The 138,931-nt window shown below is 50.0% G+C and overlaps 7 protein-coding genes, 1 long non-coding RNA gene and 2 pseudogenes across 15 annotated transcripts; 1 reads left to right on the top strand and 9 right to left on the bottom strand.

Annotated features, from left to right (window-relative positions):
* Positions 1–6,562: 6,562 nt before the first annotated feature.
* Positions 6,563–7,594, bottom strand: ARL4C (ADP ribosylation factor like GTPase 4C). The gene has a single exon (XM_066322369.1). It carries the CDS (start codon positions 7,482–7,484, stop codon positions 6,906–6,908), a length of 579 nt encoding a protein of 192 aa, XP_066178466.1. The 5' UTR covers positions 7,485–7,594; the 3' UTR covers positions 6,563–6,905.
* A 39,490-nt stretch (positions 7,595–47,084) lies between these two features.
* LOC136363284 (uncharacterized) lies at positions 47,085–59,490 on the bottom strand. The gene is made up of 2 exons (XR_010743963.1): positions 59,459–59,490; positions 47,085–47,169 (listed from the first exon to the last, which is right to left on the bottom strand). It is a non-coding gene; the product is annotated as an uncharacterized lncRNA (long non-coding RNA).
* SH3BP4 (SH3 domain binding protein 4) lies at positions 51,668–85,666 on the top strand. The gene is made up of 5 exons (XM_066322353.1): positions 51,668–51,732; positions 74,031–74,227; positions 76,061–78,423; positions 83,709–83,897; positions 85,094–85,666. Exons 2-5 carry the CDS (start codon positions 74,110–74,112, stop codon positions 85,316–85,318), a joined length of 2,895 nt encoding a protein of 964 aa, XP_066178450.1. The 5' UTR covers positions 51,668–51,732; positions 74,031–74,109; the 3' UTR covers positions 85,319–85,666.
* Positions 85,667–92,834: 7,168 nt separating this feature from the next.
* On the bottom strand, positions 92,835–138,725 carry LOC136363287 (UDP-glucuronosyltransferase 1A1-like). Of its 8 annotated transcripts, none has more exons than XM_066322366.1 (6): positions 105,649–106,459; positions 101,252–101,345; positions 96,565–96,696; positions 96,370–96,457; positions 95,434–95,653; positions 93,444–93,854 (listed from the first exon to the last, which is right to left on the bottom strand). In XM_066322366.1, the coding sequence occupies exons 1-6, from the start codon at positions 106,407–106,409 to the stop codon at positions 93,557–93,559; spliced, it is 1,593 nt and encodes a 530-aa protein (XP_066178463.1). In that variant the 5' UTR covers positions 106,410–106,459; the 3' UTR covers positions 93,444–93,556. The 8 variants fall into 8 exon arrangements, with proteins under 8 accessions (XP_066178460.1, XP_066178462.1, XP_066178461.1 ...); XM_066322367.1 differs by having other exon boundaries at positions 101,252–101,891; positions 106,210–106,459; XM_066322363.1 differs by lacking the exons at positions 101,252–101,345; positions 105,649–106,459 and adding an exon at positions 137,788–138,725 and having other exon boundaries at positions 92,835–93,854.
* LOC136363773 (UDP-glucuronosyltransferase 1A1-like) lies at positions 108,460–110,231 on the bottom strand. Its single transcript, XM_066323255.1, has 3 exons — positions 109,356–110,231; positions 109,113–109,129; positions 108,460–108,499 (listed from the first exon to the last, which is right to left on the bottom strand). Exons 1-3 carry the CDS (start codon positions 110,205–110,207, stop codon positions 108,460–108,462), a joined length of 909 nt encoding a protein of 302 aa, XP_066179352.1. The 5' UTR covers positions 110,208–110,231.
* Positions 111,026–111,976, bottom strand: LOC136363772 (UDP-glucuronosyltransferase 1A1-like). Its single transcript, XM_066323254.1, has 2 exons — positions 111,086–111,976; positions 111,026–111,034 (listed from the first exon to the last, which is right to left on the bottom strand). Exons 1-2 carry the CDS (start codon positions 111,935–111,937, stop codon positions 111,026–111,028), a joined length of 861 nt encoding a protein of 286 aa, XP_066179351.1. The 5' UTR covers positions 111,938–111,976.
* Positions 113,319–114,200, bottom strand: LOC136363771 (UDP-glucuronosyltransferase 1-2 pseudogene; annotated as a pseudogene).
* On the bottom strand, positions 114,647–116,570 carry LOC136363770 (UDP-glucuronosyltransferase 1A1-like; annotated as a pseudogene).
* Positions 117,451–118,627, bottom strand: LOC136363769 (UDP-glucuronosyltransferase 1A1-like). Its single transcript, XM_066323253.1, has 2 exons — positions 117,762–118,627; positions 117,451–117,621 (listed from the first exon to the last, which is right to left on the bottom strand). Exons 1-2 carry the CDS (start codon positions 118,611–118,613, stop codon positions 117,451–117,453), a joined length of 1,023 nt encoding a protein of 340 aa, XP_066179350.1. The 5' UTR covers positions 118,614–118,627.
* On the bottom strand, positions 121,035–122,488 carry LOC136363267 (UDP-glucuronosyltransferase 1A1-like). The gene is made up of 2 exons (XM_066322312.1): positions 121,607–122,488; positions 121,035–121,082 (listed from the first exon to the last, which is right to left on the bottom strand). The coding sequence occupies exons 1-2, from the start codon at positions 122,456–122,458 to the stop codon at positions 121,035–121,037; spliced, it is 900 nt and encodes a 299-aa protein (XP_066178409.1). The 5' UTR covers positions 122,459–122,488.
* Positions 138,726–138,931: the final 206 nt, after the last annotated feature.

Below are 138,931 nucleotides of genomic sequence, written 5' to 3'. Positions count from 1 at the left end.
TGCCCGCAGGGTGCCCACGCCACCTGGGTTGTTAACTTCCCTCTCGCAGCCATCACTTGCAGGACATGGCTGTAAAATAAATATCCACCCTCTGGAGGGTTTCAGAGGGCTCAGAAGTGAAGCCAGCGTGGCCTGGAGCTGCTGGGAGCTGAGCCAAGGTGCTTATAGCCAGCCCTGACCCAACTCCAGTGCCCACAGCGCAGCAGGAGGACCTGCATCTGCAGGAATTACCCCAACCTTCAAGCCTATTCTCCACCAGGGAAGGGACAATCCTGCAGGTTTAGCGTCTCTACCACGGGGATCTGAGGATCACACCAGCCCCAATTTCTTTTTGAAGCCTAGGGAGTAGGAAAAATGCTGGCAATTTCCTTTTACTCCCGTAGAAAGGAAGTCTGGGGCAAGTTGAGTGATGTGACCAAGGTTAGGAGCATAAAAACCCTGCATTTAGGCCCAGCTTTGAATCCTGCTCTCTTCCTGGCAGCAAAATAGTTCAAAGCAATGTCAGGTGGGATCAGGAGTTTTGGGAGTGCCTGTTTCCCCAGTCCCCATCTTTTGGGAATGCTCCAGCACGACGGGATCATGAGAATGAGAGCAGCTCACCCCAACTGCAAAATTTGGGCTGAGCAATAAAAATAATCCCAGAATGGTATGGGTTGGAAAAGACCTTTAAGACCATCCCATTCTATCCTCTGCCATGGGCAGAGACACCTTCCACTATCCCAGGTTGCTCCAAACCCTGTCCAACCTGGTCTTGGACACTTCCAGGGATCCAGGGAGCAGCCACAGCTGCTCTGGGCACCCAGTGCCTCACCACCCTTTTGTTATTAATTTACTGGTTTTATCACTATTTATTGGGAAATATATGTATTATAATATTTTTAATAGTAATAATAATAATTAGAAATCCTATCTATTACATCATTCACAGCAATAAATAAAGATGACTGATAATAAATGAGAAGAATCTAATCTGTGGGCTGATGAAGAGCTCTCTGCCCTTCTCACAAATTCCCGTCATGCTTCCAGCCTTTTGGGAAGCTGCGGGATGCCATCAGTCAGGGCTGTCAGGGAGGGAGGACAGGGGGTCATGGGACACATGGGATTCCTTCTGGTCACCTGGGGGGTGTCTAGGCTCTGTAACTCACCTTCCAGCAGTGTTTTAATGTCATTGCTGGAGAGTTCGATGGCCTTTGTGAGCCTTCCTCCCTGAAATCTCACATGAAATGTCGGATGGAAGCAAACACAGGCTAAGCTGAAATAAACAGAATGGTTTATTAGAGCAAATATTCCCAGGCTGAGCTCTCCATATTCAAACATCCTCATGCAGAAATGTCTCCATTTTCTCAATTTGCTCTAGCAGGCCAGCATGAGGCACTTTTTTTCTCACCCCCCCCCAGTGTGTGTGTGCAAAGTGCTTAAAGTAACTCACAGAAGTGGCCTTTTGCTGCTCAGGCAAAAAGTTCTGGTGATTTGGGGGTAATTCCCATTGAAGAAGCTCCAGGATGGAGCTGCCTGAGACAAAGCAAATATTTGAATCACTGTGGGATTTTGTTTTTTTCTTTTTTTTCTGCTAGTGGTTTCTAGCCTGTTTTAAAGTGATGGTCATCCTCAGCCCACCCCAAAATTTGGCCAGAAGCACCTGGTGTGTTGTGAAATCACTGCCAGTACACTCCACCACGCTCCAAGGATCCAGTGCCCTCCGGATTGCATTAACCAGGATGATCCTTTTAAAGATCCTTGCTTGGGAAGCAAATCCCATTTGAAATAAAGCAGAGGGATTTAGCTTAATGAGGCAAAGCCAGGGAAGAGAGGCAGAAGGACCTGGTACAGCACGAGGCAAGGCAGAACCTGCAGCAGAGGGGCTCCTGGGGTGGAGGAGAAGTCGAGAAGCTGCGTGCAAGGAAAAGCAGGATACACCAAGGCTCCCTTGTCCATGGGAACACTTGGGTATCCCTCAGCAGCCTTCTCTGGTGGCCTTCAGATGTGGGGGGGTCCATCAGGGACCAGCAGAGGAGCAACAGGGGACACACACTGGTGGCTCATCTCGGCTTATTCTTGTCCTGACTCCCCTCTCCCACTGCTCCCAGCCCTGATCCATCCTCTTCTGCTGTTTGGAATGCCTCAGGTCCTTCTCAGCTGGTACAGCCCACAACCCCACCACTCCCTGGCTGTTTTATCTCCAGGCCTATCCCGTGAAGGGACAGCACCTTTGGGCACTGCCATGTGCCACCAGGGTCCCCAGACATCGCCCAGGACTGTCCCTGGTGGTTTGGCTGCTCCGCCTGCCCGGGGAGGGGACACAGCCCCATCCCTTGGGGCGCCACAAGGTCAGCAGTTTTTGCCATGTTTTCATGACAACCGGCCCAAACACGGCCTTCCCCACTGCTGACAGAAGCACTGTGGCCGGCAGGACGGGCTGCTCCGAGGAGGATGTCCGTCCTCGCCGCTGGAAGCACAGGGAGCTCCGCTGGCCACAGGGCACAGCCCCTTTCCGCAAACCCTGGGAGACATCCCAGCTCGGCCCCTCCACGGAGCTGGGGGACGGCGTAGATCCAGCTGCAGGGTCACACACACCCGGTTGTGGCCTCCCAAAGCCACACAGCCCAAACCCTGGCAGCCGTTTCTCTTCCTCCATCACGGGAAAAGGGATGGTTCCCCCTTCAAACCAGGAGGAAAGCCCCCCCCACAAGCTCCATGTGGACCAAAATCCAGCTCCTTGTTGGCATACAAACAAGCTCAGGGACACAATGACAGTGTGCACACTTCCATGCCACCTGAAAACCCCCCAGAATCAGATTCTGCCAGGTGGGATTGGTGAGGACAAGTCTCTTGAGGGTAAGGAAGGTGTGGGCACTGCAGCATCCACTGCTGGGCTTTCAGATCCATTAAAGCAGTGTCCCACAGAAAATGGGGCCAGAGGATGGTCAGGAGCATCTTCAGGAGCACTGGACCATGTGGCAGAGGGATAGAAACCCATGGGTGATGTTCTGTGTGAGGAAGGAGCCCGCGCAGAGCTGCACCTTCCGGAGGCCCTCTGCGGGGCCGGGGGCAGCTGAGCAATCCACAACTCAGTCCTGGAATGCCAAGGGATTTCTGAGCCTTGAGAGCAGCTCAGCAGTTGCAGCGCTGGGTAAGCCTTTAAGGTTCAAAGAATCATGGAATCTCCTGAGCTGGAAGGCATCCACAAGGGTCCAGTGCAGCCCCTGGCCCTGCACAGACACCCCAACAATCCCACCCTGGGCACCCCTGGGAGGATTGTTAAATGCTCCTGGAGCTCTGGCAGCCTCGGGGCCGTGCCCATTCCCTGGGGAGCCTGGGCAGTGCCAGCACCCTCTGGGGAAGAACATTTCCCTAATCTCCAGTCTGACCCTGCCCTGACACAGCTCCAGTTGTGCCCTGGGGTCTCGTCACCCCTCAGAGCGCCCCATCCCTGATCCTGCAGAGCAGACACATCCCCTCACCCAGGCAGTGCACACCCCATGAACCTCGGGCAGGGTGACAACACCCCAAGCCCTTCCAAATCTCACTTTCACAAGCCAGCTCATCATTTCCCCTCTGGCTGCCTTGTCATTGTTTAAAAAAATAACAAAAAAAAAAAAAAAAAAAAAAAAAAAAAAAAAAAAAAAAAAAAGTTATTTGCCACCCAGCTGCACCAACTGCCCTCCGAAATGTCACCCTGAGTTTCCTGTGTCAGCAGCCACCCAGGAGCAGAGGCAGCCTCGAGCTCTGTCTGCAGCATCCTGCTCCCAAGTGGTGTTTTAACCCCTGCAGACCTGGCTCTCTGCCACCGACACCGCTCGCCTGAGGCCGCCCGCTTAAAAAAAGCCACGCTGAGCAAAAATGGAAACTTTCTCTCTGTGTGATCACCCCCCTAACATGGATTTAAAATCAGAGGAGATGGTGGAACAAAATCCCCACCACCACCAAAAAGTATCATCCTTTCTCATAGACAGCAGCAGAGATGCGGAGACATTAAGCGATCTGCAAAAGAGCTCAGATTTCATTAACCGGCAAATTATGGATGTCCCCCATGTCCTAGCAGGCTGCCACGTGACAGACCCGTGACACTGGATCCTCGGCAGGTCACTTGTCTGTCCCCTTGCCTCCTCTCCTTGGGGAGGCAGCAGGAACCTCCTTCAAACCACACAAAATGCAGCACTGATACTGAGAAATGAGCAGAACACTGGGGTTTTGGTTGGGTTTTGTTTTTTGTTTTTTTGTTTTTTTTTTTTTTTTTTTTTTTTTAAATCAGGCCCTTTCATTGTATAAATAATTTATTTCAGTTCACAGCATTATGTCTGCATCTTAAAAAAAAAAAAAAAAAAACACCAAACAGAAAAAGGAAAAAAAAGGAAAGACAGGAGGAACAGAGACTGCGAGACAATGGCGAGGGCAGGACATGGGGCAGTGGGGTATCGCGGATGGGAACACGGCAAATGGACCCGGGGGAATGAGACCTGCCAAAAAAATCACAGGTCATTCAAAAATCTGAGAAGATGCACAGCTTTGCAAAGAGCCCAGACAGTTCTCCTTGGGAACTGCTCTGCTGAGGCCCCTCTTCTTGCATCCCCCGAGGGCGACACTCATCTTCACACGGCGGGGTAGGGAGCGGGGAAAACCGGGTGGTGGTGGAACGGAACAGGGTGGTTATGGAAACACCACGGAAGCCAGGAGCTACTCGTTGGAAAAAGTCTTTTTAATTATTGCAGAAAGCAGAGTGGCCGGCAAGGGCACGGGCACAGCGTCCCGCCTGGCTCAGCTGAACCTCCCGGCGCTCTGCCATCTCTCCAAGGGGATGCTCCGCTGCGTGGAACGAGCTCCCAGGAAGGACCCAGCTCTGTAAAAACAGCCTTGCCATTTGCTAAACCGAGACCAGCCAGGAGGTGAAAAAACCCACCGCTATCAGCCTGCACGTGTCGTTCCTAAAACCTGATCCCTCTGGAGCTGCTGGAGTCAGCACAGCTTCTACATTTCAAACATGTCGCTCTCCCAAAAAAGGGTTAATACATGTGGCTTCTGTGGCATCAAAAATAAATAATTCCTTTCGCTCTTTCTCCCTCTCTTGACAGCAAGTACCAAAGTGTCGGAGGTGAAGACAAAGCAGGGAAACCCGAGGAAGCGGGAGGAGAGCCACCTGAACGGATGGGACCAGCCCACACAAATCAGGACTCGCGCCGGTATCTCAAACCCCGCAAGAGGAGAAGAAACACAACTCGGCTGCAATATTTGTTCCCTAACAAACCCCCTCCCTCCCGCCCCCCAAAAAATGCTGTTTGGAAGGTGCTCGTGGCTGCAAAGGGGAGGATCAACTCCCTGAAACCCGAAGGGCGTTTTGCTTTTGTCTGCTCGGAGCTTTCCCCTCGGCTGCTCTGGGAAGGGGACTGCAATCGGGAAAGCTGGTGTAAAATCACCAGAAAATCCTGCCTGCCTCCAAATTGAGGATATCTGGCCCCTCAGGGCTGCCTGCTTCAGCTGTGTGGGAAGCCAGGACCCTGGAGAGCCGGATCCCAGGCTGAAACACAGGCAGCAAGTGGATTTTGGTTCCCAGCCCCACGCCGGTACCAAAATGTTCACCTGCAGGAGGAGGCGGCCAGGCCCGACCCTGCCCGGGCACTCGGGCTGCTCTGCAGACAGAGCTTGCCCATGTGGCTACTGGGGGAAGCGAGGGGCTTTTCATCAGGTTTGAATCTTTATTAAAAACCGACCACAAAACAATTCTTCACCCCCCCCTGCCATCTTCCCTTTCCAGCAGATTTTTTTCAGGCTCTGGCCATCTCTGTCTGTCCGTCCATCCATCCTGCCCTGCCGTGACCCTCCCCCGACTTGGCCTCCTGCCCCACTGCAGAGCAGCACAGCGGCCAGAAAGCTCCAACTTTGCCTTTTGGGGGATTTTCACCGAGTGACCCCTAGTTCCTGGAGCCCCCTGTGCACGGGGACAATGCACACCTGCGGGGAGCTTTGCTGCAGAAGGTGACCCCACCGAGCCTTTGAGAAATGGGGGTCCTGCACAACACCCCCCCAACGCTTCCAGCAGCGTTCACCCCAAACCCTTGGGTGTATTTTTGTTCCTTTTTCCACCCTTTTTTTTTTTTTTTTTTTTTTTTTTTTTTTTTTTTTTTTTGAGCCAAGAGCTTAGAGCTCTGCACCATTCAGCAGCTGCTCAGCACCCCAGTGTCGCAATCCTCCCCCCACCCCAAAGGCTGCCTGTCCTTGCTCTGCACCCTAAAACACCAGCCAGGGTGCGTGGATATCCCCTTAGCCATCACACCCACACCTCCAAGACATTTTCTGCTGGCCCAACCCACCCTCCAAGCTTTCAACACCCCTTCCCACCGCCACCCGCGGGGGAAGGAGCCAGGGATGCGGGGATCAGGGCTGCAAGCCCCCTCCCCGCTGACCTTGCCGAGCCACGGTGCATCCGCACCCCCCGCCCCAAAATGCATGTGGGGGGCTGGCATCGACACCCCCAAATGCCCGCAAACGCCCACGCTGAAGATCCAAAAGCACGCTGGGCTCCGCTCGAACGCACTTCAACAGGGTCCTGCCCTGTTGGTTCCCCGGCACACACAAAGGCTCGGTGGTCCCGGAGGACGGAGAGGGGGGGTTCATCCCGTTTTTCCATGTTTCCTGCCCAAAGGAGTCCGGATCAGACCCTAAGGAGCACGGGGCGGTGGGAGAGGGGAGCTCCGGGATCTGGCGGGAGCCGCTTTGTTATCACCACTATTGTCTGTCCTTTGGGGAAGGAAGAAAACAATGAAGAGGAAAAAGGAAAAAAAAAAAAAAAATAAATAAAGAAAAAAAAAAAAAAACCAAAACCCTATGAAACCCAAAAGAATCGCTTTGGTTCTGTCTCCCCCTCGGTTCCTTTGTCTGCCGCTCCATCCCTCCCCGCCTCGGCTGGGCTTCTACCGCTTCTTCTTCTGCTTGAGGGACTTCCTGCGCTTGAGGATCATCTCGTAGAGCTTGTCCATGCCCTCCGTCAGCCCCTCGCCGATGATGGCGCAGGCGGGCTGGATGTGGTAGGTGGTGGAAGGGGTCAGCTCGTGGAGGGCCAGCTGCTTCTCGATCTCGGCCACCGGCAGCGATTTGGGCAGGTCCTGCTTGTTGGCGATGACCAGCAGCGGGGTTCCCTGGTTCTCCGCGAACTTGGTCACCTTGTGCAGCTCCGTTTTGGCTTCCTCCAGCCGGTCCACGTCCACCGAGTCCACCACGTAGATGATGCCATCGGTGCAGCGGCTGTAGGACTTCCAGAGCGGGCGCAGCTTCTCCTGGCCGCCCACGTCCCAGAAGTGGCAGCTGATGCCCTTGGCCGTCCCGTTGCTGAGCCGGATCTTCTCCGTGTTGAAGCCGATGGTGGGCACGGTGTTGACGAACTCGTTGAACTTGAGGCGGTAGAGCACCGTGGTCTTGCCCGCCGAATCCAGGCCCAGCATGACGATGTGCAAGGACTGGAAGGCGGAGATGTTGGAGGAGATGTTCCCCATGGCCACGGCTCACGGCCGCGCTCACAGCCCCGCGCCCATCCCCGCGCCGCCGGCCCGCAGCGGGGGCACGGCTCGGGGCGGCGGACGGAGCCGGCGGCGGCGACACGGGAGCGGGGCTCGGCGACACGCCGCTCGGGAACACGCGGCGGGACTGCCCGGGCCCGCCCCGCCCGGCGGGAGGAGGAGGAGGGAGAGAGAGAGGAGGAGGAGAGGAGGAGGAGGAGGGGCCGCGCCGCCGCCTTCCTCCCGCTCCTCCCCGCGTCCTGCCAGGATCGGCCCAGCCTGCCCCGCCCCTGCCTGAGCTTCACCTGGCCCTGCCTGTGCTCCTTCACCTGAGCTTCTTCACCTGAGCTTCTTCACCTGGCCCTGCCTGAGCTTCTTCACCTGAGCTTCTTCACCTGGCCCTGCCTGAGCTTCTTCACCTGACCCTCCCTGTGCTTCTTCACCTGAGCTTCTTCACCTGGCCCTGCCTGAGCTTCACCTGGCCCTGCCTGTGCTTCCTCACCTGAGCTTCTTCACCTGACCCTGCCTGAGCTTCTTCACCTGACCCTCCCTGTGCTTCTTCACCTGACCCTCCCTGTGCTTCTTCACCTGAGCTTCTTCACCTGACCCTCCCTGTGGTTCTTCACTTGAGCTTCTTCACCTGACCCTGCCTGCACTTCTTCACCTGACCCTCCCTGTGCTTCTTCACCTGCCTGCGCTTCTGCTCCTCCGGGACCCCCGGGAGAGCCACCCCCCTGTGCTGGAAGCTTGGTTATCCTCGGGATTGTCATCACCACGACCGCAGCAAGCAGTAAAATAAAAAAAAAACTCCAAGCCAAGGTGTGGCTGCTCCATCCCTGGAAGTGTCCAAGGCCAGGTTGGACACTGGGGCTTGGAGCAAGCGGGGATAGTGGAAGGTGTCTCTGCCCGTGGCACCAGATATTTTTTCAGGTCCCTTCCAACCCAAACCATTCGGGGATTCTGGGATTATTCATTGCACGTGAGACACCAGGAGGGACATTGCAGTGCACCAGAAGCTGTTCAGGCACAGCCCTCCAGGGACACCTGGCACCAGTGATGATTCGAGCTGGAAAGCAGCAGAGCAATGTGAGCATCTGTGTCCCCCGCAGCTGTCACGGTGTCCCAAAGCAGAGAGATGCCACGACGGGGAAACCTCACCTGTGCTGGATCCAGGGCAGGGCTGGCACTGGTGTTGATTGCTGCTGTTAATGCCTTTTGGGCCTCATGTTTTGTAAAGGTTGTGAGTGCCCCCAGCCCCTGTTAAAGCTCCTGAGGTCTCCACGGCTGGATAGCTGAGCTATGGAACTTCTGTCCCAGTTATTGACAAAAGGGATCTTAAAGATCTGCTTACAACTAAAAATCCAGTTCCATCCCCCTGCCATGGGCAGGGACACCTCCTGCTCCCTCAGGCTGCTCCAAGCCCTGTTCAATCTGACCTTGAGCACTTCCACGCATCTGCAGCTTTTCTGGGCAAAACCCGAGCCAGGGCTGTTGCTTTTATTTCTGCTCTCACTCCCGAGCCAAAAAGCAGCAGCGGGCTGGTTGCTACAATATTACCCATTGCCTCTTTTTACAGCGTTTGTAAAATAAATACCGACTCTATGTGACAGCTTAGCCAGAGAGCCCCAGAGAAAGAAGTGTACTGCAAAAGACAGATACTGCTTTTAATTTAAGATGCTTTCACCCCTCAGCGTGTGGTGAGGATTTGTCGGGCTGGAGTGGGATCACTCCTCACGCTCATATTTCATCCTGAGGATGCGTGTGGAGGCTTTGTGTGGAGATAAGGCTTCCTTATTAACACATGCCATCGTTAAAAGCACAGGCAGCTTGCTCTTGCGGCCCTCGGAGGTGACACTGGGCGCAGTTTTGTGGAAATCACCATGTGGTGACAGCGGGAAAAGAGCAGGGAACTCTGTGCAGGTGGGAAAACACTCCTTGGCACGAGTGAGGCAGCACTGCCAAAGCAAAGCCGAGGCACAGGCACTGGATGGGCTAGACAATGGAAATACTTTGTGTGGCAGGGCCGTCTTAGGCTGTTCTTTGAGCTGCTGTGAGCTCAGGCTTTACTCTGCCACCACGCCAAAGAAATGAGATTCCAAGAGCACGGGGCAAAAGCTGTAAATGATCACCTGACTCCAGGACCCGGAGCATTAAAGAGGAATAAAAAAATTTGCCAGAAACAGAAGAATAGGGTCGTATCTGTGAGTGGCAGATCCGGCACTGGCAACGCTCTCATCTCTTCTGCCTGAACCGCTCCAGCAAAAGCTTCCTTAAAGGCTGCTGTTCAGGATAATCCCAAAGCGAGGGCATCCCGGGCTGCTCCCAGAATTAGTGGCTAATCTGTGTGCAGTAGGGCTGGGATTTAGGAATTTACCTTCGGGCTGTGAGCCCATGCTCAGGGCCGGGAGCGCAGGAGATGCTGTTTCAGCTCTCGGTGCTGTGCCAGGTAGCGCTCCCCAGGGAATTCCTTCCCCAGTCTCCTTCCCTCCCTGTCTTCCTCCCTCCCTCTTCCTTCATCCCGCTGTTGGAGACTGTTTAGAGCCTCCAGAAAAGCCGCACAAGCCACCAAAATTCCTTTCCCCGCCATCCAAAGTCTGAAGGGGACTCTTCCCTCCTGCGCACCCTTTTCCCTTTTTTACGCCGGTTCTAAGTAAAGGCGGGATTAGATAGCCAGGCCGATCAAACCTGGGGATGTTCTCCAAACCGGCCTCAGATGAGACAATCCCGAGGGGATGGAGATAAACGGGAGCGTCGCAGCGGTGAATTATGCTGCGGCTAATGCCAGCTATCCATAAATAAGCTGGTAAAACCTCCGCGGAATATTAAGCGCAGAAATAACAGCGTTAATCGCAGCTGAGCGGAGTCTGCCAAGTCCATTCGGTGGCAAATTTAGGGAGAGGAAACCCATCTTTTCTATAAACCTCCCGCCTCTCGCTGCTTTTTCTCCCCCCTCGCCGCCCTTCCCCTCCTATCAAGGTTAAGCAGCCAAGGTTAAAGGCAGCATTAGCATCTAAATGTGCGTCTGAGGATGTGACAAAGGGACCGCTGCTGGTCCCCAACATTTCGCTCAGGCGGCGCGAAGACTGTCGCTGCCATAGTAACTGTTTTCAGACATGGCAATTATTTCTTCCCAGCTTTTCCCCATCCCATCTCCCTTCCCCCAGCTCATCCTGCGCCTCTAACTATCTTTTTTTTTTTTTTCTCATTCTTTATATATATATATATATATATATATATTTTTTTTTTTTTTTCGGGGGGAATACAAAGAGCCTCGGAGTCCCGGAGCCAAGAGAGGGATGCTCCCCCCGCTTCCACGGCCGCGCAGGGATTATCCTTAATAGTGACTTTTAATCTGCATCCAATTAGCCCTTCATCACCCGGGCAAATGGAAACCTCGGAGCAGCAGCTTCTGTCGGAGCTTTCTGCCGAATCTCGTGACCCGGAGAAGGCGAAAAATCGGTTTTCAGAGAGCATCCCAACTCTTGGATCACGCAGGATCCTCTCTCCCTCCCCTGCTCCTTCCTTCTTTGTAGCATCACTTGTCCCGATCTGCTGCCTTTTGTCTCTGCGTTCAAGGCACAGACAGCAGCCCAAACAAAGCCAACAGGCCGGGGCTGTAATTAGGGCCGCCCCCATTCCTGGGGATCGCGGGGATAATTAATGGCACGCCCGTGACTAATGCCCGGGATGCGGGAACAGCGCTGAGCTGCCACAGCCGCTTCTGGAAGAGGCGGTGATGGGACACGGCACAGGATTGGGGTCTCCAGTGGCTACGAGGGGCTCCTCCCCTCTTCTCCCGGCGTTTCAGGGACCAGCTCTGCCCAAGGAGCTGCTTTCCCGGGGCAGCGGGAGCTGGGCGTGGCAGCAATGGGCAACATCTTGTAGGGAATGCTCATCCCAATTTTTGAGCCCTGATGGAGGGGGAAAGACCTTGGGGGAGGCTTTTGTCATGCTCAGCATCCTCTCTTTCTTCCCTGCACCCACACTTTTCCTTTCCAAGGATTTCCCACTCGCTGGATAACGAGGCCAGGTGCTGCAGGATCTCTTTAGGGCTGAGGAGCCGGGGAGTCCCATGGGAGCCTTTGGGATGTTGACTCTGAGGGAAAAGAGCATCACGGATTTAACGGGACTCCTTCCTCCCGGCAAAGGCAGCGTTGGATTTTGACATAGCCGGGCTCCCCCCGTGGAAAGGGTTAATGGGGCAGAGACAGACAGACGGACACTACATATTTAACACCAGGTTATCCCTCGAAGCGCTCCATTCACACCTCTGCACAAGTTTCTCCGGTGGTTGCTGGAGACAGCCTCCCGTGGGTGTTTTCCTGTGCTTTGTCTCACCCTCCAGCCTTCAACCCTGCTCCGGGAGCGTCCCTCCATCCCTTCCCAGAGCTCCTGGGATAAACACCAGGGTCTGGTGGCTCGGAAGTGCCTCCAGGTGCTCCCGGGTGGATGGAGGATGAAAGGATGTGCGGATGAAGGGCTGTAGGGGCGATAAAAGCAGCATCATAGTGGAGAAATTACTAAATCCACAGAGCTCCTAATGCAGGAGTGGGAAATAATCTGTTCATCTGCAGCACGGCAGCAGCTCAGCTCCTTTTCATGACCTCAGATGCCTCCTCAGGCCGAGCGAAGTCCTCCAAAGACGACTCTGATGCTGACTTTTACCGCCTTGGCCCCGGGAAACACCGAAACAGCCACACATCCAGGCGGAACAAACTCTCCCTCCAAATGAATTGGTGTCAAAAAAGCCTTTCCAAGACAGCCCAAAATCCATGTAGTCCAGAAGCAGAGGCAGCTGGAGGAGTACAGGACCAGGACAGGCACGTATTAGTGGGGAAATCAAGTCCCATATCTCACAAAATCCCCATATATTAGATTTTTTTTTTTTTTCAAAATTCGTGAATTCACACCCATGATGACGCTTTACAAGCTTTTATCCTTCTCAGCATCCTGGGGCAGAATGCGTGGCTCACTGATTTTTGCTGGATAAAGGGGCGTGAAAACCGCCTGGAAATGTCCTCTGCAAACTTTCACAGCCCAAGCACAGCCTCGCAGTTAACCCGTGGCTGTGATTTTCACCAGAGATCTCTCTTCTTGTGCTTTCCTTTCACTGCAGCCCCAACTCTGCCAGTCGCTTTTCTTTCCTCGCCAATCCATGAAATTGGGCAGGAGGAACAAAACAAGTGCGTGACTGGAGCAAGCAGGGACGAAAGCGGTGAGCTCCCTGCCTTTGTTCCCGTGATTTGCCGAGATGTCAGACGTCAATTTGGCACTGCCGCTGCTGCTGAGGGCACCGGGAGGGGACACACGGTGGCCTCACACTCTGAGTCTAGCCAAACATTTCTGATGTTTCAAAGCATTTCTGATTCTCCCCTAAACACCTGCGCTCAGGTTTGGGTGGCCTAACCGGTTGCTTGGGCGCTTGGAATAAAATCCTGAAGTGTGGAGAGGGAGGAGAGTAGGATTTCCTCCTGTGAGCTTTTTAGGGGTTGAGGTGTTGGCAACTTTTTGGGTTTATCTGCTGCATCTGGGACACCACACTCCCCAAATCCTTGCAGCCGTCAGAAGGTTGCCAAGGAATCACAGAGTTGTTTAGGCTGGAAAAGATCATTGAAACAGGTTGAAATTCTTCCCTGTGAGGGTGGTGAGGCCCTGACACGGGATATCCAGAGTAGCTGTGGCTGCCCCTGGATCCCTGGCAGTGTCCAAGGCCAAGTTGGACAGGGTTTGGAGCAGCCTGGGACAGTGGAAGGTGTCCCTGCCATGTGGAACAAGATGGACAAGATGGTTTTTCAGGTCCCTTCCGACCCAAACCATTCTTAAAAATCATCTCGTTCCACCCCCTCCTATGGGCAGGGACAACTTCCACTGTCCCAGGTTGCTCCAAGTCCTGTCCAACCTGGCCTCCCTCATTCCTGTCCTGAATGATTCTGGATAATAATTGCCCTCTCCTACCGTGGCAAAATTCCTGACCGAAGCAGTCTTGCCTGCGGAAAGGAGTCAGCCGTGCCGATTTCACCCTATAATTTTTCTGTGACACTCTGTCTCAAGCCAAAAAAAAAAAAAAAAAAAAAAAAAAAAGAGAGAGAAGGTGGATTAGCCCTGCAGGCAGTGATAAGCAGAGGACTCTTAGAAAAACCCTCAATTTCCCAGCACCCATTCCCAGGGCAGTAAATCTTGGAGCCTTCCGAGCTGCAAGCACTGCAGAGAGAAGGAAAGCACAGGGCTGGGGAGATTTAGGGCTCATGAATCATCCGAGGCTCGCCAGCAGCTCAAATTGCCTCCTCGGGTGATTTGCACCACAAATTTCTGCTTAGCCCCCCAAAATGTCAGAGCACTTTATTTGCTGCCTGTCCTTTTTTTTTTTTTTTTTTTTTTTTTTTTTTTTTTTTTTTTTTTATTCCTTGGCTGGTGGGTTGGGATTTTTTTTTTCTGACTTAAAGGAGCTGCTCCATGGCCAGAGGGGGAGAAATCCAGCTCCGTGCTCTTTAGCAGGTGCAGGGTTGTTTGCAGCTACTTGGCTCAGCTGGAGCCTGATTTCAGGAAAAAAATGCACCAGGATCAAGGAGAAGGTCAGATCTCAGCTCCGAATCCACACCTGACCAATGAAAGGCGTCCCCAAATTCCCTCTGCAGCAACAGCTTGAGGAAAATAAATCCTCGCAGCTGGAAGGATGAGGCTTGTCCACGGCTGGCTGGGGACAGGGAGAATCCCTGCTGTCCCGCGGGTGCCGTGGGCGGTGACAGGGAGGGGACAGCCCAGTTTCAAGCTCTTCAGAGCAGTTACTTGCCCAGCTGGAGACGGCAAGGATTATCCCTGTCCAGGCACGGGGGATCTGGTATCCTGGCTCATCCAGGTGGGAGGGAAGGGTTGCCTGATCCCTGCTTTCAGAGAGGCAGAGCTGTGACCACAGCATCAAATATTGGCTCCATCGTGGGGACACCCTGGAGCACATCCCAGTGCCTAAAGAGGCTCCAAGAAAGCTGGAGATGGACTTTGGGGTTGTGAGAAGGGCTTGGAGTGACAGGACACAGGGAATGGCTTCCCACTGCCACAGGGCAGGGTGATACTGGGATAGGATTTTGGGAAGGAATTGTTCCCTGTGAGGGTGGGGCACAGGGTGCCCAGAGAAGCTGTGGCTGCCCCTGGATCCCTGGAAGTGTCCCAGGCCAGGCTGGACACTGGGGCTTGGAGCAGCCTGGGGCAGAGGAAGGTGTCCCTGCTCCTGGCTGCACAGCTCTGTCCACTGGGCAGGAGAAGGAACCCGAACTAAAAGCTGCCCTCCTTTGGCCTTTTGTGTTGTCAGCGAGTTTCTCTGGCTGGCTGGAGAAGCGGATTGGGGCAGGAATTTCTTAGAGCATCCTGCACTTCACCAGCCGAGGTCAGCTGAGATCCATGGCCGTGGAGAACCCACCCCGGGGGCAAACTCCTCCAAGGGCACAGCTGCAAGCTGTTTTTCCCCTGGGATATTCCCAAGGAGAGGGACAGGCCCTGCTTGTGCTCCCTGGCCAGGGAAGGGTTTGAAAATCAGTGTCCCTCCTTTCAATCCGTGTCTCGGTGGAACGAGCTGGGATGTTCCCCAGGTGCCAGGCAGACAACGGTGGCGGCCACCTGTGTGACACTCGCACTGCCAAGGGGCGTCTCCTGTGCCCGCAAATCGCCACCAAAGGGGACTTTGAGACCAAACAAATTCCCCGCGGCACAGAAACCTCTCCCTGGACTTGGCGCCGAGTCAAAACCAGCCCCAGGGGGTCAGGGCCGACATTTGCCCACAGAGAGTTGGCGAATGCAGATGACATTCGCCCTCCTCCTGCTCTTGAGGACACCAAAGCCAAAACCCTAAAAGCAGTCGCGTTTAATCGGCCACGGGAGGCTCGGCAAGGCGGGCAAAAGCTGTTTTCTAGGGCCACCTGGTGACGGCGCAGAGACAAGCCTTGCTTTGGGATTTCGGGAGCCCGAAGAAGCCCCTCACGGCTGGCAGCCCCCAGGGCTGGCAAAGCGCCATCTCTTCCCATCAGAATCTGAGCCTAAGTCGAGTTGACATCGTTTCCTGGGACCCCGTGTGTTTCCAGGCTCTCCCCGTTTAATGTGCACTTTGGGCTCCGGATGCCTTCATTGCTATGTTCAGTCAGTAAAAAGCAGAATAAATAGAATAAATAAAGCAGAGCAATGTGCGCTGACCGACTGGGAGTTTTAATTTTGTTTTTTTTGTTTGATTGGTTTTTTTTTTGTTTGTTTTTTAGCTGCTGAGAAAGGCAGCAGCCCGCTCCCCCATGATCAGCCAGTGGGGTAGCCACAACCAGGGTGTAAATCAGGAATTTAATGGAATCAGAGCGCCTTGGGTTGGAAAGCACCTTAAAGCCCATCCCGTTCCACCCCAGGGGTGCTGTGGGAGCACAAGGTAGGCTTTCCATCTAGTGGAAGAGCCCGATTTTTAAAGGATGAGGGAAAAAAAAAAAAATATAAAATCCAATGCCATGTCTAGGCACGGAATCCCCTACGACTGCTGGAATTCCTCCTCGGCGGGGCTCTCGTTCTTCGGCTGCTGTGTTGTCGCTAGAGGGGAGCCTTGGACTGTGGCATGGAGCCGTGTCCCCGCTGTCCCCGCCCGGGCGGTGGCAGCCCCGGCCCGCCGGGAAAGCCTCCAAAGTTCCCCACCTCCATGCACTCTTCTGGCTCACTGGAGGGCTCAACCCTGGATCAGATCCCCTTAAAAAGCTTTGGAAATATCGGAATGATGGGGCTTTGGCTGCGCCATCCCTGGAAGTGTCCAAGGCCAGGTCGGACAGGGCTTGGAACAACTTGGGACAGAGGAAGGTGTCCCTGCCCATGAACTGGAGATGGATTTTAAGGTCCTTTCCCACCTCAGCCGGGCAGCAAATCTGTGAACAGCACCTGTGTCTCCCAGGCTGCTGTTCCTTCTACTCCTTCAGACACATACCCAGCACATCCTCGACCCCAGATGGGTCAAAAATAGCTGAACTATTCCCCAAGCTGCAGCATCCCTGGACACTAAACCCAATCTGAGAGACAAAACACAGAAAAAAAAAAAAAAAAAAAGCTGCTATTAAATGATACCTTAAATAAACTCTCTTTCCCCTCTTATGCATTCAGGTCTGGTGTAAGTTTTCCTGTAGATTGGGGATGCAGAAGAAGCAATTTAAATTGAGGAAATTATTAATTAGTGTCAAGCACACAGAGCCCATTCACCAAATGGGAAGACTCCAGGGATTTTAGACTTGTGTCAGGCTTTTTTTTTTTTTTTTTTTTTTTTTTTTTTTTTTTTTTTTTTTTTTCCCTGTCTCTGTGTTTGAAAAGATGAATATTTCTTAGAGGTTTGTTATCAGCCAGCAATCTGTGGGAATAATGCAAGAAGCCGGGTCTTCTGAGCGACAGACAATGTCACCACTATTTCTGTCTGCATTTCCTGAGATATTTTAAATTATTCTGCTGAAGCCCTGGGGGAGACGATTAATTGTTAATTTTGGCTTTCCTTGTTAAAAAAAAAAAAAAAAAAATTAGGCTTATAGAGCTAGCTGCAGATTTGAGAGGTAAGAACCATGAATAGAGAATAATCCTTCATGATTTTTAAGGAACTGAGCCAGGGTCTTGGTGGTTTTGAGGTTGCCAGTGTTGCTGGCCCTGGAGGAGGCTGGAGAATGGCGTTTTCAGGATGGTTTGGTCAGGAATTCACACTAAAGGAGGACATCAACCAGTCCACCAGGAATTTTTTGGTTAGACTAGAACAAAATCACCACTCTCTTGTTAAATAAAGCAAAAATTCCAGTGTGAACCATGACTGTAACCAGGTATGGACCCCAGGAAGAACCTGGTCCAGTGGAAGGTGTTCTGTGCTCATGGCAGGGAGTGGAATGGGGTGAGGTTTAAGGTCCTTCCGAACCCAAACCTTTGTGGGATCCCATGAGCTTGCCCAGAGCCATTCCCACCTGCAAGAGGTTTACTGATCACAGAGGAGAGGTTTTGGTGGTCAGGAGGGATGCTGAGGTGCCTGACAGGAGCCAATCCTCTTTCTCCAGGCTCTCACCTCACCTGACAAATTTAACAAGGCTTAGCACAGATAATTGGAAGTGGCTGCTCTTTCTTCATGAAGTTTTCTATGGGTGACAAAAGCCATTTTACACCTATCCTGCACTGCTCCACCTGGCAGCCAGAGAAATCCCTGACGCCCTGGTACAGGGTGCCCATAGAAGCTGTGGCTGCCCCTGGATCCCTGGAAGTGTCCAAGGCCAGGCTGGATGGGGCTTGGAGCAACCTGGGATAGTGGAAGGGGGTGGAACCAGATGTTTTTTCAGGTCCCTTCTGACCCAAACCATTCTGGGATTTATGATCTCCCAGGAATTGCTTCTTCAATTATTTTCATCTTCCCTGGAGCCCAGGGCACATTTTGACATTCACCAACTCCTTCCATGAGGAGCTGCACCCTGGAGAAGTCAGCTAGCTCCTCTTGCCTGAGCTATGCTTTTCCCCTGCCAGCTCTGTTGGAATCTTCCCTGGGAACATCCAGTCTGCCTAGAGGAGGGAGCATCTTCCCCTGAGGAACAGACCCCAAATCCCAGCACTTTGGACACATCCAGATTGCCTGGACAGGAGGACATGGGAGCCCAGGGTTGCTCCTGTGAACTCCTGAGCCACTTCCAGCTACCACGGCAGGAAGGAAAGGCAGTGGTCTCCCAGGAATTTGGGTTGTCCCCCAAGCTTCAGGGATGTGAAGATATATCGAGTTTTACCCAAATACTCCTCAGAGTCTGGCGTGTGTGTGGTCTGGCATCTGCTGCTCCGGAAACGGGAGTGCTTCCCACATGGATCATGGGAAAATGGGATGTTTGGGATATGAGGTCAGGGCTGGAAAGGTGCTGTCACTCCAAGTCATCCTCTCTGACAAGAAGTTGTCCCTGCATGAAGACACTGCCGGCATCCCCCCCATGTCCTGCTGAGCTCCAAGCCCTCCCTGCGGACAGCTGGCCCTGTCACCAGTGCTGCTGCAGCCCGGGATGTCCCCAACACACCCCCAGGTGACCTTGGAGGCAGCAGTTCATGGGATCCAACATTCCAGCTGATCCCTGCAGGCAGCAAAGGCACTGGGGAAAAACTGCTGCATCCCCCAGGGCATTATCCAGCTCCTGGAGGAGTTCTCCTCCCTGGAAAGGGACACACCAGCCATGCAAGCTGAAAAAAAAAAAAAAAAAGTCTGCTCTAGGAGTTTGGGTTTCTTTTTTTATTATTATTATTTTGTCAAAAGAGATAAATGTCCCAGCTTGTGCAGCAGGGAGAGATGGAAACGGCTTGACCTCCCTCATTAGCATCACTTTAGACTAGAACGAAGAAGCCGGGAAAAGGAGTCTGGCGATTTGTTCTCCTTTAAAAATGTCCCTGTCATCACGCTCCATTATTTATACCAGCAGCGCTGCTGGCACCGAGCCTGGGTTGGGAAGAAAAATAATACAGAGACGTCCTGCACTCCCTGCTGCTTTCCCTGCCTTCCCTCTGAAGGAGACACGGATCTGGCCCAGGTTCTGTGACCAGAGCCCCACCTGCGACCCTCCCAGAGCTGTGCCAACAATTGATGTGACACCCATCAAATGAGTCGGTGACTCTGGGGACTCTCTGCCTGCTGGTAGAGGACACATCACGGGCACATTGGGATTGCACAGGATTTATGGGATAGCACGGGAAAGGCTTGGCTGGGTCTGGGGCATGGAGCTGCAGCAGCCTCAGGATTTGGGGCAGCTCCTTCTTCCTGAGATGCCCCCATCAGCCTCACCTCCTCCCAGGCTGGTGCTTGGGAAATCATGACTTGGGGGCTTGTTGGGTTTAAAATTTGCCTTTTTTAAAAAAATTTACATTTGGCCTCTGTTTGGCTCACAGAGTCAGGCACCGCTGCTTAACCCCAAAGCTGCTCCACCTGAGCAATTCCAATTTTCTGAGAGTTTGACTCGAGGGCTTGGAGCTTCTCCCCACAAAATTCACCCACCGGCTATTTTTTAAAGACTAAAAATTAAAGACAGACCCTTCAAGTTTTGTGCAAAACATAAAAATCCTCACTTTTTACACCTTTTTTACCAAGAGGGAAACTCCCCACCCTTTCCCCGACTTGGCCTTCACTTCTCACCCCTGCTCTGAGCCCTTCTTCTGTTAATTCCCATCGATCTCAGACCATTTTCAGGTCTTTGACAAATTCCAGTCAGCTCATCCCACGTGCGAAATTCCAGCTCTGACTTTCTGCAGAGGTCATCAGGGACACGAGGACATGATAGTTTTCCTCCTGAACTTTCTGAACCCTCTAGAGCCAGCAGTGACTCAGCTGCTGCAATCCGGAACTAACAGGGAATGGCAGGAACACCCACGGGGAAATACCCAAAGAATCGCATTTCTCTTTAAAAACACTTTTACTGCGACCTGCCCGCCAGCACCAATGACTGTCACCCAGCCAAGTTCTGGGCTGCATCCCCTCGTTTCCAAAGCATTAAAACAAAAATTACCTTGTCAGCTGTCCTAGCTGGGATTTGGGAATCTGCAGAGGTTTCCAAAAGCTTGGATCTGTGCTGCCTTTGCACCAAAATAGACTCACAGAATCCCAGAACAGTTTAGGTTGGAAGGGACCTTCAAAACCATCTTGTTTCACATGGCCAGGGACATCTTCCACTGTTCCAGGCTGCTCCAAACCCCATCCAGCCTGGCCTTGGACACTTCCAGGGATCCAGGGGCAGCCACAGCTTCTCTGGGTACCCTGTGCCAGGGCCTGCCCACCCTCACAGGGAACAATTCCTGCCCAATATCCCGTGCAGCCCTGCCCTCTGGCACTGGGAAGCCATTCCCTGTGTCCTGTCCCTCCATCCCTTGTCCCCAGCCCCTCTCCCGCTCTCCTGGAGCCCCTTTAAGCCCTGGAAGGGGCTCTGAGGTCTGAGGATTTTAACGCTTTACAGATGGAGAGCTGGGTTTGCCGGAGGTTTGGGGAAGCTGTGGGATGAGAGGAAATAATCTGGGACAAGCCTCCACCATCACCTTCCATCAGAGGAGCTGTGGGTGACTTTGCAAAGGGAAAGCACAGCCTGATGAACTGAGCTGTATTCCTTTGGGATAGCACACTTAGAGTGTAAGAGAAGCTGTGCCTGCATCCCAACTTTTCCCAAGGAAGCCAGTACAGCCTGATTAAAGCCATCACCTTTCTCCCATGAGAAGCAGCCACATCATCTCCGTGTGCTGCTCTCCACATTAATTTCAGACCTTCCAGGCTTCAGCAGTTTTCCAGCTCTGGGTACGTGTTTTTTCCACATTTTCCATGGGATGTGTGGAGGGCTTGTGCCCGAAAGGTGCAGCAACCTCCAGGGTCCTGCAGAAATCCGGAGCTGGGCAGGGCAAGGACAAAGCCCTCTTGGGAAGGAGCCTGGGGAGGGATGGGTGTGCTGCCACCACCTTCCTGTCTCTGCTCCTCTGAAATGCTGAGGATCCACGTAAAACTCCCAGAATTCTGCTGTTGGAGGCAATCTCTGCCTCAGCACAATTTAGTATCACAGCACTTGACCGTGCAGCCTCTTAATGTTCTTTTTTGCTGTTGTTTTTTTCTATTTTTTTTTTTTTTCCAGCAGGGAGACTCCATAAAGCTGATGGTGAAATTGCTTCTGCTGCTGGCAATCAGGCTGCAAAACAAATTGTTATATAAAGAGAGGAGAATGGTAATGGAGCTGCCTTTTTTTTTTTTTTCATGTTGCTATTGAAGCAGTGTGCAGTGTTTTGCTGGGATGAGAGAACAGGCACATCTGCATTTTCTGGGAACACAGGGGGCATGTTGGAGCTGAGCACAGTGTTTGGCAGGGGGGGATTATCAGCCCCATCCTCACCCTGCACGCTGGATGTGCAGTGGGAGAGAGTCTCATCATTCCCCATTTGCCTCTCCTGCCAGTTGTGTCTCCTTGGTCTCTCTCACCAGACCTTCCCCTGTCCCCTGACCTTTCCTAGGTGAGAATTTCATCCAAGATGCTGATTCTCTGTGCTCCTCTCCTCAGCACTTTCCCTGTTTGAGCTAAATCATCTAATTGTCTACCTGCACTGTGACATTAAAAATTACCTCTCATTAAAACCTCCTCTGGTTTTGACCAGGAGCAGGGAAGGCTGGAGCTGCTCATCACAGCCAGCTCCAGCTTTTCTCCCCAGCCTGGAGAAAATTCTCTGGAATTGAGATATCAAGAGACAAGTTCAATTATTTCAAGGCGAGATCAGACTTCTCCACTGCAATGAGCATCAGTGGGATGTAGGCTGTTTTTTTTTAAATGCTAACACTCCTATCCATATGAAAACAAGATCCATTAGTGTCTGCCTGCCCCAGAGGGGTGAGTTCCTTCCCACAGTTCAGGAAGGAGTGGGTTTGCAGCATTTTTCCCCAAAGTCTTTGCCCCAAAGACATAATTTCTCAATCCAGCCTTGTCCCGACATTTCAGGAGGTGGCCAGTCCCTTCCCCTTGGTGTGCCACCACGTTATTCCCACCACAGCACCCTCATTCCAGGGCTTCCCTGAGCCAGGACCTGCAGCACTTTTTGCCATACAAAGCTCTCTCAGGAGCTGGTGGGATGAATTTGTGCCCCTGGGCTGCAGCACGTGGCCAGGAGGGTTATTGCTGGAGGTCTCTGCAAAAAAAACCCTGAGCTTGAGGGCGGCTCACAGCTGCCTTGTTAGGGTGGATATTGCTTTCCACCTGAAATCAGAGCTGCTTTATTGACTTGGTGATGCCTGGCTCCCAGGCAGCCAGGCTTTAATGCATACTAATGAACAAAACAAGTGTTTTCCCCTAGAAGTGTCACGTGTTTCCCCAGACTTTCCCGCAGCTCAACCCAAGAGATAACATCAAAGTGGTACAATTTAATGAACCTGCTCCCTTACAGTGTAGAGCATAATTTACTGGCTGCTATGCAGGGAAAGAAACCCTCACTGCTGGTAAGGCTTTTCAGTCTATTCCTCTGATTTTAATAAGTTACAACTTATCTTGTGCCATTTGGGGGAAGAATGTGAGAGATGGAATGATAAAACAGTGATTCATCCCACGCTGGGAGGTTTATTAAAAGAAAAAAAAAAACCTACAAAAAACAAAAACCCAGCATAAACCTGACCTTTCAGCTATGTGTGTGAAAAGGAAGGAAAAAACCGATTCTGATTTAAGAGATCCCTTCTGTGCCAGATGGAAGGGCTCAAATCCAGTGTGCTATGAAGAAGCAGAGATACCTGTGCACATCCCAGCCTCTCTCCACCTGATGTCCCTGGCCTCTTCTCCCAGGAAAAACTACCACTAAGATGAGGGGAAATGGCCTCAAGCTGCCCCAGGGAAGGTTCAGAGTGGATATGGAATGAAGAAATTCTCCACTGAAGGAGCAGTCGGACTTTGGGGCACTGGTGGAATCATCGTCCCTGCAGTGTTCAAAACACAAAGAGATGTGGCCACATGATTCAGCAGGCATTGGTTAAGGGTTGGACTCGATGATCTGGGAGATTTTTCCAGCATTAACCAACCCGTTTTTCCATGGCACATGTGCCCTTATCCCTGCTGCCCTGGAGGAGAGGGACTAAAGGACAGGGCGGGACAGCCCTGGCTGCTGCTCAGCCACAAAAACTGCTGCTGATTGAAGACAGCAAACATTTATCCATGGCACATCCCTCCCAGGGCGAGGTCTCGCTGCTGGAACAGCATTCCAAGAGGACACCTCACTTTGGAACCAGCAGGAGCTGAAAAGCCCCAGATGCTGCAGCCCAGCTCCTGCACGGCCAAAGCCTCCAAGAAGAGAGAGGGAGATTTTAATTACGCAGCAGTTTCCACGGCAACCTCCCCAATCAAATGGCCCAGCACAAGGGCCCTCTCCTCCCTGCTCTCCCCTTCCTCTGGAACAATTAGGCCAGGATAAGAGCCCAGCTATGTTGCACAGCTCTGGGCAGGCACAGAAGGAGCCTTCCTTCCCCAGCACTGAGCCCCGAGGGGCCCCAAGGAGCCTGGCCTGTATTTCCATTGCAATTCCTGGTCACCTGCCTGCCCGAGAGATCCTTCCAGGGGTTGTTGGTGAAGCCAGGAGAGGCGTTTCCCTCACAGAGTCACGGAATGGTTTGGACTGGAAGGAACCTCAAAGCTCATCCTGTCCCATCCCTGCCACGGACAAGGAACACCTTCCACTGTCCCAGGTTGCTCCAAGCCCAAATGTCCAACCTGGTTCTGGTCAATTCCAGGGATCCAGGGGCAGCCACAGCTTCTCTGGGCGCCCTGTGCCAGGGCCTGCCCACCCTCACAGGGAACAATTCCTGCCCCAGATCCCATCTGTCCCTGCCCTCTGGCAGTGGGAAGCCATTCCCTGTGTCCTGTCCCTCCATCCCTTATCCCCAGTCCCTCTCCAGCTCTCCTGGAGCCCCTTCAGGCCCTGGAATGGGGCTCTGAGGTTCCCTTGGAGTCTTCCCTTCTCCGAGTTAGCAGCCCCATCTCTCCCAGCCTGTTCCCACTGGAGAGGTGAAGAAAGCAAGTAACAAGCCAGGCCCTCGTCTCTGCCTCTCCCTGGGGAAATGTTCCCTGGATTTTGGCCCTGCTCACCCTTTCTGCCAGGTTTAAGAGGTGTTGGGTGCCTGTGTTTCCTTGTCCTGCTCTCACCGAGCTGCTGGGAGCCATTGCTGGTCAAAGGGGCCCTCATGTGCTTCTGATTTTTACTTCAGGAGGAGGAGCCTGGCTTTGGAGTGGGGGGCACAGAGGCAGGTTTGTAATGAAGCCATCCTTGCCTCTGGCATGGGAAAAGCAGGAAGCCCTCAGCTCTGCCCCGCTCCTTCCAAAGGAATTACGGCTCCTGAGATGACATTTTAGACTATGAGGGGAGGAGGAGGAAGACATCAAGGTGGTGTCCAACCAAAGGCATTGTTCTCTTTTCTCCGGGGCCATGCGAATGGCAAAACATTAATATTTGCTTTTCCATTTCCCCCTGGGCCCCATTGTTCGAGGGCTGGGCCTGGAGAGAACTTTGCAGCTCACCTCTGTTTACTCTGAGCGCCTGCGGCGGGCCTGTCCCTTCCTTCACGGGCTGGGTGGGCAGGAAAAGCTAATTCCTCCTGGCGTGAGGACACTCATTGTCCCTCTTGAGTGCCATTCCAGAACAGCTGCTCCTCTTGCACGGTGGAGCCGTGTATTTTCTTTCTTTCTTTTTTTTTTTTTTTTTTTTTTTTTTTAGCAGCTCAGCACTACTTAAAAGGCGGGCCTGGCCCGAGCACGCCTGCCAGATCAAATGGTTGGCTTGCTGTGAGGCTCAGCCCGAGGCTTGGAGTGGGAAGGAATCCAGAGCAGGTCGAAAAAAATCCCACTCAGCCTCTTGCCATGTGGTTTCTGACAGCTAACCCCCCCGTTTTTAGCAGTGATTGTGTGAACTCATCGTGCTCGGCCTCTTCTTGTTCTGCTTTTGCCTTGAAACGGGCTAAACTCAAACCAGATTTTTATGTATCCAGGAATAATTATATTTCCAAGGATCTTTTTGGACGCGTTAAGGATGTCAGGGAGAGGTAGGAAGTCCTCCTCTTTCTTTTAAGCTCTGCCAGCCCTGCTTTTTGCAGGCGGTGGGATCTTCAGCAGGAAGATTTGCAGGGCTGCCCCAGAGCTGTGATTTCTGCCTCAAACCCAGCAAGCTGGTGGCTTTTACCACTTATTAAGAATTGCACCCCATCTGTCTGACTCGATTTTTACCCTCACTCCCTAAGAGCAAAGCCATGGCATGAGCTCTGCATTTTGCTGGGCTCCCCAAGCACCTTTGCCATCCCAAAAAGCAAGAATTTTCCCTCCATCGGAGGCAGGGAAAGCAAAGAGGCCTCTCCTGCCCAAACTCACCGCCACATCTTTGTTCACTGCCCGATTTAACAACCACACTTACAAGGTTGGATTGACCCTGTGTCCAAGAAAGGCCCTTGCTGGCATTTCTCACCCTCTGGAAGGGAGGGAAGTTTCTCTCCTTCCCCTCACCCAGGGCCTGCTGGGGTTTTTTTTTAAGCAATAAAAAGCCTCTTTGGATTTATTGTTCTGTGTCACTCCCTCAGTGCACAGCTTCCATTCCTCCTTAGTCCAACAATGGGGCTCCTGCATCAGCTACAGACCAAATCCCACCAAGATTTTTACACCTGGCATTGTGGGACTGAAGCGTGGGAGCACCAGGGGGAAGGGGAAGAGAAAATTTGGGTTCAAGGGCAGGAGGATGCTGGTTTTTGCTCCATTATCTCCACGTGTGCTGCATGCCCAGGCTGGATCCAGGATCCAGAGTGACCCAACCCCAGCAGCAAAAGCAGCAGCTCCGAGCCCTCCGTCCTGGGTGGGCGTGAATGGCCCTGGAAGGTGGGTTTGGGGACCTGGACCAAAAGGGCAGGTGGCACCCGTGGTGTCTTTGCCTCCTGCTCATGCTCCATACCAAAACTGGGAATTGTGCACTGAGAGACAGGTGGGACCCCGGCAGAAAGATGGGAATGGAGCAGAAAGGTGGGAAGGACAGCAGAGGATGGGAATGTGTCAGCAGGGGGACACCGCTCCTTGTGCCTCACCTCGAATTCCCATTTGCTGCCCCAAACCCACACAGCAGGCTCCGTGCCCGGGGTGAGTTCACTGGGATGTAACCCTGTTACTGAGGGCAGCACAGGCTCCAGCCCATTCACAGCACCTCTGTTACTTCAGACCAGCTCTAAGCCGCTTCAAACAAGGTGCCTGGCAAGCTGGGGAAGGATCCAGGCCGCTGGTTTGCTTTTGATGTGCTGGATCCAGAGCTTACTGGGAACCAGCGTCACCAGTGACCTAGGGCAGGTGCTCCTCCATGGCAGAGCGAGCCACACTGTGTCCTGGGCTTACAGAATCATGGAATGGCCCTGGGTGGGAGGGGACATTAAAGCCCATCTCGTTCCACCCCACCTGCCAAGGGCAGGGACACCTTCCACTATCCCAGGCTGCTCCAAGCCCCATCCAGCCCGGCCTTGGCCACTTCCAGGGGCAGCCACAGCTTCTCTGGGCTGCTGAAATGAAGGAGGAGCAAAGACATCCTTCCTGAAGGGACTTAGAGGAGGTCTGGCAACCCAAATTTACTGCAGGCATCATGCAGCTCGTTAGTTTTCATTAAATGCAGCTCCTCGAGCCAAGCGGGAATCACAGCTTTTGTGAAAGGAGCCGCTGGAGTCTCACACAAGAGGCAGAAAGCAGAGAGAACTAAGAGCTGGAACAGAAAGCAAATAAAACTCCAATATTTAGGCTTTGTAATGAATATCATTAATTATGCTGAAGCTCTTTGCATAATTCCACAGTTGTCTGAGAGAGTTTGCCAGAGCGAGTAGTTCTGACACGCTGCATGCAGAAACTGCCCTTTTGACTCCACAAGGATATTGAAGATGTTCTGGTAAATATTTACATTTTTTAATCTCCAGTGCTAATCAGAGCTGAGATTATTGCAGTCACAAGAGTTTATTAAAATAAACTCTGCCCTGATTGCTTGCTTTTTGCATCTTCTGGGCTTTTTTACCCGCCTCTGCCCCCAACTGTCCAGATGCTGAGGAAGCTGGGATTTTATTTGGGTTAGATTTGTTGGAATACCGCGGTTTCTGTAGTAGTTTGAAAGATTTGGTCCCCAGAGGCAGATGTTGTTCCAAAATCTGATGTCACCCAAATCTTTCTTGATGCTGGAATTACTGAAATATGGGGAATCTCGGTGTAGATTTTTTTTTTTCCTGCGGAGTTTCTTCTTCCCTGAAGCTGCTGTTTATTGGGAAAAGTTGATTCTGTCACGAGGAGGGGGCAGTGTGAGCTCTCATGGTGTTGTCGCAGCCCATACTCAAGGTCAAGTTTCTCCAGCAGCGCCTGGAAAGGCTCCTTTGGCCCCATTCCGTGAAACTGGCCTGGGTTATCACCATTCATGCATCATCACACCACAGAGCCCTGGGGCTGTCTCATAAAAGCTCCCCAGGCCAGATTCAACACCCCGAGTGTGCAGTGGGGAAGGATTTGCATCCCTGAGCCGGGGAGACCTAACGCTGATGGATCCCTGCTCTTCCCCAGTCCTTGCAAACCTGCTTGGCTATGCTGCAGGGGCCCTGGGATGCTCTCAGCAGGGCTTCACCTGAGCTCCAGCACGAGCCTGAGCCATGTCTGTGAGAAATCTCCTCCCCAAAGGAGAAAGGGTTCAGTGATTTTTCCTGCTTCCTCACTTTGCAAGTTGAAAATTAAGCCCGGTCTGGGTCTGTGCTGCAGACTGCCTTGGACTGGTGCCTGGGTTTTATGGGGTGCTTTGTCCAACCAGGGTCAGGAAAAAGACCATTTTAAACGCAAGTAGAGTTCTGTAAATGCCCCCTGAAGCCTTGAATTTCTTGCAACAGCCGTCCCTGCTGCCACAGCTCGTTCTGCCCTCTGCACAGCAAGATTTGTGAGAGGGGAATAGCAAAGGCTGCGTGTCCCGAGCTGGCAAAACCAAGGACAAATAATTGCAGAGCAGAGCAGTCAGTGAGGACAGAATAAATGAGCTGTTTGAAAATCACAGTGGGGCTCAGCACTGCAGCTCCAAGCCGCTGCCTGTGCCCCAGAGTCAGGGAGCTCTGGGATCTCTCCTGCTTTCAAGTGTCTTTGGTTTTTTTGCCCTTTAATATCAGCCCTGCAAAGTTTGCAGCTTGTCTGGGCACGTTCTTTCAGTGCTGCTGAGTTTGGGCTCTGGGCAGAGGCGAGAAGCCCTTGGATTATCCTTAAGGGGAAGGAAAAGCATCACACTTGGTTTGACATGACTTTTCACTGGGGATGGGCCTGTTAGAAATCGGGGCAGTGCCACCAAGTGAGCTGCTGGGACCCCTCAAACAAGCTGGGGAGGGAAAACATCACCTCAGGAGCACTTCAGAAAAAAAACAAAAAAAAACAAACAAACAAAAAAAAAAAGGTAAAACTCCTATATCTCAGTGTGAAAGAAAGGAACTGCTGCTGTCATCCATCCCCCCTGGCAGTGCCAGGCTGTCTTGTAGCAAAGGCTCACCCATCTTTTCAAGTCTGTCAGGTAATTTTGACCTTGCTGCAGACCAGACTGGGTGTTTGGGGCTGTCACCAGACAGGGTGAGGAAGGAGGGGAGGGAAGAACATTCGGTTCAGCACCGTGGGAACAAGGCAGTGTGAAAAACAGGGAGCACTCCGTGAACAGATGGAGGGTGAAGTGGTGAAGACTCGTGGGCTGTGCTGCATTAATGATGTTAATAAGCAGTGAGGAGTGATTAATGAATTATAGCCAACGGATTGGGGTCAGCTGGGGACACCCCCAGAGCAGTGCTTTGCAGAAGGAATGAAGTTCTGGGCAAATGGGTCCCTCTCCACCGTCCAGCTGCATTTTGGAGCAGGGAAGTCTTTCCCAGACTCTGGATAAACTCCCTGCCCGGCTGAAGTGGCTGTTACCCCTCCCTGCACAGGGTGAAACATAGGGAGAGGAAAATGCAGCACTCTCCAGAGGGGCTGTCCCCAGGATCTCTGGGAACACGGTGCTCTCCTGAGTTTTCCCAGGTGCAGGACACCTCAGAGCAGGCTTTGAACCACGTAAGGTACAGGAGATGAGCACTGGAGGGCAGGGCTGTGTTTCCAGGTGCCTCAAGGATGTGCTCCTTCACAGAGGACGGGACATAGCCACAGCCAGGCTGGGATCTGCTGGAAATCCCTCACGGAGCTTCCAACCCAGGCCAGGGGCTTTCAGCACCACTGTTGTCTCACCCTTATGAGGGCTGAGGGCCATGAGCTCAAAGCAGAGCAGGGACCTTTAATCCTTGAATCACAGGATCACTGAGGCTGGAGAAGCTCTCTAAGATCAGAGTCCAACCATTACCCCAGCACTGCTGAGGCCACCACCAACCGTGTCCCCAAGTGCCAATCCACACGGCCTTTAAATCCCTCCAGGGATGGGGCCTCCATCACCACCCTGGGCAGCCTGGTGAAGTGCTGGATCACTCTTTCAGAGAAGAAATTTTCCATAATATCCCATCTAGACTGGGCTGGACAGGGCTTGGAGCACCCTGGGATAGTGGAAGATGTCCCTGCCCATGGCAGGGGTGTAACCAGATGCGCTTTGAGGTCCCTTCCAGCCCAGCCCAGTCTGGGATTCCGTAATTCCATATGATCCCAATCACTCACAGCCTCGCTGTCCTTCCCTGCTAAGCTCAGCTTTCTGCTGCCAGGCTGGGCAGAGGTGTTTACTCACCACTTAACTAATCTCTGCTGCAGCCTGGAGAGCCTGGAGAGGCTCAGCTGAGGCTGCGTGGTGCTCACATTCCTGCCAGACAAACAAGGCAGGACCTCCATGGATTACATCATTTTCCCCAAAGAACCTCCTGCCATGCAGAGATGGAAGAGTATCTTAAAGGAAGCTGGTCATTCCCAGAGAAAAAGCAGGAATGAAGTGGATGAACTCTTCCATGATCCCAAATCAACAGAGAGGAACACCCAGATGTGATTCAAAGCATCATTAAATGAATTACTGATAAAAATGTCCACCAGTGTTGGTGCTGCTGCCCAGGGTGCTCAAGGTGAGCACCAGGAGCTTTACTCTGGATGGAGGCTGAGCCAAGCCACGGAGTAAAATGGATGTTTTGACAAGAAGGATGGCACAGTGGGACATGCAGATCCTGCTCTCTGTGCTGCCACTGACCATGGTTGGACATTCAGCAAGCACTTCTCCTGTGTCCTCGTTGGAACAGGTGGATCATGGATATTTAGGCCTCCTATCCTGTCCTCAGCCATAACAGCAGCCCAGCTCAGAGATTTCCAGACATCCCAGTTGGAAGAACCCTCTGAGATCAAGTCCAACCATTCCTTCAGCACTGCCACGGCCACCACTAACTCATGTCCCCAGGTGCCACATCCACATAGGTTTTAAATCCCTCCTGGGATCTTGACTCCACCAGCACCCTGTGCCAGGGATTCACAGCTCTTTCCACAAAGAAATTTTTTGCCTAATATCTGATCACCAAGCAGGCAACACAACCCTCTACTCACAAAACCAACCACGAAAGGTTATCTGTGGATATTGCTGTGACTCCTCACGGCATCTTCCAGCTCCTGTAAAGGTCCCTTCCAACCCAAACTGTTCTATGGTGACTCAAGAGAAAGAAAATTGAGCTGCAATTTCCACAGGTAACCCGAAGCTGCAGCAGCCCCAACTGTTTAAAAATAAATAAATCCTTGTCTCCAGGACAAACTGCTGTAGTCAGGAATAATTGCAGGAGGTTTCTTGAACTCTGACCATGGTAAAAGCGCTTGGCTCTGAGCTTCTGCCACCAGCAGGTCTCCAGGCACTTTCCAGAGGAAATCAGTGTATTTTCCATGGATTAATGCAGGAGAAGTGATGGCTCAAAACGTCCCCTAACTCGTGTCTTTGCTAGGTAACAGCCTGGAGAGGGTTTATCCCTCTCCCTCTCAGCTTTGCGCTTCCCTGGGGTCTGTCTGTGTGGTCACATCTGTGCCTGCTCAGCTGCCTGCTTGATCCCACAGCGTCTGCAGGACACCCGCACCGTGTCCCTGGAAATATTTATGGAAATTTATCCATCAGCAATGGAGGCGAGGCAGAAATTTAGCTGAAATATGGCCTTTTCCTTGGTCTCAGGAATGCATCTTCGGGGTTTCAATAGTTCCAGCTGACACGCCGTTAATTTAAGGGTCTTGTTAGCAAGGAGGAGTTGATGCTAATTGTGCAAGGCCAGGTGATGTTTGAAATAGGATCTGCGTGGGCATTGTTGTAACTGATCCTTGGCTGCTCGGGAAGCCTTGGCTGGGGCCTGAATGGCTCTCCAAATACAAATATTTGCCTGTGGATGGATGCCTCATTATTAATTTAAAGCCTGCCATAAATCATGAGCTCAGAAATGCAGGCTTAAACTTCGCAGGCAAAAATAGATGTGGCCTCTTGCATGGGGAGCTGTTCCCGACCACGTTTCCATAATTGGATCACGCTGAAATGGATACCTTAAATTTAGTTACAAAAGGCTAACAAGAAAAAAATGCCAGCAATTTATCACAGGCACGGCGCTATATTTAAAGCTGTCAGCATTCCTGGACTATAAAGTGATTATAAATCCCAGCGATTTGTAACCGGCCGTAGGAATCTGCCTCCGTGCTGACATTCAGTTCTCCACGAGTTCTCCACGCTGGATTCAGCCACATAATTAAGCGTTCACCTCCTTTTCAGTTTAGGAATAACCCTGCTGCTCTTACGGGTTTGAATGCACTGCCGATCCCAGGCCCAGATTTAATTGATTTCCTTCAGTAATCAATACCTCGCTGTTGGTTTGGAGGTGCCAGAACGCTGCTCTCACGTCCCATTTCACTGAAATAAAGCAGTTGCCTGGCCCCGTTCTGGGGCTGTGGCTGCTCATTAGCTGACACATGAGAGGAGCAGCAGACAAAAAACCCAGTGAAGTGTGCTTTTCCGTGAGCCTTTCCGAGGAATCTTTAGAAACAGACACACAATAATCCATAGTCTGATACCGCTTCAATCCCCGGAGCTTGTTGGCATAGCCAGCCTGCAAAAAAAAAAAAAAGGGGATAAAAGTCTTGGAAGCAGGCAGGCAGGGAGTGACTGTGCTTGGCTGAGGTTTCTTCCAGGTCTTCACTGGTTCATGCCCTGGAGCAAGGGAGTTTACCTTGTTTAAAAACTCATTTAGAGCTTAATCTCTACCTCTAGGAAGGTGGTGGTTCGCTTCTCCTCACGTTGGTAAAGGACTTTTCCATGGATAAAAGCCATGGAATACTTTTTAATTTAAGCTCGAATACACCTGCCCTCCATTCTGCAGCCTGTTAGGATTTCAAAATCTTGATTTCTACCAGTTTCTTTGTTTTTTTTCTGAGTTACAGCCAAGCCCGGGTTTGTACATCAGAGATGCTGGAATTGAGAGGTGATGCCACTTCTCCATCCCTTCTTACCAAAGCCAGAAATGGAGCACTGATGTCCCCTAAGATATTCCATTACTCGTTATTAACTATTTGAAAAAAAATACTATTTTTATAACAGAAGCAGTGTTTTGTTCAAATATATTTTCATCTTTGCCTGCTGTGACATTGAGATATTTTGCCTGCTCAAGACTCACACAATAGAAGTTGCTTGAGTCGTGATACAGATAATCCTGAAAGAGCCTGGAATTTGGGAAATTGGCCACAAAATAAGCCAGGGAGCAAAGCCTCTGACTATGGCTCTGCTCCTCTTTGTGTTTTCATTTCCTACCTTCATTCCTTCTCCCTTATGTGATCTCAAACCCCTGGAATGCACTTATTTATTAGCAAGCTAAAGAACAATAAGTGAAAAAATGCAATAAAAGAAGAAACTGCTCCTAAACCTCCCTTGCCAAGCATGTGAATCCTTCAGGAAACAAATCCACTCCAGAGCTCTGCAAATGACTGAGGAATGTGAGTTGTCCCATGGGATTAAAGAGTCCTCAGGAAGGCTGCTGAGATACGGGGTGGGGAACCCCATTTCACCATTCTGTGCTGAGTACTTTTCCATGTTTTCTAACAAGAGTTGTGCTAATCACATTTTTTTTTTTTTCCACAGCCCGAAAACTCTTTGTTTTCTTGCTTCAAACCCAGCACAAAGCCAAGATGCCCATGAAGGGTGAATTTGTCCCTGGAGGTCCAACCATGCTGCAGCCTGGGCCAAAGTCAGCTCAGAACTACCCAGAGAATCATGGAATCGTTTTAGTTGGAAAAGCCCTTAAAATTATCGAGTCAAATCATTAACCCACCACCCAGTTCCCAATTTACACTTCCCAGGAGAGATTTTTCAGGGAAGGCCTCACGTCTGTGCCCAGACCAAGGCAAAACTCCTCTTGCAGGGACGACTGTGCAGCAGGAAAGAGTGTGGTCAAAACCAGCCCAAGTTCAGCCCTGCTCTTACTGAGGCAGAGAATTGCACCTTCCCCATCCTCTTGCTCACCAGGCATCTCAGAGAGGTTCTGGAAGAGGGCCTTGCCTTCAGAGAAGGCTGAGCTGACAGGATTTATGAATGTGAGGAGGGACAGACAGCCTCCCTCAGCTGAAAACTGAGATACGCATCTAAAGGTGTGCCAAGAGAGCTGGAGAGGGACTTGGGACATGGGCAGGGAGTGACAGGACAAGCTGGAAAGGCTTCACACTGAGGGACGGTAAAGTTAGATGGGATATTGGGAAGGAATTGTTCCCTGTGAGGGTGGGCAGGCCCTGGCACAGGGCGCACAGAGAAGCTGTGGCTGCCCCTGGATCCCTGGAAGTGTCCAAGGCCAGGCTGGACACTGGGGCTTGGAGCAACCTGGGGCAGTGGAAGGTGTTCCTTGCCCTAGAACGAGATGAACTTTAAGGTCCCTTTCCAACTCAAACCATTCCATGATTCTGAGTTTCTATCATCGCATTCTAATAAAATTCCTTCCTTCCAGATAATCCAGCTCTTGTTCACCCCACTCCCACATCCTGTCTGATGGCCATGTGTGCTTCCCACCCAACGTTCACCACTGCAGTAGCATCCAGGAGATTCCTCCTGGCACATTGTCCCGGCGTTCCTGGGCAGATGTAGGTCCTGGATGCTCTGGCTGGGATCTGGGGAGCTGCAGTAAGCACTGGGTGGTCTCTGCCTCGACTTTGTTGGTACCCACCTTTGTGAGGGTATTCATGCGCTTAAAGCAGAGTCAGGGGCATTAATTTTCCTATAAATCAAGTTCCCAAGGGAAAAAGTTCTGGCTCTTGGTGTTTCCCAAAGCTGTGCCTAGGTAACTGTTCAAGGAAGGTCAAATATATCTATCAAATACGTGAGTTTATTTCGGTAAAGCCAAAGGGACAGGGACATTTTCAGAGGGAGAAGAGGCACAGGGGTGTGTCAGCTGAAGAAACAAGGAAAAGGATGGGCAGTGGTGGTGTTCTGCTTCTTGAGCCCAAACCTTCAAGACATCAGCAGTAAAGTGACAGATAAATTTTTAACGAGACTTCTCACTTGTTTTTCTACTTATCTTCCAGGCAGAAAGGTCTGCTCCTGCTCGTAGATCTTGGACAGGTTTGTGGAATTTCACTGCCCAAGAAAGATGCTCAGTCTCCTCCCTGTTTCCTTTCCCTTTCCACCAAGATCAGCCCTCACAAACTGAGCCCTGTTTTTTTAGCAGGTATTTGGCACATCCACCCCAAACATCAACACTTCACAGCTGACAGACGCTCCTCAGTGAAAAGACTCTCTTTGACATCTCTCTTGCCTTAAAAAAAAAAAAAAAAAAAGGGAAACAACAGCGCTTCCCTTCCCCCTTACCGTCTCCTTTGCAAATCTCCGATTGCTGGCATGACTCATCCAGGTGCCAATAGCAAACGGAAGGGAGGGGTGGCTTTTGATGTTCCAGGCAAATTTATGTTCCTAATTAATTGTTCCTTAAAGTAGGGCTCAGCCAAGCCGACATCCCAGCTCTGGGGCTGATGGCTGTGAGGAACGTTTTCCTCCCTCTGTTAATTTATCAAGGGTGTGCTAATGGCAAACATTAATTATTGCAAGAGATCAGATCTGAGTAGCAGGGTTGAGGCAGTGAGACAGGCTGTGACATCCTTTGGGAAAGAGTTTAATGGCCTAGATATCCCAAATATCCTCAGAGCAGGCAGGGGACAGGGCTCAGCCTGGAGTGAGGAGATGGGGCTGAACTGACAGCAGAGGATGGACCAAGGCAAGTGGCTGAAGCCTTCTGTGGGGTTATGAAACCTTCTTCTGGAAAGATCCTTCTACCACAGAAACAGAGTTCAGGATCCTCTTTTAAAGTGAGCTTGCTCAGCGGTGCTTTGGATGTCTCCACATGGATTCCTGCCCGCAGAGACTTCAGAGCTGGGCTTTGAAGTTGTCCACCCTCCTCCCCTGGGCCTGCTCTGACTTTGACCTTCCCCACCCAAAAATAGCTCCTTTCAGTCCCAGAAAATATCAAAGGCATTGGACAATGGCTGGGTCCCCATTCTCCCTGAAGGCAGTGGGAACTCTGCCACAGTCTGGGGAGAACATGATCAGACCACGAGGGCCTTGGGACAGTCCTCTTGGTCTTGGGGTGGGCAACACATTTCCTCTCGGGGACACATGGCCAAACCCAGCTTTTGTGTGGTGGCCTGGGGGACAGCAACTGCAACAGAGGTCACCTGGCCCAGAGAGGTCACAGGAAAACACAGGAGCTCCCAAACCAGCATCAATGACCTGGACAGAGCCAGAGCTGCAGCAACAAGGCTGTCCCAGCCTACAGGTCCTTCTCCATTCAACCTACACATCCTGCACCACCCAACTCACACGTACTACACCATCCCAACCTACAGGTGGTCCACTATCCAACCCACAGGTCCAATGCCATCCCAGCCTACAAATTCTACACCTTCCCAAACTACAGTTCCTCTTCCATTCAACCCACAGGTCCAACACCATCCCAACCCACAGATCCTTCTCCATCCAACCCACAGATTCTACACCATCCCATGCTACAGGTTCTTCTCCACCCAACCTACACGTCCTACACTGCCCAACCAACAGGTCCTTCTCCATCCCAACCTACAGGTCCTACACCATCCCAGACTACAGGTCCTACATCATCCCAACCTAAGGTCCTCCTTCATCCAACCCACAGGTCTGACACCATCCCAGCCCACAGATCCTTCTCCAACCAACCCACAGATTTTCACCATCCCAACCTACAGGTTCATCTCCAGCCAGCCTACACATCCTACATCACCCAACCCAGAGGTCCTACACCTTCCTAACCTACAGATCCTCCTCTGTTCAGCCCACAGGTTTACCACCATCCCAATCTACAGGTCCTTCTCTATCCAGCTGACAGGTCTTGCAGCCATCATCAGAGTCACATGAGTGTCATCACCTCACATGGCTTTGCTGCGTGCCCACCCCTACCTGAAGTTCACTGGAAGCTCCAGATTGTGAAATCACATGAACAAGGAACAATCTCCACTCTCATTTTTTATTTAAAGTCTAAAAGTCTTTTTGGGAAATTCCTGTCATGTATTTGGAACACTTTAGTCCCTCATAGTAAGACAGATCCTGTGAAAGCCCAGCCTGTCTAAATTTTTTACTTGTTTCTGGGGGCTTGAGGGTTTTGCTGGGTTAAAAAATGTATTTGCTCTGCTCACAGATCCTGCCTTACCAATGACTTTGGACTATCAGAGTTACAACAGCTCTGCCATTAGGAAAAAATCGTCTTTTGAGCCTGTGGCTGGGAATACTGACAAGATCCAAACTAAGTGCCTATTTCTCTGCTGGAGCTCAGGCTCCATCAGAAGAAACTCGTGTTGGTGTTTCAGTTCACAACCTTCTCCACAGGCAACACAGTCCAACTTTAGAGACGATGAGACAAAAATAAATGGAGGAAACTCAACACGGGAACATAATCAAAGGCATTGAGCCTTTTAAGATAGCGTCTGCCCCGATGTTTACAGAGTCCTCCTAAAGCCAGGAGACTTCTTCTGGACTTCAGAGAGTCAGTGCTGCTCTGTTCTTGTTTATGGCTCTGATGCCAAAGAAAATTGAGGGTCTGATAAGCGCCGTGCACCCTGCCATGCTCTGTCAATGGACTCTTCCTTGGGATTAAGTGCCTGAACAACATAAAAGTGTTTTCATTCTGCTTTATGTTCTCATCTGCCTCCAGAACAATTATTTTTGGAGTTGTACAGGAACACAAGCTCAGTAGGACTTGGGTTTTGTTCCTGCTTTTCCAGCAGGCTACAATGGAGAGCCCACGTGCAATGTCTCACTCTCACTCCCAGATCATGGCATTGTCCTCATGGGATTGTCTTGTAATTGTCCCTCCTGTGGGAATTCGCTCACCTGAATCCAGAGCATGCTCCAGCCTGCCAAGGAATGGCTCCCCTTGGAAAAGTAGACATATTTAAAGGCAGCTTTCCCGGTAGCCACTCGATGTTCAGCCTTTTTGTGTGTCTGGACCCTAATTAAAGAAGGGAGTTTTGGATCAGGAGCTAGAATTTGGTAGGACTCGCAAAAGAGCTTCATCCCAGGCTTGTAATCTCCTGGGGTTTTCCATGATTAGTGGCTCTAATCCCACTGGTTGGATACAATGGAATAGAAACCACTCTAATTGTGTGTTAAATACAGTTAATTGCTCACCAGGAAGGAATCCAGGCCTTCCCAGCTGATTATGGGAAGCAGTGATAGCTGAAGGAGAAGCCCCATAAGGCAGGGTCTCTGTGGACAGCGATGCTGGCAGGAGGCAGGGCAGGGCTGCCCAGGTCACCTTCCTCCTCTGCCACCTGGGCTGAATGCAAGTGGCCACAGCTACAATCCTGCCAGAGCTCCAGGAGCACTTGGACAATGCCCTCAGGGATGCACAGGGTGGGATTGTTGGGGTGTCTGTGCAGGGCCAGGCATCGCTGATCCATCCCTGTGGGATATTCTGTGATTCTAACCCTGCACTGCTCTGCCTTGCCTTGGTCTCTGCTCTGCTCCCTTTGCTGATCAACCCAACCTCCTTGGGAAAGGGGGGCACAGACCTCCTCCTGCTTCAGATCTCTGAAACTCCCTCAGACCCCTTTTCCCTGCGGGAATTCCAAACCAGAATTAGCTCGAGGCTTTGCAGGTGAAGTGGAGGGGAAGGGAGGTGAAAGGAGCTGGGACACGGGGTGGGAAAGGAGCATGGGTGTGCACACCCAGTGCCTGCACCGAATTCCATGGAAAAACCGCCCCAGGAGCAGGGCTGCCAGGCTGTAAGTTTGGGAGGGAAAGGGAACACGGCCAGCAGAACGCAGAGCCCGAAGCAAGAACAGGCTCAGGATGAATGTGGGGGGTCGGGGGTTTGGCTCTTGTGGGTTTGTTGTTGCAGGGAGGAATGCGAGCAATTCCTTGGCAGGATTTCTCCGCAGGATATTAGCATCAGAAAGGGACTCGCTGAGAAGGGATAGTTCAGAAGCGGCTGTTCCTGGCTCAGTTCATCCTCTGTGGGGGTCTTGCTCTGCTCTGCCCTTTTCCAGTTCATACAGTCTAAGGATCATTTGATTCCGAGACAAAAATTCCTACCCCGAAACCACCTGAGGAGGACAACATTCCATTCAGCATCCCAAAACTCCTTGGCCTTTCTCTGCAGGCAGAGTGCAGCCCGGAGGCTGCAGGAAAGGGGCTCCTGGCAAGGGCAAAACAACAGATTGATGCTTTCTTTCCTTTCCTGACATGATGAGGGGATCCCAAATGAGTCTTTTTTTGTCTCTCCTGGCTCTGGTCCACATTAGGAATTTAAACCTAATGAGTCTGTGATCATGTCCAGGGCACTTGGGGATGGATGAGGAATCGATACCTCAAGGACAGGTATTTTTAAGGCACAAACGCAGATGGAGCCCAGGGGGATATCTCCCCCTGACTACTGAATGGGGATTTTTGGCGGGGGGGGGGGGGGGGGGCAGGACACACACAACCTCTGTGTCTCCTTTTACAGCAAGTTGTAAAACTTTGCTGCTTGTCAAGCAACATTAGTACCTGCCACTTCTGGGAAAAGAAATTTTACTGTCATTGGAGCAGATTCACCTGAACACCTCAGGGCTCAGAGGCGCTGGGCACAAATTCACTCCCTTGATCATTTTTAATAGCACTTGGGAAAAGGCTTCCCGTCCCACCCCTCACTGCTTTGGGAAATCACATCACAATCCAAACAGAGCTGGGAGAACAGTTGTTCATGATCCTTCCCTCTTCCAGTCCAGATTAGATTAAACTGAACTAAAAAGCGTTCAGACTGTGTAGCAGATAAGGAGCCAAAAATTAACGAGTTTTCATGATCCTGGGTCCACGCTGCAATTTCTTCTGCGTTCCTGTGGCTGCTGAACAATGAATGTGCCCTGTTTCAGGGTCCATCGGGAGATGAGTGAGTGTTTGTAAACTGAAAATTGCCCTTTGAACTGCATGAAAGCGACTGGGGTAGCAGAAATGGAGTCTGGCAGCCCTTATCCCTGGATAAGGAGTTATGCAGACTCATGGAGAGAGGAAGCAGCCTCCAGATGTAGCCACAACTTCTCCCTTTTTCTCCACAAACAAAGTTTTGGAGCCCCATTGCCGCAGAGGGAAGGGCAGCAATCCTGATTTTCTTGGGATATTCTCCTAAACCAGTAAAGGAAGAGCACTCCACTCCCCCTTTGCACCGAGACACCTTTAATCCTGGGGAGATGCCATTTCTGTTCCTTGTTTGCCTGTCAGCTCTCGCTCCATCACAGAATACCTTTGGAGTTGCACAGTCAGTCCTCTTCCAACACCCCCCAAAATTGAGAAAAACCCTTGAGAGTTTTATGCACTCAGTAAATGATACACCAGGTCTGCCTACCAGAGAGCCGTGAATTTTTGGGACAAGGATGACGGGAATGTTAATGGTGAATTAGTCAGAAAGGCCAGTGAAGCGTGACACCAATCAGGAAAGGTGATCACGCTCCGCTTGAAATCTGTGACTGCCCCTGAATCACCCGAATTTGCTGCTCCCCCGGGCTGGTGCCGCACAGGGAGAGAGGCTGAGCATTGCTGAGGGTTTGACAGCTCTGAGCTCTCTCCTGAGACCATTTCACAAAGCCTTAATGAAAATCCCACTCGAACAGGAGGTGATGGGTAGGGATGGAAAATGGGGAGCTGAATAGCTTTTTCAGGACAAAGCAGAAGTCTCAAAATGAGTGATATGGGCACTTGAAAGCTCATCATGATCTTTGCCAGGTCTCCAAGGGACTCTGTCTCTCTTGTCCATGAGGGTCACAGCTCCTTTTGAGGGCTGGGAGAAATGTATTTGTTGAACTGGTGCTCCAGCAGGTGCCAGAGGTGTTGCTTGAGATTTGGAGAGTGACCAGTGACCCCAAAGAGGTAAAGTTCAGTTCTCTGTTGTTGGGTTTGGTGGGAGTCAGGGAGGATTTAATGTGCTTTGAAACAAGAGTGCATAAAAAATCATCCCGGAGTGGTTTGTGTGGGAAGGGACCCCAAAGCTTATCCAGACCCACCCCTGACATGAGCAGGGACACCCTCCACTGTCCCAGGTTGCTCCAAGCCCTGTCCAATTTGGCCTGGAACAATTCCACACACGGATCATCCACAGCTTCTCTGGGCATAATATATACACACATATAACAAATACCAGTTTATATATGTTTTAATCAGCATACCCTAAAAGTCCATGAGCCCTCAGTGTGGTAATTACAAAAATGAACCAGGGCTAAACGACTTCCCGTTCCCATTATCCGTGCTCCTCCCACTGATATTAAGTCAGACTCGAGTATTTCTCCGCAGTGTGAAGCAAATAAAGAAAACAAGAGTCAAGTGGAATGTGCCATTAAGCTGTAGGCAAACTGGCGAGCTTCTGACCTTGGGAATGATTTACTGGAGTCTTTAATGAAGCCAGAGTGGGTGAATTATGGGCAGAAAAACAGGGATGAAAAGGAGAGTGAGATGAGGGTATTTTTGTAACCTATAAATTCCTGTCAGATTTATGATTTCCTCAAGTTTTACGACGCTCGGACGTAATTCCTGATTAACTTTTAAAAGTGGTGTTTTCATCCCAAATTCAGTTTGTGTTGTGAGAATATCTGTTACAGCCTTATCTCATTCCAGCTGCTTCAACGTCCAGGCTACTTTTGCCACTACCACAGCCCTGTTATCCATCTGGGATGGATACGGGGATACAGGATCCTACTAGCACTTGTGTGGGCCTACTTGAAGATAAAGCCATGAAGCAAAACTGAGCAGTTTTGCCACAGAAATGTTTATCTGTCACCCATTCCCCACCCTCCAAGGTGGAAAAGAGAGTTTTGGACTCAAATCAAAAGGACTGATAGAGCTGGATCCAAATGGACCTGATATTTCAGCGAGGCTCCAAGGAAATATTCTTGAGCTTGGGTTGACAGCACCCAGCTCCCACAATCCAAGAGTAACATAAAGCCTTGAGGTATTAAAGGCTGGGATCAAAGTAATTCCACGCTTTCCTGTTTGTCCCAGCTCCTGACAAGCATGGGAGCTGCTGGGACTAGATAGGAATGGCGAACGTGCTCCCACGGAGGTGAAAGCCTTTTGAACTGAGGGCAGCCAGGCATGAAAAGCACATTTGTGCTTCCCCACGCCTCCCACCTCCTGCAAATCTTGCAGGGTGGGGAAGCCTCCCTCAGTCCAAATGTTTTGCCATGAAAAAAAAATTGAGGAGCAACGCTTGGAAGTTCAGGGCTCTGTGTCAGCATGACCCTGGTTCTCTCTAAAGCCCAGGAAGAAATAACTCCTGGAGAAGTGGTAGCACTGGTTCCTCCAGGTCAGCTCGGTTTGCACGGGAGCATTTGGGATTAGTTTATGGTTTTTAAGGCTGTGTTTGTGCCAGCCTAAGCCCTGGAGGGGATAACTCCGACGTCACACAGCCCATGCAGCTACAGCCAGCCTCTCCCTCCTTCTGGCTCTTCCCCCATTACCCTCTAAGCTCCCAACACCCCGAGGCTGTTGTGGGCTAAGCCACCCCTTGTTACCTGTTTCTGGATCCAGGTTACTCAGTTTCCAGGCTTTTTATTCCTGGTTTTAATTTTCCCAGCCAGCCAGAGCCACATCCAGCCCCGGGGACCCCAGAGAGCTTCAGCTAGGAGTGAATTTGGCCCAAGGTGTTTCTATCACAAAGCTGTCAAAACCAATTTCTTCTGATCAGACCGAGTTGAAATCCCAGTGGAGGCAATTCCTCTCCTGCTAGATGCTGAACTGAACAGCAAATAAACGTCAGAGGCAGGGGAGCCTGGCTGGAGATGAGAAATCTTGTCCTGTGATGGGAGGTTATGAACCTTTCTCATCTTATCTCACCTTTATCTCTTTTGAGTTTCATAAGCAGAAGCCTGATGTGGCAGCAGCTCATCCCCAAACTGGGGGTTGGGGTCCCCAGGGTGCCTGGGGCTGCTGCAGCCAGTTCTGCTCCCCAAGTTTGTAATGTGGGATGGGGTTGGGGCAGGAAAACTGGAAAACTGTGGTCCTTGTGTCCCTGGCTGTATTTACTCGTTCCCTGGAAGAGGGGGGATGAAGGACAAGGTGGGGAGAGAACAGGTCAGCCTTGGAGCCATGGTGGATTTAGCAGCAAACCCTTTATCTGCTGCCAAGGTGGAAGCAAACACCTGTGGGAAGGTGCCAGCCCTGGCCAAGGTCACTCCTCCAGCGCTCCTGCTGACACTGAGCAGTGTTTTGGGATGCAGCAGTGCCTGGGAGACAGCAGTGGAGCAGCAGCATTCCCTTAATCTCCAGCTAAAGTTGTCCTTAATGGTGATACCTCCATCTATCTGGGCCCCAGGACCCCTCCGAGGGCCACCTGTGATCACTGTTCCAGACATATCTCTCCCCTCCCACCACCTCCCACCACAGAATTGCAGGATATTCCGAGCTGCAAGAGAACGACTAGGATCACCAAAGTCCAACTCCTTCCACCTCCCTGGACAACGGGTGATTTTCCCTCCGTTTGCCCACAGCAGCTGCCACACGTCTGCAGAGTGAATTAACCCATGGGGATGGACCCATCCCACCCAGATCCCATGGGAAAAGGGAATCAGAAGCACTCCTTGCCTCCCATTCCCACACCGCTCCGCCGGCTGCCGGCGCTGCAGCAGTGAGGAGGAAATGCCAGGGCTTAAGTGATTTAGCTTGGGGAACGAGTGAAATCTACTTACATGGGCTAATTGATAGCAAATGATTCCTTAATTAGAAATTATGGAATTGCCCCCTAATTTACGAGGAAGAACAGGACCAATGCATTGAGGAGCTGGGGGGTGTTTCCCGTGGTTGCCGGTGATTTTCCTTTGGAGATGCTCTCGCCAATTAACTTTTCATGACATAAATTTGTTTGCCTTAAAATATCCAGTTAGAAGCATTTGCAAATGCATTATTTAAGGCTTGAAAATAAATATTGGATGCTCAGGCTGTGCTTTGTGAGAGCTCTGAGCCACGTGGCTTCTCACTCAATTATTGATCACGCTTTCTGCCATGCTGGAGACGTTTCTCCATGCAGAGGGAAAAATCCCGTCTTGTTTACTTGCTCCTTCCATTTCTCAAAGTCTCCAGAAAACTCACCCAGCAATGGATTTGGGGATGTTTTTAACTTTTGCATCTCTCTTCATGTGGGTTTTCTGGTGTTTAATAAGGTATGAGCACCTTGTGCAGTTTTTTTTTTTTTTCCTACCAAGGCATTTACAGATGCTTTTCCATATAAAATTTTGCCAGGATGGATTTATCCTCGTGTCAGATCTGATTTTAAATAGAACCACAGAATCACGAAGGCTGCATAAGACATCCAGGATCCTCAAGTCCAACCCCTGAAGGCTCCTCAGAAAGTGTGGTGGCTTGGACCTCACCTTGGGCAAAAAAACAGCACAGAGAAGTGATGAGAACTCATAGCCAAGGACATGAGATTCGTAACGGAGAAGGAATTGCATAAACCTCACCTTTGGGAGATTGCAGAGAGGTTTCCAGGGATATCTGGGGGCTGCCAGTGCCCAAGAACTTCTCGCCCTTAGCTTTGTGTCAGGAGATCTGACAAAAACTCGCAGGCGGAAAACCGGTCCGGCTGCTTGGCTTTGGAGCTGGAACCTTGGCAGGAATGGGAACAGCGCGTCCAGGGGGAAGAAGGTTTCTACACCCCACGAAACACACTGTTCCACAAAAAAAGCTGCTCTGAGGATGCTTTGTGAGAGCCGCAGCATCACCCTGGATGGATCTGAGCGCTGTCAGAGGCATAAATAATGCGGGACGTGTCGGGAAGCGTCGCAGGGGGAATTCAGTTTGCATCCCAGCTCCTTCCTGCATGGCAAACTGGAGACACAGAGCTTGGAAACCCTGCAGACTCACGGCCATAATTAATAGTACAAAGAAGCTGGCAAGGGGACGCCACCAGACAGGCTCCAGCTCTGGCTCTGACCGTCAGCAGGTCTGCAGAGCTCTGGCCGTGCCGTGGCTGGTGGTTAAAGCCAGCGGGCATTTCACTGCTGCCTTCAAAGAAACCAGCATTTTGCCTCAAAACCCTGCTGCTCCCATCTGCTGCTCCATCCCTGGCACAAACGGACCACACAAGTCCCAAATCTTTTCTGCAGGGTGCCCACCACAACAGAAGCTGCCTGATAAATGCTACCTCGCTCCAATTTTCCCACTTTTAAAATGGGAATCGTGCCATTCGTGCTGGTGGCAAGCTCAGCTTATGGGTTGGTGGTCACTGTTGTTGCAGGAAGTGTCTCTGAACATCCATGCTAATAATACCATGGCACTAAATGAGCTCCTAGCACTTTAGAGCTGGAAAAAGAAGAGAACTGGGCATTTCTCTGTGGCAGGAAAGGAGGGCGAATAATGGGCTCGGAAAAGAGGGAGTGCCAAGAAAAATGCGGAGCCAAGCGCTCGCTGCTCTCCTTCACATGCTTAAAGAAAGCAATTCAGGCTCAGCACACGCAGTTATTAAATGGACGGGGGAAGAAAAAGAACTATAATTCTAGTGACTTGGTTTCTTTGCAGGGCAGCCGAGCAAACTCCTCGATCCGCCGCGACCTTGGGACATAATGGGGCATTGAAAAGCAAATCCGGCGGCACAGAAAGGAAGTGTGTTCCACCAGGGCCAGAGGAGGCATTGAGGGAAGGAACAGCCAAGTGGTTATCTCTGACTGGCTTAAATCTCAGCCAGGCAGAGCTTTGGACAAGCCAGGCTTTGTTGGGAGAGCCACGGGCAGGGCAGTGTGTGGGGCTGTACCTGGCAGCTGATATTTAACATCATTTTAGAATGATGAAAAACTCACTTGGGATGCTCTTCATCCTTGGCAGGGTGGAAAAAATCACCCAGGATATGCACCTGTGTGGCAAAACAGCCACCACGTCCTTTTTCTTTGGGGGCTGCTCCAGGATGCCTGGTGAAATAGGGAAAATGGTTATGGATTTCAAAGCCTGCCAGGGGAAATGAGGGAAATCTGAGCATCAGCATCACTGCTTTGTCCCCCTAATCCTGGCAATAAATGTCCCCAGTTTTACCTCAGCACAGTTTTGGGCTGAAACACTTGTCAGCCCCTCAAGCTGGGCTGGAGATCATCTGAAATCACTGGAAATACCTTAAATTATGGGCACACTGTCAAATTCCAGCACTGTGCCCTTGCTGGGCCCCATGGGGCTGATAAGAGAAAGGCCTCCTAAAGCTCATCTTCCTCCACCCCCCTGCCATGAGCAGGGACATCTTCCACTAGACCAGGTCATTCTAATCCCTGCCCAACCTGGTTTAATTCCTCTCTCCCTCTTTGCCTCTAAAAACCTCTAAAAACGGGAATTCTTATTTTCTCCTTTATCTTTTGAGTCCTGAGCCCTTTTCCAATGAGGATAGCAGGTAGGTGAGGGTGCTGATACTTTTATCCTCTGCTTTTATCCCGGGACACTTCCATCCAGTGTTCCTGGGATGAATTTGTAGAAAATGCTGCTTGTTTTGCACTTGCCCTGTATTTGCACCAGGGTCTTGAAAATGCCTGTCCCTGTCCCAAGCCACACTGGTGTCTACACCTGGGGACACCCAGCGTGGAAATCCAGGTGGAAATGACCACAGGCAAATCCTCTCATTAAACAGGGCTAATGATGTGAGGCAGCTGCTCTGAACACAAGCCAGCACAGTCATCAATTCAATTAAGCCCACTGATTAATGCAGGAGCTCAGCAATGGCCATAAACGAGGCTGTTTGTCACTGGACATGGGGAATTATTGTGTCTTACACTGCTTAAGGAAGGAAACTTTCCCCCGTTTTATCACGGAGGTGTCTGGAAAGTAGAAGGGCTCTGGCAGTGATCTGAGGGAAAGGGAATAAATGATCATAATAAATAAAGGTGCATCCCTTGGCAGCACCATTAAATGGCTCTTTGCCCCAGAGAATCTTTAGATGTGGAGGGAAAATTTGGGAATCAGCAGCCCGAAAGAGGTGGAGAAAGGGCTGCTCTGAGCCTCTGAGGGGCACGGAGAGGCAGCCTAGGAGGATGTTTAGCTAAAGACAAAAGTATTCTTGGCTGAAAAACAGGACTTTCAGCTCCTCTAACTCCCTCATGAAAGCCCTGGGCTTTTTCCAGGTCCACAGCAATCCGCTGGAGCCTGACTCTAGAAATCCCACAGTCTGGAATCTGTTGGTACATGGAGGAAAGAGGTCGGAGCCGTCTCACCCTCATGTCGAAATTCACAAGGACGCATCAACAACTTTATCTCCCTTTGCATCCCCCCCTTTGCCAGCCAGGGATAGTTATCCATCTGGGAAGCGATCATAAACAGCTATGATTTCCCTGTTCCCATTATCCCGGTGCTCCCTCCCCTAACCATGATAAAAAAGCCTCATCCTCGTGGTTGGTTTTAGATAGAGCTGTCATTGAGTCTGGGAATTTTTTTTTTTCCTTTTGCAGCTTCCGTGGTTCTGTTGCCAGGAGAATCTCCAGCGAGAACAAAAGCTGTTTTATTTTCTGGGATGGGACTCAGGGAGGAAAGGAGAAAAGGGGAAGGGCAGCGTTACCTCGTGGGTTTATGGGGTCTTGCTGCTGTGAGCAGCCAGGCAGCGTGGGAGGTGAGGACAGGGTTTCTAAAAGGTGACAAGGAAAAATGAAATGGGTGGTTTACTGGGAATGGTGGCTTAAAAGGAAGAATTTTGGTAAAAAAAAAAAAAAAAAAAAAAAAAAAAAAAAAAAAAAAAAAAAAAAAAAAAAAAAAAAAAAAAAAAAAAAAAAAGCTTGAAGAGGTATTTTTATTAGGTAAAAATACCTGATAAATTTTTATTGTTAAAAATAACCTAAAGAGGCTCCAAGAAAGCTGGAGAGGGGCTTTAAACAGAGGCTTGGAGAGACAGGACAAGGGAGAATGGCTTCCCACTGCCAGAAGGCAGAGATGGATGGGCTATTGGGAGGGAATTCCTCCCTGCGAGGGTGGGCAGGCCCTGGCACAGGGTGCCCAGAGAAGCTGTGGCTGCCCCTGGATCCCTGGAAGTGTCCCAGGCCAGGCTGGATGAAGCTTGTAGCAGCCTGGGTGGGGGAAGATGTCCCTGCCCATGGTAGGGGGTGGAATGGGCTTTAAGGTTCCTTCCTACCCAAACCACTCAAGAATTCTAGGATTTTGGTTATAACAAAGGACTTTGCCATGTGGAGTAGTCTTCCAGGAGGAGGGAGGTTGGTGCACAGCTCTGCAAAACCCATCCCTTCCCACAGAACAGGGTGAACAGCAGGTGGGGTTTGTACCCTGGCAGGCATGAGGGGTGTGATGGAGGCAGGATCTGTGGGAGGACACTGCAGGATTTATCCTGAGGAGCAGAGAAGGTACAAGACCTGTCCCTGTAGCTCTTTCACCTCTGCCCTCCACCTCTCTGCTGCCCTTTGTTTATTCACTCTCCCAACTGATGTCAGGCAGCCAAAGATATTAAAAGCCTCTCCGGAAGCTCTGTCCTTTGCTCTATGCACGTCCTCATCAGGCTTAAAAAACTAATCCCTGTTATTAGCAGGAAGTAGTTGTTACCTGGTCAGGTGCTCCTGTCACCTCACAAACCCCATCCAGGACTGATCACAGGTGATATCGGCCCCCCTTCCCGCAGCTTTCCTTCCCCTTTGGCACCAACACAACCCCAGATTTATGAACCATGGAATCACGGAGTGGTTTAGCTTGGAAAGGCAGCTTCAAGCTCATTCCAGCCCCTGCCATGGGCAGGGACACCTTCCACTATCCCAGGTTGCTCCAAGTCCCAGTGTCCAGCCTGGCCTGGGACACTTCCAGGGATCCAGGGGCAGCCACAGCTGCTCTGGGCACCCTGTGCCAGGGTCTCCCCACCCTCACAAGGAAGGATTTTTTCCCAATATCCCATCTAACCCTGCCCTCTGGCAAAAGTAGAGGCCAGGCTTGCCAAATTATGTACGGCATTTCTGCCTTCAAGCCATTGTGATGGATGGAATGGGAAAAAATCCTCCAGACTCCCAGCTACAAGAGGAAATCGGGTGGATGCCTGTGGAGACGGGTGTCGGAGGAGAAAACCCACCTTGCTTTAATTCCAGCCTGGCTGGAATAATGGAATTCCGAAAACGAAGCAGAAATAATCCATTTGGGGAGCCCGGCAGAGGGATGGCAGCGCTTTGTTTGCCAGCTCCAAACGCGGCGAGCCTCGTTTACGAGGCACTTCTGTGGGTAATTGGCTTTGAAGCAGGAATGTTATACCTACAGAATAAATCTTGTTGGAATTTATTGGCTTTATCCAGCTCCTAAACCCTGAGCACCTTTGGGCAAACACCTGGAAGTGCTGCCTGCGGCAGCAACGCTCCAGAGCCTCAAATCCTGCCTCAGGATGCAAACAAAGTAGCTGCTGCTTCCCAAGAAGGAGTCAATAACTTAGCTGTCATAGGAGAAGAGGGACATCAAACCCTGCCAGTTATCCCTCTCCTTCGTCATTAACCATCAGGGCTGTAATTAATTCACAGCAAGGGGAAGATTGGCCTGGGAAGAGCTCGCCCCAGGGAGTTTGCTGGAAGTGCTGGACTAACCAAGAGTTATTAAACGGACCTTGGCAGCCAAGCACGTGCTTCCCCAGCTCTGGAAAGCCATCCATAGCAGGATCCGGGCTGAGGGATTCACAGGATTCCTACCAGAACTGCAGGATCACAAAAAAAGCATGTAAGCAACCAGCTGCAATGAACACGGAGCTTCGTCCCACCGAGGGCCAGGGTGTTCTGATATCCCATGTGGAAGCGGATTTTGTCAGGTTCAGGATTGGGAACACTCCCTTCTGAAAGTTTTTGGGAGCTCACGGTTCATGGCTGAGCTGCTGCTGTGTCTGTGAGAGCATCCCTGCCCCTTGCAGGGGTTGGAATGAGATGGGCTTTTTAAACCATTCCATGATTCTGTGATTCCATGATCCTCCTGGTGAGGAGGATCCATGCTCCAGCCCGGGGGAGGGGATATCTACAAAGCAGATGCATGATTACAGCTGAAAGACCTGAAGGGAAGACAGCAGCTACTCATCCCTTCATTGTACAGAAACCTATCACAACATGGAGAAAATATTTACTATCACAATGGGGAGTAAAATAGAAGTGGATTTTTAATTGGAGTAATTTCCTGTACTTACATCCTAGTTAAGTTATATTTTAGTATTCTGTTAATATTAATTTCTGCATGGTTTAGTTTAAGTATTAAGTATTTAAGCATTTAGTGTAAATATTTAAGTTTTACCCTGTTGCTGAGTTTGGGGCTCATCAGACCCAGGATGTCCAGCCCCTGTCTGCAATTCCCAAGGCACCATCAGAACAAAAAAGGTGATATTTTTGTTCTCTTCCCCAAAAAAGCTGGCTACACTCACAGCGCCAACCCTGCTCCTAAGAACTGCTCAGGCCAACAATTTCCACCCAGATTTGTGCCTGAGAAACACCACAGAGGGGAACACACAGATAAATGAACTTTACCAGGAATTCCTGCAAGTCATAATCGCAGCACCCCAGAAAAGCCTGGCCCTCGATAGGGCATTTTGTCTGGGGCTAATTGCTCCCTGGTATCTCTTCCTTGCTTTGAGCTGCTCCCAGGCATTGCAAACTGCTGGGAAAACAGAGAGGGATGGATGCAGATGGAATGTTCATCCCTCCATCCCAGGCTCGGCAGCAGCAACGTGCCCAAGGCACATCCTGAGCGCTGGGAAAACTGCTCCCAGGATAAGCAACAGTTTTCACCCACAAATTGCTGATTTTTAATGGAGTTCAAGCACAGATTTGGCACTTGGGAATGTGTTTTTTTTTCCCAAGGGATCATGAGGATGCTGAGCTGGAACTGTAGGTTTTGTACATGTCCTCCAGCCCAATGGAAAAGACACTTTTGTCCCCAAAGCCACTCAAGGCGCCAGCCCAAGGAAAAATTTTGCACTTTCCAGTATCCAAAAGATGGGGAATCACACCAGAGATGGAAAAGAGGAGTAAACCAGCAACTCAAGTAGTGATTTTAATGAGATTTTTTGCAGGAGCAGAGGGACAGGAGCATCCCAGGCTTGGTGCCAAGGCACACATGGGGGCAGCACCCAGCCCAGCTGCATCCCAGGTACCATCCCAGTGTTTTCCACTGGCAAAACAGGATGGAAATGCCCCGTTGCAGTTAGAGAACTGGGTTATCCGGCTGCAGGGAGCTCGCCTTGGAGAAACCCCAAAGCTCCCAAAATAATGCCACAGAAAAGAGCTCCAAAGGAGTGCTTTGAAGTGGTTCTGTGTGGCTCCTTTTGGGAAGCCAGGAAAAGGCTCAGAGGAGGCTGGCAAGTCCCAGCTGAGCCCCGGGATGGGGTCTGGCCGTGCAAGGACTCGCAGCCACCCTGCCGCCGCCCCACTTTTGTCTCAGACTGGCCAAAACTCCGTCTCCTTCTGCCGCGCTGGGCGCAGGAGGAGCCAGCACCAGGAAGAGGAAATTTAATCATCGGATCCCGATTAAACCCAGGAAAAAACAAGGAAGGGGTGGGAAGAGCAGCAGCTCGAGTAGCCCAGACCCATCTGCTCCAGTATTTCTCACTCAGCTGCTTTTTTCCAATGGGAGATAGCCACTGTGGTGGTGTTGGTGGCCACCATCTCCAGGTGCACTTTGTATCCATCCATGTCCTGCTGAGTTGATGCTCCTGGTACCCCATTTCCTAACCCTGCATGCCAGCACAACCCCACGATGGGATGCTCCCTCCGCCCACGGGATTTCAAGGACCACAACCCCCCTTTTTCTGGGGTTGGGTGCTGTGGGAGGCTTGGAAGCCGCTCTCCGGCCGTGCTTAACACAAGAAACCAGAGTTTAGCGTTTTCCTCCGAGCTTCTCCTGCCTTTCCCGGCAGTTCCACCCGGGGATGAGCAACAGGGGCGGGATGAGCAACAGGGGCGGGATTTCTGCTGTACCAAGATTTCTCAGCTTCGCTTCCGTAACAAAAACGCCCCCCCGCCCTCCCCAAAAAGACCCAAAAAACAAAGGGAGGGAGGAAGGAAGGGGGGCACAAACCCTCAGCTGCCCAGCGCGCAAGGTTTGAGCACCCCTGAGCGCGACCACCCGGGCTGGGCGGCCGCGATTTGCACTGCCGCCCACTCCGCCATCCCCGGTTTTCCCCTTCTCCTTCCCCGTCCACACGTGTTTGACACGAGCATCTCCCCCTCCCGCTGCCCCGCCCCGCCCGGCCACGCCCCGGCCACGCCCCGGCCACGCCCCGTGACGTCAGCGCGGGCGGGCGCGCGCGGCCCGTGCCGGCGGAGGCGCGCCCGGGAGCGCGGCGGGGCCGGTCTCGGTGGTCCCGGGAGCGGAGCGGGCGCAGGTGAGAGCTGGGAGCCGGGCGAGCCCGGGGGCTGCCGGGGATGGGAGCGGCTCCCCGCGGGCTCCCGGGGCCGCCGGGGAAAAGTTTGTAGCGGCGGCGGCGGCGGGAGGGCGGCGGCGCTGGTGGTGGTGGTGGTGGTGGTGGTGGTGGTGGTGGTGGTGGTGGTGATGGTGATGGTGATGGTGATGGTGGAGGGTCGGGGCTGAGCCAGCGGCTGGGGAGAGTGTGAGAGTGAGAGTGTGAGAGTGTGGATGTTTGTGTGCGTGAGGCTCCGTGTGTCCCTTGTGTGACACCGTGTGTAAAGTGCCCTCCGCTCGGGTGTGTGAGTGTATGCAAGCGTCGTGTGTCTGTGTGTGACAGTGTGACACTGTGTGTGTGTGACTGTAAGTGTCCTCTGTGGGTCTGTAACTGTGTGCGTGCGTGCGTCCTGTTTGTGTCCGAGCGGGACTGTGTCGTGTGTCCTCGGTGTGCCACTTTGTGCGTGTGTCGTGAGTGGCTGCGCCTATGTCACACGTCCCCTGCGTGTGTCCCTGTGTGTGTGACTGTGTCCCTGTGTGTAGCATGTCCCCTGTGTGTGTGGCTGCGTTTTGCCCTCGGTGCCCGTGTCCCTTTGTCCCCGCTGCGATGCGGTGTGTCCGGGTGTAACTGTGGCCGTGACACGCGTGCCTCCGCGGCTCCGCTCCCTGGCAGGTGCCCTCCGTGGGTGTGCACACCCCTTGTGCCCCCGCTGGCACTGCCACCAGGGGATGGGGACAATGGGTACCGGCTCCCAGGGTTGTCACCCCGCCGGTGTCACCGGACTCAGCGGGGGCGGAGGGGCTGGGCTGGCTCCTCTTCCTTATCGGCCGCAGCTGGGACGCTCCGGGGAATTCGGGGCTGTTTCGGGCAGCATTCCACTGGCTGTGCCTGGCATTCGTTTTGCAGGAGGATTTTCCCAGCTGAGGCTCGCCGAGGGGTCGCTGACCTCGTTGCTCCTTGCTGGCTGCCCGGGGGGATGCTTTGGCAGCGAGGGATGCTGCGCAGGGCTTGGTTTTCCAGCTGTCGCTCCCGGGACACTGTTTGGGTGGGAGAGGTGGAGTAGTGCAGGTGTGTGATGTGCTGCAGGCTCGGGGCTCCCAGGAATATCGATTGTTTGGAATTCCCGGCTGTTAAGGAGTTACTGAGACTCGGCATAACTTTGGTGCAAAGGGCGACAGCGGTGACAGCGAGGTTGTTCTGTTCCCAAATTAAAGCACGTGGCGTCAAAGCCCCAGAACCCAGAGGAGTTGTGGGATCGGGCGGATGCACATTCCTAGCCAAGCATCCCTGGCTCTGGAATGCCTGTCGCTGCCTTTGCCCCCCCCCTCACTCCCATCCTGTCCTTGCTGGCTGATGCTCCCTGAGATTTGCAATGGTTAAGTTTTGGCTGTTAATTAATATATGCATTACAAGTTAATAATTAAGTTATGCTGAACAGAGCAGCAGCTTGGGTAGGAGTTGGAGTTGGGGGCGTGTTGTGTTGACAGCCCTGTCTGAATGCTGAGACTCTGGAATAAGGATCCATCCTTGATATCCTTGTGCGTAACTGCAGCAGCGAGATGCTTCAATTTGCCTTAAAGTGAAAAAAAAAAAAATTTCTTGATAATGAGAACAGTATCCTCATGGGATAAGTTGTAGGTCTGACAGGGGTCAGTGGTGGGTTTGCCAATTGGGTTAATGCTTGATGCCTTCAGAGAGCTTTTCCAATGTAAATAATTCCAGGATCCTTGGAACAGTTGCATCTCCTCCTGGCTCTTGCTCCTGCACAGCTGTGTTGGTACCAGACCCTGCAGAGGGGACAGCATCTCTGGTGGCAGCTCTCCTCTCCTGTTGTGCTTTGCCCTTTCCTCCTTTTCCCCTGGAGCAGCTTGCCCTGATGAGCTGGGTCTGCCCCATCTCTGGAATGTCGGACGGGGCTCGCAGCAGCCCTGGTCTGGTGGAAAGTGTCTCTGCCCATGAGGTGAACTTTGAGGTCCCTATTAACCCAAACCATCCATGATTCCCTCGGCTTTCCAGGCTCTCCATGTTCTTCCCAAAGAGAGCTTTTTACCCCCCTGGTCACTCCCAGCAAAAGAATTCCCTTTTTTCTCATGATCCCCCATCCCACGGACCCATAGCCTCCACTGGGCGCGTCCCCTCCTGGCTGGGGAATTCTGCGGGCAGAGATGCCAGCTTTCCGTGGATATGCATTTCCAAAATAACCCCGTTTGGGCCGTGGAATAGAATGTGCCTTTCAAAAATAGCAGCTTCGTTACTTTTAATCAGCCAAAGCCGGAGCAGTGTGGAGCGATTGCAGCCGCCGCTCGCCTCGGCGCTCGACATCCTAATTATGTTTGCCTTTTAATGAGAGGAAAACTATTTGCCAAGCTAAAATATTTATTTTAGCCTGGTGGGGTTGCTCTCAAGAGCTTGTGTGGATGGTAAGGAGGTGGTTTAGCGCTGTATGGAGGTTTTTTTGGGTTGTTTTTTTTTTAATGGGAAAAGCATTTAAATATGGCAAGAGGCTTTTTCGTGGCCGGGGCTGTCTGTGTGGAGGGAGCTGGCAGCTGGAGAGGTCAGGATGTGCAGGGGAATTTGCATCCTCCTCAGTCTCCTTATTTCCAAGTGGTCTGAGAGTTGTGTTGCCTCCTGGCTCCGTGGGTGGATTTCTGCCGGCAGCTGGCACCGGAGTGAATGCAAATAACCTCACCTTGGAGCCTCTTGGCCTCGGGTTTGGCACCTGCCTTTTCTTTCCTGCCCAGAATTTCGTCCTGAAAGCACCTGAGCTTTGTGGGCTGGCCCAGAAGCTCCCCAGGAGATGGTGAGGAGGTAGGATGGGTTTTTATAGGGTCATGGAATTTCCTGAATTGGGAGGAACCCACAAGGATTGTCCAGTCCAACCCCTGGCCCTGCACAGACACCCCAACAATCCCACCTTGGACATCCCTGGCAGTGCTGTCCAAACCCTTCTGGAGCTCTGGCAGCCTCGGGGCCGTGCCCATTCCCTGGGAGCCTGGGCAATGCCCAGCACACTCTGGGGAAAGAACCTTTCCCTGATCTCCAGCCTGACCCTGCCCTGGCACAGCTCCCACTGTTTCCTCGGGTGCTGTCCCTGGCCACAGAGAGCACGGGATGACAACACCCAGGAAAGTTTTGTATCCAAATGTTGACTTCCCCAGTGACCAGTGGTGACTCAGCTTTGAAAGAAGGGGATCAACCCACTGGGAAATGTATTAACTGGGATGTCTTGACTGGAGCCCCTCAGCTCTGGAGCCAGGCTGGGAGAGCTGGGAATGTTCACCTGGAGAAAAAAAGGCTCCAGGGAGAGCTGAGAGTCCCTTCCAGCACCTACAGGGGCTCCAGGAGAGCTGGAGAGGGACTTGGAACGAGGGATGGAGGAAAAGGACACAGGGAATGGTTTCCCACTGCCAGAAGGCAGGGCTGGATAGGATATTGGGAAGGAATTGTTCCCTGAGAGGGTGGGCAGGCCCTGGCACAGGGTTCCCAGAGCAGCTGTGGCTGCCCCTGGATCCCTGGAAGTGCCCAAGGCCGGGCTGGATGGGGCTTGGAGCAACCTGGACTAGTGGAAAGTGTCCATGCCCATTGAAAGGGGATGGAACAGGATGAGCTTTGAGGTTCCTTCCAGCCCAAACCAATCTGGGATTCTCTGATGGCTGCAGCAAGATGTTCCTCGAGAGCAGGGTGTGGGTGCTGCTGGGGTTCCCTGCCCTCTGGACAATGCCCTGCCAGGATGCTGGAGGCATTTCCATTGCCAGCACCAGCTCAGGACCCATCTCAAGCCGCTCCCCAAAATTTGCAGAGTGGGATTTAAAAGCACAGAATGCATCTCTCAGTGGGAGCTGAACAGGGGCTCTTACCCCTGGGCTCTCTCCTGGCCAACAATCCCTGCCTTAGCACTGCCCAGGGCTTGGGCACAGGGCTGGCATTGTCTGGGGGCCTCGGCAGCACCGTGCCAGCCTTGGCTGGGGCAGGGAGCACGTGGCTCTGCCGGCCCTGGCACAGGAAAAGTCCCGCTGGTGGGACTTGGAAGCAGAGGCTGGAGGGGCAGGAGCAACCCTGGGCTGCTCCTGGTGGAAATGGTGGGGCTGAGTCCTGCCCCTGAAGGAGCTGAAGGGTTGGTGTCACCAACCTGTGGGAACACCAGGGCAGCTCTGCTGGTAGTTGTGAGGCTGCAGGGTTTATTACGTTCAGAAGGATTTGCAGCCCCAGCTGGCTTTGTGGCCACAAATAATGTTTGGGGTTTTGGGAAGGGAAAAAGGAGAAGGCTCTTGCAGGACCCACAGCTTTGGCACGTGCTTGTCCTGACAAGTCCCTTTGCTTCCCAAACACAGTGGAGGGACTTGCTCCCAGCAGCTCAGATCTGGTTTTTAGTGCTCAAGTGATGCCCCAGATCCATTAACACCACAACCATCCACACCCAGGGATAATTTTTGAGGGTACCTGTGGCATCTCCCCCATCTTGTGCCCCCTCCTTGCAGCCTGGGGTCCCTAATTTCTCCTGGTAGTCCTGGAAGTGATTTCTGCGTATTTGTTTCTGTGGGCTCCTAAAGAGAGGTGTGGGAGTATGGCTAGGGATGTGTGTGAATGGCTCACAGCAGCAGGGAATGCAGGAGCACATTAAATCCCTCTATGGCCTCGGGGGGTGCTGTGGGTCCGGGTGTTTCCCGGGGTAAAGTCAGCTTTTCCTGGATCAAAGAGCGGACCATAAAACTTCCAACTCTTTCATTGTGTGTCTGAATTCTCTTTTTGCCCCTCTGCTGAGAATTTTGGGTGGGTTGCACGATTTTGGGAGGAGCCCCCTCCGTGTGCCACGAGCAGCATTTCCTGGCTTCAATCCCGTTTTTGGGTGGCCAAGCTGCTGCCCTTCCACTGGGAACCCTGTGAGTGGTACCCCTCACAGGATATTTCTATTTTTAACCTGTTGATTCCATGTGGATTTGTGCAAAGGGTTATTTTTGGTGCCGGGAGGCAGCCATTTCCCTTCCCAGCTGGCATATTAATGGCAGAGTCGTGCTCTTATTCCCCAGCTCCTGGAGCTAAAGAAGTATTCCTGCTTTTTCTTACCTGGGTGGGTGTTCCAGCTCCAGAGGTTGTGTCAAATCCAGCTGTGGGAAGATGGCACGTCCCATCTCCTCTTTGTAGGATCATCACAGAATTCAAAATTGATTTGGGCTGGAAGGGACCTCAAAGCTCATTCCATTCCAGCCCCTTCCAATGGGCAGGGGCACCTCCCACTGTCCCAGTGGCTCCAAGCCCCAGTGTCCAGCCTGGCCTTGGGCACTTCCAGGGATCCAGGGGCAGCCACAGCTTCTCTGGGCACCCTGTGCCAGGGCCTGCCCACCCTCACAGGGAGGAATTCCTGCCTAATACCCAATTTCTTTCAGTTTGAGAGAACAACTTTGTAGCCTCAAACGTCTGTATATAAAAAATACAAAGGTGGAAGGTGGCCCAGCCACTTGTTTTGTCGTCGCTCTGGTGTTTCTTCCAGATGAAATGGCTTCAAAATGAAAGAGAGTAGGTTTAGATGGGATATTGGGCAGGAATTGTTCCCTGTGAGGGCGGGCAGGCCCTGGCACAGGGTGCCCAGAGAAGCTGTGGCTGCCCCTGGATCCCTGGAGTGTCCAAGGCCAGGTTGAACACTGGGGCTTGGAGCAGCCTGGGGCAGTGGGAGGTGTCCCTGGAATGGCAGGGGATGGAATAGGATGAGCTTTAAGGTCCCTTCTAACCCAGACCATTCTGGGATTGGGTGATTTTTCATCATCGGGATGCTTTTGTGTAAATTGGAGGGATGGTGATGCACATCTGGCTTGCAGTCCTGTTAAATGATGGGGAAAGCTTTAATAATAATGATGATGATGATTGTGTGAAAACCTTTCCTTCTCGCTGTTCTCTGCATTCTCTGGAGTTGCTTCCTCTCCTGCCCCATGAGAGGGTCCCTCTGGGGACCATCCCACCATTTCCAAGAAGGGAAATCACTGCCACGGAGTGAAACCAGATGCTTTCTAGCTGACTCCAGAATATTTTGCCCCAGCAAAGACTCCTGGCTGTGGTGTGGGATCGTGATGAGCCTTGCTCATCCCGTGCTGCACAAGCTCCATGCTTCCCTCTCTCGGGGGGTAAATCCAGCTGCCACCTTTCTCCTGCCATGCCTGGACACTCTTGCTGGGATAAAGAGCTTTAGGTCATCCCTATAAAGTGTTCCAGGGCGTTTTGGGGGAGGCAGGGTCGGCGTGGTGTGTGGCCTTGTTTGAACAACACCGGCTGTTTCCTTAGGAACAGTGGAAAAAGGCTTTTTTGGAATGGAACAATGGGGCAGCACTGGCTGGGTGAATGCAGAGGAGCAGGGGAGGAGGTGTTTTATGGGCACTGATGCTGGAAGCAATGATCCTAAAGGTCTTTTTCACCCTAAGTTTGGAATCTGGGATAAGTCCAAGAGCAGGCTTGGTTGGACTTCTTAGTGTGTCTGGGTCTGGGTGCAGCATCCATCATTTTGCTCGGCATGGTGGGGGAAGATGCTCAAGTTATCCAGCTAAAAACACCTCCACAAAGTAAAGTGTTGCGAAAGGGAGCAGAAAAAAAAAAAAAAAAAAGGCAGGAATTGGAAGAACGGATGCAGTGGTCACACAGGGAGTTCAGCCCAAAGTCTCCCAAGTCTCACACACCTCTGGGACTGAGAGCGTTCCAACCCAGGTCGTGTCATTGTGGGAGATGTTAAATCCCTAATTCCTGCCTCATTCCCTGCTGCTGCTCTGCCGTCTTGGCTCACATCCGTTCCCAGAGTGGCTGCTGGGTCCCCCGATGCTGAGGCTGCCACGGCTAAAATTAAACAAAGAGAAACTTCCCATTTTTTTGTGAGCGCTCCAGCTTCCGGAAAATGGCAGCGCGCTGGAGGCAGGCAAACAAAACAAGGCGTCCCCGGCCAGAAAAAAAACAACAAACCCCTCCTCACCTCAGAGGCATTTCCTTGCTTTCTTTCCCCCCTCTCCAGCCTCTCTCCCTCCCCATCCTGGCTGCTCCATTGGAAACCTGCCATCAGATTAGGGCTCCCGGGGTGGGGTTGCTCTGGGAAGCGTCTCCCAGGCGGTAGTCTGCATGGAAAGCCCAGCTTGGGAATCGCCCTGCTCTCTCCCCCAAATCCCCTCCGTTCTTATTTTGCCAAAAAACATCCTCAGTGGGGTTTTTTTGGGTGTGTGTGGCTGCCGCTTTGGGGCAGGTGGAGCTGTTGGGATCCGGAGGGAAGTGCAGGGAATAGTTCCCAGTGGGCTTGGGAGCAACTGGTACTTGCAAAGGATAAGGTTTGGGGGTAGGAAAAATAGGAGGAGATGCTTGAGTGCATCCTGAAAAAGAGATCTGTGAGTCCGTCCCACAAAAGCAGGACCTGTGTGAGTGTATCCTGCAAAAAAGGAGGAGGAGGTAAGGGTGCATCCCAGAGAAAGGAGGGGATGAGGAATGCCTCTCACCAAGAAAGGAGGAGGAGATGCGAGAGTACATCCCAGAAAAAAAAAAAAAAAAGGCAGGAGGAGCGGATGTGTGGGTAGATCCTGGATAAAAAGAGATGTGCAAGTGTATCCCACAGAAGGAGAAAGGGATGCGTGGGGGCCTCCTGGAAAAAAGAGGAGCTGTGCCAGTGTATCCCGCAAAAAAAAAAAAGAGAATGAGGAGATGGGTGGTTCCTCCCTCAAAAAGAGGAGATTAGAGTAAATCCCACAAAAAAAAAAAAAAAAAAAAAAAAAAAGGGAGAAAATGCATCCCAGAAAAAGAAAGATGGGATGCCCAAGTGCATCCCACAAAAAGAGAGGAGGAGAAGGGAGGGATGCATCCCCCAGCTTGTCTTCCCTTGCTCCAGCTCCTCCTTCCCTGTGGATGCTGTTGGCTGCAGGTTCCTTGGACAGAGCCTCCCCATGAGTGGTACTTCTGCAGGGATGCATCCTGTGATTGCTCAGACGGGACAAGTGGGATTTTTGGAGACAGGGGAGGAAAACCTGGCATCACTGGCACTGAGATGGGTTATTTTGTGGGGGTTTTGATTTTTTTTTTTTTTTTTTTAAATACCTGCCTCCCAGAAAGCATCTCCTTTCCAGCAGCTGAGCTTCTCAGGGAGAGAGATCACAAAACAAGGCTTTCCTCGGGTCTTTGGAAGTGTTTTCCTTGCTTTTCTGGGAATGGACCACGAACAAAGTATTTTCTGGCCCTGGGGGGTGGCAATTACCTCCTCAGCAAAAGCAGAGCTGCCAGTGCTGGCCTTGGCCAGCTCATCATTCCAAGGGCTGCCTGGGAAGGATGCTCTGGGATGGGGACATCAGCGTGGTGTCTCTTCTCCTCTGCCTGGCTCATCACATCCTGCTCAGCCTGGAAAACAGGTGAAGTTTTGGGAGGTTTGGGGTTGTTTTTTTCACTGAGAGTTGTTGGAGTCAGCAAATGCTGCAGAGAAACAGCTCGGTGCCGTCAGTGCTTCCAAGTAATTTTCCCCATCTCTCCTGCTGCTCCCGAGCTGTGGCCCCTGCTCCCCAGGGAGAGCTGCCTGAAAGTTAATCGCTGCTGAAAAATGCTTTAATTAACTCAATTAGCCAGATGGTCCATCTGGGCTCCTGCAGAGCCTGATGAGGTCCCTGGAATGAGGTCACAGCTCCACCCTGGTGACGGGGAGGACGCAGGGACTCATCCAAATCCCCACGGGATGTGCTGTGCTCTCCAGAGCATTGCTGCTCCTGGACCTGCAGAAGGAGGCCTTTGACAAGGGCATGGAGCGACAGGACAAGGGGGAATTGCTTTAAATTCACAGGTTTAGAGGGCAAGGTTAGACGGGATATTGGGAAGGAATTGTTCCCTGTGAGGGTGGGGAGGCTCTGGCACCCAGAGAAGCTTTGGCTGCCTCTGGATCCCTGGAAGTGTCCAAGGAGAGAGGTTGGACAAGGCTTGGAGCAGCCTGGGCCAGTGGAAGGTGTGCCTGGGAATGAGATGGGCTTTAAGGTGCTTCCAACCAATGATTTGTGCACCTTGCCCTGCCACGGGATGTCCCTGGGGCTCCTCCCAGGTCAGAGCAGCCTCATCTCTGCCTGTTAACAGGAGCTCCTGAAACATCCCCCAGATCCAGGACGTGGCCAGGCATGGAAAGAGTGAGCGGAGAAAAGCCCTGCATGCTGTTTGAGCAGAGGAATGCAGGGATTTGGGAAGGGTGAGGGTTTAACCCTGTGTCTGCTTTGTCACTGCTCCATCCCAGCTTCACCTCCGTGTGTTGGGCTCTGTTTTAAAGCCTGGCCTTACAGACATCCCAAGGGAAGCTGGTTTTCCTGGCTTGTGATGGAAACCTGAGTGCAGGCAGGTGGAGATGCATCCTTTAGGCAAAAGGGAGGAATGTGTGTCCTGAAGGGTTTGGATACCACTGGAAAATGGTGCAGGGAAACTGAGGCACGGGGCATTTGAGTTTCTCCGTGGGAAGGTTAAACCATGGTCTCTGCAGTCCTGGTGCCCATGCCTCCAAAAATGAGCTCCAAAGGCACTCCAAAAGAGCTTTTTTTTCGGGGGGTGGAGGGGAATAAAGCAGCGTGGGAATGTTTGCTGTTGGGCCTAATTTTTAAGAGATTGTGATCACAGAGTGGTGGTGCTGCATCAGATGCTCCCCTGGCTTGGGGAGGGAAGGAGAGGTGCTTTGCTTTGGGAAAGGGCAGGTAATTCCTGCTTTAAGGCAACTGAGCTTGTGAAAGTGGGGCAGAGGGTGATTCCCAGTGGGAATGCTGGCAGGGGAGGTGATGCTGCTGGGTACTCCCAAGATGGAGAGCATCTTCCTTCGGGATGAGCATCCAATGCCCAGTGCTCCTGCCTGGCAAGGTCCCAGCTCATCCTCAGCTCCAAAACAGTGCAGATTCTGACCACCTCCCTGATTTCTTTCTTCTTCTGTGGATGGGAATCATTTGGAAGCAGAGCCTATCCGTGGAAATCCCACACTCCACAGTGCTGCAAACACTTCTGCCTAACTTTTGCCTTTCGCCAGAAGATCCTCATCCCCCTTCCTACACACAAAAAAAAAAAAAAAAAAAAAAGTGAGTAATGCTGGAGAAATTTGGGATGAAGCCCAGCAAAGATCGGATATCCGGCTAAGCAGGGCTCTGACTTCTGGGCTGAAAGCTCCCAGATGAATAATGCAGCAGGAGGAATGGCAGATTTCGAAGGATTATATTTTTCTGGTGGTGCTCTGCTTTATCTCTCTTTAAATCTTCACTCTGCAAAACTTGGGAATGGCTTTTTGTATTTTTTTTTTTTTTTAATCTCCTCAATATATTTGTTTTATGCTCAAGTAATAACACATTTCCCGTTGTCAAAAGCAGAGCTGATGGTATTTAAAAATAATGCTGGTGCCAGTTGTCTTGTGATGCACATCATGTGTTCTGGCTGTAAATGTTGTTTACTGGGATCATGCATAAAAAAGAAAAAAAAAACAACCTCAATTCACTGTAAAAGTGGATTGTTGGGAGGCAAAAATGCCAGTGGATGTTGCCCTAAGGAATAATAGGTGGTGGTCGCTGTCTCCCTTCTGGTTTTCTTTCCTCCTTCTGGACCCTGCTGAAAAAGTTCCCTTTTTTTTCCTGTTGATCGAATACTTAAGTCATTCTTCTAAATATAAATCTCTCCTGATGCGTCAGCTGTGCCTGGGATTTCTTCTTTTATGTGGCACTTCAAGCAAGTTTTAATTAGGAAAAAAAAAAAAAAATAAGAAAGGTCCATCTGCATTGGTTTGATATTTAGGGAGTTTTTTTCCTCATCAGAAGTGTGTCTAATTCCAGCCTGACCCTGTGAAGTCCCACAGGCTGCATGTGGCCATCAGCTGGAGAACATCCTCAGCTCCTGGAAGGTTCTTGATCTGTCCTGCTTGGAATCATGGAATGGTTTGGGTTGGAAGGGACTTGAAAGCTCATCTCATTCCAGGGCAGGGACACTTTGCACTATCCCAGGTTGCTCCAAGCCCCATCCAGCCTGGCCTTGGACACTGCCAGGATTCCAGGGATAGCCACAGCTTCTCTGTGCCAGGGCCTCCCCACCCTCACAGGGAGGAATTCCTTCCCAGTATCCCACCTCTGTCAGTTTAAAGCCCTTTCCCCTTTTTCTATCCCTCCAGGCCCTTGTAAAACATCTCCCATTCCCTGGAAGTCCAGGTCTTTTTCTCAGGGCTGCTTTCAGTTCCGTGCTGCTTCTCCTGGCAGAGCTGCACCAACATCTGCTGCATGTGACCAACACTGAGATATGGAAGAGTTAGCAAGGGAAAAAAAAAAACTGGGATGTTGCTGTTGCTGTGAAAGGTGCTGGGAACAGGAGGTGTTGTCTGGGCAGGTCGGTGAAGGTGCCGTGAGTTTGTCTTCTCCAGCCAAGAGCCTGCTGCTTGCAGCCCCATGTTTTGGGTCTGGAAATTAAAACACGTCGCTGTGGTTGTCAAAGCAGCCTCCAAGCAGAGCTGGTGGTGGGACTGAAGTTGTTTTCCACAGAAATCCATAAATGGGGCAGGTTCTGTGTTGCTCGTGGACTGCTGAGCCATGGAATCTGTCCCCGAATACGTGGGGCTTTTTTACCTCAGTTGTGTCCTTACTTCCTGAAAAGAGCTGTTCTTGTGGAGACCGGGGACAAGCTTTGGGCGCCTCTGTGTCTCCTGTGTGGTTGTCCATGGCTTTCCTCTTAATTTGTGCACTTGTGTGTTGGCCAAAGCCACCCCTTATCACAGCTGATAACGCTTCACCCCCAATTCAAGCTCCAAAAATCCCAAATTTAGCTCATTGGAGTCTTACAGATGGAAATTCAGCAACCTGGTCTAGTGGAAGGTTTGCCCGTGGATGGGCAAAGAAAGGCTTTTTGAGCTTCTTTCCAACCTAAACCCTTCTGGGATTCTGTGAAATCTCAGTGGGAATGAATGAAGTGGCTCTGGGGCTCCAGCAGGGAGGCTCTGAGGTTTCCTCTCAGGCAGTGAGAAGCCAAGGCTCCTTCCAGCCTTGCCTGGGGCTGACTCCTTGGAGCCAGCAGAGAGGGAATAACTTGTCCTCTGGAAATGTTCCCTCTGTGGTGGCTCGGAGTTGTCCCTTTTTTAAGGGGTGCTCTGTGTCTGGTGCACGCATGGGAGGTGTTTTGTCCTTACGAGTGCAATGCAGAGAGTTGTGGAAATTACTCCACTCAAGGAATAAAGCTCTGCCTTGAGCAGGGAGCAAGCTGCTGTGTCTTTAGGATGACTTTCAGGTGTCGTTTTAGTTTTGCCTGGTGACTAATGCTGCAAAGAAACGTGTTTGAGATTCAACCCTGCTTCGTCCAGCAAGGAGAGTAATTTTGAGCAAAGGCTTTAGCCAAATTTGCATAAATTACTATTTTTGTGCCAAAGCACCTTGCTAAATAAGGGGCGTCTATCCCCAAAATGGCTACATGTTTTGCCAGGGGTTATGTCCTGGCCCGAGGAAGCAGCTTTGCCACCCCACACAGCAGAGGCTGCAGAGAGAGGACTTTGGCTCTCGCCTCACACCACATTTAATCCCCACAAGGGCCTCGTGTGTTCTTGAACTGACGTAAAGCTGCAGTTCAAAGTGCGTGACTTCGTTTGCAGATAAAGCCTGCCCAGAAACATTTGGGGCTTAAAAGTGATGAAATTGGTTTCTTATCAGCCATCTGACCCATGGTGCTGGGATTGAGCAGCTCTTAACCTGGCGAGACCGAAACAACAAAACCCTGAAGCAGCTCCTAGACCGAAACAACAAAACCCTGAAGGCTCTGACAGATGGGGGTGGGTGGTGTTGTTTTGGTTGTTGGTTTTTTTTTTTTTTTTAATTTTTTTTTTCTCTTCATGGCACTCCTGATGCTGTGGAAAATGCTTGGAGCCACTGCTTGGATGCTGTCTGACCTCCCTCACCCCCAGGTTGAGTTAATTTGCAGGTTGCACGGAGTCTCTGTGCAGTCTGATGGGCTTTAATTTCGGGGTAATTAATTAAACAAGCAGGCGTGGTGTTTGCTCTTGAGTTGCATAAACAGCAGCCGGTTTTGGTGTATCTCAGGCACCCTCCTGGCTGGCAGGCAGAGGTAGGTGGAAAGGTAGGTGCACCTGGAAAGCTCATTCCCACCCCCGAAAAAGCTCTAAGCTAAATAAAGTGAGGACTTGTGCCGCTGAAAACCACCTAAAATGAGCCGTGTGGTCTTTTGTGTCCAAATTAATCGTAATTAGTGTGGCGTTCAAAGCATGTTCTGGATCGAAGCGGGAACACTTTCTGGGATGGATCTGCAGCTGGCTGGATTTCCAGGTGAGATCAAACCTGAGGTCCTAATCCAGGCTCTGGTTGCTAGGTTTAGATCAGATATTAAGAAGGAATTCTTCCCCGAGAGGGTGGGCAGGCCCTGGCACAGGGTGCCCAGAGAAGCTGTGGCTGCCCCTGGATCTATGAAAGTCTCCCAGGCCAGGTTGGACACTGGGGCTTGGAGCAGCCTGGGAAGGTCTCCCTGCCCATAAGACAGACTTTAAGGTCCTTTTCAACCCCAGCCATTCCATGATTCTCTGATCTGTCCTCCCATCCTCTTCCTACTTGCATCATCACCTGGGAGCTTGCTCTCCAGGTGTCTTTGCTCTTTTTTTAACATGGAAATCCCTGGTTTGTGAGATTGGGTCAAACATGGAGCATCCTGTGATGTGACCAAACCCCATCTTGCCTTCCCATGAGAAGACCATCACCTCCAGCAAAGAGTTAAGCTGCTTAAACCCAGGCAGTCTGTTTGGGAATGTTTGCCAAAGAGGACCTTAAAACTGCCTGCTGTTTTGAGGGAATTCTTTGCAATGCCTGATTCTGTTTGTTTCTACTCAGAGAGGAAAGGAGGTTTTTGGCTCCTGTCAGCTTTTTTAGCATAGCTGAGGGTATTCTGTAATGCAGCAGCAGATCAGTGATGGATTAATCAGGAAGGTGTGCAAGAAAATTAAACCAAGGGGGTGGTTTTGTCCCAACTTGAATGGGTTCTTGGAGTCCAGAGGGGTTTCATTCATCACTGATGCCTTAAGTTCCCAAGGCGTCAATCATTGCTTGGTGTCCATGGGCTTGCTCAGGTGGCAAGTTGGGAACAAAGCCCCTTGTTTTTCCCAAAAATGGACCTCTTGAGTGGGGATACCTGGAGATGGATCAGTCTTGGTGGAATACTTGGGCTGGGAGAGCTGCATGGAGTTCTCTCAGAGTTGCTGAGAGCTGACTCGTCTCTGGTGGTCTGCAGCTCATCTCTGGAGCTTTGTGTTGTCCTCTCTTGCACCAGTTGTGGTGGCAGCCTGTCCAGCCAGCAGCACGAGTGACTTTCTTGTGCCTGCCCTTCTCTGGTCACGCCGGTGGGACTGGTTTTCCAGCCAGGAACAAGCAGAACACGTGGCATTGCAGCAGCTCCTCTCTTGTCAGGCAAGGGCAGAATCAGTGGAGGGTGATGGGGACAGGGCTCTGAAGTGTTGCTGCAGTTAAAGATCTGTCATCATCTCCTCTTGGGGGAAGCTCAGCAGTTCAGGGATGTCGGGCTTTGACAGCTCTTGAAGGCCAAATTAGCATCCAAATTATCTGAGAAAGGAGAAGTTGCAGGGACTGTGGCTGGAGGGTGGGAAGATAGGAGTTGCTCCAGGATTTTCTCAGTTAGTGCCTTTTGCCTTCAAGCTTCCGTGGATCTGGTTAATTTGAGATGGGGAGGAGTGGTTGAGTTTATGGCTTTTTTTGTTTAACTCTGGGAGCACAGCACTGGATGTGACTTTGGATTCTCATGGTTTTGTTGATCCCTGTGGGACTTGTCTGGATTTAACTCCTTGCCCTGCCAGAGGGGCAACCATCCACACCTCCCTGCTGAAAAGCCAGAACACCTTTGGGAGTGCCCTACCTGAATTAGGAACTGTTTTTTCCCTTGGGCCGACAATAGGGACAGGGTGGACCAGGACTGAGCTCTGCCTCTTCTGATACAAGGGCTGGTGGACATCAGATGAGAGCCTTGTCCTGATGGAGATGAGTTTTCCACTGCCTTCCAGCCCATCCGTGGAGTTCCTTGCTGTAGGACATTGTGGAGGCAGAAATGTCTGTGGGTTCAGGGAAAGACTGACCAAGCCCTCCCCTGAGCAAGAGGTCCAGGTGAGGCTGCAGAATGGTCCCTGTTGAGGTCTCCTTTGATCTTACTGCTTCACCAAGAGATGTCTGGGCAGATACCACCTCTGGGTGTTTAACTGGCTCTGTGGAACAGAGGAATCTGCTCTTGGGAACGGCCTTGCTCTCCGTGCCGGCGTTTTGGCAACATCCGTTGCACCGAGCACCATCCCACAGGTGATATCCCTCTGCCTTGCTTTTTTGGGGGGATGCCAGAGGGGATGGCTGGTCTTGCAGTCCATAGTAGTGGAAACCATGGAAGCAAGTCCGGCTTTCTTTACTTCTCTGTGCTCTCAGGAAGCTTGTGTCCTGGTTTTGCTGCTGGGAAGCGTTGCTGTGGAGCGGGAAGATGTGTGGGCTGTTTTCCCAGGAAAACCTTTTTTGTGGCCCTGTAAACCTGCACAGGGTTCCTGCCCCGTGTAGCATCTCCAGCACCTTCCTGCGCTTCCAGGTTTGTCAAGCTTCTGCCACATCAGCACTGTTTTCAGGGATTTGGAGTGGGCTTTGAGGTTGCTGTGGGTGCTCGAGGGTGGTACCTGCATTTCCAGGACCCTCCTCTGCTGGGCAGCAGCAGGAGGTCCTGCAGGGAAAACTCCCTTTTCCCACCCTCAAGACTAATTTTATATTTGAGTCTCATATAGCTGGTGATGGATATCCAGCAGGACTCATGCTCTGGAGTTGCTGCTATAAAAGGAAGCTTTCCTGTCCTTCCTGCTTTGCCTGTGAAGGATGACATCCCCGGCAGCGAGGCCGTGACAGACACCAGCCACCAGCAGACACTGGCAGCACGCACTCAGCCAAAATTGCCTTCGTTCCCCTCCCTTCCCCATCAAACTGGCCACGCTTGGCTTGCCCTTGGCTGGCAGCAGGAGCTGAGCCAAGCTGGAGCTCGAGGGCAGGATTTTTCCATGGGGCTTGGCAGGGAGCAGAAGGGCACGGCATGGCACGGGGCCGGGCTCCGCTGCCGCCGCCTTGGGTGCAGTCATTCCCACATTTCATGTTGGCAATGGGCTCCAAAGCAAACCCCTGGGATGTGAGGGTGCTGCAGGAGGGGTGGGAGGTCCCGATACTTCCACAAGTCCCTTCTTGTTTGCTGGAAAAGGGACCAAAAGCGCCGTGTGTTGTGCTCCTGGCAGCTCCTGGGAGGCTCACGCTGGGACGGACGTGTGAGTTCACACTCGGGTGTTCTTTCTGGTACAAAGAGCTGGTGGTTGGTGTTGTCTTAAGGGGTGGTTTATCTTTGCTTGGCTTGGGTGGGTTTTTTTTTTTCTTTTTTTGGAAGATGAAAGCTTTGGCTTGGCAAGCACAAGTGGAGAAGGAGGAGGAGGAGATAAGAGAGAGGCGGTGGGGTCAGGAATCACCGGGATATGAGGCATGGCCAGCATCAGACTTGGGGAATGCCTGGGCCAGGTTTCTGAGGGGGAAAAACTCAACAGCAGCCAGCTCTTCCTCACCCATCCTCATCAGCAAGGCTCATGGAAGAGAGCTGGATCACCTGGAGACGAGCTACAGGTCATCAGTCTGTTCCTTTGATGCCTTGAGAAGGGTGACCTGAAACAGAGACTGGACAGAGCTAAGAGAATAAAGCAGATATTTGTTGAAAGGTCCTTAAGGATACACCTTAGGCAGGACAAGAGCCTGAGCAGGGCCACACCCAAGGTGGACCCAAAATGGTCACAAAATGGGCAACCATTTGCGTATGTCACAAGGTCTTACACTTTTATAAATTTTGGTCCATTTGCATATTAGGGTTTAATTGTCCAATTACAGCTTCAGGTTGTGAGGTCTCATCCTTCTTGTCCCTCTCTTCAGCCCACCGTTGTTTGTGCTTTTGGGCCTGAAAGTTGAACTCGTTGTCCTTGGTCTTCAGCCAGGAAAAGAATTTGTTTTGTCTCTCTGCTCTGTGAAGAAAGCTTACTGGTACTTAATATGAAGCGCAGAACTGCACCCCTGGGCAGCACAGAACCTGAAAAACATGAAAGCTAAAACTCAAGGCATCACAGCAGCAGCAGCACCAAAGCCATCCCAGCCTTGTAGGACGATGCAGAGGACCTGGGTGGGGCTGTGATGATGTTGCCAGTTTCAAGGACATTGTGTTTTTTCACCTGCCTGAAGATCTATCAGTACAAGCGCGGAGAAAGGAGGGAATTCCTGAGGTGGTGGGATCATTTTCCGCTGGAGAGAAGCGTGTTGAGCAAGGACCAGTGTTGTGTTGTGTCATAGTCATGAGGGAGGTCTTGAAGGTGAAGAATTCACAGGGCAAAACCAAGTTCCTAAATCAGATTGTTTGCTAAAATTTGGCAGTTTTGGTCCCTTTGGGGCTTTTTATGGCTTCTTTTGTAGGCAGTTGCACCTTGCAGTGGATTGGTGTCATCTGGCACTCCCTGAGCAGCTCCCTCAGGGCTGGGGTGTCCCCGGGGTGTGGAGAGGTCTTTTCTGCACGGATTTGAGTTGCTTTGGGGTTTGTGACTGATAAAAGCAACATATTTCAGTGAATTCATTGTATGGGACAAGTGTTGTTGGGAGCACTGTGGCTCTGGGACATGAATTCCTCTCTAGAAAATGTTTTAAGTTTGCTCATATCCAAGCAAAGCCGACTGTTTTTAAAAGAAACCTCCAAAAACACTTCTGTGTTTGTAGGAGAGCCAGAGGAACTCGACTTTGGAGAAAGAAAAAGCAAATTAAAAGCCATAAAGCAGCAAGTGCTTTGGAGTTGATCTTGGCTCTGGTGTGGGGAGAGGATGATGAGGGATTGATTGGAAGCTCCTTCTTTTTTTCCCCAGTTTTCAATTTGTGGCCAAGGGTAGGGTGGGAGATTTCCTCTGAGCTTGCACCACAGTCTTGAGAGACTTTTAATGGATTTTCCAGGGAAAATGGGTGCAGGGTGGCAGTCATGGCAGAGTTGAGCAGTCTTGTGTCACGGTGGCTCCTGTTCCTTGTGCATCCTGCGGACACAGATGTGCCCTGCTGGGATGGACCCCTGCAGCTCCAGGGAGGGCTGGGAATGTGGGATGGGCAGGGATGTGTGCTGCTCCCTTTTGTGAAAAACGAGATTCACTTTTTGGTAGATTTTCAGAAATAGGTTTTAATAAAAAGATAAGACAAGAGATAAAGAAAAAAAGCAAAGTACGGCCGGCTGGGTGACCTGGCACTCAGCCAAGTCCACAACCTGGTATTTCAGAGACTTTCTTTAAATACCCTTTCTGTTGTATCAGTCTGTTGAATATTCATATTTTTCCATAAACTAGTTTCCATATTCCAGGGACTGTTTTGCATGGCCCCTCTTTGGATCTGCCTTTTTAGAGCTGCATGTTTCTTGGCTGTGTCTTCGTTATCACCTCCAGATTGGGCCTTGGTCCGTGCTTTCTTCAGATGGGAGATGCTGATAGTTGGTGTATCAATAGCAGAGTCTTCTTTACATGTTCAGTGGATGTTATCCCGGCCAAACAGACAGTTTAAGCATACTGTATCACTACTACCACTATGCCTAATTTTCTTTACTAACAGCAGAAATAAAAACTTATATCCTTACCACAAAGTTATTAATTGTATAGCACACATCTTGCGAAAAGCCAACTTTACGACAGGCATTTATAACACTTTGCTGGTGGCAGCTCCTTGGCTGCACCTGGCAGGCCCTGGCTCCATCTCCAGCCCTGCCAGCCCTCCTGGATCTTATCAGCCCAAATTCTTGGCAGCCGGGGGTTTTCCCTCACTGAGGCTCCTGGAGGGGTCCTCTCCCACCCTTGGCCAACAGCAGATCCTGCTTCCCGCCCTTGGACTGTGCACTTTTGGGTGTTCCTGTGGTTTTATTGCATTTCTTCGCTCCAGGACGTGAGTTGTTTTTTTTTTTTTTTTCCCTGGGATTGCTTTTCCCTGTCCAGCATGGCTGGGTGCCCATGGTGTGTATTTGACTGATAGCAGAGGTGGGGCCATTAGGATGAGCTTGGAATGATGGATGGAGGTGTGAGACCTCCTGTGCCAGGAGGTCTTTATTTTTATTTATTTTATTAATATTAATTTTGGGGGTAACATGTAATTTTTTAACCTTTTCCAGGCTGCTACATGCTGGGAAATGCTGCAGCTGAGATTCTGAATGCTGTGTGCTCAGCTGCTGCAGGAAAATCGACCTTTGGGTTTAGTTATTAGTTAAGTTTTCGTAAGTGGCTTTTTTAATAGATGTGACACTGTCACCAGCCCCAGACCTGCTGCTGCTCCCTGCCTGGTGGGACCTCAGGGAGCAGTTGGAGCTGTGTGAGGGGATGTTTAGGCTGGATTTTAGGAAAAGGTTCTTCCCCCAGAGGACGAGGGAGTACTGACCAGGCTCCCCAGGGAAAGTTAAATCCAGGGGCAGCACTGTCCATCATCCCAGGAAGCTGTGAGGATGCACCCATGGGAATCTCCTCACCGGGGCTTCCCTAAACTTTCCCTAAGCTTTCTCCAGCTCCCACCAAAGCCTGGGTAGAATCTGGGAAAGAAAAATGTAACTACTGTGGGGCTCTAATCCTTGCATCTGTATTTGTTGGGATGGGGGAGCAGGGAGCAGTCCCCCTGGGTTGGGTTTGACCCTGCAGCATTCCCTGTCCCTCGAGGGAGGGAAGAACCAGTGTGAAAAGCAGAGTGGGTGCCTTTGAGAAGCTGCAGGATGAGCTGCTGGTGCTGTCAGGGCGTGCTCGGGTTGCCCACTGGTTTCCTTCCCCCCACCATTCATTTCGGATTCTGTTTGTGGCTTTGGGTAAACAGATGGGGCTGGGTTTTTCCCTGGTCTATATTTAACCCCAGGCTAAATTTAAAGCTCTTTCAGAGGAGTTTGCAGACCATTGTCTCGGTGATTTCTAAACAAATCTTGCCCCTTCCACCCTTTGTTTCCCCCCCACTTATCCCTTTCATCCTCACACAGCTTGAATTTGAGGGTTTGCTGGTTACCTCTGCATTCAGAAGCATTTTGGGTCCATCCCCAGCTCAAAAACAGGGCTCCTATCCCAAATCCAGGTGTGCGGGGCCTGGTCCCCCATCCTTCAGTGTGTGTGTGCATCCCGACATCCAGGAGGGACAGGCAGATCCGGGATGCTGCTGTCAGGAGAGGAAATACCTTTCCATTATCTCTCATTTGTGTGTAAACTCCTGCTGCCTTTTGGGGCCTCAGGGTTTGATGCAGAGGGGAGTTTTCCAGCTGTTTCTCCACACAGCCTCATCTGTCAGAGACCTTTGGCAGGAAGCGTCCCATCTCCTTATATAAATAGAGGGAGGGGGAGCATCTCTGCAAATTCCAGGCTTGTGGATATGTCAGTGAGAACTGTCAGGGCTGTAGCTGCCATAATTAATATAAAATTCATTTGATGCTGGATCAGCAGACAGGTGTTTCAAATCATATTCGTGGCTTACACTTGTTTTTTCATGCTTTGTGCAGAGCTGCCCGAGCAGGGGGGAATTTTGGGATGCCAAGAATCGCCAGAATTGGTGAAATGTGGAGTCTCTAGAGGGAGGCGCTGTGTATTTGGGGTCTTTCCACCTAGAAAAGCTGCAATGCCAAATGGCATTAATGGGAAATGGGGTGGGTGGTGAACGGTGCCAGCCAAGGGGAGCATCCTTCATCCCTTCCTTGCTTCCTGCTGGTTATTCCTTTGTCTTGCCCTGGCAGCAGCTCCAGGTCCCCTCTCTTACCTGTCCCAGCTCTGATAAGCTCAGCCTTGACTCAAAGCCTGGTTTCCCTGTGTTTATTCTCTGCCAAACCCTTTCCCCTTGGATTGCTCCCAGCAGGACCCGGCGGGAGGCTCTCCTCAGAGGGGAAATGTTTGCACACAAGTTCTCCCCTTCCCTTTTCTGGCTGCAGCCTGGTGCATCCCCTCCAGCCAAGCACATTCCCAGCATACCAGCCCTGGGGATGGCTTGGGAAGTATTTCAAGCAGGCTGGAGTATCTCCTGCTTAGGCTCTCCCCTGCAAATTTCCTCTTGCTGCGTTCCAGAAAAGGGCACCAAATCCTTCAGGACTTGCTGTTCCCCCTCACAGTGCCGGAGGAGACATCAGCTCCATATTCCCACCTCAGGAATTTGGGTCTGGCTGTTATTTTCTGCTTGATTTCATTTTCAAACAGAGGGAGGAAAAAAAAAAAATCATGGGAGGGGATAAAGGAAGAACAGCATTAGGAGTGGATGAAAATCCCTTTGTAAAACAAGGGATTTGGATATAACTTTTAATTGAAACTTTTATGTTTACGACCTGTTGGTGTTTTGCAGCCAGACTGGAGTTTTGTGGCAGCTCTGAGGGAGCAGGAGGCAGGGGCTAAATCCAGAATTTCCAGGATGATCCTGGGTACGCTGAACAGCATTCGTGCTCCCTGGTGCAAACCTGGAGTAGCAACTCATGGCTCAGGCTGTGCTCTAGCCGTGCCTTCAGCCTTCCCTGCTTGTCCTGGCCCATCTGGCCACTGTCCCAGCTCCAGAGGACACGGGTGACGTCAGGGGAGCTCTTGCCCATGCTTGCATCAGCCACAGTGTTGGTGGTCGGAGTGTCCTGTGGGAACGGGCTCCTTTTCCTCTTGGCTCCAGCGGGCTGATGCAGCTGCTCATCCACAGGGGTTCTGAAAGTGTTTTTGCAAGTGCTTCTGGCAAAAAGGAGGAAAAACCCTTCTATTTTTATTGTATTCATTGCAGGAAGGGATGTTGCTCTGCGTGGCTGGCTGGGTGAGGGGAGAGACGCAGGGAGCAAGTGGGAAGAGCCAGTCTCCATCCCAGGAGATGCTGCAGTGGGAGAAAGGGATGGCCCATTTGAACAGGGAAAAAACCTAGTCCTGTGGGTCTTCTGGGCTCCCCCAGCAGCCCAGCTTGGTGATTTTATAATTGTGTTACGGCAACGTGCAAATGCTTGGAAAATTGGGAGAAGGACCAGTTTATGATCCTGGGAGCTGCATATCCCCAAAAAACTCTTAAAGGCCAGAGGGCTGCTTCAGATGGGGTTGTGTCCAGTGTCGTGCACAACCAGGCTGTCCTTGCTCTCCAGGGGTTTGTAGGCAGCACTGTAGTTCCTGGGAGCATCCAGGTTATGTTCCATGACAGTTTAAGGAGAAGAGGACAGGCTCTCCTCCTTCAGCACCATGGGATCAGTGTGTGGGTGGCATGGGGAGGACCCGGAGCCTTTCTAACACCCTGCCCTTTGTCTGTCTCCCCCAGGCTGGTTCCCCGAGGGGACACTGGGGTGCCCATCGCCGGCAGAGAGGCCATGGCCACGTAGTGCCCGCTGGGAGCAGAGATGGCAGCGCAGAGGATCCGGGCGGCCAACTCGGGAGGGCTCCCGCGGTGCAGGTCCGAGGGCACGCTCATCGACCTGGGCGAGGGCTTTGCTGAAACCACGCTCTGCGACGTCAAAGGTGCGTGGGGATCATCCCCCTCCTCATTTCAGGCCCATCCCCACCCCCCCCGGGAGGGCTCAGTGGCACTAACAAGGTGGTGACAAAGGTGTTCCCTCTCCCCAGCGCTGGGAGCCTGCAGATTGCTCCTCCAATAAATTTTTTTTTTTTTCACCTCTTAGTGCTTTTTTTTTTTTTTTTTTTTCCTGCTGTGTTTTCCTTACCCAGCATAAAAGCCATGGTCAGGTGGGAGGGGAATTACTGCTCCCCTGGCAGGAGAGCATCCCAAGGAAAAACTCCAGGTGGAAGCTGGAGAGCGCTGAGGGCCTTGAAAATAAACAGCATAAAGGCAACTGTTTTTGCAGGTGTAGCACGTGAACATCAAACGCTTGCTGCGAATTAGGTGGGTCTTCATGCAAAAATAGGAATTGCTCCCCTTCTTCAAGGGGTTTCAGCACATCCCTGTTAACTCCTGCGTGCCCAGCTGGCGGGACATGGGAACAGCCATTTGCCTGTCTGATCTGACACCAAAAATGCTCCATCCTGCAGGATGACTGAGTTAACAGCGGCTTCCAACCTAGCAGGCTGCCAAAATAATTACAGTTTAAGAGTTTCTGTGTAGTTTTCCACTGGATGAATGTCCTCATGCCTTTGCCTGCTGGCGGATGAGTTGTTCAGGATGTGTACAAAACTCTTCTCCTCCGAATGCTCAATCCCCAGGCTATATTTAAAGGCTTCTCTTTGCTCAGCTGTATCTTCCCTTGCCTTGTTGTTTCCGTGGGTGAGAAGTGCTGCCAGCCTGCGAGTGGTGACTGCAGGGACGTGCAGTCTGAGCTCCCATCCCTTTGTCTCTGGGATTTTAAGGGCTTCCTGTGTTTTCTAAACTCCCTTTTCTTCCCAGAGAGGTCTCAAGCCCGTTTAGGCAGGTGCTGTCCCAGCTCCCTTGCAGATCCCTGTTGGTCCAAATCCAGCTTTCCTTGTTTTCTTCAGTCTGTTTAGGGAGACAGCACACGTTTAACCATCGACGGAGCATCATCTGCAGCTCGTTTTTAGCGCTTTTTACAGAAATACGTCCTGAAAATGAGAGCGAAGGCAGTAAACAGGGTGGCAGTGTAGGCTCAACCCAGTCTGGATGTAAATCGGGATCCCCTGGCAGAAAACTCTTCCATTGACACTTCTGCAAAGGGAGATTGGAGATGCTGCCAGGACCAGAAGAGCAGTGAGGGAGGGAGGTGCTGGGATTCTGTGAGGGTTCAAACTGGGTAACGTTTAGAACCTCAGAATGGTTTGATTTGGGAGGGACCTGAAAGAAGGGACATGTTCCATTAGCCCAGGTTACTCCAAGCCCCATCCGACCTGGCTTGGAACACTTCCAGGGATTCAGGGGCAGCCACAGATTCTCTGGGCATGTTTGACATGTGCAGGAGAGGGGTTACAGCAGAGCAAGAGGGTTTTTAGCCTGCAGGGAGAGTTATCTTGGGTTTGGATGGGTTTGGCTCCCTTTAGGAAAGAGAGGCGTGAATGTACCAGAAATAGTGGAGTTTTCTTGAAAAAATGTTATGGAGAAAAATAACCTTCAGGCTTGAGAAGTTGCCCAGGGAATTAGTGGACCTGGAAATGTTCAGAAAATGCATATGTGTGGCACCTGGGGACACGGCTTGGTAGTGGCAGTGCTGGGTTAATGGTTGGACTCAGTGATCTTGGAGGCCTTTTCAACTTTATTGATTCAGTGATTCCAAAACTACTTTCAGCACTTAAAACAGCATGGAGGGGTGACTTGAAATAAAGGATTCCAAGTCAGTGGTGACTCTGTTGTGCATCTCTCACTGTGCTGTCTCCTCCTTGCCTCTGCAGTGCCTTCTCCCAGTGCCTTACTGGTGGACAATCCCACGTCCTTTGGGAACGCGAAGGAAGTCGTAGCAATCAAGGATTACTGTCCCACAAATTTCACCACCTTGAAGTTCTCCAAGGGGGACCACCTGTACGTGCTGGACACGTCGGGAGGGGAGTGGTGGTACGCCCACAACACCACGGAGATGGGCTACATCCCATCCTCCTACGTGCAGCCCGTCAACTATCGCAACTCCTCTCTCACGGACAGTGGGATGATCGACAATCTGCTGGAGAGCCCCGACGAGGGTGTCAAGGAGCTGGACCTGCTCGGGGAATGGACTGACGTGAAGAGAAACTCTGCCAAATCCTCGCACAACAACCCCTTCCTGAACGGGGTGCAGACCAACCCGTTCCTGAACGGTAATCTGCAAGCGGCGCCCAGCTCGGACAGAGAGTCCGACTCCAGCGTCGCCGTGGATTTGTTGCTCTTCGACACGAGGGCTCCCACATCGGCTCTTCCCAGTTCGGCTGCCAACAGCAGCCTGGGGAATCTTTTTGATGAGTTTCCCCCCACAAACAGGCTGGATGCGGAACAGCCCGTGAGAAGGGACAACCCCTTCTTCCGAAGCAAACGTTCCTACAGCTTGTCTGAGCTGTCTGTCCTCCAGGCCAAGTCAGACGCACCGGCATCGTCCTGTTTCTTCAGTGGTTTGAAGTCTCCCACCCCTGAGCAGTTCCAGAGCAGGGAGGATTTCAGGACAGCGTGGCTGAACCACAGGAAGCTGGCTCGGTCTTGCCATGACTTGGATTTGCTTGGCCAAAATCCTGGCTGGGGTCAGACGCAGCCGGTGGAGACCAACATTGTGTGCAAGCTGGACAGCTCCGGCGGGGCCGTCCAGCTGCCGGACACCAACATCAGCATCCACGTGCCCGAGGGCCACGTGTGCCCCGGGGAGACGCAGCAGATCTCCATGAAGGCCATGCTGGACCCGCCACTGGAGCTGAACAGCGACAAGTGTAGCACCATCAGCCCTGTCCTGCAGATCAAGCTCAGCAACATGGAGGTGAAGACCTTCATCATCCTGGAGATGAAGGTGTCGGCAGAGGTCAAGAACGACACCGTGAGCAAGAGCCTGGTGGGGCTGCAGTGCCTGCGCAGTGACGTGAAGGAGGGGCCGTACACGCCAATGCAGCTGAGCTATTCCTACGGGGACACAATCCAGGTGCAGCTGGAGAACCTGGAGCCCTGCATGTATGTCGCAGCCGTGGCGCAGGGCCAGAACATCCTCTACCCATACACCGTGTGGGATTACATCAGCAAGAAGGTCACGGTGGGCGTCTACGGCCCCAAGCACATCCACCCTTCCTTCAAGACTGTGGTGGCCGTGTTCGGCCATGAGTGTGCGCCCAAGACCCTGCTGGTCAACGAGGTCACCAGGCAGTCCCACAGCCCGGCTCCTGTCGCCCTCCAGCTCTGGGGGAAGCACCAGTTTGCCCTGTCCCGGCCCCAGGACCTCAAGCTCTGCATGTTCTCCAACATGACCAACTACGAGGTGAAGGCCAGCGAGCAGGCCAAGATCGTCCGGGGCTTCCAGATGAAGCTGGGCAAGGTCAGCCGCCTCATTTTCCCGATTGTGTCCCACGACCCCAACGAGCTCTCGGACTTTACGCTGAGGATACAGGTCAAGGATGACCAGGATGCCATTCTGACCCAGTTCTGTGTCCAGACGCCGCAGCCGCCTCCAAAAAGTGCCATCAAGCCCGCGGGGCAGAGGCGGTTCCTCAAGAAGAACGAGGTGGGGAAGATCATCCTCTCCCCTCTGGCTGCCACCGCCAAGTATCCGGTTTTTCAGGACCGGCCGGTGTTGAGCCTCAAGTACGGGAAGCTGCTGAAGACGGTGGTGAGGCAGAGCAAGAACCACTACTTGCTGGAGTACAAGAAGGGAGATGTCATAGCCCTCCTCAGTGAGGAGAAGATCAGGTTGAAAGGCCAGCTGTGGACCAAGGAGTGGTACATCGGCTACTACCAGGGGAAGATCGGCCTCGTGCACACCAAAAACGTGCTGGTGGTCGGGAAGGTCAAACCCAGCTACTTCTCCGGGCCGGATCTCACCACCAGCCTGCTGCTGGAGCAGATCCTGAGGCCCTGCAAGTTCCTGACCTACATCTATGCTTCGGTGAGGACTCTGCTGATGGAGAACCTCAGCAGCTGGCGCTCCTTTGCCGACGCCCTGGGCTACCTGAACTTGCCACTCACGTTCTTCTGCCGGGCGGAGCTGGACAGCGAGCCGGAGCGAGTGGCCTCTGTCCTGGAGAAGCTGAAGGAAGACTGCAACAGCGTGGAGAACAAGGAGAGGAAATCCTTCCAGAAGGAGCTGATGACGGTGAGTCTGACGCTTTGTGAAGGGGGCTTCATTCCAGGCTCTGCAGAGGGGTCAGGGGAGGTGGAAGTTTCTTAATTCAGTCTTTAGAGAATGAAGTCCATCTCCAAGGTCTTTTGAAGACTGCTGGGCGCTGCCAGGTGGGAATCCGGCCCTGTGGTTGGTGGGCTCTTGGTTTAGTGGGATTATGGCAATAGTGAGGTACTTGGAGCTCTGAGGTACTTGGAATTCCAGAATCACACAATAGCTTGGGTTGAAAGAAACCTCAAAGCTCATCCAGTCCCACCCCCTGCCATGGACAGGGACACCTTCCACAGTCCTAGGTTGCTCCAAGCCCTGTCTAGCCTGGCCTGGAACACTTTCAGGGATAAGGAGCCTTTTTTTCTGAGTGGCAGCTAAACCAAGGGCACCTCTGAGCTGGGATGTTTTATATATTGCAAATGGAAATGTGTGGCTTGCTCCCTTTCCCTGGAAGGAATTTGGGAGGAGCGCTGCCTGCCCGTATTTCTAGGATGTCGTTAGCAAGTAAATCCCTCACAAAATACCATCTCCATGGTCATTTCTAGCATTTCACAGGAAGTGAGTCAAAGAAAATACAGGGCAAAATGTCTGGAAGAGATTTTCAGCTCTCTCCCATTCCGTGCTCTCCCACAGGAGCAGAACAACTGAGTTATGGAGAACAGGATAGTTTAAAACGTCAATTGGATTAAGGAAGAGCGGCGGCCTTGCTTGGTAAAATGAAATTATGGCAAAAGGGGACTGGAGCTGAATGGAGGAGTTCAGTGCCCACACGCCTTTTAGGGAGAAGGGGGAAATTTCAGGATTGAGTAGGAGGTGTTAAGAAGAGAGTGGAATCCGTTGTTATTCACGGAAATGTTGTCCAGAGAGTTCCCTGGGCCCGGGTACCACTTTGGGGCCTGTGGGGCGACGTTTCCGCTTTGACTTTCAGCTTTCAGATGGTTCCACCAGTGCTGCTTCTGTTGCAGGGTTCTCCTGGGCCATCAGTGACCCTTTCCTCACCCAGGATTGGAAAATTCCCCCTCTGGCCCCCCTGTTTGCCCCCCCCAAGGGAGGGTTTGTTCCTTTAATCATCAGGCTCAGTGAATGTTGGGATGAAATCTGTGCTGCTCTTGCTGGATGCTCGCGGGAAGCTTTGTGCTGTTTGCTTTACCTGTTTGCGAACCCCGTAGGTGTTGCTTTTATCTATCCCCATTGTTTTCAGGGATCCCAGACAGCTCTGTAGGTCATGGAGAATCCTCACTGGGGAGACAAAGGGAAAGATAAGGCTCAGGGAGCTGCTGACTCAAGGGGAGGGCTGAGAGCTGCAGGAAAACATTTTGCTCCCCTGTGGCTGCCTGGAGATCAGAGTCCCAGGGCAGGTTTTATTCTCCTTGTTTCTCTAATCCTGCTCTCTGTGAGGCTGAGCCTGTGGATAAAGGATGAGCTCCCTTCTTGGTGGAACTTGATGCTGCTTCCAAACCCCTGGCTGCCGTCAAATCCTGCTTAGTCTATGGAGAAATTAGATTGAGCCTGTTGAATGAAGAAAATAATGATGTTTCAGGGGTTGGCAATGGAGCAGTAATGGATTTTATTGTGTTTAAATCTGATTTTATTTGTAACAAATGGAGTGTCTTTCTGGCAAGAGGTACCAGCTGCACTAAGCTCCAGTGTGGCCATTTCAGCTGAAAGTTGGTTGTCTCCCCTCAAAAGGACAGGGAAGGGAGAAGTGGAAGCAGGTTTATCAGTGTTGAGTACACAAAACGCCAGTGGCAGAGTTGTGCACCAGCAGCCAAGCAAGGAAAAGCCTGGTCATGATGACTGGTTAATCAGTAATCTGCCTTTAATTACTATTTTTCTAATCAGGCACTAGCACTGGAGTGTGAAGGTAACTCGGGGGGATGTGGCTCAGGAATTACTCAGCAGAGAGGGGAAGCTCTCTCTCCTTCCTCTCTGCCTGTTGGAAGCAGGCAGCGCATGGATGGTTTGAATAAAAAAGCTGGGTGTGGATTCAAGAAGATTTCACTGCCCCTGGTGCCTGGCCCGTGGGGTTAGACTTGCCCTGAGACACGGCGTTTCTCCCTCTCTGGCTGTCGGAGAGACGCTCATTTATCATCCCTCCAACAGACACTGCTGTTGGGAAAAACACGGGTCTGCTGGGAACGGCCCCTGGCACAGCAGCAGGGAGCTGTGCAGAGGAAACTATGAGCTTGTTCTTCTTCAGGCTACTTGTAAAGGTCACACAGGAGATGAGCTCGGGATGTTTTTTTCCCCTCCCATTGTTTTGTTTGCTGTGACTCCTGGTATCCAGGTATCCATGTGCTGCCTGTCTCCTGCCAAGAGTTTCTGCTTGTCCCTGGTGTGTGCAGGCCTCAAAGAGCTGCAGAGGGGCTGCAACTGTCCTGAAGTCCTGCAGGTCAGGGTGTCCATGGCTTTGGGTTGGAAGGGACCTTAAAGCCCTTCCCTTTCCAGCCCCTGCCATGGGTAGGGACACTTTCCACTATCCCAGGTCGCTCCCAGCTCCAGTGTCCAGCCTGGCCTTGGACACTTCCAGGGATGTGCAGCCACATCTCTGAGCAGCCTGTGCCACCACCCTCAGCATGCTGGGATCCAGCTGGGCATCACGACCAAGGGAATTACCCCAGGGAGGCAGTACATGATTGTATGAGGTAAAAGAAAGAAATCTGTACTTAAGGCTGAGGGTGTGTATTTTAAACATGCTTTTGGAGGTGGTGACAGCCAAAACGGTGAGTGAGAGAGATGTTTGATGCCTCAACAAGGGTTATTTTGGGGAACGCTTGTACAGAGCCAGCTTTTTTGGGTCAAAAGCTGGCCTGTATCCTGGAAAGGATGATGAGCCCATGCATGAGCATCCTCTCACCCCGTGGGTCTCATGGTCTCCTTGGGGACTTTATTCCCTGTGTTTGAGGAAGTCCCAGGGGGGAGCTGTTTTCCTCCACAATGCTGCTTTCCTTCTTTAGGAAATGGGATTCTGCATTTCAAAGCTGGGATGTAAATTCAGCCTCCCCTGGATGCCTTTTAAGTTGAGGTGTTTCTGCTTTGAACTGGGATTTGAATATCAAACGCCCTCTTTGCTGGGCTGGCGGAGCCAGTTCCCGGCTGCTCCCAGGGGAATAAATAATAAATGTTTCCGAGGGCTCTGGCAAAGCACAGTCGAGGTCACACCTGGGTGATGAGGGATGGAGACGCAGTGAGTGGACCCAACTATCCCGGGAGGCTTGTCCAGGGCAAGGGAGGAGGATGGAAAAAACTGTAGCATAATGCCACTGGAGGATTAAGTCTGCTGAGCTAATCCCAGTGTCTGGCCGCTTCCAGTAACATTCCCCCTCTGGCTGCCACCTTGGCATCTGTGATGCCTTGCACCCCATCCCCACGTGGTTCCGGTGCTGTCCCCATGTCCTGTCACCTCTGCCCCTGCGATTGGAGCTGCCAGGGCACAGCAGGTGGTGCTGTGGCCATCACCAGGCTTCAGAGTTAACCTGCAGCGCTCCAGACTGATCCATCTCTCCCAGAGTCATTGTTCTGAGTGATTTTGCAGTTCCTGATGAGGGGGCCTCCCGGGTGTTTTCCTTGCTGCTCTTTTGTTGTTCACCTGGAGCAGCAGAAGGAGCAGGAGAATCCATCTCCTGCAGCAAAAGGAGCAGGAGAATCCATCTCCTGCAGCGCCATTCTTCTTAACCCTGCAGTGCTGGCACCGACCTCGGGCAGGAGATGAGAGCAGGTCCTTCACCCTGCTCTTTTAAATGCCAGATCGTGCACGAGGTTGGGATCCAGCTGCCTGGAAAGGCAGGTTTGAGGATGCTCAGTCTGCCCCTTCCTTAGGGCCCTGCAGATCCCTCGCCTGCAGAGAGGGTGGTGGACCCAGGGAAGGGTGGTGGACCCAGGGAAGGGTGGTGGATCCATGGGCTGTAGGAGAGGAGGCGGTTCAAGCGCAGGTGTGTGAGATCTAAACGCTTCTTTAATGTCTTTTTGCAAAACCAAAGGGAGTGCTCTTTTCGATGGGTTTTCCTTGTTTAACGAGGGGGTTTATGGCCTCCCTGGCTCCCACAGGAAGCTGGTGTCAGCACTTCGGAGGAGCAGGCACGTGCTGGGCTGCAGCTGTGATTAGAGCCCAGCTCAGCTTTAAGCTGGGAGCAGATAAGGGGAAAAACAACGTGCATTTGCTTTGCAAATCGCTGGTTTCAGATGTTCCCATCTTCCCTCCCCCAGCTGTCCCCACTGCCATCTCCAGTGGGAGGATTTAACTCTTCTTTGCCCCAGAGCCGAACCTGGATTTGCCCAGACCCCTGTGTTGGGAGAAGAATGTCAGGACCCACAGGGGCAGAGAGGTGGATTCTGGCCACGTGGGGGACCGCCTTATCCTTATGATTTCTGTAAGAATCATACCCTGCTGCTGTGAAGGGTCTGTTTGCTTGAGTTCCATTTTTAATAACATCAAACCCCCTCCCGAGGTTCAGGATTTGCCCAGGGTCTGGGGTTGCTGCTGCTGGGACTGTTGTGGTCCAGAGGCTCTGGCAGAGGCTGTGGGAGCCTTGGGGAGTGGGATGATGATCCAGTTCTGGCAGTCAGATCCTGTCCTCTGAGACTGAACACAGCCATTAAACCCTTGTTTTCCCCTGCTGCAGCTTCATCCCACTCTGAGGGGTTTTTAATGTGATTTCACACTTTAAGACAGGAGCTAACCCTACTCCATTCTTTTCTGCCCAGCTAAGTCATTCCTACCTAGAAAACCCGGACTAATGCAGTTGTTCTTTCCACTTCAGAACCATCTGTGGAAAATCTCACCTTTTAAGACAATAAAAGATGCAGGAAGAGGAGGAGGAACAACATCCCAAGCTGAGCAATGGTCTCTTCGTGTCTGAGTCTTTACCTGGGTCTCACCCCAGTCCACCCCTCACAGGGCTGATGTCCAGTCCCATCCCAAACTGTCCTGGTTGTCCCTTGCCCACTGCTCTGAAGGATCCTGCAGCTCTGGGATGGAGTCTGGATTAGTTCTCTTGATTAAAAGCATCTGTTGTCCTCAGCCCCTGGGGTGCATTAAACTGCTTAAGGTGGGGCCTGGACACCTCGGGAGGGGTTGCCTGGAGAATGAGGCTGCAAACCCCATCCCGGAGGGGTTGGAGCGCTTTGTGCAGTTCATGGGATTATTCTCTTGCCGAGCCTGGTGGCCTAATTTCCCCAGCTGTCGCTGAAAAGGAGGCAGGAGGGTTTTTGGGACGCTCCTGGGGCAGAGTGTCCTGGCCTTGACCCCCTGCTTGCTTCTTCTCCAGGCGCTGCTGAAGATGGACTGCCAGGGGCTGGTGGTGCGGCTGATCCAGGACTTTGTGCTGCTGACCACGGCCGTGGAGGTGGCCCAGCGCTGGCGGGAGCTGGCCGAGAAGCTGGCCAAGGTGTCCAAGCAGCAGATGGACGCCTACGAGGCCCCGCACCGTGACAAGACGGGCACGGTGGACAGCGAGGTGAGGTCCAGACCCTGAGGGCACCGCTGCAGGCCTTGGAATCCTTCCAGCTGGAAAAGGCCTCCGGGATGTTTGAGTCCGGCACTGCTGGGTTAATTAATGGTTGGGCCCAAAGGTCTTTCCAACCCAAACCATTCCGCGTTTCTCTGGTGATTCCTCTGGAGCACGCTCTTGTTGGAGGGTCACGGGGATCTGAGGGTGCTGGGGGGAGTTTTCCTGGGAATGTGCTTTTCCCGGGATGCTGGCTTGTTGCGTACGGGTAAGAATTACTGAATTTCTTGAAGAGCCAGGTGAATTTAGCTCTGCGAGGGCTCGGTACCTCTGAGGATGTCCAGCACCTCACAGAAAATGGCGTAAATAACCAGTGAAGACGGCATCATCGAGTGTGTCTTGAAAAAGCAAGAAGGTTTTATTAAAAGAAGAAAATAATTCAAAACAAAAGAGCGAAGCTGCTCACAGTGTAGGGACAGGTCCCACACACCTGCTACAACACCCTGAAAATGTGCTGAGAAGCCTCGTGCTCTCCCTTAAGTATTGAACGATTTAGGTGGGATTTTTTGGCAAACAGCCCAATAGAGAAGAGTTACTTTTCTGAGGAACAGGTAAAGAGACCTATCAGTGTTGTTGGCTTGGCACTGAGCAAATTACTGCCAGGAGAGCGAGGAAACTTCTAGAGTTTTTCCCCTAAAAGTCCTAAGGTGAAACTGGAACCCTTTTCCTTATATAGAAGACATCTACCTGGTTCAGTGCTACATGGAATCTTAGAAAAGCTTTCTAAAATCAGGCCTTAAGCCTGTCACTTCTTCTAAGTAGAGCTCAGCAGCTAGCTACGTTCCCATGTGAAATAATCTCGACAATGAAAGTCAGTTAACACAACAGTTTATTCTTGTGAGAAAGATAAGTTTACACCTGCATAAACAATAAACCTGTCCCGTGAGAATCAGTGTAAAAAATACGTAAACAATCCAAGAATAGAGAGACTTGATAAGCAGGTAAAGTGCTGTTTGCTAACCAATGAATTAAAGGGGCAAGCAAACTACTAGCCAGCTGGAATTGAACATGAGAAAGCTGCATAAAATGCGTTATGTGAGTGAAGAATTGGCTTTTCTGCACGGAGAAACGGAGTCCCGTCCACTTTTTCACTGCAATGCTGTCTGAGCTCTGATCCCCTCCCTCCTGTCCCCTCCTCTCCCCAGGCCATGTGGAAGCCAGCCTACGACTTCCTGCTCACCTGGAGCAGCCAGATGGGGGACAGCTACAGGGATGTCATCCAGGAGCTCCACACGGGGCTGGACAAGATGAAGAACCCCATCACCAAGCGCTGGAAGCACCTCACGGGCACCCTGATCCTCGTCAACTCCTTGGACATGCTGCGGGCAGCTGCCTTCAGCCCCCAGGACCACGAGGATTTTGCCATCTAGCCCCTGTTTGTCCACTTCTCCTTGGCTGGGAATTTTTTTTCCCCCTGTCCTTTTTTTCCTCCCCCGCCTCCCTTTTCTTAAGGAGTTGACTTTAAAGGGAAGGAGTGGAGGTTGCTCTCCCCTGGGTTTGAAGAGGCCAAAGTTTGCAAGTTCTCCACCATGACTGGAAATCACCAGGAGATATCCCACCTTGATGGGAATTCATCTGGAAGTGGATGGGTTTTCATCCAGTTACACTATTTCTTACTAAAAAAAAAACACTTTCAAGAGGGTAAGGGGTAGGGAGGGATCCCAAAAGAGATCACGTTTTCTAGGCATTTACAAATAAAAGTCTAATTTTTGTAACGAGCAGTAAAAGTTGTCGCCACTTTGGGGAGGGGTGAGGGAAGCTGTGGCTGGTTTTAGGTGGTAGAAACTGCTTTGAAATTATGGGGTTTGAGACAAATATGTGTCCTGTAAATACATATTTTAAGAGGAAGCACAGTAAATGCCCTTTCCCCCCACCACAGGCAGGTTTTGAGCTACCAGATGTGACTAAAGCACCATAAGGAACATGGGCTGTCCCCAAATTTGGGATATGCTCAGCCCAAGCAGCAAGTTGTACCAAAAAAAGCCTTTTTTTCTTTTTCCTTTTTTTTTTTTTTTTTTTAAGTCACAGGCCCTGTGAGCATTTTGGTTGATTTTTTTGGTTATTTTCATGTCTCCGCAGACATGGATTTTCTTGCTTGTGGCCAGGGAGTTGCCTGTTCCTGTATTTTAACCAGGAGGAACTTCTTCCCACCTGGATGTGGTGCAGGACACCTCTGGAAGGAGTCAGAGGTTTGGGGCTTGCCAGGAGACAGATCAGGAGGATGGTGAGAGGGAATCAAACTGCCCAGGTGCTCCTGCTCTGGGGAAGAGGCCAAAAAGGGGGAAGAAATTGTTGCCATCCAGATAATCCCGCTGCAGGCCAAAAAAAAAAAAAAAAAAAGGGATAAGAGAGAATCTTTCTCCTAATTTGAAATCTGAGCTCACTGGGGATGTTCCAGGTGCTCTTTGCCATTGGTTTCTAATTCTTCAAGGCTCCTCAAATCCAGTTTAACTTGTAAATAATCTTTGCTATAAACGTGGTGCCAAAAAACTCAGTATTTTTCTCCTGTTCTTTTTAAATTCAAGGTTTTTGAACAAATTCCTTTGTCCTCCTTCTGCTCCTCAGCCTTCAGGTCTTTCACCTGGGAGGGCAACATTTTGCACAGCAAGATTATTGTAAGTGCAAAGGCTCCTTTTAGTGAAAAGCTGCTACCAGAGGATGTGCAGATGTTCTTAAAGCATGGAATTTTTTCTTTCTTTTCAGGTTAATTTAAAAAAATAACAAAAGAAAAAGAGTACGAAAGGCTGGAGGGAATGGTGTCTTTTCCCAAAATCCCATCCCTAGAAGGGACAACTCTCTATGGACCCCACAACAGCACCTTAAATTTCTCCTTGGGGGCTCTAAGGGGTTCCCTGTGCAACTCCCCATAGCACAGAGGATCTGTCAGCAGCCCAGCCCCATTCCCTCTCCCTGAGGCACCCGTTTTTCCATGCAGGAGCTAAAATCCCTGTTGCAGTGAGGGTGCCCTCCAGGTGCAGGCAGCAGGATGCTTTTCTCCTGGGGTTTTACCCAAGTCTGGCATTTTTCCCAAATCTGGCCTTTCCCCCTTCTCCTGCCAGGCTCCAGAAGGCTGTGCTGGGGGAGTTTGAGCCTCCTGTGATCTACAAATAATCCCAGGGGTTTTTTCACCCCCCTCACCTTGATTTTTCTGTCTACCTCAGGTACTCTGAATACCCCCCCTGGCTGCCTCAAACACACTGGGCTCAGCTCCTCACCACCTTGTGCCCTCCCCAGACCCTTGGGACCATGGCCAGCACATTTTGGGGCCCATGGGGTGAGGCTGCATTATTTTCTCCCCGTTTCTGGTCTGAAATTCAGTCCTTCCTCCTGTGCTGGGACTGGGAATGTGACCCTCAGATGCCTTCAGAACTAAAAGTCACAGATCTCCTAAAAATCTGTCTGGGTTTTGCTTTGCCACCCTTGGGCAGTAACTGGGTTTTGTTCCTATTGTTAATGGTCCTTTTTTTAGAGAAAAAGTAGTTTTGGGGGAAAAAAAATCATTGCAATTGAAGCTGTTGCTCTGCGGTGCTGCTGGTTAGATGTCACCTGCTGTTGTCTCTTCATCCCAAAGCAGAATGGGATTAATTTAGTGGGGTTTCCACTGTCCAAACACCCAGAGCCAGCAGTGAAACCTGTTTCCTCCCCTCAGCCTTTCCATCCCTCTGTCTCCAGGGGAAAAGTGGCTGGAAACCATCTCAGCTCCCAGACTGCTGCTTATGCTCAGGCTTTAGGTCAGGAACTTCCTGAAGTGGGACAAGATGGGGTTGCAGGATTTGTTTTGGCACGGCCGAGTTTTCCTGGTTGTTTTCTGGCTGGGGAAAACGCCCTTGTGTTTAGCCGAGGCTGTTGTGGTGCTCCCAATCCCACTGGAGGTCAGATCCCAAGCCAGGGAAGGGAAATATTCTGGTTTCTGCTGGGGCTCTCAGGCCCCTCCTGCCCTGCCCCAGCTCTGTGGGATGGACACAGGTGATGCCCCACCATGGATACTCTGCTCTGGGAAATAGGGACACCAGCCAAATCATTCAGGGAGTTCCCCCTTGGCTTCTTCCCTGCTGCTGGCTCCCTGGACTACTTCAGCTTCAAGGGAAGAAAGGATTCAGCTTTTTGTTCCTCAGGGAACAAAGTGCTTCAGCGCAGGTCACCTTGCGATGCATCCCCTCGGCATTTTCTCCTCTGCTTCAGCCATAACAAGTCAGGGATCATCTTCTGTGGGCTCAACCAGCACCAAAAGGTTGGGGGAGAGGTGTCAGGAGGGGAAGGGGGAGTTAAGTCCACCCCATGGTTATTGGGGTCTTCACACAAAGTGTGGCTTGCAGGGAAATCCGGGGCCTGTGGTGAAGGACCCTGGAGCTCTCCAGGCGTTCATTTTCATCCCGAAAATCCCAGCTGAAAATGACTGGATTTGCTTCCTTCTCAGCTCTCCATTTAACGCCTTGTGTGGATGAACAGGATACAAGGTGAGGAGCTGGCTGTGAGTGCTTAGAGGAGCAAGGTTGCTCCCAAGTCTGTCCCCTGCATCCAGCCTCATCTGGGGGCCGTATTCCCAGGCCATGTGGAGGCTTCATGGTTTGCTTTGTGAAAAACCCTGGTAGAAACACCTTCAGTGAGGATCACAATGGATTCCTTGGAATCCTGCCCGGGGTGCTGGGATTTGCTGGCATTCAGAGCACACCAGGCTCAGCGGTCCTGTTCCAGGTTTGGATTTCCTTGTTTGCTGAATCCTTAATTTTTTTACCTTAATAGCCCCAGGTGACTTAATCAGGCCTGATCCTTCACAAAAAAAAAAAAAAAAAAGGGGCTTGAATGGTTGGAAATTAAGGGAGATAATAATGACCATCCCTGGAAATGCAACTTGCATTCCACTTTCACAGCATGACCCACTCAAGCCTCCTTTCAAAAGCTCTTTTTGTTTTATTTGGTAACAGGCTTTACCCAAAGCATCCCCCTGGGTCTTCCGTCTTCACACCTCAGCAGGTTTAATCCATTGCTGGAATTCAGGGGCTTCTGAATAACAAATGGCACCTTTGAGCCTTTAAAAATTTTATTATAGTTGGGGGGGTGGGGAAGAAGGATGCAAAGGTAGGTTTTTCTCAAGGGGTGTCTGATTGCTGGATTTGTGGTGGAAGGGCCCTGATGTCCAAGTGAGAAGGAAGAGGGCTCTGGCTGGGGAGGGGAGTGTGTAATTTTTTCACTGTTTAGCAGCCTCGCTCGGTGTTGGGATGTTGGGAGTGACGCTGGTTGTGGTTTCCCCTTGCTCCCCCTGCCCCTCCCTGAGTCATCCCAGCTCTGAATCACCCTCCTGCTCTGCTGAGATCATCTCCACGGGGTTGGGGCCAACCCAGCCCCCAAGGACGGCCCCAGCATCCTTTCAGCAGCCTCTGGAATATTACTCTGTGTTCCTGCCCTGCTTTGACTCCCCCCACTGAACATTAATTAAAGCTTCCGACTCCGTGGCATCGTCCAGCACAAATCGAGTGCCTGGGACTGAACCACAGAGGAATGTTTGGATCTGCCTCAGTGAAGCAGAGATCATGTCTCCCCCTCCCCACAGATAATCCAGGCTGGTAGCATTCCTGGGAAGAAACCTGCTCCTTTTATTCAGGCTGGTTTTATTAAATAAGCCAGGCAGGAGCTAGCTGGGGGTTTGGGGTTTCCTTGATGACTCGCTTTTATCATCCTAAGCAATCAGACCTGGCACAGGAGACCTTTCACCCTTCCTTAAAAAATGGGAATTGATGCTCCCCCTCCGTGGAGGGTGAGTCTGTCCTGCTCTTTGTGTCAAACATTTTGGCAATCCCTTTTCCCCAGGTTTCATCTAACTCACCTAGAAATAACTCCTAAAAACACTTCTGCAGGTGATAATTAATCTGAGGGCTCTGTGGCTGCTCCAGCTAAAATTGCCTGGGCTTGCTGGTGTCAGGGATCCAAACTGCCGTGGGATGGGACATCTGCAGTGCCAAACCCTCTGGAATGCTGCAGGGATAACTCTGGGGCCGAGGCGTGTTCTGGACCACTTCCTTTGGGTGTTCCCACAGCAGTATCCCTGCACTGCTCCCCAGGCTGGACCATCACAGCTGCAATCCCAAAGCCACTTTTTCTTTGTGGATGCACATGGGTTTGGGGTGAGTTTGAGTGTTTTTTGTTAAATGAGGCTGCTGCTGCTCCTGGCAGGTTGATTTCCCTCATCCACACTCCTCAGGGAAGAGGGATGCACTCCACATCCTCCCGTGTCATGCTTCCATGATTTCCTACAGTGGGAAATGAGCTCCTGGAAAACTTCCCCAAACTGGAGTTGTGCCTGAGTACCAGCAGCAGTATTTACTTCTTACAAAGCCACTCAAAAGCAAGATTGTCAAATAAATGAACTAAATAATTAAATGCAGGTCTGAGTGTGAGCACCCAAGTGAGTGTGTCCAGGGCAAGGGACCCACCTGTGGGTGGAGCCCTGCACAGGTAAGGAAGAGGGAGTGTTCCCATGCCTGTGAATAACCAGGATATTTATTTATAAGGACATATTTCGAAGGGGGAACGGTTTTCAACTTTCAGATGGAATATTAGGAAGAAATTCCTCCCTGTGAGGGTGGTGAGGTTGCCCAGGGAAGCTGTGGCTGCCCCTAGATCCCTGGAAATGTCCAAGGCCAGGTTGGACAGGCTTGGACACCCTGGTGTGTCCCTGTGGGGCAGGGGTCTCCATGGACCTCCACACTGGGGAGGTGGAGAAGCCTGAGATCCACCCGGAGCTCCTGTGGCAGTGGAAAAACTTCATTGTTGCCCTTGAGGACTGGGCTGAGACTGAGAAACCCTGTGGCTGCAGAAGAATGCCAGCAATTCCTGTCATTTCCCGTGGTCTGGCTGGTGGGAAGCAGGGAGAGATGCTGGCTGCATCCTCCCCCCAGAGCCAGGGCTGCTCTGTCCCCCAGGACACTCCATCCCAAACCCAAAGAGCTCCCTGGCTGTATGTTGCAGCTAGGGTGGGTCTGAGCAGTCCAGAAGAGTTGGGAAGCAGCACTGTCTCTTTCCCAGACTTACTGGGTGTTAAAATCCAGGGAAAAACAAGATAAACGCTCCAAAGGTCTCTGGGTGGGAGCAGAAATCACCAGCTCTGGGGGCAGGGAAGCTGCTGAGATGGGAGGTGTTTGTACCCCCATTCTCCAAGGGCAGTGAGGGCATTTTGGCTGCTGCCTTTTCCCCAGAGGTTTGAAGGGTTTGCTGGAACAGCCCATCCTGCGGTGCCTGGGGCTCTGAGGAGCTCGGGGGGAGGAGCAATGCTTGGCCCTGCCTCAGTTTCCCCTTCTGGTGCGTGCCCCAGTCTCAGCTCCGGTGCTTTAAACTGGGCTGTGGATTTCTCCATCTCCCTGTAAGGGAAGCTGGGCTGGAGGCTCTGCCCTGTTTTTTTTGGCTCTGTATGGCCCCCAGTTAAGGGGCAAGAAGAGGGGACATCATCCCTTGATTAACCCTTCCCCTGGGAAGGTTTGGAGGGCCCCGAGCTGGGGTGATGATCCAGCTCCTTTCTCTGTATCAGAGCCACTTGTCCCAAGTGCTTTGGCTCCTAATCGGCTCTGGAAATCCTCTCCTGGCAGCAGTGTCCATATTCCTGGAGCACGGGGAGAATAAATAAGTCCCTGTGGAGTTCCAGCCACCCACCTGGGCTGGCTTGGTGGGAAGGGTGGCCTTTTCCCTGCTCCTGTCTCTGGGTGATCCCAGAGCGTCCTCTGCTGGGCACAGGGATGCTTGTCCAGCCCTGGCCCTGCACATTCTTTCTCCAAGGGAAAATAAAGAGCAGGATAAAGCAGTAAGGGTGAGGAGAGCAAAGGGAGGAAGAAGAGGAGGATACCTGGTTTCTGCTGTTGTTTTTCTTTGGCTATGTTAAAAGTACTTCCAAAATGAACTAAGTCATGGGATGGGCATTTTGACTTCCTTTCAGTTTTACTTCCCCTGCGCTGGGGGCTTGGAGCTGCAATTGGGATATTTCTTATATTTTTTTTCCTCAGTTGTGCTCCTCTAATCTGAATTCAAAGAATTTTACCCTTGTCCATGCAGAGAAAGTCACTGGGTTGATCCAGAGCCAGTTTGCAGCAGGGCACTCTGAGAACTTCTCCTCAAGGACATTTTGAAGAGAGGTTTGGTGGGGGGTTTTTTGGGTTTTTTGGGGGTTTTTTGGGGTTTTTTTGGGTTTTTTTTTGTTTGTTTTATTTTCCTTTTTTTTTTTTTTTTGGCATTGGACACTGCTGGGAGCCAGGGATGCTCAGAGAGGATTGAAGCCACCGTGGCTGTGCTGACAACCCTGAGAGGTCTCGCAGGGTCTCCTTTCCAGCTGCACTGCTGTCACCAGGATCTTGGGGACAGCCGGAGCTGTCACCTCAAGAACGTGTGGAGCTGCATTTTCCAAGCAGGTCAGCTCTCACACACCGAGGGGGGTCTGCACACCCCAGAGAAAGATTTCCTTCTGTTTGTGGTGGGCAGGAGCAAGGAAAGGAAAATGCTGGACAGGATGTGGGCGGGGTGAGTGTCCATGGGATTTGGGCACAGCAGTGGGGACAGGCTGAGGATAGAGACTACCTTGAACTTCACACAGCTTTCATTTCAGCTTCCTCTGAAATCCCTGCTTTTCCAAACAGCCGGAGAGAAGAGCAGCAGCAGGTACTCAGCAGGACACCTGTCCTGCCCTGATGTACTGGGATCTCCCAGTTCAGAGCCCAGAATATTCACCTGGGAGCTGTGGCAGCCTCAGGACATCACCACTCAGCAATGACCAAGTCACCCAGCAGCAGGGACAGGAATGAAGGAGGTTTTGCGTATCAAGGTGGCTTTTACACCTTGGAGGATTGAATCTGTCCCTTCTCCAGCTCTTTTTCCACGAACAAACAAGCATCCCCCCAATAACTCTCACGACAGAAAACACTACAGCCTTTAATTTTAGTATTCGGGGTTTATTTATAGGGCTGAGGTTTGGGGTCTTTCCCTGAGCATCACTTACAGAGAGCAAATCAGTTGTGGGGGTTTGTAAAGAATGCTTACAAAGATCTCACCAGCAGGTGAGCTCCAGGTTAAAGCACATCTGCTTGATGTGGATCTGGGGGAAACACCAGTGTTTTTCCAGCAGGTCCCCTGCCAGAAACCTTGGTTTTCTTTAGGGTGTTGTAAACACACAGGAAGATGTGCATCAAGCTTGGTTTGCGTGGCAGGAACTGTGGGTGTACGACATTTGCCTCTCTGACAACAGCAGCTACGCAGAGATTTCAAACAGAAATCTGACCAGATGGTTCTCCTAAAGTCCTCCAAAATCCCTACGTATCAAGAAAAAGTCGCTGAGAGTCCTCTGCACACCAAGAGGTGGAAGCCAGGGGCCTTGGATTTCACACTCAGACCTTCCCAAGTGACTGCAGCACTCCTACACAAGTCATTTTTAAGAAGCCATCCTTAATTAAAAGCCCAAAATTAGATCAGTGGGACAACCCTTGTCGTGGTGCTATTTCAAAGGAGCCCTATCATTCCTTGACTGAAAAATCGTAGCATTTTATTTATTGAAGTGAAATTTGAGCTGCTCCCTGACCCCGATGCTGGGTCCAGAGCAGGAGCTTTGTCATCCACCACCCAATTTCCAACTGCTAGTGGGACTTGGCTTTGGTGGGCTTCCCCGTCCTGCCCTTCTTGCAGAAGAACCTCCGGCAGCAGCAGAGGCAGCACTTGAAGGAGATGAAGAGGGAGAGGAGGGCGACGGCCGCCAGGAAGGCGATGACATCCAGAGAGTGGTACTGCACCCAGTTGAGGTCGTGGGCAGCGGGGCGCAGGTGAGGGGCCCCCTTGTGCCGCATCACAAACTCCACCCAGTGCACGGCCAGGTCCAGAGGGTGGATGGGCCTGTCCAGGTGCAGGTCGGAGAGGCGCTGGATGTTCTCCTTGTACCTGCAGGGAGAACGTACGAGGGGGGTGGTTCAAACATGGGGTTGATGCCTTAGGATTTTAGCTTTTATGGTTTTTTGAACTGGTTCAGCGTGTAACTCTAAAACTCTGCAGCTTGTCAGCTACTGTTCTCCTGTTTTATTCAGACAAAATAAAAGCCCTCCGGCCTGAAACTCAAGGATGCTTTATTGCCTCAGGCCCTGAAAAAAGTAAACAACTGTGAACTGGGAGGGGGAGCAAACAGGGACTAAACGACTTAATTACCTGAAGCTGTACTTGAAGGATTAACCCCTGATATGTAAATGGACCCAACTTAAAATTGTCTGAAAAACTCATTACCATCGTCCACCTTGGGTGTAGCCTCTGGGAGGCTTCTGGCTGCCCTAGGTGTATCTGTTGAAGACCTTTAATAAATACCCACTTTGTTCTCTTATTCCTGTCTAGCCTCTGTTCTAGGTAGCCACTCCAAGGCATCAGTATCACAGGGTGGGGTGGGTTGGAAGGACCTTAAAGCTCATCCCTCATGGGCAGGGACACCTTCCACCAGGCCAGGTTGCTCCAAACCCCATCCAGGATACTTCCAGAGATGGGGCAGCTGCAGCTTGTCTGGGCTCTTGTGCTACTGAGCTCCTTGAGAAGGATAATGGCAAAGTTACAGGCCTAGGAAGTGCCGTTTCCAATAACAAAAAAAAAATTAAAAAAAGAGGGAAAGCTCAGTTTGGGCTCTCAGCAAATTCTCTGGGGTCTCTGGCTGAAAGGGGTAGAAAAGCTGGCCAGCTTTTCCAGCTGCATTATTATTGGTTTTGTTAGTAGTAGTGTTATTGCTATTATTGCCATAAAATTTGGGTAGGAAACAATGTCAGTAAGCTGCTATTTCTCAGGAATGTGGTGGAGTTTCTTAGTCCTTGGCATCCTCAAATGGGAGCAGGGGAGAGTTCTTATGTCTGAAAGAAATTTTGGTGCTGCCTTTAAGCCCCTTGGGTGTGCTGACTGCAGTGCTGTGATGTTCCCTGGGTTGCCTCAGTGCATCCCTGCATGTCCCTCCTGCTCTGTGCTGGGATTGTCCAGCCTTGCTGAGTCAGTCAGGCAACAGCTCTGTGCTCACAGAATTCCTCATGAGTACTGAGGGGGAAAAAATGCCCGAGAAAACTCACCTGTAGGATAAATGAGTGATCAATATGTTTGACAAACCCTTTTCAGGCTCCCCACTGACCTATGTTACCAGAGGTTTGGGAACAAAAGCTGCTTGCCGCTTGTGTCAAAGCCCTCTCTGTCACCGCCTTGGCTTTAAGAAACTGACACATTTTTTTGGCAACTTGATTTCTTCCACTGCGTTCACAGCCCATCTCCCCTGCTCCCCGCATCCTCCCTTCTCGGTCACTTCTTGTCCCCTAAAGGGAACAGCCTGAAGTTAACCCAGGGCTAGCCTAGCATCGGTTTCTCCATGGAAGCAGCTGCTATCAAATCCATATTTTTGATTAAAGAAGCCATTTAGGAAGAGAAAAACGCCGTGCTAAGCTGGAAGTGAATGTGCTGGGGGCTACACAGTAAGAAGGTAGAAGGCTGTGCCTCTGGTACTGACGTTTTATCGTTGATCACTGCTTTCAGGGCGGTGGAAATGTCGTTGGAAGTCATCTCCAGGATGTTCAGGGTCAGCCCTGCTCCCCGGGACTCCACTCGTTTGGCGTTGTCCATCTGGTCCCCAAACAGAGGCATCAGCACCATGGGCACTGCGTTGCATATTCCCTCATAAACACCATGGGAGCCTCCGTGGGTGATAAAGGCACGAGTCTTGGGGTGGGCTGTGGAAGGAAACACAGGCTTGCTTAGCTCCTGGAATTACTGACTCCCAGCAACACACCTCTGGGGAAAAAAACATGCACAAAAAAGGGCTGTGGTTGGTATAAATCAAGGATTTTGGGGCTGTTGTGAGCATCATGGCCGGACTTGGGGATTGGAACGTTGTATACTTCTGTCTTGGTTTTGGGCAATCCTGCAACTTTAGGATTAAACCAGAGCCAGGAGAGGTTAAAAAGGGTTGTTACCATCGATTAGTTTTTCACCATCTCTCGCACAGCAGTGAAGGTTTCTCACTGCTGAACCTGTTCTCTTACCAACAAATGGCTTTCCTGGCAATAATTCTGCCACTTTAAAAGCCCAAAGACCTGTCTGGAAGCACTCCCTTGAGGACCGTGAAGTTTCTTTTCAGGCCAGAAGATGGGACAAAAACACAGCTGAGTGTTGAGACTGCTTAGTCAGACATAAGGACTCTCATCTTTGACTGGTACTGGAGTGTTGGAAAACCTTTTCAAACAGAGTTGTTTCATAATTGGGCAGTTCCCAGCGACTTTCCTAAAGGAAAAGCCCTGGCTCCAACAGCAAAGGCTGCAAGGACGGTTTGTGCCCCACAGTGATGGGTCAGGGGATGGTAACTCATCCCTGACCCACAGATGATGCCCTTGGGGCCTCACAAGAGCAGCCCTGGAGCACTAGCACCACGGTGGTGTGTCAGACTTACCCAGGAGGTCGTTCTGAGGCAGCCACTTGACGAGCTTCACGTTCTTGGGCAGGTTGGGGGGTGCCTTGCCCGTGTAGCGCCAGAAGACCTGGCAAGGGAAGAAAAGCCCACTGTCAGATCCCAGCAGGAGAAAGGAGGGAGTACCTGAGAACAGCGTGGAGCTGCTCTGCTGGGAGGGGAAGAGGGAATTGGTACCGTCTGAGGGATTGTTCCCAAGCCCTCCGCGATTTCCATGGCTTTCTTCATGGGAATCTCAGACACCATGGAGCCCAGAGAGAAGACAACGATGCCGTGTTCTCCAGAAGCGTTCACCATGGCTTCAAATTCCTGCCAAAGGAAAGCAAGCCTTTAGTCAAAGCCCTTCCTCTTGTCAGAGGCTGGAATTGCTGCCACGTTACCACAAAACTCTCTGAAAAGGTAACAGAACAAGCAGTGAGCACAACAAAACTAGGACCAGGAAACGGGTTGTTATTGACAGTTCTGCATCCAAAGCAGCATAGCCAGCAGGTCCAGGGAGGGGATTCTCCCCCTCTCCAGAGACCACACCCGGAATCCTGCATCCAGCTTCGGGGCCATCAACATGAGAAGGACATGGGACTGTTGGAGCAAGTCCAGAGGACAACCGTGGAGTTGACAAGGAGACAGGAGCATCTCCCCTGTGGGGACAGGCTGGGGCTGTTCAGCCTGGAGCAGAGAAGGTTTTTGTGTGGAGACCTCAGAGCCCCTTTCCAGTTCCTGAAGAGGCCCAGAAGGAAGCTGAAGAAGGACTCTTTGTGAGGAACTGGAGTGATGGGACAGGGAGTAATGGGTTCAAACCAAACGAGGGGAAATTCGTGTTAGATATCAGGAAGAAATCCTTCCCCATGAGGTTGGGGAGGCCCTGGCACCGGCTGCCTAGAGAAGCTGTGGCTGCCCCTGGATCCCTGCAAGTGTCCAAGGGGAGGATGGATGGGGCTTGGAAAAACCTGGGATAATGAAAGGTGTCCCTGCCAATGGCAGGGGGTGGGACTCGATGGGCTTTAATGTCCCTTCCAGCCCAACCTGTTCTATGATCCTAAAGAAAATGAGTCTTAGGGAATTAAAAATGGGCACATTTAACCCAAGCCTGGATTCAGTCCTGATGTTCTTCTTTTCAGGCCACGCAGCTGCAAGAGAGAATTAAAATCCTGGAAGAGGGTTCTGAGAGCAGGTAACTCAAATTTCTAATATCTGGATTTATTTTATCTGCTTTGGGTATGATAACACTGAACTGCTGCCAGTTTTGTCTCTCTTTTGTTTGAGTGATTTAAATAATAGAAGGAGATCTGGCACTGGAATCTGGGAACAAAAGCATTCCAGTGAAGCAGAGAAAAACAGCCCAAGGCTGGAGCAAAAATTCTTTGAAACAGAAAATTGTTTGGTCAAGCCAAGGAAGGAAAGCCAAAACTGGAGGAAATTGTTGCAGGCATCAGAGTTAAATAATGGGACTACAACAAACTAAATGTTCCTGTAAGTCTGGCAATTGCCATGTTATCTCTGGGATCTGAGGGGATAACCAGAGAGCCATGGAATGCTTTGGGTTGGAAGGGACTTTAAAGATCATCTCATTCCAACCCCCTGACAGACTGACTCTGTCAGTTTATGCTCTTTTCCATATTTTTGTGGCTGTCTCAAGGCATATTTAATCCTATTTATATTCTGTGGGACATGCACTTTGCTCTTTGCGTTTTTTTTTTTTTTTTTTTTTTAATTCCAAAGTCTGACTTTCTGGTCAGAAGTTCTACTATGAGGAAACTCTTTGCAGCTCTGCTTTAGGGATATGCAGATTATTTTAGTAGTGGTTTTAATCAGCACCTGCTCATGCTTTTACAAAATATCTGCAGTGGAGACTCTTGGAAAAAATAAGAGAATTATGAGGATTTCTTAATGGAAAGTGGGAGATATCCCATACTAAGGAATTTTGGCAGAGTTGGAGCAAAATACAGTTACAGTGCAGAGTATTTTACACAAAAGTGGAAGAAATGCTGCTTCACTGGTGGTGGGGATTTCATTTGGGCCTGCCTGAACTGTCTGAAGTCCATGGAATGTCCTCAGTTGGAAAGGACCCAAAAGAATCATGGAGTCCAACCCCTGGCCTGCAAAGACACCCCAACAATCCCGCCCTGTGCATCCCTGAGAGCTCCTTGGGCTCTCTCAGCCTGGGGCTGTGCCCATTCCCTGGGAGCCTGGGCAGTGCCCCAGCACTCTCTGGGAGAAGAACCTTTTCCTGATCCTGTCCTGACACAGCTCCAGCCGCTCCCTTGGGTGCTGTCCCTGGCCATGGAGAGAAGAGATTGGAGCTGTCCCTCTACTGTCCCTCTTAAGGAAGCTGTAGAGAAAAAAAATTGGAAAAGAAAAAGCCCCCTTTTTTTTTTTTTGTGCAGGTTTGACTGGGAATGCAGAGGTATCTCACAAAGTAACTTCTCCCTCATTGCTCAAGGGATGCAGCTGTGCAAAATGCATTCCCGGCCACTTTCTCCTGGCATCATTTATTCCAGCCTGGGAGCTCCATCTCCTGGAGAGAGCTCACAGCGCACCCACAGCTAAACTCCAGGAAAAAAACGGGAACTAACCTGGGACAATTTGTTTTCCCGAGTGCAGCCTATGCCTCCGACCAAGACCATGTTGGGCATGAGGGGCCTGGGGTACTCAAAGACAAAGTCGTATTTCATGAGCCAAACAGCGGCGTGGCTGAACAACTCGGGCACGGTCGCCTCCCGCCGCAGGAACTCCCGGATCAAGAGATCATAGGGGGAATAAAGGACAGAGCAAGCCAGGGAGCTGCCCAAGGTGGCCAGGAGGTTGGCCAGGCGCTGCCAGAAGGACATGTGGTCCGTGGAGCGAGTGAAGAACCGCGGGACGTAGGAAGGAGGGCTGGGACACATTGTGGCCTGGAATTCCAGGCTGCACGGCAGCCCCCGCAGGAAGTACACAGAGGGCAGGGACAGATGTTCCGCCAATATTTGCCCACACGGGAAGAAGGGATCCATAAAGATGGCATCAAATTTGCTTCCCTTGAGGTATTGGATCAGCTCTTTGTCGGACAGGAGACGCTTGCAGGAGTCCAAGAACATGCTTGTAAAATTGGCAATTTTGGAGAGTTTTTCCAAGAAGGACTGAGGTGTGAAACTCCTGTGGCCCATCTTTTTAAACTCTGCCTCCACAAACTCCTTGGTGTAGGACACAGGGTAGGTTTTCAAGGTGTAAAGTGGGGATGAATGGATCCGCAAATTTATCTCCGGCGCAACCACCACAATTCCGTGTCCCTTGTCCCTGAGCTTCTCCACGACCGGGCGCATGCTGAGCCAGTGGCTGCCATCGATGGGCATGACCAAGAGCTTCCCACCTTCACCAGGGGCCCACAGCAGAAGGAAAAACACAGCCCAAGAGGCAAGAGAAAGAAATCCTGGCTTTAGAGAAACCATTTCCCTGCTGCCGCTAGCGAAGTTTTCAACAGCGGTGAAACTGTGGCTGGGGATGAGGAATGAGTCACAGGGTGCTTCCCACTTGAATTTTAACTAAGGTGGGGTTTTAATTTTTAACAGGCAGAAACTGGGGTAATTTTTAACTGTGAGTAAATATCGGGTTTATGATCTGTGCACAGGGAAGGCTTTCAGTGAGTGGGTGCTGTGAGGTGAAGTTGAATGTTTGGATTGACACCAGGAGAGAGGAGTGACCAACAGCCTTTGGGGCTGAAAGGCTGAATAAGAGCCATGAATGGGAATGACCCAGCAATCACTACAGAATTAGCATCCAGTTAATGATCAACCCCCTGCACTGACTAGACATGGAACACGGCATAAATCTGACCTCTGGATTGCTTTGTGCCCTTGGAGCATAATCAAGAAGCAAAGATTGACAGAGGTTTGATACAGAGTGGGTTGTAAAGGTTTATCTCCAGATTTGTTGCTCTATCGCAGCAGTTATCGGAAGTGAAAGCCCTGAATTTACAGTAGTACAGTGTTGTAAGCTGAGCAATAACTCTTGCTGTTACAACACCACAATGGTCTGAAAGCAGAATAAACCAGGGATATCTGCAGTATTTGCACAGCATGAGGGGAATCTGAACAAGGGACAGTAGTTACAATCCTGAAGGCCTCCTTTCCCGACCATCCCCTTATTTGCTATCTTGCACTGCTACTTGCACAAGTCCAGAGGCAACAGAGCTCCCTCTGCCGTCTTTGCACACCCCTGGTTTTGGGCAGTTGGCACACATGGAATCATGGAATATACTCAGTTGGAAAATCCTGACCCACAAGGATTATTGATCCAGCTCCTGGCTCTCCATAGACACCCCAACAGTCCCACCCTGTGCATCCCTGGAGCACTGTCCAAACACTCCTGGAGCTCTGGCAGCCTCAGGGCTGTGCCCATTCCCTGGTCAGTGCCCTTGCACCCTGTTGGGAAAAAACCTTTTCCTGAAATCCAGCCTGAGCCCCTCCCCTGATGTTCTGTGCTTCACCCAGCATCGTGTTCAGTGGCACAGCAAAAGTGCATGGATATATCCACAGAGTTAATTCCAATTTCTGTCCAATCAAGTCACCTGCAATTAACCAGCATTCCACATCCCTTAGGGATGTTAAATCCTCTGACCTAGAATTATTTTGTCATTTACTTGGACATAGAGCATGCCACAAGTGATGGTGACAATTCAACCTGAGCTCTCCTGGAGAGAAACCCTTCATCAAGCCTTGTGATCATCGCAAAGCCTAAGATTCCCACTCCCATGCCACCCTGGGATTTGATCACACTCTGACTTAAGCACAAACATCACTACAGGAAACTTAAAAAAAAAGCACATCATAAAAAAAAGCACATCTCGAACAAGCACCAACACCACCCTCACAGTAAAGCAACAACAAACCTCTGAGAGTGGCTTCTTTTGCTGACAGTTGATGCCTCCAATATAGACCATGTTGGGCATGATGGGGCGTGGATACTCAAAAACAAAGTCGTATCTCATCAGCAAAACTGATGCTTGGCTGAACAGCTCCTGCATGGTTACATCCCTCTGCAGGAACTCGGAGGCCAAGTTCTTATAGTTCAGATAAAAGAGGTGGCAAAGCAAAGGCTCTGAGAGCCCAATCAGGAAGTTCTTCACGCGTTCTGGGAACGTCATGTGGTCAGAAGCAGATGAGAAAGTCCTGGGCACATAGGATACAGGGCTGGGAGACTGTGCAGCTTTGTAGTCTAAAGTACAAGGAAGGCCACGCATGAAGTACACAGAGGGGAGGGAGAGATACTCAGCCAGAATTGGCCCACAGGGCAGCACAGGATCCATCATGATGGCATCAAACTTGGTGTCCTGGAGGTACTTCATGAGTTCTTTGTCAGATAAGAGATGCCGACAAGCAGAAGAGAACATGTTGGTCATCTCTGAGATATTGCGGAGTAAAACTGAGAGCGTTAACTCAAAGGTCTTTTCCCCCATCTCCTGGTAGGATTTGTCCACAAACTCCTGAGTGTAAGGCACTGAGTATGTTTTGACGGTGAAGGACTGGGAGCTTTTCAAGAACAAGGCAGCATCTGGAACCACAGCCACGATTTCGTGCCCCTTCTCCCAGAGTTTCTCCAGGACCACCCGCATGCTCAACCAGTGACTTCCATCCTGAGGCATTACCAAGAGCTTCCCACCATCTGCCAGACTCCAGAAAGCAAGGAAAAGCACAAGCCCAGCATGTACATGGTGCCTCCACATAACTGTGATGGGGCAGGAAAAGAAACTAGCTGCTCCTCCTTACGCTGTTCAGCAGCATGTGAAGAAAAATCTCCTCGTACCTCATTTATATCGTGGTGGACTATAGTGTTTATCTCTACAAAATGATACAGGTTATTGGAGTTCAAAAACCACATTGCTGATAAAAGCCTTGATTAAAGTGCTATTGAGGCACCTATGCTTTTCTATGCATTTAAGTTATCTCGAATTATTCAGAACAATCAGCAGATAAAGCAGTTGTTCATGGATGGGGTTTTGCTGTGTCAAGGTTTCTTCAAGCGACTCACTCTGCACTCAACTGTCCTGGACCAGATTCAAGTCAGGAATCAAATTTATGGCCACTCCACAGAGTTTATATCACAATAACTGTGTTGCACTGCTGACACACAAGACCTAAACCCCCAACCTTTGCACAGGAATGTGGCTAGAGCTCACAGAGAATGTTCTCCATGGCAAGCAGGAACTGGCATGTGGAGCAGCGGAGTCACCAAAGTTCGAGTAACACATTAACCCAACCACCTTTCACCTTTTTTAGCAAGACAGTGATACAGCAGAAAGCACAGTCTGTGCTCAAGAGGGGCCATCAGAGTTCACAGGTGAGTGGCTAAAGGCTAAATATCTTTCTGGAAAGCGATGATGCAGCAGAACATGTGGCTCTTGCTCAAGAGGGGCCACGGGAGTTCACGATGAGAGACTATGGGACAAATGGGTCTGAAAGTTCTTAATAGCAGTCCCATTCCCCAATTTCAGATGGCTTGGCTGTGGTATATGATATATGGAAATCCATACTCGTGGACAGAAGGGCTTGGCCAAGCAGATCTCACCTGCCATTCAGGCAGATTCCACATGGATAGGGAAAAGCTGGATGCCAGAAGTTTGCACGTTTACAAAAGCAATACAAGATACAGGAATGGTGACTGGACCAGAGCTGGCTGGAGAAGACAGATTCTTTTAGACTCCCTCAGCCAAGCACTCCTGAACAGAGTGAATTCTGAGCAGTTTCTTCAGGCCTGGAAGACTTCTCTTGGGGCAGGTAGGAATGATGGGAAGTCTGATCCATGAAGTGGCTACCTTTGCCAAAGGCACTTGAGTGTGATAAACACACTCTAAGGCTAATCCTAAGTGTTATTCCAAGATTAAGACTAAGTGTGTCCTAAAATGTTTACTGAGAGAGGAGGTCCTCCATGTGGCCTATTAAGGAAAAGGGCTTTTTAAAAGCCAGCAAGAAGGACTGTAATATTTATGGAAAATGCACTAAATAGGAAGGAATTTCAGACATCAGTGGAGAGGTTTAGGTTGGATATTAAGAAAATTTCTTCATGGATAGGGTTGTCAAGCACTGGAAGAAGCTGTCCAGGGCAGTGGTTGAGTCACCATCCCTGGAAGCATTGAAAAAAAAATGTGGATGTGGCACCTGAGGACACGATTTGGTGGTAGACCTGGCAGTGCAGGATTAATGGTTGGACTCTGATCTTAGGGGGCTTTTCCAGCCTTAACCAGTTCCATGATGTGCTGCAGTCCCATTCTGCTGCTGGTGAGGCAGAACTGTGGCTCTAGCTGGCAGTGGGGTAGCACTGAAAGACCAAAAACTACAGGAGGTGGAGGGAAGGGCTCACCTGCCACGGTTGCATTTCCACATTTCTGTGGTAAAAAGATCTCAAATAATGAGGAGAAGGAGCACTAAAAAGCCTTAAGGTGGCAGTACATACTCGGGTAGTAAACTCGGAGTTGCAGAAACACTCTTGCCCTGCATAAAGGCCTCTTAAATCTCCTATTTGAATCACTCCCACCTAGTTAAGTTTTGCTAACATTTCAGCCAAACGTGTATCATCTGTGAGATACTAATACAAAACCCTAGAAAACAACAGTAAAGAGGTTAAAAAACCCCCTCAATTCAAGCCCTTGAGGCCAAGCTCAGAAAAGTTAAAAAAAAAAAAATTCAGAAAAGTTCAGCAAAAGTTCATAGAAGTTGTGACACTGGATTTTGAGCAGCACATGAACACCCTCCACATGTTTACAAGTGCAGGGACTGAAGTCCACAAGCCCAGCCCATTCCAAAGGTGAGACAGCAGGAGAAAGCTAAGCACAAATACAGAATTGAGTGCCAAGGTTGTAAGCTGGAAACAGTACAGAAAATATCTGAGCTAAGGGAACCCAAGATTATCTCTCCTGTAAGCCTACAAATCCTGGCAGACAGCCTGTACCTCTTATTAATGCCTTAAATCCCTTTAAAATTCAGTAGGTTTTTCTACAAAAAAGAAAATCTGTGGCTCTTGAGAGGTGATTTGGGGTTTTTTGGGGCATGGTGTGAAAAAATGGCCCCCTTTGTTTGCTCAAAGCTTGCGGCATTTCAGCGTTAGTCATAGGACAATTATTAGGAGAAACTATCCGTTCTCCTTGTGCCTTTAGCTATGATTTTCCAGATTTTACAGACCTCTGACGTAATTATTTTCATAGGTTTAGTTTTGCACTTTATTCCATCTCTGCTTTTCTAGCCTGAGGGCCAAGTTTGAATCCTCCATTTTTATTGCGTGAGATTGGACTTTTTCTGAAATATCAGCCTCATCTCAGCATTTTGTTAAGCAAATATCTGAAAAAGCCAATGGCAACAGCTATTATTAAAAATAGAATCTGTGAAGATACTCTGCAAACCACAAAATCTATTTGAAAACACATACTTAAAAAAAGGAATTAATCCAACAGTTATTTTAGAAGAATAAAGTAACATATAGTACGTTTTTTTTATGCTGGATGAAAATGTAACTAAGGAGCATCACTGCCCTGGGACATAACAGCTGTAAAAATGAGCCTATAAAAGCCTCATGAAAGTCACCAAAGGCAAATGCAAAGTTCTGCCTCTGGAATGGGATAATCCCATGCCACAGGACATGTGCACTACAGCATCACTGGAGGAGATGATGAAAAGTTAAAGAACAAAATGGGGTCGACACTGACAGGAGAAGAGGCAACAATCACAAGCTGCAACATGGAAAATTTGAACTGGATAAAAGAGGTTCTGAGAGAGGCCTCCAATGACCTTCCAGATGACAATGTTTGATGAGCAGATGACAGTTCAAAGCACTGCCAATCCTTCATTGGCAGAGAGTAAAAAAACAACCCAAACCCACGCAAATATAGAGAAAATCAGTCAGAGGATAAATGAACACGTCCTCAAGTCAAAGTGTCTTGCAGCATCACCAACAGCCTACTCCAAAGCCAAAGTTGACTTGGAGCAGAGGCACAAGACCAATGAGGAGTCTCCCAGAGCTAATTCCATATACAGCACTTTCTCCACCTTTCTATTCTCATAATCCTTCACAGACACCACAACCAGCACCTCTCTGCAAAGCTCGAGCAGTAGAAAAACCACCCTCCTGGCCAATGCTGCATTTCAGCTTCCCTGAGATTTCCAAAGCTTGCAAGAACAACATGAGAAAACAAGAGCACGGCCCACCTGATCTAGCTTCTTGTAGGCACAGTTTACTCCACTAATCAAAACCATGTTGGGCATCAAGGGTTTTGGGAACTGCAAGACAAAGTCCAGCTTCATGAGCCAAATGGACGCCTGGCGCAGGAGATCCAGCATGGTCACCTCCCGCTTGAGGAATTCTGAAGCCAGTTCTGCATAAGGTTGGTAGACAACATCACAGAGGAAAAAATTTGGGATGTGATAGATCATATTCTTCACCCGCTGGAGAAAAGTCATGTGGTCTGTAAGGTCTGTAAATACCCTGGGGACATAGGAAGGGGGATTTGGGCACTGGGTGGCTTGGTATTCCAAACCACATGGAATTTGCTGCAGGAAATAGATAGAAGGCAGGGAAAGGTGCTCCGCCACTATCTGCCCACAGGGGAGAAAAGGATCTGTGAGGACAGCATCAAATTTGGTCTCCTCAAGGTACTTCATGAGCTCCTTGTTGTGGATTAAGTGGGTGCAGGCGGCCAGGAACAGAGCAGAGGACTTCTTTGCCTGATGATACTGTCTAATAACTCTTTCCAGGAATGGTCCCTCTTCAAAAAATACCTCTACTGACCCTTTGAAAACTTCATCCATCTCTTCCTGTGTGAAAGGCACTGGGTACATTTTCATCACAAAGCTCTTGGACGGTTTGATGTGCCAGGAGACTTCAGGTGCCACCACGACCACCTCGTGTCCCCTCTGCTGTAGCGTGTCCAGGAGTTCTCGCATGCTGAGCCAGTGGCTTCCCTCCACTGGCACCACCAGGAGCTTCCCAGCAGCAGCCAGACCCAGCAGGGACAGGAGCAGAAGCACAGATGGTGGAGAAGGATTGAGCTTTGGGACCATTCCTGCAGGGATCACGTGAGTGCCTCCAGGAAAGGAAACCCGCTGCAGCACCGGAGCACTGACACCCACTGCAGTCTTTTAAGCAATCTGTGCTACAGCCCAATTTTGTACCCTTGCTTTATTTGCTTTGTGGTAAATTTATAATCACTGGTTTGATAAAAGGCTGCATAACCAGCAGCAGAGTTCAGGCAGCTGTTGAATGTGAGGTATGCACCAGATCAGCCGCTTGTTTTGTAACAAAACCTTTGGCAGCTCTGTCACCTTTGAGCCGGACATGCCAAGTCAAGACAACCCCCTTCAGACTCCAGAATTTACTGCTAGACTGCACACAGCCTGCACCAAGCCAAAATTTTCTGAGATCTGCCTGCAAACAGACAGGCTGCTTCTCAACAAGAGAGCCTCCAAGCTCCCACATCCCTCCACATTCCAGCTTTGGAAATACCCAGGTGAAGAAGCAGAATAATTGACCGGCAAAGAAGGACGCGGTGAGGCAACAAGAAGAGAAGCCTGAGGTGCATTTCTCAGTAAACACCAGACCCAACTACAACAACTTGGTAATTAGGCATTGCACCTGACTGCAAGGCTTTGCCAGCCCCACAGACCCATTCATCACTCACTACAACAGTACCAAGTTACACAACATTATACAAAACGGCTCTACATGAGTGAAATGAAAACAGCAAATACAGAGCCCAGTTTATAGGTAAGGAGGCACAGCATAGCTGCCTACAAATGGAAAGGGAGAGAACAATTCATGAGCAATCTTCCAACCATCCAAACTCTGAACTCGATCTACAACAGAAGATTCAAACCGCCTGAACACAGACATCCACCATAGTGCAATTTAAAGAAACAGTGTGACCCACCTGAGGCAGCTCCTTGTGAGCACAGTGCACTCCTCCAATCGGTATGATGTTGGGCATCAAAGGCCTTGGATAATCGAGCACAAACTCCAACCTCAGGAGCCAAACAGAAGCCTTGCGCAAGAGATCCTGCACAGTCACCTCCCGCTGCAGGAACTCTGAAGCCAGTTTTGAGTAGGGTTGAAAGGCAAAATTACAGAGGAAAAGGTTTTGGGTGTCAAAGAGCAGATTCTTCACCCGCTGGAGAAAGCTCATGCGGTCTGTAAGCTGTGAAAATGCCCTGGGCACATAGGAAGGAGGATTGGGACACTGAGTGGCTTCAAAATCTAACCCACACGGGATTCCTCGTAGGAAATACACAGAAGGCAGTGAAAGATGCTCTGCCAGGATCACTCCACAAGGTAATACAGGGTCTGTAAGAAGGGCATCAAACTTGCTCTCCTCAAGATACCTGATGAGCTCTTTGTTTTGCAGCAGATGTTGACAGCTGCTGACTGCCAAATCACCGAGTCTTTTCATATGTTTGTACATTTTCAGAAATCTTTCCACAAAAGATCCTTCTTCAAATAAAGAGTATAAAAACGTTTTGAAATCTCTCTCTATCTCTTCCTGGCTGCTGAGTGGGCCTGAGTGCGTTTTCATCACAAACTTCTCAGATGGTTTGATGTACAAGGAGGCTTCAGGTGCCACCACGACCACCTCGTGCCCCTTCTGCTGGAGGATTTCCAGCACTTGCCGCATGCTGAGCCAGTGGCTTCCATCCACTGGCACCACCAGGAGCTTCCCAGCAGAAGCCAGACCCAGCAGGGACAGGAGCAGAAGCACAGCTGGTGGAGAAGCACTAAGCCTTGGAGCCATTCCTGCAGAGCCCAGGTGAGTGCCTCCAGGGAAGGAAACCCGTGGCAGCACTGGAGCACTGGCAACTCCACCGTGCTTTTAAACAATCTGTGCCATGGGCCAACTTTGTACCCTTGTACAACTTTATTTGCTGTGTGGTAAATTTGTAATCACTGGTGTGATAGTAGGCTGCAAAACCAGCAGCAGAGTTCAGGTAGCTGATAAATGTGGGTGGTGCACCAGATCAGCATCTTCTTTTATAACAAAACCTTTGGCACTTTTATCACCTTTGAGCAGGACATGCCAAGCCATTGTAGCCCCTTGAGACCTCTGAAACTGGCTCTCCCAGCTCACACAGCCAGCACCAAGCCAAAATTCTCTGAGATCTGCCTGCAAACAGACAGGCTGCTTCTCAACATGAGAGCCCCCAGCCTGCCACATTCCTCCCCATTCCAGCATTGGAAATACCCAGGTGAAAAAGCAGAAAAAATCAAAAAGAAAGAAGGTAAAGAAAGACATGGTGAGGCAACAAGGACAGAAGCCTGAGGTGCATTTCTCAGTAAACACCAGACCCAACTACAACAACTTGGTAATTAGGCATTGCACCTGACTGAAAGGCTTTACCAGCCCCACACACACATTGATCAGTCACTAGGAGAGTACCAAGTTACACAAAGTCACTGAAAATTAGAGATTTTTGGCACACTGAAAACTGGACAAGACAGAGAAAGGAACATCCTGACCTAACTGGACATGCTTTGATAGGTGGTTCTCAGAGACACCTCAAATGTGCTTCCAGATGACAATGTTTGATGAGCCGATGACCATTCAAGGCCATAGGCTTAGGATTGCCAATCCTTCATGAAAGGAAAAAATGAGGACAGAATTGTAGAGGAAATCAGCCAGATTGGGCCAGAGGATAAAAGAACACGTCCTCAATCCAAAGTGTGTCTGGCACCACAGCAAAAGCCCTGAGGCTTGGAAGAGGCCCTGAGGAACCCACTGTAATCCAAAGGTGGCCTGGAGCAGAGGCACAGGCGCAGTGGGGAGTCTCGAAGAGCTAATTCCATATACAGCACTTTCTCCACCTTTCTACTCTCATAATCCTTCACAGACACCACAACCAGCACCTCTCTGCAAAGCTCGAGCAGTAGAAAAACCACCCTCCTGGCCAATGCTGCATTTTAGCTTCCCTGAGATTTCCAAAGCCTGCAAGAACAACACGAGAAAACAGAGGGTGACCCACCTGATCTAGCTTCTTGTAGGCACAGTTTACTCCACTAATCAAAACCATGTTGGGCATCAAGGGTCTTGGGAACTGCAAGACAAAGTCCAGCTTCATGAGCCAAATGGACGCCTGGCGCAGGAGATCCGGCACGGTCACCTCCCGCTTGAGGAATTCTGAAGCCAGTTCTGCATAAGGTTGGTAGACAACATCACAGAGGAAAAAATTTGGGATGTGATAGATCATATTCTTCACCCGCTGGAGAAAAGTCATGTGGTCTGTAAGGTCTGTAAATGCTCTTGGGACATAGGAAGGGGGATTTGGGCACTGGGTGGCTTGGTATTCCAAACCACATGGAATTAGCTGAAGGAAATAGATAGAAGGCAGGGAAAGGTGCTCCGCCACTATCTGCCCACAGGGGAGAAAAGGATCTGTGAGGACGGCATCAAATTTGGTCTCCTCAAGGTACTTCATGAGCTCCTTGTTGTGGATTAAGTGGGTGCAGGTGGCCAGGAACATAGCAGAGGTCTTCTTTGCCCGTTGATGAAGTCTCATAACTCTTTCCAGAAACGATCCTTCTTCAAATACATCCTTTATTGATCCTTGGAGATCTCTATTCAACTCTTCCTGTGTGAAAGGCACTGGGTACATTTTCATCACAAGATTCTTTGTTGGCTTGATGTGCAGAGTCACTTCAGGTGCCACCACGACCACCTCGTGTCCTCTCTGCTGGAGTGTGTCCAGGAGTTCTCGCATGCTGAGCCAGTGACTCCCATCCACTGGCACCACCAGGAGCTTCCCAGCAGCAGCCAGACCCAGCAGGGACAGGAGCAGAAGCACAGATGGTGGAGAAGCACTAAGCCTTGGAGCCATTCCTATACGGATCAGGTCAGTGCCACCAGGGAAGGAAATCCACGGTGGCACTGGAGCACTGGCACTCGCTCCCCTATTTTAAGCAATTTGAGCCTCAGCCTAACTTTATATTTCTGCTTTATCTTCTGTGTGCCAAATTCATAATCACTGGTGTGATAATAGGCTGCATAACCAGCAGCAGAGTTCAGGTAGCTGATAAATGAGGGTGATGCACCAGTTCAGCCTTGTGTTTTGTAACAAAACCTTTGGCACTTTTGTCACGTTTGAGTGCCACCTGCTAAGCCATTGTAGCCCCTTGAGACCTCTGAAACTGGCTGTTACACCTCACACAGCCAGCACCAAGACAAAATTTTCTGAGATCTGCCTGCAAACAGACAGGCTTCCCAACAAGAGAGCCTCCAAGCTCCCACATTCCTCCCCATTCCAGCTTTGGAAATACCCAGGTGCAGAAGCAGAAAAACCCAAAAAGAAAGAAGGTAAAGAAAGACTTGGTGAGGCAACAAGAAGAGAAGCCTGAGGTGCATTTCTCAGTAAACACCAGACCCAACTACAACAACTTGGTAATTAGGCATTGCACCTGACTGCAAGGCTTTGCCAGCCCCACAGACTCATTCATCAGTCAGTAGGAGAGTACCAAGTTACACAACATTACACAAAATGGCTGTGAATAAGTTAAATGAAAACAGCAAATCCAGATCCCTTTTTATAGATTAGGCGGCACAGCACAGCTGCCTACAAATGGAAAGGGAGAGAACAATTCCTGAGTATTCTCCCAACCACACAAAATGGGAACCTGATTTCCATCAGCAACATAAGATTCAAACCTCCTGAAGAAAGAAATCCATCACAGCAAAAATTAAAGACACAGTGTGACCTACCTGAGATAGCCCCTTGTGAGCACAGTGCACTCCTCCAATCGGTATGATGTTGGGCATCAAGGGTCTTGGATAATCGAGCACAAACTCCAACCTCAGGAGCCAAACAGAAGCCTTGCGTAAGAGATCCTGCACAGTCACCTCCCGCTGCAGGAACTCTGAAGCCAGTTTTGAGAATGGATCATAGGCAAAATTACAGAGGAAAAGGTTTTGGGTGTCAAAGAGCAGATTCTTCACCCGCTGGAGAAAGCTCATGCGGTCTGTAAGCTGTGAAAATGCCCTGGGCACATAGGAAGGAGGATTGGGACACTGAGTGGCTTCAGAATCTAACCCACACGGGATTCCTCGTAGGAAATACACAGAAGGCAGTGAAAGATGCTCTGCCAGGATCACTCCACAAGGTAATACAGGGTCTGTAAGAAGGGCATCAAACTTGCTCTCCTCAAGATACCTGATGAGCTCTTTGTTTTGCAGTAGAAGTTGACAGGAGGCAATTGACACATCTCTGAATCTTTTCATACCTTCATGAATCTTAAGAAATCTTTCCACAAAAGAACCTTCTTCAAATGAAGTCTGTATAAATGCCTTGAAATCGTTCTCCATCTCTTCCTGTGTGAAAGGCACTGGGTACATTTTCATCACAAAGCTCTTGGATGGTTTGATGTGCATAGAGACTTCAGGTGCCACCACAACCACCTCATGTCCCCTCTGCTGGAGGATTTCCAGCACTTCCCGCATGCTGAGCCAGTGGCTCCCATCCACTGGCACCACCAGGAGCTTCCCAGCAGAAGCCAGACCCAGCAGGGACAGGAGCAGAAGCACAGATGGTGGAGAAGGACTGAGCCTTGGGGCCATTCCTGTACGGATCAGGTCAGTGCCACCAGGGAAGGAAACCCACTGCAGCACCACAGTGCTGGCACCTGCTCCACTCTTGCAAGAAATCTGTGCCCCAGCCCAACTGTGGATCCCTATTTTATGTGCTGGGCAGTGAATGTGTAATCCCTAACATGATAAAAGGCTGCAGAACAAGCATGGCACTCTTGCCAAGTCCATAGAATCACCAGATAACTCCCATGTGTCTCTATCAGAAGAACAGTAAAGAGTGTCCCAAGAAGGAGGCAGGTGTGGCTCTGGGACTGCACTTTGCATTCCTTCCCTCTGGCTGGACCTTCTGCATGCACAGGAGACATGCCACGTGTAGATGTGTCACATGCACATCACCCTTTGGACCAGCAGAGGCCTCTCCTTTCCCCTAGGCAAGGCCTGTCCCCCCTCTCTCACCCTCTCCCTCTCATCTCTAGGACACCCAGACCCCACAGCAGGTGTGGAACAGTTCTTTTGAGACAGTTTCCAGACTGAGAAGACAGAGAAGATGGAAGGATGATGCCACATGCTGAACAAAGGTTTACAAACTCTCTTTGAGGGGGACTTTCCACAGAAAAAGTCAGGACCTAATTCTGCCTTTGTTTTTGTTACTGAGAAATCACCAATGATGTCCATCTATGGTGGAGCTGTGTGAATATTCATGTGGCCAGTGCCACTCTGCATGGAGATGTCTGTCAGATGTCACAACCACCTCCACACTTGGGGATAGGTGGAATTGCCACAGCAGCTTTTGATCCCAGCCTGCAGCACACCAATCCTAAGGAAACAGGACTGAAGAGAAAGCCAGGGCATCAAAAGAACTCACCCAGCTCGCCAGGCTCTGCCCTGGAGCATCAGAAGAGGCTCTCTAGGAGCCTCTGGGCTCTTTCAGGGCTCTTTGCAGCATTCACAAGAACCCAAAGTATGGCATCATCAGCAAGGCAGCACCCAAAACCCGAACCAAAACCCAAACCCTCAGTACTAGTCAAACTGTGTCAAATCAGACCTGCTCCAAGCATCAGGGCTGGGCTTGTCTATCAAAAAAGCATTGTTAAGCTTTTCTGGGGCTGCCCAAGGGAGCAGTTCATTAAAGGAACCCAGCATTTTTTCGTACTATTCACAAATTTTGACAATCCCTCATCTAGTGAAATCTATGTCCCACCACAAACCCTCATTATAAGACACTGGTGTTTACCTAAAACTGACACCACTTAAAAGCCAGAAGGAACAGCGGCCTAGACAGGATGTATAAACACAGCAAAAAAGTGAGAAGAAAGTTGTTCTTTTCATGAGGATTCACCTCAGTCCCCAGAAATAGGAAGTTAATTCCTATCTCAACACAGACTTCCCCCCTCCTGAACACAGACATCCATCAGAAAGCAGGAATTAACAACAGACCCACCTGAGATAGCTCCTTGTGAGCACAGTTTACTCCTCCAATTGGAACGATGTTGGGCATCAAAGGCCTTGGATAGTCAAGCACAAAATCCAACCTCAGGAGCCAAACAGAGGCCTTGCGTAAGAGTTCCAGGACAGTCACCTCCCGCTGCAGGAACTCTGAAGCCAGTTTTGAGTAGGGTTGAAAGGCAAAATCACAGAGGAAAACACTTGGGATGTCAAAGAGCAGATTCGCCACCCGCTGGAGAAAGCTCATGCGGTCTGTAAGGTGTGTAAGTACTCTGGGCACATAGGAAGGAGGTTTGGGACACTGAGTGGCTTCAAAATCTAACCCACACGGGATTCCTCGTAAGAAATACAGGGATGGAAGTGAAAGATGCTCTGCCAGTATTGCCCCACAAGGTACGAAAGGGTCTGTAAAGATGGCATCAAACTCACCCTCCTCAAGGTACTTCATGAGCTCTTTGTTTTGCAGGAACTGTTCACAGCTAGCGACCCAAAACTCACTAAGTTTTTTCATACCTTCCATTACTTTAAAAAATCTTTCAAAAAAATATCCCTCTTCAAATGAAACCTGAAGGAATCCCTTGAAAGTTTTCTCCATTTCTTCCTCTGTGTAGGAGACTGGGTACATTTTCATCACAAAGCTCTTGGATGGTTTGATGTGCATAGAGACTTCAGGTGCCACCACGACCACCTCATGTCCCCTCTCATGGAGCATGTCCAGCACTTCCCGCATGCTGAGCCAGTGACTCCCATCCACTGGCACCACCAGGAGCTTCCCAGCAGAAGCCAGACCCAGCAGGGACAAGAGCAGAAGCACAGATGGTGGAGAAGGACTGAGCCTTGGAGCCATTCCTGTACGGATCAGGTCAGTGCCACCAGGGAAGGAAACTCACTGCAGCACCGCAGCGCTGGCACCTGCTCCACTCTTGCAAGAAATCTGTGCCCCAGCCCAACTGTGGATCCCTATTTTATGTGCTGGGTAGTGAATGTGTAATCCCTAACATGATAAAAGGCTGCAGAACAAGCATGGCACTCTTGCCAAGTCCATAGAAACACCAGATAACTCCCATGTGTCTCTATCAGAAGAACAGTAAAGAGTGCTCCAGGAAGGAAGCGGGTGTGGCTCTGGGACTGCACTTTGCCTTCCTTCCCTCTGGCTGGACCTTCTGCACGCACAGGAGACACGCCACATGTAGACGATATCTCACATGCACATCACCCTTTGGACCAGCAGAAGTCTCTGCTTTCCCCTAGGCGAGGCCTGTCCCCTCTCCCTGTCTCTTGGAAAACTCATCTCTAGGACACCCAGACCCCACGGCAGTAGTGGAACACCTCTTTTAAAACGGTTTCTATACTGGGAAGACTAAGAAGATGGAAGGATGAAGCCAGGTTCTACAGGACACATAACCCATATCAAGCAGCACTTCCAGTGCTCCAGACCTGCCCCAAGGCATGCAAGGGTTGGCTTTGTGAGCTGGGAGGTTTGAGCAGAAATTTATGAGCACTTTTCAGGGGGACTTTCCACAGAACAATTCAAGGCCTAATTTTGGCTTTGTTTTGGTCACTGACAAAATACCAAATGGTGTCCAGCTGTGGTGGCATTGTGGGAATGCCCACATGGCCAGTCCCACTGTATATGGGAGATCTCTGTAAGGTGTCACAGTCACCTCCATAGCTGGCAATGGGTGGAGTTGCCAGAGCAGCCCTGTAATCACACCCTACACTCCACAAATCCTAAGGAATATGAATGAAGAGAAAGCCAGGGCACCAAAAGAGCTCGCCCAACTTCCCAGGCTCATCACTGGAGCAGCAGAGGAGGCTCTCCAGGAGGAACTGTGCCCAGGAATGGTGTCAGGACCGCAGCGAACCCAAGCATAAGGCGCAATGGAGCAGTCGGTATCATGTAAAAGGCTGCACCCAAACCATCAGTGGCAGTCATGCGGTGCTGGGTGTGTCAAATCAGACCTGCTCCAGGTATCTGGAGCTGGACTTCGGAGCGATGAAAGAGTTTTTAAGGTTCTCTGGGACATCCCATTGGGGCTCGTCATTAAAGGAACCCAAGACTTTGTCTCACTGTCCACAAATTCTGACAATCCCTTTGCTAGTGGCATCAACATCCCATCAGAGACGTCCGCCAGAACACCATGGTGATTCCCTTCAACTGAGAGGCACTTAAAAGCTGGAAGGAACAGCTGACTACACAGGAAGTGGAAAGTCAGCAACAAAGCAAGATGAAAACAATTCCTGTCATGAGGAGTAAGTTTACTCATTCAAAATGGGAGCTCAATTTCTATCACAAAACAGAATTCCACCCATCTGAATACAGACATCCATCGGAGCAAGAATTACAAACAGTGTGACCCACCTCTGGTAGCTCCTTGTGAGCACAGTTTGCTCCTCCAATTAGAACGATGTTGGGCATCAAAGGCTTGGATAGTCGAGCCCAAAATCTAACCTCAGGAGCCAAACAGAGGCCTTGCGTAAGAGTGCCAGGACAGTCACCTCGCTCTACAGGAACTCAGAAGCCAGTTTTGAGTAGGGTTGAAAGGCAAAATCACAGAGGAAACTACTTGGGATGTCAAAGAGCAGATTCTACACCCACTGGAGAAAGCTCATTCAGTCTGTATTGTCTATAAATGCCCTGGGCACATAGGAAGGAGGATTGGGACACTGAGTGGCTTCAAAATCTAACCCACGCGGGATTCCTCATAGGAAATACAGGGATGGAAGTGAAAGATGCTCTGCCAGGATCACGCCACAAGGTAATATAGGGTCTGTAAGAAGGGCACTGAACTTGTTCTCCTCAAGGTAGCTCACTGGCTCATGATTTTGCAAGAGCTGTTGACTGCCAAATTACCAAGTCTTTTCATATGCTTGTACACTTCAAGAAATCTTTCCACAAAAGATCCCTCTTCAAATGCTTTGAAATCTCTCTTCCTGGCTGCTGAGTGGGCCTGAGTGCGTTTTCATCACAAACGTCTCAGATGGTTTGATGTACAAGGAGACTTCAGGTGCCAACATGACCACTTTATATCTCCTCTGTCCCAGGGTGTCCAGCACTTCCCGCATGCTGAGCCAGTGGCTTCCATCCACTGGCACCACCAGGAGCTTCCCAGCAGAAGCCAGACCCAGCAGGGACAGGAGCAGAAGCACAGCTGGTGGAGAAGCACTAAGCCTTGGAGCCATTCCTGCAGAGCCCAGGTGAGTGCCTCCAGGGAAGGAAACCCGCCACAGCACTGGAGCACAGACACCTGCTGCACTCTTTTAAGCAATCTGTGCCACAGGCCAACTTTGTACCTTTGTACAACTTTATTTGCTGTGTGGTAAATTTGTAATCACTGGTGTGATAGTAGGCTGCAAAACCAGCAGCAGAGTTCAGGTAGCTGATAAATGTGGGTGGTGCACCAGATCAGCTTTACACTTTACAACAAAATCCTTGGCACATTTGTCACCTTTGAGCAGGACATGCCAATCCATTGTAGCCCCTTGAGACCTCTGAAATTGGCTCTCCCAGCTCACACAGCCAGCACCAAGCCAAAATTCTCTGAGATCTGCCTGCAAACAGACAGGCTGCTTCTCAACATGAGAGCCCCCAGCCTGCCACATTCCTCCACATTCCAGCTTTGGAAATACCCAGGTGAAAAAGCAGAAAAAATCAAAAAGAAAGAAGGTAAAGAAAGACGTGGTGAGGCAACAAGAAGAGAAGCCTGAGGTGCATTTCTCAGTAAACACCAGACCCAACTACAACAACTTGGTAATTAGGCATTGCACCTGACTGAAAGGCTTTGCCAGCCCCACACACACATTGATCAGTCATTAGGAGAGTACCAAGTTACACAAAGTCACTGAAAATTAGAGATTTTTGGCACACTGAAAACTGGACAAGACAGAGAATGGAACATCCTGACCTAACTGGACATGCTTTGATAGGAGGTTCTTAGAGACACCTCAAATGTGCTTCCAGATGACAATGTTTGATGAGCCGATGACCATTCAAGGCCATAGGCTTAGGATTGCCAATCCTTCATGAAAGGAAAAAATGAGGACAGAATTGTAGAGGAAATCAGCCAGATTGGGCCAGAGGATAAAAGAACACGTCCTCAATCCAAAGTGTGTCTGGCACCACAGCAAAAGCCCTGAGGCTTGGAAGAGGCCCTGAGGAACCCATTGTAATCCAAAGGTGGCCTGGAGCAGAGGCACAGGCGCAGTGGGGAGTCTCGAAGAGCTAATTCCATATACAGCACTTTCTCCACCTTTCTACTCTCATAATCCTTCACAGACACCACAACCAGCACCTCTCTGCAAAGCTCGAGCAGTAGAAAAACCACCCTCCTGGCCAATGCTGCATTTCAGCTTCCCTGAGATTTCCAAAGCCTGCAAGGACAACACGAAAAAACAGAGGGTGACCCACCTGATCTAGCTTCTTGTAGGCACAGTTTACTCCACTAATCAAAACCATGTTGGGCATCAAGGGTTTTGGGAACTGCAAGACAAAGTCCAGCTTCATGAGCCAAATGGAAGCCTGGCGCAGGAGATCCGGCACGGTCACCTCCCGCTTGAGGAATTCTGAAGCCAGTTCTGCATAAGGTTGGTAGACAACATCACAGAGGAAAAAATTTGGGATGTGATAGATCATATTCTTCACCCGCTGGAGAAAAGTCATGTGGTCTGTAAGTTCTGTAAATGCTCTGGGGACATAGGAAGGGGGATTTGGGCACTGGGTGGCTTGGTATTCCAAACCACATGGAATTTGCTGCAGGAAATAGATAGAAGGCAGGGAAAGGTGCTCCGCCACTATCTGCCCACAGGGGAGAAAAGGATCTGTGAGGACGGCATCAAATTTGGTCTCCTCAAGGTACTTCATGAGCTCCTTGTTGTGGATTAAGTGGGTGCAGGTGGCCAGGAACAGAGCAGAGGTCTTCTTTGCTTGATGATACTGTCTAATAACTCTTTCCAGGAATGGTCCCTCTTCAAATAAATCCTTTATTGACCCTTTGAAAACTTCATCCATCTCTTCTTGTGTGAAAGGCACTGGGTACATTTTCATCACAAAGCTCTTGGATGGTTTGATATGCAAGGAGACTTCAGGTGCCACCACGACCACCTCGTGTCCCCTCTGCTGTAGCATGTCCAGGAGTTCTCGCATGCTGAGCCAGTGACTCCCATCCACTGGCACCACCAGGAGCTTCCCAGCAGCAGCCAGACCCAGCAGGGACAGGAGCAGAAGCACAGATGGTGGAGAAGGACTGAGCCTTGGGGCCATTCCTGTATGGATCAGGTCAGTGCCACCAGGAAAGGAAACCCACTGCAGCACCACAGTGCTGGCACCTGCTCTACTCTTGCAAGAAATCTGTGCCCCAGCCCAACTGTGGATCCCTATTTTATGTGCTGGGTAGTGAATGTGTAATCCCTAACATGATAAAAGGCTGCAGAACAAGCATGGCACTCTTGCCAAGTCCATAGAATCACCAGATAACTCCCATTTATCTTTATCAGAAGAACAGTAAAGAGTGTCCCAGGAAGGAAGTGGATGTGTCTCTGGGACTGCACTTTGCATTCTTTCCCTCTGGCTGGACCTTCTGCATACACAGGAGACATGCCACATGCAGAAGATATCTCACATGCACATCACCCTTTGGACCAAGCAAGGCCTGTCCCCTCTCCCTTGGAAAACTCATCTCTAGGAGACCTAGACCCCAGTGCAGCTATGGAACAGCTGTTTGAGATGTTTTCCAGCCTGAGAAGATAGAAGAGGTGGAAGGATGGTGCCTGTTTTTTGAGAAGATATTTATGATCACTTCTTTTTTTTTTTAAACACAACCTGGCTCTTTGTGGGGGCAGAGGAAGCCACACAGGCTGCTTCTGAAAGAGAAGCTCATTGAAACCTCTTCTCTGTTCAGCAACTGCTATTCCTGAAGGCTGTGACAACGGACATATTGGGTACCTCAATTAGATAAGTTAGTAATGCTTCTGTGGTGGTACGTTTAAGAATGAGAAAACATGCACAATTCCTCTTTCTTTCTCTCCTATGAGGGGTGGTGAGGGGGCTGCTGGGCCTCTTCCTGGCCTGGCCGGGGCCATGCCATGGGCTAGGTCCATCCCAGTGCCATGAGTGGCCACATGGCTGAGACCGTGCGGTCAGCTCCAGGGCTGGGAGTGCTCATGTGGCCTGGGTTACCTCAGCAGCATTCACAACAAACTGCTTTCTTGGCCACTTTTAACTAGGTGTGCTGCGAGCAGAAAAGACAGGAGCAGTGGCAGCAGATTTTCCTTGGTATCTATATAGGCAAGGGCACCGTGTCCTTGGACCACAGGAATGCAGAGGTAGGGGGAGTTAACACTTTATCATGTAACCAACAGTGAGCTCGCTTTAGCACTATGAGCCTCATTAAGCATGCTATAAATTGTATAAACTCATCTAAATAAACTGAGACTTGCTGATCGGTCATATCAATTGCTGCATTTCTCCCGCCCACCACGGCACCGGCGGGGAGCACATGACCAGCAGTGAGGGGCATGGCGAGAAATTCCCCAATGAGGAGCCCAGACGAGATCAACCTTTCAGCACTGCAGACTCTGTAAAAACTTTTCAGTTGATAGAACTTGAGAACAAAGGAATATATGGACACCAATTCTCTCCCGAGTCAGAGAAGAAGGAAAAGTGAAGACACATGAGAACAACATGGTGACACTAAGGTCAGTGAAAAAAAGGGACAGGACAGAGGAAGTTCTCCGGGCCTTGGAGCTGAGATTCTTCTGCAAGCTGTGCTGAGGACTACAATACAATAAACTTCTTCCCTGTAATTCATGAAGTGCATGGGGGGATGCAGATTTCACCTGCAGCCTGTGAGAAAGCGTGCTCATGCTCGAATGGGTGGATGCTGAAAAGCTGTGATCTAGTGAGAAACTCAGAGAGAGAAGACCCTTACTTCCAGAGATAGAAAAAGAAGGCCCTTGCTTCCAAACTAGAACAGCTCATCCACAAAAGACTGCCCCCCATGAACTAAAATGACCCATGCAAACAGTTGTAGGAAGACTGCTTCGCCCATGGGAGGGACTCACAACATTGTAGCAGGTAAGGCTGGACTGCTGAAAATTAGAACCACACTGGAAAAGTTCAGAGAGAACTGCCCCATGAAAAAGACCCCATGGCACAGGAGATGAGACTCCTTTCCCTAAGCAAACTGAAGAAAGATTTTTAGAAATGACAACCTGACTAAAAACCCCATGTTTTGTCTCCCTACACTGTTGGTGGGAAGGCAAGAAGGGTGAGGGGTGCAGGGTATTCTAAAGGTTATATTAGCTCTCATTATCCTCTTTTAATTCTGGTAATAAATTTTTTCTTTATACCTTTTAAGTTTTGAGCCTGTTTTGCCCTTTAAGTGTTTCTTCCCAATCCTTACCTCAACTCATGAGTCCCTTTTGTCTTTGCTTTTCCCCTCCTCTGCTCAACTATGGCAGAAAAGAATGAGCAAATGGCTTTTTGTGGGTGCGTAGCTTCTAACCAGTGTCAAAGTCCAGTCTTTGAGGGAGACTTTTCACAGAACAAGCCAGGGCCTAATTCTGGCTTTCTTTTTGCCACTGATGAAGCATCAATGGTGTCAAGCCGTGGTGGAGTTGTGTGAATGCTCTCATGGCCAATCCCAGTGTGCATGGGGATGTCTGTAAGGTGTCACAGGCACCTTCACACTTGGAGATGGAATTGCCACATACTGAGCTTCATGATTCCAGCCTGCAACACACCAGTCTTATGGAACAGGACTGAAGAGAAAGCCATGGCACCAAAAGAACTCACCCAAATCGCCAGGCTCTCCCCTGGAGCAGCAGAAGAGGCTCTCCAGGAGGAACATTGCACAGGGCTCTTTCCAGCATCCACGAGAACCCAAAGATTGGCGTCATCACCAAGGCTGCACCCAAACCCAAACCCTCAGTGCCAGTCAAGATGTACTGGATGTGTCAAGTCAGACTTGCTCTAGGCAAGAGCTGGGCACTTTGCTGGTGAAATAAAATTTTCCTGTCACAGACCTTCACCAGAAAATCCCAGTGATTCCTTTCCACTGAGCACCCTTTAAATGCCAGAAGGAACGGCAGTCTACACAGGAAGTGGAAAGTCAGGAAGAAGGAGAGATAAACAATTCCTTTACTGAGGATTCACCTCACTCACCAGAAATGGGAACTCAATGCCTATTGCATTAAAAAAATTCCTCCCTCCTTTATGCAGAAACCAATCAGGGCATGTATTAAAAGCAGACCCACCTGAGGCAGCTCTTTGTGAGCACAGTTTACTCCTCCGATTGGAATCATATTGGGCATCAAAGGCCTTGGATACTCTAAAACAAATTCTGACCTCAGGAGCCAAACTGAAGCCTGGCGTAAGAGATCTTGCACAGTCACCTCTTGCTGCAGGAACTCTGAAGCCAGTTTTGAGTAGGGTTGAAAGGCAAAATCACACAGGAAAATATCTGGGATGTCATGAAGTAGGTTCTTCACCCGCTGGAGAAAGCTCATGTGGTCTGTAAGCTGTGTAAACCCCCTGGGGACATAGGAAGGAGGCCTGGGACATTGAGTGGCATCAAAATCTAACCCACACGGGATTCCTCGTAGGAAATACACAGAAGGCAGTGAAAGGTGCTTCGCCAGGATCGCTCCACAGAGTAGGACGGGGTCTGTAAGGACAGCATCAAACTTGCTCTCCTCAAGGTACCTGATGAGCTCTTTGTTTTGCAGGAGATGTCCACAGCCGGAAACCCCAAAGTTAGTGATTCTTTTAATACCTTGGTACGCTTTAACAAATCTTTCCAGAAAAGATCCTTGTTCAAATGAAAAATGAAAAAATGCCTGGAATTCTTTCTTCAAATCTTCCTGTGTGTATGGGACAGAGTACATTTTCATCACAAAGTTTTTTGATGGCTTGATGCGCATAGTGACTTCAGGTGCCACCACGACCACCTCGTGTCCCCTCTGCCTCAAGATGTCCACTACTTCCCGCATGCTGAGCCAGTGGCTCCCATCCGCCGGCACCACCAGGAGCTTCCCAGCAGCAGCCAGACCCAGCAGGGACAGGAGCAGAACCACAAATGGTGGAGAAGCACTGAGGCTTGCGGCCATTCCTGCAGGGATCAGGTCAGTGCCACCACAGAAGGATAACCCCAGCTCAGTGATTTTAAGCGATGTGGTCTCCGGTTTTTATGGATGATCTTCAGACTTATTTGCATTTGGGAAATGTTTAAACATGGACATGGCAAAGATGACAGAAAAGCTGTTAAAGTTCATCCTATTTGGCAGTCACAAATCAGAGTAGAAACTACCGTGGGAAACATGCCTCTCTCTTATTGGAGGAACACTGGGTTTGGAGGAGCACTGCCTAGTTATGTAGGGGGGAGATCAGGAAGTCCAAGGTGCAGCTGGAGCTGACCTTGGCCAGGGGTGAAAATAACAAGAAGGGTCACTACAGGTCTGTCAGCCACAACAGGAAGGTCAAAGGTAGTGTTTCCCCTCCAGTAAGCAAGGCTAGGAAACTGGTAACAATGTACAAGGAGAAGGCCGAGGGAGGGGAAGGCTTGAAACAGCCTTTTACTGCCAACCTCTCTTCCACACCTCTCGAGTGGATGGATGGCAAGATGGGGCTGTGGCAGCAAAATTCCACCCAGTGTAAGAGAAGATCACATTGGTGACCACTTGAGGAACCCAAACATAAGGGCACCTGATGACCCAAACACATGGGACCCCAGGAGATGCATCCCAGAGTCCTGAGGGAATTGGTTGACGGAGTTGCAAAGGCAGTATCCTTGATATTGAAAAAGTCCTGGCAGTCAGGTGAAGTCACAGTGACTGGGAAAAGGGAAACATTGCTTCCACCTTCAAAAAGGACAGAAAGGAATCCCCTGGGAACTACCAACCTGCCAGCCTCACCTCTGTGCCTGTGAAGATCATGGAACAGACCCTCCTAGAAGACATTCTATGATTTAAGTAAATGAGGGATCCTTCAACAAGTGGTCTGCTCAAAAGACTTAATTAACAGATCAATAATTTTCCAAAAAAAGAATTTTCAGTGTAAGATAATGCCTCCCCTCCTGCCATTCTGTATCATTTTCTGTTTGCAAAAGGCTAGAAAAAACATTAAAACTTCACACAGGAAATGGTCTGAATTCTTCACCAGTTTTATATCGTGACATTGCGAGGAAAGTGGAAAATTTGCTATCAAAGTTAATTTCCCTGCAAGGCCTCTTTTTGCAAGGATGAAGTAGGGGCTGGAAGGAGGAAGGACACAGCCATGGTTTTTTTCCAGTTGTACTTAAAACTGAATTCGCAACTCAGAAATACCATTCTAGATCAGTCTGGGAAGAGTTTGAGTTTGGGCCATGAAAGCAAACAATATTAATGCAAAAACAGGATTTGCAGACAAGCCCTAATCATGAAAGTTATTGCACAGAAGTATTTTTGACAATGGAATCATTTAGTGTCAAGGTTGATAACCTACGCCAGAATATTTTTACAGACATTTGTCAAACTACTGTGGCTCTAGGCACATCCTTTGTGAGAAAACTTTGGGAAGGCAGCATAAAGCTCTTGCAAATGCAGATGCTGCCAGAGCAACGAGAACATTGTCTACAACTTGGTACATTATGATGCATCATTTCTAAATTATGAAAGGGTGGGTCTATTAACTGTGGCGGAGTTTCTCTGAGACTGGGGACATGATTTATATTTGGAGTGAGGTTTGAGCAATTCCAGACTGAGCCCTTTGGCCTGTAAGGCCTGTGGGCCCCTTGGGCCTGCAGGCCTCTGTGGCACAGAAGAAATTCTCAGTTGTGGTGCAGCAAGAATTCACTTCTCACATTAAGGTGTCTCGGGGAATTATGGGGTTTGATATGTAGAATTGTAGCCTTAAGACTTTAGCCACCTTAAAGCAAGGACTGTTATTTTGTGTGACCTGTAGTGTCAACTATGTTGCAAATGTATAAAAATTGTTGTGGTAAACAATAAAGGCGAGAACGATGAGATAACTGCACCAGTTTAGACGTGTTGTTGCTCTGTCTGACCTCTCACTATTTAGGGACCCATTTTCTACATAGTGGCGCCTGAACTTAGGGAATCTTAGCTTTGATGCGGGGCTTGGACGCAAGCCAGCTTGGATACAAACCACTTGGTCTACTTGGACAGGCCGTGGACCCTACTCAACAACTAATGTTAAATTAACCTTCCCGATGGAAATCCACCAACTTTCTCAATCATTGGCCCACAAGGCAGTGCTTTTAGTTCCAGACAAGAAAAAAGCCAGCACCCTACTCCACGATAAAGCAGGGTGCAACAGAACCGTATGGAAAATTTATTGACAGGTTGTCAGCTGCTTTGAAAGATGCACCAGATATGACACCAGAAGTACAGGATCATCTGTTTCGCTCTCTGGCTTTTGAAAATGCTAATGCACGTATGAGAACCATTCTAGCTACTCTTCCTCAAGGTAGTCCAGTGGATGAAATGTTAATAGTTGCAACCAGATTGGAGCAAAATAGTCAAACTGCAGCATTTACAGCAGCTGTCCAAGACACCATGAAAAAACAGGGTCACATCATTGCAGCTGCTTTGTCATGTGGAAAAGGCAAGCACTCTAATCGTAGTAGCAAATCTACATGTAATAAAAATAAAAACAGATTATCCAATGTTATTTGTTACCAATGTGGTGAAACAGGTCATGTCAGACAGACCTGTCAAAAGACTGTGTGATGCCAAAAATGTAATGGTGACACTCATGCTAAAGAAGTTTGTCGCATGTCAGGAAACTTCAAACACAGCGCGCTGAGGCAGTGTGCCAGGACATAAATCAAAGCCTCGATCCGCTGGACCCCGAGAACGGCTTCTTGGTGAAGAACAAACCTGCCACTTGGGGAAGTCTTGGGGTTGATGTTTCAACAGCAGAAGAAGTTACTCTACAAAATAATGCAATAACTGTGATTCCTACTGATGTCTATGGTCCAATGTATAGCACACTTTCTTTAGTTGGTGGCATATTACTTGGAAGGTCCTCCACAAGCAAACAAGGTATGATTGTGCTTCCAGGACTTATTGATGCAGATTACACAGGGCAAATTAAAATATTGACATTTGCTTTGCGACCGCCTGTGACAATTCCAAAAGGTAGCAGGATTGCTCAAATTATAGCATTTGAGAACCTCCTGCCACAACGTCAGCGTCCAAAAGAACTGAATGAAATAGAGAGAGGAGATAATGGTTTTTGATCGACTGGTCATGAAGTTTTCCTTGCCATGCATTTAACAGAACGACCAATTAAAACTATAACCCTATAACACGACTCCCATTGCATTGAACGAGAGCTTCTGCTTGACATGGGATACGATGTTTCTATAGTGAACATCATGTATTGGCCATCTACTTGGCCCTTGAAAGCTCCAGACACCCACATTGTGGGGGTGGGTGGAATGAAGATTCCTGCCATGAGTAAAGATCCTAGTCGTGTTACTTTTGAGGGCAAGTAAGTCATTGCAACTCACTTATATGTTATGCCTTTACATCCGAAACTTCATGGATTGTTGGGCGGAGATGTACTATCCCAGCTCGGTGTCTCAATAACTATAGATCAGCATTTTTCCTGATGGCCACTGCAGAGCAGCCGCCCATTATGAAAATCACCTGGTTAACTGAAACTCCTGTTGGGGTTGAGCAGTGGCCAATGACTGAAAACAGGCTGCAGATTGCAGAACAGCTGATTCAGGAACAGCTTGATGCTGGACACATTCAACCATCTGTGAGCCCATGAAATACACCAATTTTTTATAATACCTAAGAAATCAGGTAAATGGAGGCTGTTGCATGACCTGAGGAAGGTCAATGAACAAATGCAAGTGATGGGTGCCCTGCAGCCTGGAGTACCATCACCAACTATGCTACCAAAGGGGTGGAGCATTGTTGTGATTGACTTAAAGGACTGTTTCTTTACCATTCCACTCCACCCAAAGGACACTCAAAGTTTTGCCTTCACGGTGCCATCTATCAACTGAGCAGTCCCCACCAAACGGTATGAATGGACTGTTCTTCCTCAGAGCATGCGCAATTCTCCCACCATGTGTCAACTCCTTGTTGATTGGGCTTTGTGTTCAATTCGCCAGCGCTTTTCTAATGCAATCATATGTTTAGAATTATAGAAGTGTGCCACTATACAGCACAATATCTATGTAAACCCTTAGGTAGAGGGATTTACATATGGCTCAGCAATGGAGCCAGGAACACCACTAGGTATGAATTTAATCCCCTGGAAAAGCAGAGGAGTTTGTATCAGTGAAGAAAAACCACTGGGTTAATGCTGTCACCCACACTACTCTTTGTTCTCATCCTGACCTATCTCTCTCCATCATCACTCCTTCTGGGAGTGGTAGGAAGAAATCAGGACTGAATAATCAGTATTTCTGCAATAAATATATATTGCTGCTGGACTATGATCTTTACCCCATGAAGGAAAAAAAAAAAAAAAAAAAAAGAGAGAGAGGGAGCCTTGCCCTCAGAGAAGAGTTTGGCTCCATGCTGGAGCTGCTCAATTGCTTTGCCTGCAGTCAGGATGTCCTGGCTGCTTTCCCAGAGGATCTGTCTGGCTTTGTCACTGAGGAGCTGTTAAGCAGCTCTGATGGACAGAAGAGACAGGAAAAAGCACTGCCCTGATAAAAGTGGGGCTTAGTAGCAATTTGAAAGAGACTTTTGTGAAAAAGCAGAGCAACAGAAACAAACAACCCAATGCTGGCACTAGAGAGGTTCCAAGAGTGAAGCAAAGCCTGAGGGCAGGGAAGATTGACTGTGGGGAAGGTGTGAAAAGCAAATCTCTTTCCTTATGAGGCTTTTGTCATTCATGCTCACAAAAGCCTGTAAATTTGAGGGAAGAGTAAGAGTAATGCTAGGTGGGAAGAATCCATTCTAAGGGCTTTGGGAAGGCTGGCAAGTGAAAAAAGTTCGAGGGAAGAAGTTTGTTGATTTTGAACTAATGTTCACAAAGATAAAACCTTTTCCTTTCCAGGAAACCAAATGAGGTATCGCTGAGAGAGCAGCGTAACACTAACTACAGATCCATCACTGCTCAGACTAGTTCCCTTCTCCTTTATCTCCACTTCCACTTAATCCCTGGCTTCATATGAGACCATTCCACTGACAGCACAAATAAGCAAGAATACACATCACATGCAGCAAGAAGTTAATGTACATCCTGAGCACAACCGAGCTAATCAAGGGCTTTTTAGACCACAGATTCCCCAGGAACCACCCATCAACATTTCCCTATTCAAACTAGATGTGTCCTAAAATAGAAGCCAAGATTTCAGCTGGTGTTCATGGAAACTGTTAGAAAAAAATCTTCACCACAAAATATGAGCCTTTGACTCAAAAACTGCTGGTACATAACAGAGAATCTGATGCTCCTGCATATGATCCAGTGAGGTATTTTTCTGACTAGATAAGCAGCTAATGGTCTTGAAGAAATATTCTCCTGCCTTCTACATGGTGCAAAGAACTATTGGAAGAGCTGTTATAATTCACCAGCCTATTTTGGTATTAATTCCTGCCTGAGAATTTCTGTGTCTAATTTCAGCTGGAATTAAACACAGCATAGCACTTGAAGCCCTCACCAAACAAAATCCCCATGTTGGGCAGACCTAAAGAAAGAAGTTAGAATCACATCTTGTGCTTCTGGCCTGGTTTTTATGTGGATTGGCTGTACAGAAAGTCTTGAGCTAAAATATATCCTCGGGTAGAAGCCCAGAATGGTTTGGATTGAAAAGGACCTTAAAGCTCACCCCATTCCACTTCCTGCCATGGGAAGGGAAACCTTCCACTGTCCCAGGTTGCTCCAAGCCCTGTCCAGCTTGGCCTGGGACACTTCCAGGGGTGGGACAGCTACAGCTTCCCTGGGCATCCAGTGCCAGGGCCTCGACATCCTCACAGGGAAGAATTTTTTCCCAGTAATCCATTCCTCTGGCAGCTTAAAGCCATTCCCCTTGTACCATCACTTCAGGCTCCTGTAAATAGTCTCCATCCAAGAGAGAGACAAGATACACCCCTACCAAACACCTCACTTGGATCCTGCAGGTGTGTGACTGCCACAACCTCTCCCAGCCAGCCACTGACCTGAGATAATGGCTTCTTCTTCTCTCCACAGTGGATGCCTCCAATGAAAACCATGTTGGGCATGACAGGCATGGGATACTCAAAGACAAAGTCGATTCGCCTCAGCCAGATGGATCCATGACTTAAAAGATCTGTCATTGTCATGGGTTTTTGGAGGAACTCTGAGGCCAGATCTTCAAATGGAGAATAGACAATATTGCAGATGAAGGACTCGGAAAGGGCAATCAGGAAGTTCTTCACCCTCTCGGAGAAGGTCATGTGGTCGGTGTATTGTGAGAACATGCGTGGGACGTAGGACGACGGGTCTGGGCCCTGAGCCGCACGAACCTCCAAGGCACACGGAACCATCCGCAGGAAGAAAACACTGGGGATGGAGAAATGCAGGGCAATGATCTGCCCACAAGGTGACACGGGATCCGTGAGTAGGCCATCAAAGTGACTGTCTCCGATGTACTTCATCAGCTCTTGGTTGTACAGCAAGGACTTGCAGGAAGCGTGAAAGATGGTCCCGCTCTGCCGGTAATCTCCCAAAAGCTTCCAGAATCTCACCAGGAAAGGCTCTTGGCTGAAAGTTCTTGCAGTAAAGGAGCGTATCTGTTCCTCCACATCCTCCTTCATCAATGGCACAGGGTAGGTTTTCAGCTCATAGACATCTGAGGAATCGATCAGGATTTTGTTGTCGGGTGCGATGACCACGATTTCGTGCCCTCTCTTGCTCAGCTCGAGCAGCACTTTTTTCATGCTGAGCCAGTGGCTGCCCTCCATGGGGATCACCAGCAGCTTCCCAGCAGCAGCCGGGCTCAGGAGGCACAATAAAGGGAGAAGCAGTGCCACCAGCATGGTGCGGTCTGTGCAGAGGAACCCTCGCACCAGAGAGGCCAGGGGTGCTTTGCCAGCTTTTGTAGCTGTGCTCCACCTCTTGCCTTTTGACTTGCCTCCCATTTCAGGTCCTCGGACCTTTGCAACAAGGTCACAGAAAGCAATAAATGATTAGGAAAGAATCAGTGTAGGTTTGGACTTCCAATGTGGCTTTGCATGAGTCAATAAAGGTGTGTCACCTTCACACACTCCATGCTAAGATTATTACCTCAGTGCCATCTTCTTCCCTCAGCAGGACCCCAGATTTGTGGCACTTCTTGCCACCTGCCTACCACACCCAGGGTCTCATGACAAAATGCAGGGAAAATCCGTGAAAAAATGTACCCACAGAGTGGGTGGGCAGAAACACTGCTGACCCCACACAGGAAGATGTGCCTACGAAGAGAGCATTGAAGGGATTCTTTTCTGCCACTGCCACTGAAGACTGACAGAGTTATCATAGACTGAGGTAATTTAGCACTTTCAAAAAGCATTTTCTTCCCTAATGAGACTGATGCAAGTAATACAGTGACACATAACTTATTGTAAAAGATTATTATGAAAAATCAGTGTTCCAGTACCTGGGGTTTGAGTTTTGCTTTTTTTTTTTCCAGTAGTCAAAACCAGCTGGCACTCCTAAGAAAAATCATTTTCCTTATTACAAACTTGAGGTTTTTGGAAGACAAGCAGTATCTTGGTTTGGAAAGACAGGTGCCTGCTAGGGAGGGCAGGGCCTCCCTTGGAATGGAGAATGAAATCCCTTCCCTCCAAATTAATATAATTTTGTAAATTAAAGGGCGCTCAGGCAAAGATATGGGGATAGGAATAACAGTTCATTAGTACTATGTACAACAAGGCAAACAAAACAACCACCACAGCACCACCAACAAGCATAACCAGGAACCCAGTGACAGCCTTCTCGGCCGCGGCCAATTTCCCCTCTGGTGCAGTTCCAGTCACAGCCGGCAGGGGCGCTGGTGGCTCCCGGTGGGCGGGGCAGGTGCAATGATTCCCCCGCGGCTGCAGGGGGCGCTGTGGGTGGGCTCAGGGAGCACGCGATAATGGCGGCTTTGTCCAAGATGGGAAGGGATGGATCAGGAACTCTAGGGCTGTGGTCGAAGACACAGGAGGTCTCAGAAGGCAAGGGGTGCAGGCTACAGAGCAGCAAAAACCTCAAAGAAGTGCCAAAGAAGCAGCAGGGGGGTGGGACAACAGCGACCCTGCTCCCAGCAGGTTGACAGGCCCCTCTTTTAGTGAAGCAGGGGATAACCAGGCCCCAGTTCAGTGGCTGCTCTCAGGAGCAGATGCTCACCCCACACCAGAAGAAACAGGACCAAGCTGGACTTCTGCAGCAGCAGTGAGTTCTTTTCCCCAAGCAGCAGCTCTACCATCCCCCTCCAAAAGCCTAGATGGAGTGATCAACAGTTTCTCCTCCCCACCATCAGTGCTTCTTAGCAACTCAATGGGAAAAAATTCCACAGGTAACAAGGAAAGAAAAGGAAAGAAAAAACCCAACCCCCAACAAGCAGGCAGCAGAAAATCTTTCCTCATCTCTCCATGCAACTTTCATCTATATCTTATCCTACCAGGTATAAAGTGAAGTTGCAAAAGAGCATTTGAGCCTTGTACCCCAGATAACAAAGACCAACAACACCTCCCTAGTTCACAAAGTCATGAATCATTCACAGCCAATGAGGGGTCAGTTCATGACCAATATTGGGTCAGTTCATGACCTCTACCCTGTGTCCAGGTCCTTCTTGGTTATAACTTGTTGGGGAGTTAATGCTGGTGATAACATCTCATACAAGCTTGTAAGTAGGTGAATATGGGAAACAATTTCCTTCTCCAGGGCATTATGGGCTTTAAATCCTTGCTAGAGGGTTGTGTGGGGTTTTTTTTGTTTGTTGTTTTTTTTTGGGTTTTGTTTTTTTTCTCATGCAATGTTTTTTCCCAAGCCTGGTGGGAGATCTTGGACTTTGCTGAGAAAGTGCCCTTCAAAAGGAGCAGCAGCTCCATCACCCACACTGATCCCATATTGTTAGTTTACAACACGGATTAACTTAATGAGAATTTTCAAACAGCTCAGAGGAAGGAGATGCAGAGAAGATGGGCCATAACCTCAGGCATGGCTGCCAAATGAACACAGGAATGTTGATACACAAAAGCTAAAATGGAAATTTACAGAAGATATCCATACCCAGAAAAGCTTAAAACCTAATTAATAATCTAAAAAAGAAGGGGAGGATGGAACTGGGAGAGCATTTTGTGGGAGGCTTAGATATTGACACCTTGACACTAAAGGCAGATGGAAAGGAATCAATCTAGTGGATGGTTGCAGTAGAAAACAAGTGAAATCTTCAGTCCTATAACCTTCACTGTGGATAAAAGGAGAGAGAATTTATGGAAGTAATGACAGACAGTCCATGAAACAGCAGAGAAAGGAGGAAACTGTAATTCTTCAGTTCAACAAGAGATATTATCATTTGCATAAAAGCTACATGTCATTTAAATTGTCTTAATTAAGTCTGATAAGGCTTAGTTTTGGCAGGATGTGATATAATCTGAATGCTGAATATTAGGAAATAACATTTCTGTATCATTTAGGATATCTATCTTTAAACACCAAGCTGTTGTCAGTCAGGATTTAATATAAGGATGTGAGTGACATCCCTTGCCCAGGATGTCAGGGGGTTGGAATGAGATAATCTTTAAGGCCCCCTTCAACCCAAGCCCTTCTGCCATTCTATGATGGATTTATATTTTTGCCTTTTCAATATAAAAACCAAACAAAATTTTGTACCTGAGACAGTTTTTTCTTCTGAACACAGTTAATCCCTCCAATAAAAGCCATGTTTGGCATCACTGGTCTTGGGAACTCAAACACAAAATCGTATCTCATCAGCCAAAAGGATCCACGGCTCAGGAGTTCCGTCACCGTCACTTTCTTTTTGAAAACCTCATATGCAAGCTCTTCAAAGTTATCATAGATAGGCTTACAGTAAAAGAGCTCCAGCAGATCGACCAGCATGTTCTTCACCCGCTGGGAAAACATCATGCTGTCTGAATTATCCAGGAATAACCTGGGGACATAGGAAGGAGGGCTTGGGCACTGGGTAGCAGCAGAATCCATTCCACAGGGAAAGCCCCGCAGGAAGTAAACGGAAGGAACAGAAAGATACTCAGCCACCAGGGGCCCACACATCAGGATGGGATCTGTGAAAACCACGTCGAATTTGCTCTCTATCAAGTACTGCATCAACTCCTCGTTCTGCAGAAGGCTCTTACAGTTGGTGAAGAAGACCGAGGAGATTTCTATCGTGCTTTGATACGAGGTAAGAACAACATTCAAAACAGATTGTTCAATGAAATGGGCATTAACAAAGGTCTTGAGCATTTCACCCAAATATTCGTCTGTGTAAGGTATTGGATACATTTTCACTGTGTAATTCTGAGGCTCCTTTGAGTTCATATACAGACTGGTGGACGGTACAACCACAACAACTTCGTGTCCATTTTGCTGTAGTTTCTCCACTACTGGGCGCATGCTGAGCCAGTGACTTCCATCCTGAGGTACCACCAAGATCTTTCCACCTTCAGCCAGGATTAAATACAGTGTCAGGAGAAGTATCCAGGTATTTCGGCAAAAAAAAGCCATTTTGGTAGGAACGAACCAGAGAGTAATGCTATGGAGAGATCCATGCAATGCTATCTATAATGGTCCATACAGACTAAGCAGGGAATTTATTTGCGGCAGAAGTTAATATTTAACTTCCTAATACGGTTGTGATTAGCCTGTGATTTTGCCTACGTTTGTTGAAGGGAAGCCGTGTCCTCAGAAAAACATTTGTACTTTCTGTTAATGTTTAACTTTGAAGTCGGTCAGCACTAAGTCACTGTCAGCGCTGCGTTCGTGACACCAAGAGCAGGGGGACCATGTTAACAATAATTGTGGTAAAACAATCGACCTGGTGAATACACGGCGAGAGAATAGTAAAAATACACCCAGTAAATGGATGGAACTCCATTCCTGAGGACACGAGGCTGATGTTGAATTCCCACCTCCTGGAAGTAGCTGAACCTGCGTCTCTTACAAAGATGTCAAAGCCATCAGGATGTACCATGCAATCCCAAATCTGAGAAGAACAATCCCCATTGGCTTTTTTCTTCCTGGCATTACACCAAAAAGTTGACCTATAGATGGGTTCAGGGCAATCAAAGGGAAAGGAGGCTGGCCCAGGGACACAGAAAAAGAGATTTGGTCTTTGGCTGCTGTGTTGAAAACCCTTTTCATGTATTGTGAGCAAGACAAAATCTAGGACGAAGTGTGACACCTTCCACTAATCCCCCTGCAGAGATGTTCTGTCATTTTACAAGTAAAAGCAGTGCCAGGGCAAAGCCATTGGGATGGTGCTAAGGAAGAAGTCCTTGTAATGAGAAGCTATCATCAACACAAAGTTTTTCCCTTCTTTTTATAAATGGTGGTGGGACTCCCAGCATCCTCAGTTGAGAGAAACAAATCCTTACAGCCTTAGGCAAAGGGATTTGTCTCATGACACCCAAAGGATGCTGTGGCTGCCTGCGAGTAGCTCCACTCTGTCACACTGGACATGGAAGAACCATCCTTAGACATGGAAAACAAATTTCTGGAGAGGGCCAGCACAGGAGAGGTGAGAGACAGCACAGACTGAAAGAAGGAGACTGAACAGAGGTACAAATAATTAATTCTCATTAAATGCAGGATATCTGGATGCAAAGAGTTTATTGCAACTGCTGTGACAGGAGGTGACCAAATTAACTTGCAAGTTGCTGCTTGGTGTGTTTTCTACTCTGGCCTCAGTCGGATTTTCAATGGCAAAACCACTCGGCTGAAAACAAAGAAAGAAGCTCATTTCCCTTGACTATAACAGAAACAGACTCTTGATAGGCCACACCTTCTCATGGACCCCACAGACTCCCTACTTTTTGCACTGGACCATCAGAGTGAAAACTCAGGGAAACGTAAGGCAGCAGCAGGAAGGGCAAGAGAAATTCAAGATAAAGGGGGGGAAAGAGAAAGAAAGGATGAAGTTCTAAGGTTAGCACAGGATCAGCTGTAAGAGGTCAGATGTAAGCTGGGTAATTATTACTGAGAAAATTAACAGCCAGACTCATTTTTCAAAGCAACAGATAAGTTTCTATGTGTTTGTTTTTCATGATGAGTAGCAAAGGGCACCTGGACCCCACTCAGCTCTGAAGGGTGTGGTGCTCATTACCAGCTCCTGTTTTATGTGCAAACAAGGAGCTGAGGAACTTAGGATTCCAAATGTGAGAGAGCCTGGTGCCTGCTTGGAAGAAAGCCTTCCCCACCGCTTACTAAAGGACATCAAGGCTTGGTTGAGCCCGGCCTGTAGGTTTGTTTTCCTCCCCGAAGTGAGAAAGCTTGTGTAGGTTATTCCAGGGAGTCTCTTGGAGCTGGCAGGGAGTGATGGAGCAGCTCTGCAGAAATTGGGCCCCTCACCCTATGACTGCTTCAGCTCCAAAAAGCACTAAAACTTTCTCAGACCTGTAAGTGGGACAGGCGGCGATGTGTGGATTTCTGAGTGGCACTAAGGAAAAAGAGTAGCAAACAAATACTCTCAGGACCACTGAAACAAAAGCAAAAACAGCCAGTATTGGTTGTGGCAGCCTGGAAGTGTTGGTTTCATGCACTCGATTTGCTTCCCTGCTGCGAGGTGAGATTGTTGACCCACTTAGGCTCTGGGTCCTGCAAGAAAGAAGAGGTCGCTCAGCTCCAAAGTGTGGGGATGATGCCCAGCAAAACTGTGGATCCCTGCAAGTGTCCCAGGCCAGGCTGGACAGGGCTTGGAGAAACCTGGCATAATGGCAGATGTCCCCGTCTATGGCAGGAGGTGGAATGGGATGAGCCTTAAAATTCATTCCAACCCAAACCAGCCTGTGATTCTGTGTAACTTGATTTCCCTGGTTTGAAGGATCAGGCTTATCCATGGAGGAATCCTTGTGTCATTAAAGCCAGACCCTTTTGTTGGTGCTAAGCAGCATCTGGGAAATGCAGGTTGGTGGCTGCTGACAGGAACCTGCCTGATGCCCCCTCAGGTTTTTCACAGTGTGGAGATACACTATCTTTTGAGATGGAACAACCCATAAGAGCAATTATATGAGTTGGAAAGGAATCGAAATATTTGTGAGAGCAAGAAGCAAATCACAGAACACAGATCATTTCCAGGGCAGCTCTTTCCTAAGCCACAAATAGAAACCTTGTGAAAAGGAAAGGGTGTTAAAGCAGGACCTGTGCTGGTGAGAAAAAGGTGCTTTTTCAGATACACTCTTTCTTTTATTTGAGTAGCGACCTAATCAAACCTGGGGTAAATTTAATGGTTTCAGTCAACCAGTTGTTGAAATCAGTACTGGGAGGTTTAGGTTAGAAAAAAAAACAGGGGAAACTTTGAGAGGTGGCTGTACCTTAAATTCCTGAACTTCGGTTTAATTAAATCATACTAATTTTGGCTTTCTAAGCTGGCAAAAAAGCAACTTTGCATTACCTCTGGTGAAAGGCCTCACAGTTTTTGTTCATTTCCAATGTCACCATGCCAGCTTTCAGGTAATTCTCGAGTCAAGATACTGGCTCTGCTTTCTGCAAGCCTTGTGTTGAACTTCCAGACACTTGAGGAGTTGGAAATTTGGGATTTCTTTGCCTGTTAATGAAGGTGTACTTGCTGCTGAGACAGATGCCCATGTAAAAGATGTACAGGACAAGAGGAAATCAGCCTGAGGCAGCTTAGTCAGGGTGCAAGTGCAGTTTGTGTTCCCCCAGGCCCTGCCCTTTAGCTCGTGTTCTCACACAACCTCTGGATGATCCTTACACAATTTAGGATTCGATTCCCAGTTGGATAAGGTAAGTAGGGCCAGTTCTGCATCATCCTGAGCTCCTTCAGCTCAGAGTAGCTCCTGCCTCCACAAGACCACATCAGATACAGCAGAGAGGAGCTCTCATCTGGAATGAGACCACAGTGCCCCATTCCCCAGCCTGTGGAAAACTACGGAAGTGGTGTAACAAAAAGGCCTGTGGATTCCTTGTCTGAGAAAGAATCTGCATTTTGAATCTCTTGTTCTCTCTCCCTCTCCCAGTAATCCTTTTTCTTTCCTTACCTGTTGAGCAATGGGTTCAATAGGATTTGAAGAAATATTTATTCTTCTCATAGGATTATGTTTCTGAACAGTAATGACCAGCCCAGGGCTTTACCGGTGTAAAGCTGGTAGATTTCATTTCTCCCCTGTGACTCACTTCACTCTCATTTACACTTGGCTCCTGGGCACTATTCAAAGGCAAAATAGGAGAAATTCCTCTGCTGTGCGGAAAACACATAGTCAGAAAAGGAGACTGAAGAAAGTTGTGAAAAATACACAAGATTTTTTCCCAATGTGGAACATGTGGTCTGCACCTCTCAGGAGTGTTGAAGACAGGGGCTGGCAGGGACAAAATGAGGGCAGGATGTGTCTACCCTTGTAGCAAAACTACAAATGCTTTGCATCTCTGACACCTTCAGCATATAAAAGCAAAGACCTATGTTGTGTGACCAGCAATAATTTGCCTCTTAAATGGCAAACTGTCCCCACTCTTGTGAGCCCTATCACGATAGAATGCCTTAGATAAAAGTTTCTCTGAATATTCTAGTGAATAATATTAATCTTTGCCCTGTTTATCAGGATTTCAGGGCTCTCCATAAGCCTGTTAAAGAGCATAAAAGAAATCTGAAAGAAGAAAGAAAATCCCCCAGCCAATCAGCTCAAAGATACCGTGCAGAGATATTGCGTGACCACAATTGAGAAGTGAGGGAGCAATTTCCTAGAAAAGAGATTGTTGCCCTGCTTTGTGCCTGGAAAGAAGTGTCCACAGTTACCATTTCATAGATGACCTGGTGACTATCAAAATAGATTTGGATTTCTACAATAGCTTTAAAAATCCTGCAGAACAATTCTGGTGAAAGCAGATGTCAAGGAATAGGGATGAAAACTTATCTGAGTTCTGCATTCAAGTGTCTTTCACCAAATCCACGATTCTAAGATTATTTCTTGCCATTTCAACACGACATTTATATTTCACCCTGACAAACAGGAGTAACTTACCACAGACAGCCAGTTTGGGAAGAATTTGTCATGAACACAAAACTACAGTGAATAAACTGATGCTGATGAGCCTGGAGTTAAAAACAAAGGATCACTCTTGGGCTTTTGATCCAATGAAAGAAATACCAGTCAGATGCCATTAAAATGAAATTAGAACTTAATCAGGTTGGTGGTTAATACACATTCACTGAGGACAGGAATTTCCATCTGATAGATGAAATCCCTTTTTTCTTTGGTTAAAACCAAGAAACCAATAGGTATAAACTTTCTGAAACAACATAATGACTTTTCATTGGGAAATGTACAGTCTGTAGGCAAAGGAACATTACCTTAGGCAGTGGTTTCTCCTTAGCACAGTTGATCCCCCCAACAAAGACCATGTTGGGCATCACTGGCCTGACGTACTCAAAGACAAAGTCAAACCTCAGGAGCCAAACAGCAGCGGAGTTCACAAGGTCCATGAGGGACACATCCCTCTGAAGAACTTCGGAGGAAAGCTTGAGTGCTTCTCCAAAGAAACCTTTGCAGTATTGATACTCCAGGAGGGAAATCAGGGCATTTTCCACCCTCTGGAAAAAGGTCATGTGGTCTGAGTTGAAGCTGAAGAGTCTTGGGATATAGGACGGAGGGCTTGGACACTGTGGGGCTGCAAAGTGCAGGTTGCAACCAAATCCCCTCATGAAGAACACAAAGGGAAGGGAGAGATGATGGGCCACGATGGTCCCACACATGAAGAATGGATCTGTCAGGACAGCATCAAAGCTACTTTGGTTGAGGAACCTCAGGGTCTCCTGGCTGCGGAACAGGTCCTTGCACTGCCCAAAGAAGGTGCTGGAAAGGTGCAGATAGGCCTTGTATATTGCCAAGATATTAAGGGGGAAAGGCTTCCCTGCCAGGTGCTCAGTGACATAATCCTTGAAGGAGTTATCTAGCTCTTCCAGGGTCTGGCTCACGGGGTGTGTGACCACCTTGTAGGCCTGCGTCGTCTTCATCTGCCAGCTCACCTCAGGAACCAGCACCACCACCTCGTGTCCTCTCTCACTCAGCGTCTCCACCACTTCTTGCATGCTCAGCCAGTGGCTTCCCACCATGGGCACCACCAGGAGCTTCCCTCCGTCTGAGAGGCCAGGCAGAAGGAGGAGGATGGAAATCCATGCCCAGCAAAGCCTCAAAGCCATGTTGCTGTGGTTGGAGTAGGGGCCGTGGAAGAGATTTCTCCTGCAGGTTGTAGCCTGAAGACACTTTAGAAAGCAACTGGTGTGTGGATTTCTTGCACAGTGCTCTGTTATAATCCTGTTGTTAATGATTCACAGCTTTGGATAGTGGGTGGTTTATCTTGCCTTTTCCCTCCTTACTTGGAATGCCAAGATTTGGTCACCCTTTCAATGCTGAGTCATTGGAGTTCCTCGGTGCTCAATGAGCTCCTCCACCTGCTACTCAGGTCCCTCAGGACCCCTCATTTTGTTGTGTCTT

Source organism: Sylvia atricapilla, chromosome 7 (assembly GCF_009819655.1).
Source record: "Sylvia atricapilla isolate bSylAtr1 chromosome 7, bSylAtr1.pri, whole genome shotgun sequence".
In the NCBI taxonomy this organism is placed as follows: Eukaryota; Metazoa; Chordata; class Aves; order Passeriformes; family Sylviidae; genus Sylvia; species Sylvia atricapilla.
This window is presented reverse-complemented; position numbering and strand designations above follow the sequence as displayed.

What these genes read in the sequence shown, in the direction of transcription:
- ARL4C (XM_066322369.1), bottom strand. Translation starts at nt 7,484, where the DNA reads ATGGGGAACATCTCCTCCAACATCTCCGCCTTCCAGTCCTTGCACATC.
- SH3BP4 (XM_066322353.1), top strand. Translation starts at nt 74,110, where the DNA reads ATGGCAGCGCAGAGGATCCGGGCGGCCAACTCGGGAGGGCTCCCGCGG. An exon ending in TCCAGAAGGAGCTGATGACG is followed by an intron (nt 78,424 to 83,708) that starts GTGAGTCTGACG and finishes CTTCTTCTCCAG; the next exon opens with GCGCTGCTGAAGATGGACTG. An exon ending in CGGGCACGGTGGACAGCGAG is followed by an intron (nt 83,898 to 85,093) that starts GTGAGGTCCAGA and finishes TCCTCTCCCCAG; the next exon opens with GCCATGTGGAAGCCAGCCTA.
- LOC136363287 (XM_066322360.1), bottom strand. Translation starts at nt 108,130, where the DNA reads ATGGCTCCAAGGCTTAGTGCTTCTCCACCAGCTGTGCTTCTGCTCCTG. An exon ending in CTCACAAGGAGCTGCCTCAG is followed by an intron (nt 96,697 to 107,275) that starts GTGGGTCACACT and finishes TTCCTTTGGCAG; the next exon opens with GAATTTGAAGCCATGGTGAA. An exon ending in TGGGAACAATCCCTCAGACG is followed by an intron (nt 96,458 to 96,564) that starts GTACCAATTCCC and finishes TTCCCTTGCCAG; the next exon opens with GTCTTCTGGCGCTACACGGG.
- LOC136363773 (XM_066323255.1), bottom strand. Translation starts at nt 110,207, where the DNA reads ATGGCTCCAAGGCTTAGTGCTTCTCCACCATCTGTGCTTCTGCTCCTG.
- LOC136363772 (XM_066323254.1), bottom strand. Translation starts at nt 111,937, where the DNA reads ATGGCCCCAAGGCTCAGTCCTTCTCCACCATCTGTGCTTCTGCTCCTG.
- LOC136363769 (XM_066323253.1), bottom strand. Translation starts at nt 118,613, where the DNA reads ATGGCCCCAAGGCTCAGTCCTTCTCCACCATCTGTGCTTCTGCTCCTG. An exon ending in CCTACAAGAAGCTAGATCAG is followed by an intron (nt 117,622 to 117,761) that starts GTGGGTCACCCT and finishes GTGTCTGTGAAG; the next exon opens with GATTATGAGAGTAGAAAGGT.
- LOC136363267 (XM_066322312.1), bottom strand. Translation starts at nt 122,458, where the DNA reads ATGGCCGCAAGCCTCAGTGCTTCTCCACCATTTGTGGTTCTGCTCCTG. An exon ending in CTCACAAAGAGCTGCCTCAG is followed by an intron (nt 121,083 to 121,606) that starts GTGGGTCTGCTT and finishes GGTGTGTTGCAG; the next exon opens with GCTGGAATCATGAAGCTCAG.